The sequence below is a fragment of the Notamacropus eugenii genome, chromosome 6, assembly GCF_028372415.1.
Source record: "Notamacropus eugenii isolate mMacEug1 chromosome 6, mMacEug1.pri_v2, whole genome shotgun sequence".
Classification (NCBI taxonomy): Eukaryota; Metazoa; Chordata; class Mammalia; order Diprotodontia; family Macropodidae; genus Notamacropus; species Notamacropus eugenii.
The window spans coordinates 258086727-258230905 of record NC_092877.1 but is presented as its reverse complement, the minus strand read 5'-3'; the positions used below and the strand labels follow the sequence as shown (position 1 = coordinate 258230905).

The 144179-nt window shown below is 38.8% G+C and overlaps 2 protein-coding genes and 1 long non-coding RNA gene across 5 annotated transcripts; 1 reads left to right on the top strand and 2 right to left on the bottom strand.

Moving 5' to 3' along the window:
- Window positions 1-40410: 40410 nt before the first annotated feature.
- POU4F1 (POU class 4 homeobox 1) lies at window positions 40411-42414 on the bottom strand. The gene is made up of 2 exons (XM_072622169.1): window positions 42195-42414; window positions 40411-41538 (listed from the first exon to the last, which is right to left on the bottom strand). The coding sequence occupies exons 1-2, from the start codon at window positions 42315-42317 to the stop codon at window positions 40414-40416; spliced, it is 1248 nt and encodes a 415-aa protein (XP_072478270.1). The 5' UTR covers window positions 42318-42414; the 3' UTR covers window positions 40411-40413.
- Window positions 42415-53022: 10608 nt separating this feature from the next.
- Window positions 53023-96630, bottom strand: OBI1 (ORC ubiquitin ligase 1). 3 transcript variants are annotated; one of them, XM_072622166.1, is made up of 7 exons: window positions 96222-96384; window positions 90396-90499; window positions 86314-86449; window positions 83583-83674; window positions 80943-81185; window positions 74207-74295; window positions 53023-55861 (listed from the first exon to the last, which is right to left on the bottom strand). In XM_072622166.1, exons 4-7 carry the CDS (start codon window positions 83649-83651, stop codon window positions 54319-54321), a joined length of 1944 nt encoding a protein of 647 aa, XP_072478267.1. In that variant the 5' UTR covers window positions 83652-83674; window positions 86314-86449; window positions 90396-90499; window positions 96222-96384; the 3' UTR covers window positions 53023-54318. The 3 variants fall into 3 exon arrangements, with proteins under 3 accessions (XP_072478267.1, XP_072478269.1, XP_072478268.1); XM_072622168.1 differs by lacking the exon at window positions 90396-90499 and having other exon boundaries at window positions 96361-96630; XM_072622167.1 differs by lacking the exon at window positions 90396-90499 and having other exon boundaries at window positions 96222-96454.
- A 155-nt stretch (window positions 96631-96785) lies between these two features.
- Window positions 96786-108195, top strand: LOC140512824 (uncharacterized). Its single transcript, XR_011969946.1, has 3 exons — window positions 96786-98664; window positions 101639-101755; window positions 103846-108195. It is a non-coding gene; the product is annotated as an uncharacterized lncRNA (long non-coding RNA).
- The last annotated feature ends 35984 nt before the right edge of the window (window positions 108196-144179 follow it).

Here is a 144179-nt window from a genome sequence, read left to right as displayed (position 1 = left end):
GTGTTTTCTTCGCAAGCTACCTTTGATTAAAATGATGTGACTTGCTTCAGCGTGCTTTTCTCAGCTATCACATTTATGATCCTTGCAATTAACTTTTAAAATATTCATACTTAAATGACATGCTATAAAAATAATGAATTCAGAAAATTACCATATGTGGCAAAGAATAAAGAGGAAAAACAAAACATTTCTCTCACTTCCAAGGAGTTACCAGAGAACCATAGTTAATAAAAATTAATGTACACTAAGATAGTACACGATTTTGAGTTTTTAAGTATACTCATAGATAGTATATACCTAATGGGGCTCACTAATAGAATATCTTTTGGAGGAGAATGCTACAGATTACCAAAGAACAACAAGATTGTTATGGTTTGCTTATTATGTTATTGATTACAAAATTTACTATGGGTATGGATCTGGGCTTCCAAATTTCCTGGACTTCTGTTTATGAACGTGTTAGCATTTCGTCTTCACCTCACCAAATCTTCAACACTTCTCCTGGATCCCTTAGCTCCAGTCAGTGAGCTTTTGCCAAATCTTATCAAGAACCAGTTCTCCATGATTCTTCCTAGCTCTTTTCTTACCATGTTCCTTCATTCACATTCGCATCCTTGCCTCCTCCATCTTCCCTTCCCAGCCCCCTTTTCTGTATTGTCTTCCCCCATTAAATGTGAGCTCCTTTGGGGCAAGGACTATTTTGCCTTCTTGCATCTGTTTCCCCAACAATTAGTACAATGCCTAGCACCTAGTAAGCATGTAATCATTGCTTCAATCTATCTGTTAAAATGTGGTCCTGAAACAACTTTGAATGTGCTGACAAATATTCCCTAATAATATTAAACATTAAGCATTATATTAAACTTATTTAATTAATTAAATTAAATTAATATGAAACTAAGTATTTTTATAATCAATCAATTTTTCTATGTATTTTGATTCATTTCTCTAAAAAAATTATCTAATTCTTTGCCTGCAAACTCACATTTTCCCCAAATATGCTTGCAAATATAGAGTAAACGCTATTTGTGATAGGTTTGAAATGCTCCAAATTCTACCACAGACACATTTCACAAGTAAGCACAAATGCAAGGGAATTAAAGAGGATGTGGGCACATCCTTTCCTTAAATACAAGGTTCAGGAATTCAAGGTCCAAAATCAGCAGTCAAATTAGTAACACTTCATCACAGATACAGATTCAGATTAATACTTTAAGGCAAGGTCATCCATGACCTTTGCTAAATTCATGGATGTTTGCAGAATCTAGTAATGACTTGCAAACTCTTCAGCAAGGAATTCTGCAGGAAACCATAGATTAAGCAAAGGTATCTCCATAAATAGAGTTTGTTCAGAGTCCTCAGCAAGTATTCCTTTAAGTGAAGAGTTGTATTACTCAAAGCAAGGAGGATATTCCTAGCAGCAATTTCATCCCCCAAATTCTGAAGGTATTCAAAAGGACCTCTCAGAATCTTGCAGATCATTGTAACAATACCTAACAACAAAAGACCATGTAAATCAACTAAATCTGCACAATTCAAAGAATTAATTTGATTTTTTTCAACATTTCTTTTCTAGAATCAATGCTTCTCAGTGATAGAAGAAACTTTTTTTTTTTAACCAGATGTCAATGATTTTACTTTTCTACCTTCAGGGAAGATGCAGTTCATCACCACATTTTATATACCATCTTGTGGTTTGGACTTTAAAAATAAATCTTTAGGCTAAATAACTTTATTTCCAATTTTTTAAACATCTTTATTTAAAGCTTTGAGTTCCAAACTCTCTCCCTTCTTCCCTCTATCCTCTTCTCCCTCCCTGAGATGGTAAGCATCAGATATAGGTTATACTTGTGAAATTATGTTGAACATTACCCTATTAGTTGTTTTTACAAGAAAACTGAAAAAATGAAAGAAAGGTGAAAATAGCACTCTTCAGTCTGTATTCAATCCATACCAGTTCTTTCTCTGCAGGCAGATAGTATGCTTCCTCATTATTCTTTTGGGATTGTCTTGGATCATTGTATTGCTGCAAATACCTAAGTCATTCACAATTCTTCATTGACTAATATCGTTGTTACTGTGTACAGTGTTCCCCTAGTTATGTTTACTTCATTATGCATCAGTTCCTGTAAGCCTTTCTAGGTTTTTCTGAAACCATCCCACATGTCATTTCTTATAGCACAATAATATTACATTACAATTATATGCCACAGCTTATTTAGTCATTCCCCAATTGATGGGCATCTTTTTGATTTCCAATTCTTAGCCACCACACAAAGAGCTACTATAAATATTTTTGTGCAAATAGGTCCTTTTCCCCTTTTTTGGAAGAGGAGGTTTGGGGATATAGATCCAGCAATACCATTGCTGGATCAAAAGGTGTACACAGTCTTATAGCCCTTTGGCCATATTACTCTCCAGAATGGCTGGATGAGTTCACAACTCCACCAACACTACATTACTGTGCCAGTTTTCCCAGATCCCTTTCAACATCGATCAGTTTCCTTTTTTGTCATATTAGCCACTCTGATAGGTGTGAGGTGGTACCTGAGAGTTTTTTTAATTTGTAGGTTAAATAACTTTAACTATTTTCCTGTCTTGTAAACAGTCATATTTTCTAAACCTGTAATCACTTTCAAAGAGCCCAGAAGAGGATTCAATAGAGATGCAATATTGTACAGTGGGCTAAAATACTTGATTTGAACTCAAGGACCTGTGTTCAGATCTCAGTTCTGGCACTTACTACTTGTGTGATCTTAGGTATATCATATAGCTTCTTATCACACAACTTCTCTTAGACTCAATTTCCTCATGATAAAATGAGGGAATTGTAGATACTGTCTAAGGTCTCTTCTAGCTCTGTGTATGATCTTAAGCTTTTATCATGTACTGATATTCTAGAATCCTTCTTTAGACCTATACTATCCTCACTCTGGAACCCTCACCATATGGTAGAGAAGACAGACAAATTAATAGTACCCAACTGCAGTGTAAATACTCAGCACACTAAGCTTCAGAATCAATTTCCTGAAACTTATATTTGTATGTACTTGAATTATATGTATTATACAATGATAAATTAACACAGAGGCAGCAAAATGTGAGAGAAAGTGCAACAAACCTAGAGTCACAAAATATGGGGATCAGTGCCTGCACCAGCACTTTTTAGTTGAGTGAGTTTAGACAGATCAGTTAATCACTCTGGACCTCATTTCTTCATTTGCAAAATGGAGATAATGATACTTAAACACTACCCTTCTCAAGGGGTAATAGGGAGAATCAAGTGAAATAATTCAAATAAATAATTTCACTTACAAAATCTTTGAAATAATATCCCAAGCCCCTTCTGTCATAAACATATCCTATCCTAGCAACATTTCTATAAGTTTCTTGGTATATTTCTTCCTTAAAAGGCAGAAATTTGTACCTATAACTTGTACCTAGAAACTACTACAAAAAGGAAAACTTTCATGATCTCTGGTACTTAGTACATTTTTTGTCACCCATATCCATAGTCAGGTCATTCTCATCTGGATCTTGAATAGTTCATCATTTTTAAGTATATCATAGAAAGAATATTGAATCTGAAGCTGTCAGACCTGTGTTGATATCATAGCTCTACTATTTATTAGCCTAGTGATCTTGGGCAAATCATTTTGTTTCTCTGGGCCTCAGTGTCTGCATCTGTAAAATGAAAGGATTGACCTCGATAACCTCTAAGGTCCTTTCTTGCTCCTGAGCATACTGTGATCCTGTGGTCAGTACTTGTTGTATACCACCTCTCTCACACTCACCTCTTTGATCACATCACACACACACACACACATACGCAATTCCTGACACACTGTCTGGCAGGAATTATGCAAAAGAAGTAAAAAAGATCCAGATTCTAAACTCAAAATAATTTTTTTTTTATTTAGGCCATCCTGTGTTACATGAATAATCCAGGGACTGCCATGAGCCAAGGCAACTTGACCCAGAAGAGCATCTTGGTTAAAGATTTTGTGAAACAGGTTCTATTCAATTACAACTGATTCATATGTCAATTGAATAGGATAATGACTGTCCAGAACTGGGATCACTGAAGGATCATTCACTCTTTCATTCAGCAATCACTCAAGTGCCTGTTAGATATAATGCTAGGTATTCATTTTCTCCTACCAATGACTTTTGATGGTGGAATGGGGACATGTGCCTCTGTCCTGGGCCTTGTGTGTGGGTCTTGGTTTGAGGAGGGAAGGACTCAAGAAAGTTTCCTTCAGCTCTCAGTTAGGCAAAGTGAAATTTTGTTTAGAGGCAGACTCTAGGCCCCTCAACAAAAACCATGGAAAGAAAATAGTTGATGGGCAAAGCTCTTTTTGAGTGAACAGTATCATATCCCAGTGAACCACAGATTATCCAAAGAACAGCAAAAATAAATAACGAATTTATCTCACACAATAGATACAAGAAATAAACATATACAACACAACTGTTAAATCCACTCCTAAAATCCCCACTTTTATGTATCCACTTTCATTTTCCCCAGATGAGCCTCATTTTGTTATTTTAAAAATTATCATTCACATCTGACTGCTTAATGATTAATTAACACTTCTCCTTTTGCCTTTTGTTTACCCCTATTTATTTCAAGGTCTTCTTTACTTCCTAATGATTATGTTTCTTTCCTGATACAAGAAAAGATGCCTCTAACAGATGGATTTGCATTTAAATAGCATCTTTCTTCCAAAGAGCTCAAAGCACTCTGTTCACATGATTTCACTGATCCTTGGAAATCCCAGAAAAAGTAGGTAGAGATTGACTCATTTTACAATTGGAAAAACTGAGCCACAAAAGGGGTAAGTTGCCTCCTTTGCCTTGTCCTAAAGACAATTAGTAGGGGATGAAGTAATAGAATCCATCTTATTTAAATGACAGTCCATTTTCCTACCTGCTAGGTTCTGCTGCATTTCCCCGTGCTCAATATGCCAGCCATTTTAGCATCATTATTAATTTCATGGACCTACATACATAGCCTATTTTACCTCTGGTGCTTCTTTATCCCTTGACACATTGTATTCATGAAAGTCCTTAAGCTCTGTAACCCCCTTTGTTAGCATTAACCCATTCTGCTTTTAGCTGCCCGAATCCTTTCCCTAAAGCCTTTAACTAATGCAGCATATCCTTGTTTGCTTCTTTCCCCTCTTTTCCATTCCCAATGGGCTTTGCTTTACCGTAAATCTTTGAGCAGGCCTTCAAAAAGTCACATCAGATGTCTCTTGCTCTTTGGATTCTAGCTTTTCAGGGGAATTGTAACTGGCTCTGCTTTGATTAAGCATCTCTTAGTATACACCAACTCCTTTTCACACTCAGGGGTTTTCATTTTCATCCCCATGCTCAAAACCAGACGGTGATGATCCCGATAGTTCCCATTAGACTTCCTAGGATTCCTTCATTCTCCCAAGTTTGTTTTCTTGCTGAAAAAAGGGAGAAAGGGCAGGGCTCAGCAGACTAAGCAGCAAGTAGAACAGAAAGAATTATGATTCAGAACTATTATGCTCTAGAGGGATTTTAGGGAAATGACAATAATCTTGTATCTTTGGTTATCCATAAAAATAATGGGAATAACCCAATGTGTCTTGCTTCAAAATGCTATGCTTAATATTATCAATCAAGTTTCCTTATCTATAAAGTGAAAAGGTTGAACTATACGGCCTCCCCTCTCCCTTCCAGCTCTGAATCTGTGATATGATCCTATGGATTTTTTCAATATGCAATGCCACAGAAAAGCCTGATCAAAACCCCCATGTTGTCCTTACCTTGGATCATTTATTTTGATAATGTCATGATACAGCATAGCATGGAGGATAGAGAGCGGAATTCAAGAGTCAGGAGTGACATGATTTCAAATTCCTCCTCTGACATTTGTTGTGGTGGTTGTTGTTCAGTCATTTTTACTCATATCTGACTCTTCATAACACCATTTGGGGTTTTCTTGGCAAAGATACTGGAATGGTTTGGCATTTCCTTCTCCAGCTCATTTTATAGATGAGGTAAGTATCTAAGGCCAGATCTGAACTTAGATGAGTTTTCCTGATTCCAGGTCCAGCACTTTGTTCACTTTGCCACCTAGATGCCCCTTCTGAGATTTACTAGCTGTATAATCTTGGCCAACTCACTGAATTGTCTCCATTTCCTCATCAGTAAAATGAAATTAATAAAAGGACCTGTTCCTATTTATTTCACAAGGCTATCATGAAGATCCAGTGATTATGTTACTCAAAGTCCTTTGCAAACCTTAAAGGACTATATAAGTGTCAGGTATATTTCATCTTTTTTATTACCCTTGTCTCCTTTTTGTTCACATTTTGAATAAGTTCTATGAATATGAGTAAAGAGTTCTAGAGAGTATTCTGATTTTGAACCTAGTGATTTGGAAAAAGGGTAGAATGTCTCTCCCCACCTCAAAAAAAGACTTACATAAAAATCTACACTGTGGATGGATTTGTGAAGGAAACTGATGTGTTCCCAGAGACAAACTATTCTACCATCCCCGGATATACTAGGTGATGATATGGATTTGTAACATGCAGAGAGACTGGTCACGAAGGCATAAATTGTTATCACTAACAGTAAAGCAATCTGACACATGTAAAGAAACTCAGTGTGTTCATGGCTTCCTCTGTGGTCAGAAATGTACAATAGAAAAAGCAAAACTAGGCCTCTAGAGAGATTCCGCAAAAGGTTGTAGACAGATGTTCTGAATCTTGAAGTCCAGCAGAAATGTATTTAGGTCAGGGAATAAGGTTGAGCTGGGAAAGAGAGACAGGAAACCTAATTGGTTGTGTGACCTCTAGAAGCAGCTTCAATAAAGGGCTATGTTGATACATGTGTTCTGAAAAAGAAATAAGAGGAAGGTCTGAGCTACACAGTTACCAACACTAGATATCTGGGTCTGATTGGAGTTATGTAAAAATCTAGACCATTTGAGGGTTCTATGACAAAGACCATTTGAATTGTAATTTATTTTAGATATGTTTTGCTAAGCCATGTGATTAAAAATGGCACTTTTTTAAAAATGGATCATCCTATTGAATGAAAAATTCTTAGACCATGATAAATCAAACCCTTCTGTTGGATAGCCTTCCTCTTCTCCTGATATACATTAGGCATTATATCAATTCACAGACCCTTCCCTTACCCCCTTTCTCTATGCATAAAAAGTTTTAAGGAATAAATCAACCTACCAAATGCAAACATAAACTATATTGCAGTAACTGGAGCTTCATTTCTTTATTATCCTAATGATAATTTATATAAGAGGTTGCAAAAAGAAGTTACCGAATATGGGATAAAAATGATGAATATTCTGAATTCACACAGGAGACAGCCATGTGCCACTCTGGATGCACAGAGTAACAGAATGACAGAGTTGAAAGGATCCTTAATGAGCATGGAGTGCAGGGGTGGGGAACCCACAGCCTTGAGGCCATATGTGGCCTTCTAGTATGGCCCTTTGACTGAATCCAAACTTCACAGAACAAATCTCCTTAATAAAAAAATTTGTTCTGTAAAACTTGGACTCAGTGAAAAAGACCACATCCAAGGTCACATGTGGCCTTGAAGCCTCAGGTTCCCCACCCCTGATGCAGTTCATACCATATCAAAGCAGGAATACCCCTAAGACATATCCAAGAAGTGGTCTTCCAGACTTCCAAAGACCTGCAGTGAAAGGAAACTCACTACCTCCCTAAAAAGTTCATTCCATTTTCAGATTGTTAAAAATGAATTCAAAAGCATATATTAAATGTTTATGATATAGAAAGCATGTTGCTAAGTGTTAGGGCTGCATTCAAATACAGGTAGGTGGCAAGGTGAAATACGTGAGAAATGAAGGCAGGAAAACCTGAGTTCAGATCTTAACTCAGACACTGGCTACACACCTCTGAGCAAGTCACTTAACCTCTGTCTGACTCTGTTTCTTCATTTGTAAATTGGGGAAGTAATAACACCTACTTCCTGTGATTGCTGTGAGAATAAAATGAGAAAATATTTGTAAAGCACTTTGCAAACTTTAAAGTTCTATATAAATGAAGAAAGAAGGAAGTATAGGAGGGAGGGAGGGAGGAAAGAAAGAAGGAAGGAAGGAAGGAAGGAAGGAAGGAAGGAAGGAAGGAAGGAAGGAAGGAAGGAAGGAAGGAAGGAAGGAAGGAAGGAGGGAGGGAAGGGAGGGAGGGAGGGAGGGACGGAGGAAGGAAGGAAGGAAGGAAGGAAGGAAGGAAGGAAGGAAGGAAGGAAGGAAGGAAGGAAGGAAGGAAGGAAGGAAGGAAGGAAGGAAGGAGGGAGGGAGGGAGGGAAGGGAGGGAGGGAGGGAGGGAGGGAGGAAGGAAGGAAGGAAGGAAGAAGGGAAGGAAGGAAGGAAGGAAGGAAGGAAGGAAGGAAGGAAGGAAGGAAGGAAGGAAGGAAGGAAGGAGGGAGAGAGGGAGGAAGGAAGGAAGGAAGGAAGGAAGGAAGGAAGGAAGGAAGGAAGGAAGGGAGGGAGGAAGGGAAGGAAGAAGGGAGGGAGGGAGGGAAGAAGGGAGGGAGGAAGGAAGGGAGGGAGGAAGGGAGGGAAGAAGGGAAGGAGGGAGGGAGGAAGGAAGGGAGAAAGGATGGAAGGAAGGATGGAAGAAAGGAAGGGAAAAAGAAAGAGGCAAGGTAGTGAATAAGTCATTTTGACTATTATAAATATCCAAATTAATCATAAAGGACATATGAAGAAAAATACTATCCATATTCAGAGAAAGAAGTGATAAATAGAAATATATATAGAACAATTTTACACATATATGTTTGTGTTTAATGATAGCCATCTCTAGGGTGGGGGGGCGGAGAAGGAAAGAGAAGAAAAAAGGGAAAAAAGAAATTTACATGACAACTTCATTTTATATTTAAAAAGAATGGCAAGTTGTACTAATATATTTACAGTTATGTGTGCTATCTTCTCTTTTTGTTATACTATGTTAAGGAAATGTTTGTCTTATTCCATAAATTAAAAGTAAATAAATATATTTTTAAAATTATTTTTTAAAAAACAGGTAGACCCTTTCCTTAAGAACTGTCTGGGGAAGAGTGTTTTGGTCTAGAAAGGCCAATTGATTGACAAGTCCTTATGCAGAATGGTAGTGTTAATTTATTTCTAGAACTACAGGTGGAATTGGAGGGGAAAGCAAAGGGACATGATGTCGTTGCATGAAGATGACTGAAGAGTAGTAGGTATATAGCTCTGAGTTGAGCTGGAAGTGATAAAGTCTCACCAATCAAGCTCAGGGCAGGAGCTGGAGTGCCCAGTTGGAAGTGTACGCTAGAGTACAGGAGCATGGCATGAGATCTTCCTCATAGTAATTCTGTTGCATTATCTCAGTTCCCTCATCTCCTTACTCTTGCCTACACGGACACACACACACACACACACACACACACACACACACACAAATAAATACATACATACTTTGCCTGGCTCACATAACTTTTCTGAGCTGCACTATCAATTCACAGTCCAGCCTATTCTAATGATGTGTGTGTTCGTCCTTCGTTGCCATAGAAGACCATGCCATCAGAGAAATAATGACATGACTTGCACTTGACTTTGTTTTGAGTGAGGGAGGGCTGTGCAGGTCACCAGCCTCACTTTTTGTCCACAGTCATCTGGAGGTATTCATCAGGATGACTGGAGATGATCCAGGATGAGACAATTGGGGTTAAGTGACTTGCCCAAGGTCACACAGCTAGTGAGTGTCAAGTCTGAGGTGAGATTTGAACTCAGGTCCTCCTGACTCCTGCACTGGTGCTCTATTCACCGCACCATCTACCTGCCCCTAAAGACATGTAAAGAATCCTTAAGAAATGTCCCACCTCCTAGTGTTACCAGATCTCAGATTGTATTATAAAGCAGCAACTATCAAAATCACTTGGTACTGGTGGAATATGCTAGGTACTCAAGACACACTGTTTGACAAAAATTGCTGGGAAAACTGGATAACAGTGTGGCAGAAACTAGGCATAGACCAATGCCTGACACCATACGTAAGAATAAAGTCCAAATGGGTACACCATCTAGGTATAAAGATTGATACTATGGACAAATTGGTGTAGCAAGGAATAGTGTATTTATCAGATTTATGGAGAAGGGAAGAATTTTTGACTGAAGAAGAGACAGAGAACATTATGAAGTGCAAGATGGATAATTTTGATTACATTAAACTGAAAAATTTTTGCACAACCAAATCCAATGCAACCAAGGTTTGTAGTGATGCAGAAAACTGGGAAAGAATTTTTGCAGCTAGTGTCTGTGATAAAGGCCTCATCTCTAGAATACATAGAGAACTCAGTCAAATGTACAAAAATGCAAGTCATTCCCCAACTGATAAATGGTCAAAGGATAAGAACAGGCAGTTTTCAAAGGAAGAAATTAAAGATATCTATAGTCATATGAAAAAATGCTCTAAACCACTCTTGATTAGAGAGAAGTAAATCAAAACAACTCTGAGGTATCACATCACACCTATCATATTGGCTAACATGACAATACAGGAAGATGATAAATGTTGGAGAAGATGTGGGAGAGTTGGAATACTAATTCGTTGTTGGTGGAGCTGTGAGCTGATCCAACCATTCTGGAGAGCAATTTGGAACTATGACCAAAGAGCTACAAAAATGTGCATATTTGACCCAGCAATACTGCTTCTAGGACTGTATCCCCAAGAGATCATAAAAATGGGAAAGGGTCCCACATGTACAAAAATATTTATAGCAGCTCTCTTTGTGGTGGCCAAAAACTGGAAATCAAGGGGATGCCCATCAATTGGGGAATGACTGAATAAATTATGGTATATGAATGTAATGGAATACTATTGTGCTATAAGAAATGATGAACAGAAGACTTCAGAGAGGCCTGGCAAGACTTATATGATCTGATGCTGAGCGAAAGGAGCACTTGTGCACAGCAACTACTGCAGTGTGCGAGTCTTTTCTGGTTGACTTAGTACTTCATTGCAATGCAAGGACTTAAGAAAGTTCCCAATGGTCTTTTAAGGCAAAATATCTTCCACATCCAGAGAAAGAACTATGGAATTCAATTGCAGAATGTACCAGATCATTTTTTTGTGTGTATTACATTTTGGCTTGTTATATGATTTCTCTCATTCATTTTAATTCTTCTACACAGCATGACTACAGTGAAAATTTATTTAATAGGAATGTATGTGTAGATCCTATATAAAATTGTATGCTGTCTCGGGGAGGGGGAAGATAGGGAGAAGGGAGGGGAAAAAATCTAAGCTATATGGTAGTGATTGTAGAACAATGAAAATAAATAAAATTAATTTAAAAAAAAATGTCCCACCTGAACCTGGGATGCTCCTTTCCAGGGACAGAATTAAGTTCATTTATTTAAATTGATTTATCCTTATCCTTAGTCTCCCTCAATTGGATGAGCACAGGTGAGCAACAACTTGCCTTACACACTCCACAGGAACATTACGATGCTCTAATCAAATCATGAATTCAGCTATTCTCTTTTTCATATTGGAAGGGGTTCTTGCAGCCTCCGCATGTACAGGACTTGTAATACAACCTCAATTCTCAACTATTCGCTCCTGGAAAATGTGAATTTTCTGATACTCCTCATCTAACAAGGTTGGTGGTGCTGCATAACCTAAAAAGTACTATGAAGATGTGAATTCCAGGAATGCACTGGGAAATGCAAGTGGTGTGAAAATCCAATGTAGCAATAAAAAATGCTTTGTTAAAGAATGAACTAGGACTATTCTGATTGTGTGAATTTCTCATGATGGACTTTTGCCTCATAGAAGCAAATGTCCCCCTTCTCTAAGTAAACAACTGTATATGAATTCAAGACAAGAGAAAGACTTGATGATGCAAGAAATATCTTTGTTTCTAGCACATCTTAAAGTAGCTGTTCAGTTAGAAAACAAGTATAGTCATATTCCAACTATATTCCTTAGAGGATATAAGCACCATCACTATTCCACATTCATGCCTAAAGAAATGTTATTCACACAGGTCAAGATTGGGATCCTACAGTGCTAATATCTTAATACTTTGAAGACCTGTGGTTTCATTGTATTCAGTACTTCCTCCATCAGTGAAGAGTTCAACATCTCCAAATCATGATACATATTCTCCATGAGTTTTAGGGGTTATTTTGGGGGGAGCAGGGTAATTCATAATAATTTGGTGGCCAATCTTGTGGCAGTAACCTTCTTTGAACTTAGCAAGGTGGGTCATCATCATCATCATCATCATCATCATCATCATCATCACAGCATTTATAGGTTTGTAAAATGAGATAACAAATGTTATCTCATTTTATCCTTACATTAATCCTAGGAGACAAGTGCTATTATTATTCCCATTTTACAGATGAGGAAACTGAGGCAGACAAGTTACTTGCTGAGGAGCAAATATAGAGAACATGTCTGAGGACAGATTTAAACTCAGGTCTTCTTGATTCCAAGTCCAGCCCTCTAACCCCTGAGTCATCTAGCTGCCTCCTCATATATTTGACATATAATCCATTGCCTTTCCTGTACTCAAAGTCTTTCTGGTTTGCCACAGCTTACATTATACTTGCTCACCTCTGTGTCATAATGAGACATTCAGAGTAGAACTTTTGTGGATGCTATGTATTAAAATCTTTAAAATGCAAAGACAATTCTGGTTGGTCAAGGTGGGGGGCATCATTACATCTCCCTACTGTGTCTTGGCACCATAGACTAGATAAATTTCTTTAGCTTTCATTTTAATGTTTCAAGTGACAGTGGCAGGCCAGAATACTTCTTAAATGGTTATGCATAAGTTGCTTTTGTAATCAAGAAATAGACCTAAATATATAAAAACCTCACAAGTGAAATAAGTATTACCAGACATCAATGTTTAGTTTTCACTACTTCCATTTTGATCCTCTTATTGTCTCATTTGAACCCTACCTTTTTTCTTTGAAAACAAGAAAAGAGAACAAAAATAAAATAAAAAATCAATTAGTGCTTACAAATTTCTTAAGTTTATAATTAATCAAAGTCAAGAAACAAGTTCGACCCTGGGCTAAGGCAGGAAGTCATTGTTGATCCTCAAATGAAAAGATAGGTGTCTGACATTGATGTAGCTGTAATAAGTCTCTACAGGAAAGTTATGCTATAGCCTCTTGATTTTTGTTTAAGGTCAAGGTCTCTTTGAAAAAACTGAATCATTCAGTCTGTGAACTTGGAGTCCTGTTTTGGTCAGTCTCCTATAATGGATGAATAGAAGACCCAGCTCTGTGTACAACGAAAGTGGTAAAAAGTGACTCTCAAAATGGCATTAATGATGAATTTCTCATACTATCTGGTACTCCAGAAATGATTTTTCTACATAATAAAACAATCAATAAGAAAGCATTTATTGAATACTTACTCGGTGCTCAACACTGTGTTAAGAAGGTTCTGTAGATGACAGAGAACCATAAAACATGGTTTCTAACCCCAAGTTTAAAATCTATCTGAGAAGATAAAAAATGATATGCATGAAAGAATTAGCATGCTATATAAGGCAACCTATAATTTGTTACAACCTGTAGTCAGAGGGAGATGAATGAGCACTGTAGGAACTAAGGGAGGGGGGACAGAGAGAGCTTTCATGGAAGAGTCAGAAATTGAACTTGGTTTGAAGAATGGGCAGAGATGAGACAGAGGAGAGGTAGTTTGATATTTCAGTTAAGAGGAACTTATTCGTGCAAAGGCTCAAAGGTGGGGAATGAGCATAGTGTATTCACGGGGTAGCAATAAGATAAGTCTAACTAGAATGTACAGTGTGTGATGGGAAATGCTGGAAAATTAGTTTGTTAGAAGGAATGGGAATAAATAACGGAAGGCTTTTATAAGTGCACGTTTATAGTTAGAAGGTAGTACCCTGTGACTCACCATAAGATGGGCTTATAAAACATCAACCAGAGAAGACATTTTACTAATCTACAATATGGACAAGTGATATTCTGAATAGCTACATTCACTCAACAAGTATTTATTGGGCCATTATGCACTAGGCAAGGTATTAAGCAGTGTCGGTACAAATACAAGCAAAAAGAAAGTCTCTTCCCTTAAGGAGTTTACATTCCAGTGAAAAGAACAATGCACGAAATAAAACTGAAAAATGGAAAAGGATGCCTGGCATGATGGAGAAATCCAGAGAAGCCCAGAAGTGAGCAGCCTGGTGGGAAATGAAGGGACGGCTGTCCTGGGCACCCTCCTTAAATGGAGATTCTGAGAGCAACCTTCACTTTTCAGTGAAAGGGAAGGACCCTAGAGGCAGAGGATACACACTACATTATCTCCTCCTATTTTTTTAACAACTGAAATAAGCAGTGGGGGGGGGGGGGGGGGGGGGGGGAGATAATAAGATAAGCCCGCTGAACTGAAAGCTCTTCTGGAGGAAAGGGTGAAAGGAGATAATAGCTGGGTGTGGAAGTTTCCTATAGACACCTCCCACCCATTTGACCACGTGTCAAATTTTATCCTCTTTATTCACTACAGTTACCTATTAATCTGAACACGGACTGTGAATTGATGTGCATATGTGGGTATGTAAACATATAGACAGAACAGTATAATAGCTAGAGCAATTGACTTGGAATCAGGAAGACCTAGGTTAAAAATCATCTCTACACTTACTAGCTGTGTGATTCTAGATGAGTTATTGAACTTCTCTGAGTCTCAAATAACTCCCTAGGACTACAGTGCTAAGTCATAGATGGGTTGCTATTTGTACTACTAGAAGATTAATGCAAGATTGTTTATCCAAAGTTGTTTATGATAAAGGGTCAGATATTTTTTCAACATAAATTATTTTTTCCAAAGACTATTCTTCAAGCAGCTCCAGACTAAATGCAGTGAAATGTAACCCAACAGAAAAAAGAACAGGAGATTTGGAGGAAGATGGAGGGATGTGTTAAACAGAAATGATCTGAATTTTCAGAGAGGAAATGCTAACACATAGAAGCACCTAGCAAGAAACAGACTGAAAAGAAACAAAGCAGTGAATGTTGGATTTGCTAATGGTGAACCTAAGATACAGGGACTAGAAGGATAGCTCGGAAATTCAAGAGCATTACCAGAAACTGGATGGAGAACAGGGAGCAATTTCACAACCTCTCAGCTGCTTCCAACTTCTTAAAGTGTTCCAGAAAAGAAAAAGTGTTACTTGGTAAGAATGATTTATTGAGCAATTATCTCTTTCCGCCCTCTGCTCTATGGAACTGGACAGCAGACAACTCTGGTAAATTACCCTTGTGGTGGTGGTGGCGGGGGGGGGGGGGGGGGGGGGGGGGGGGGGGAGGGGCGAGGGTGGTGGTCTTCTGAAGGGCTTCCCTTAGATAAATGCAAAACTTTCCAGACAAGGAGTGTCTTGAGCAGTATGGTGTTCTATCTTTATTAATGAAGGACCATTTTCTAAACATACTTTTTGTCCCTCTCCTTTTCCTCCCTGCTTACCTCTATCCTTTTCAAAGTAAGACCCATTTTCTCTCCATGACTGCTTCTCTCTTCCATACATGCAAACAGAAACACTTATACACAAAACCACTCACACCCCAATTTCAGCTCTTTTCCTATCCAACTCTCTCTCTATCATATCCAATGTCTCTACTTGGTCAGATGAGATCCCCAAAAATCTTTTCCCTCCTATAATAGGTGACAAATAGTATCCTAGATCAGTGACTGCTAAATCATCCATGAATCCTGAGCCATGGCTTCTGGGTTTGAGACTTTTCGTTGTTGAGGGGAGGTCTTGGTGAAGAAACTCCTTGTGAAAAGTATATAGGTTATAGATACAGATATAGATGTAGATAATACAGAGAATCTAAAAGAAACATACCCCTACTTAGGAAATTTCAGGTAAAAATAGAGACATTTGTACTAGATAACATAGGCAGATGTATGAATATAGTTGACTGATAATTTACTTACTGGTTTAACAGCATCACTACCATCACACATATACACACACCCATACACACAAACTATACACTCTTCCTCTGTTTGCCTATTGCATTCTTGACTTTTGTAAAAAAAAAAAAATCCCACCAAGTCTGTCACTACATGGTGATATATAGACAAAATAAACTAGTTCCCTAGTCAGTGCTGAACCAGTTTACCTCTTTCACCTACTGCCAAATTATAAAGTTCAAAGACCCCAAGGTATAGATTTAACAGGTGAAACAATTGTCTTTCTTCAAATTTGAACACTGATGAAGCTGAAAATATAGATCTTAAGGCAAAAATTGGATAGCATACTCCTCCCCCTCCCCCAAATAAACCTTATCACTCCTAAAGTATAACAGCACAAAGTATGAGACAACATGTGTTAGGCTTTGCCCACTGCCTCTTCTGCTTTGCATCCCATGGAGAGAGTGAAGATAAGCATGAACCAGGAGGTTGGGTACCATGTTTTAGGACTGAGGGCTATGGTCATATATCCTTGATATGGTGCTGAATTTAAGTAAACCAAGGATGCATGGGCATACATTTAATTGTCATGTTAAAGGAGAGCAGAACATTTTCACTGAAGAACAGAATTTTGGGGTGGGAAGGGATAGATGACTCCCCTCACTCTGCAAAGATTGAGCATAATGCCTATTCATTTCTGTGCGGTGAGGTAGCCTCTGTCCCAACAGACCTTCCCATTTGGCCTCTCCATCCTCCTCTGAAGATCACCACATAAAATGTGCTGTGACTGAGTTACTTCTCTCAGTTAGTCATTACTCATCCTTGATCCCAGCATTCTGTGGTTCCCAATTATACTTTTCTCACTCTAGATTGCTGCCGTCATAGCTGATGAGATGCTTAGTGAGAGAAAGGAATGACGTGTTGTAAAATTGAGCTTCTCGTACGGTAACAGTTCTGATTTGATTTGGGTAGCCTGGGTGTGCTATACAGGCTGTTTCAAGTGAGCATCCTATGGTCCTGCACATGGTGAGTTAGGTCTCATTTTTCATCTGCTGTCATGGTTAACTGGCAACTTCTAGGTATGGGGTGACTGTCTGGCATCACAGGCATGCTTGTGCAGACAAATACCTAAAGAATCGTAACAGGTTCCAGGTTGTGAGATGATGTTTTAGCCAATTCCTCCTAGCAGTGCATGTGTATGCACAAGAATCTTCAATCACATTGGCATGTAATATTGTGAGAAGTTTTGTTCCAGAGCTACTTGTCACAGAAAAGTCTTGCATCTTATCGCTATAGCACTTTCTTCTCCTCTAAGGCCAAGCCAAAATAGCTTGTGTCCTTGGCTTTCCAACCAAGAGTGGCTTGGAGACAGTAGCCAAAACTCATTTCCCTGAAGATTATAAGTTGAACTAAAATTGGGCTCCCTGAAGAGAAACACCAGTTCCTTATCCACTAAGTTAAAGGAGACATTCCTCTTTTTGTATTAAATAACTAGGAAGGGAAAGATTGTTCAATAGCTAAAAGAACACTGCAAATATCAGGGTTACCAAAAGTCACACAGAAACCTTTAAAATAATTTGAAGTGGTGATAGAACAAGCCATACACTGGATTTCTACTGATGCACCAATCATTAACCCTTGGACCTCACTTGTACTTCTGTTAAGATGGAAGGAGGACTGTTTCCAGTTGGTCTACCAAAGCAATTTCCTCTAGTTCCTCAGTTTGAAAATGGAGTGTGTAATTTCTTCCTCAGAATAACTAGGGTACCAAGCTCTCTGGAAATCTGGCCAATTGCCAGATTGTTCTCCTTGTGGGTCCCAAGCAAAAGGGAAGAAAGTTTGACTAATTCTTTCTTTTTAAGCTCTAATAGCAAATAAGTAAAAGGTGACAATAACTTCTCACTGACAGACAGAACATATAAAAACAACGATGTCAATAGTCACATTTTTTTTATATGATGTCAGAAAACTAAAGATGTTCCAAATAATGTTTTACTTAAAAATACAATTGTATCAAGGCTAACAATACTACCTAGTGTAACCATCTGATGCAAATGAAAGATGATAATAGCAAGAGCTCTAAAGCAATAGCTGCTTTAGAAATTGCAGATGCTTTGCTACACACAGTCCTGTGGAATTGGTAGGTATTTTCATCCCCATTTTACAAATAAGTATGTCATCATAAAGTCACCAGTTTGAAGTTAGAGTTTGGAGAAGAAGAAAAACCATAGGCCTAAAAATAAGAAAAAAGGAACAAGAAAACTGCTATGAATCATTAACAGACACAACAACCACTAAAAAAGGCAGACTAAAATTAAACAGTAACAATGATTTATAGTCAGATACTCTGAGACATGACAGAAGTCTCAGTACACCGAAAGGAAAATCTTGTTTGCTCAAATTATTTGTTTCTTCTGTCTAATGAATATAATTCTAATATACAAGTGATAACACTGGCATTTCTTTGAAATGTTGATTTAGTTTAATTATGAAAATCACCAAGGTATTTTCTGGCTGCTGCATCACTCCCTGTACTAAGATTAATCACATCAACATCATTCATTTAATCTTCAAAGAGGAAGCAGTTGTCCACAAAAGCCTTCAAATAGCTTCATTAGTGCAATTTTTCAGACTCAAACACTTAGCTGGCAGCATATGATTGAGAGTAAGGAAGGTCATTATATTCATCTATTTCCTAATCCAATTTTTTTAATGTTTCTACATTTTACTGTAAGATGTAGCTTTGAGGGTTTTTTCTTTTTCTTTCTTTTTTTCTACATTCTCTTTGTTTGGTCTCTACAATGCACAGTTCAAATAATGAAGAAAATCTTGATTTAGATTAAACAAAATTTTTGGTAGCTGTGGCTCCTATTCATGTCATTTTGTGGAGGGTCTATAGATCAGTTCTTTTCCTTTTATTTTCTTCTGATTAGACTACTTAATATGAAAAAAAAAACTTTGTCTAAAGCACTTTGCATTTCCATATTAGGAAAAAAAATCCCTCAGAACAACAGAAACTACATTCTAAATACAGTAATTGCAATAAAAAGAAGCTCAACTGATAATCATCTCTCTCCACTTTTTAAGCCAGTGTGAGATTTGTTTGTTTCACGATGTGACAACAGACACAGTAAACCTTACCTTATGTTAGTGATGCACTGGGGAGAGCCATTTAAAGGACAGCTACTCAAGGCTATTTTTACTTACAGAAAACCAATAGGTGCCAGTGTGCTGTAAAATGACACTGTAGTATATGATATGCCGAATAGATGATAGGCTCAATCAAGAACAATTAGTTGGTTGCCATCAAAAAGCATTCTTGAAAAGTCCTACTGCATAGCGGCACCAAGGTAGATGGGGTAGGAGAAGGAAGGAAAGGGTTCTGTCATCTGTAGTTAGTGACATACCTGCTCTAACGAGTTATAAAATGTGTCAGGCAGAAAAATTTGCTGAGTCCCTTTGCCAAGAAGCAAAACCTTCTAACTGGAGCTTTCAAATCTGAGTCTTATAAAGAAATGATTTATTTGACTTTTGACTAGTCCACTTGCTGGAAACCTTTACATTGCAATATTCAGTGGCTGCATAGGGTAGAAAGAAGACATAAATCAAGCAGAGATTGTCTTGAATTAGAATCTGACAAATACACTAAATTTCAAGAGTAGAAATTTTCATAAAAGGGAGCAAAGGAGAAGGTGCATTTGCGGGCTTTCCTTAACAGCAGCGACAACAATTAGACTTTCTGAGTAAAGTTCATTAGGTTTTGAGTTATGAAATCAATCCATAATCGAATATAATGACAAATTATAATTGTTCAAATCATGTTCCCATAAATGAAGAAAATGCAATTATAACGTGTAATATTAACTTACTTTAAATCGTTTTAAAGTAAAAACTCAGTGGGGACCAAATTCTCATTGGTACAATATAATTATAAGATATAAATATAAAGAGGAGAATAACTCATGTTTGAAAAGGTCAATGTTGCCATTTGTTCTTCTGAATATAAAATCGTCAGAGTAGGAGAGAATATAAAATGGGAGAATAAGACTGTAGTATTTACATTGGTTCAGTAAGGACATTGGGGAAAGTATTGTTCATTCATTCATTCTTTCAACTAAAAATTATTTAGCATCTTCTATGTGCAAGACACGTTGCTAGGCACTGTAAGGAGATACAGGGATAAATAAAGTTCAGGAAAAGATAAAATGTGCAGAAGTATATAACGCAAAGCACTGCATTAGAAAAATTTAGAGAAGAGAATCATTTCTGGTTGGAAAGGCTTCAAGAAAGAGATGGAACTTTAGTAATTGAAGGATAGGATGATTCACATTTCTTTGTGGAGCATGGGGCACTCCAGGTGGAGTGAAAAAGCATTAGAAAAGGCAAAAGGTAGGAAAGACAAATTATATGCTTGGGAAACAGCAAATAACCTACCTAGTTTGGCAGAAGGTTAAGAAGACAAGTATATATTATAGGAACTAGGAGAAAACATATGTGTGTACGTATATGTGTGTATATATATATACATATATATAAAACACACACTTGTATGTGTATGTGTGTGTGTGTATGAAGCAGGAGATGAGGCAGTTGGAGAAAGATTGTGGTCAGACTAAGAAAAGCCTTGAATACCAGACTTTACAGTTTGACTTTAAATCAACAGGTCAATGAGAAACACTTGAGGATGTTTGAGTAGGAGAGTGACATGCTTGGAGTGATGCTTTAGGAGAAATAATCTGAAGGCAGTGTGTAGAATAGATTGGAAGAAGAGCCTGAGGGAGGAGACCCATTAAAAAGGTGACTGTAATACTCCCAGAAGAAAGGTAATGAACATTTAAACTAGGATAGTGTCAGTGGGAACACAGGATATGAATGTGAGAATCTTCAGGGAGGTTAAAAAAAAAAGATGGTTCTTGGCAACTGGGTGCAGCTGGGGAGAGTATAAAGGAGAAAAAGGAGTCATGGGTGACATGCAAATTTTGAATTTCTATGATTAAGAAAATGGAGTTATCATTTACAAAAATAAAGAATACAGGGAAAGTAGCTGATTTTGGTGGAAAGATAATGATTCCAATTTTTACATGTTTAGTTTGAGCTGAGAATAGAACGTTCAGGTTACTTCTAGCATGCTGCTGAGGCTCCAGAGAGAGGTCATGGCACAAGATAATAATTTTGAGAGCCTAGAAAATCAAACTTCATTAATTTTGGTGAGATTTTAAATCCTTAACTCTTTTCTGCATTCATTTATTTACATCTCCTTTACAGTGAAGAAAAGGAAATTAGGACTTGAATTACAATGTCATAAATATGATGTTTTATAGCAAGAGGAAAGTTAAATTTAAGGAAAAACAAGGCTCAATCCAATCAGAAGCTCTGACATAAGTATTTATTCTTTGATTTAACAAAAAACCCTGTACAATTTTAATGTTATTACATTCAAACCACATAATTCAAGATGTTAATAGTTATTCATTAGCAAAGGTTAGTGAAAAGGACAAGCAAACCTCAGAATCTCAACATCAGGGATGAAAAGCAATGACTTTAAATTTTTGCAGACATCAGAGCAAACACCAAACTTTTCAAATACCAAAATTATAAAAAAAAATTCACAATTGTTTAATATCTTACTTAATTTTTAGAAATACAAAGATGCTATAAACTAAGAGAGAAGAGTTCCAAGAGTTAGTGACTGTGATTTTTCCAATAAAAATGCATTACAATATTTGGAAAAGGTGACAAAATTAATGTCCCACCAAGCAATATATCAAAACTATCAAGTCAATTGTTTACCAAAGGGTAAGAAAATAGAACGAATAAATTGATACAGCTTACTGCATTAATCCAAGTCATAAGCCTGATACCTTTTAGAATACATATCAATTTATTTCTGTTGTTATTAACTTAACAGTGAATGGTGATCAGCAAGTTGCAATATAAAGTATTGAGGGAAATAATGAATAGGCTTCTCTTCCTATATTCATAATCCTAGATGTGCACATAAAGTTCAGCAAAATGTAGAGTTCAGGAAATAAAAATTAGCCTGGATAAATGAAAAACTAATTTTGGTTTTTAATACAAGAATATGCAGTGGCTCTTTCAACACTGATAGTAACTGAAAAGCCTCCTTCACAGAGCACTAAGAAGCATAGATTCACCTTTTCTGACCATCTTTCCTGTCTTCTATATATCCTCATAAAATATTTACTGTTCTTCTGAATGACCACTCTGATTATCCTTAGACTCCTTTCAGATTCCCTGATGATGTCATGGAAATGTTAAACCCATTATGCTAAGTTAGGACCTCCATCTGCAGTGACCTCTTGGCACAAGCTTCCCGAGGACAGCATGATATTTTTACATAAAAGTTAGTCTTCATTCAAATCCTTGAGGTCTGATACTGAAACATTCCAACAGCTTAATCAACCCTAATAAATACTTAACTAAGTTCATGGAAAAATAATAATAAAAAATACAAAAAATCCATTACAAATTTACAATTGAGTCATAAAAATGTCTATTAAAAGTACAATTACTTTACCACACTTTTTTATTGGAAAATAAGCATTTATCCTAATTTACAGGTTCAACCCAAAGGTGGTACATGACATTCCTTTTCATTAAGCTATTAGGGGAATGATGAGTGACTGGCACCCAGCTCTAATTATCTTTAATGTAGTGTTTCAAATTGATCATGCATAATGCAATTACAAATCATAATTAAATTAATTTATATTGATTTAAGCTTTTATAAGTTGTTAATAACTGCAGCCTATTACATCTATTTCCACAAGCTAACATTAATATTTTCAATCTGCTGAAACATTTCCTCCTTTCTCCTCTGGTATTCTTCTCATTAAAAAGTTCACACTGGCAACTACTTAAGGCTGCTTAAAGTCAGTTTCAAAAGGAAATACACTTGTCCCAGCACTTTTATATGCATGGATTGGGCTTTCTGAACAATGATATCTAATGCCATGTTGTTCTGGAATAATCGCAATCAAACAAAAACATCCTGGATACTGGAAAGGGGAAAAAATCTTATGGCACTCACCTCTTTTTCTATTTCCAATCTTTGCTATCTTCAACAAAGGCTATTGTGCCAAACCAAGTGTCTCATACATAACAGATACTCCATAGATATTTGTTGATTGGAACTTCGACACAGGATGCAAAAGGAAACCTCTTAAGTTAGGTCAAGTTAAGAGAATAATTGAAAAGGCAAGGGGGGGGAGTACATTATATAAAGTTTTAAAAATTGCTTTAATCAAATTGATTCTCAGATATACACAACTGCCATAAATACAGTTTTCTGAGTTAGCTTATATGCCTCAAGTTTAAGTACAGTATTAGAAGAGAAAATCCAGGACCATCCAGCACCATCTCTTCACAAGACCCGGGTAGAACAGGGACAAACTACACTAATAACCGGTAACTTACCATGTCAGTGTGACAGATTATAAGGCTTACTGAATAGCTTCCTTCTTTCACTTTTTTGTACCTACACTCAATTTCCAACAAAGTACTCCTTATGAATGTCACATAAGAATAATTTAAAAGATGGAGTAAGAAGATTGGGGTTTAAAGGTGTCTTTTTGCTAAACCACCTGTATGACCTTGTACACATCACGTCAGTAGGCCTCATTTTTCTTATTCACAAGTCATTTCATCATAGTACTAGAGCTGGAAAGGACCTCAGAAGTCATCTAATCTGACTGCTTCATTTTACAGAGGAGAAAACTGAAATCCAAATCAATGAAGTGCCTCACTCAGGTCATAAACATCTGATATGGGATTTTAACTTAGGTCCTCTGACTTCCAGATTCAGTCTGTTTTCCATCATAAGATGCTACCTCCTTGCCTATATGTGCTTTGACAGATCCCTTGTGTCCTTTTTGCTGAATAGGGAGAAAGGCTATAAAAGTGTGTTCCACAAACCTATGATATTCTGTCTAAGTGCAAAGAGGAAGGGTAGGGCTTTAAAACTTTGCATGAATGTCCCTGTAATTCTTTATTAAATACATTGTAAATGTTCCACCCCATATCCCAGGAGTGAAGTATTATTCTCAGCAGAACACCTTAGAGGATTAAAGATTGGAAAAAGGAAGATAAGCATATATAAATGAAGAGAGTTGGAAGAAAACTCATGAGTTAGTTAGGAGTATGAGAAGGAATAAAGACACAAACTTTCTCTAGATCCCAGCCATTATTCTTAGCAATATGGAACCTTGATGGTTAAATTCTAAAGAGGTTTACATCTAAATGGAGTTTAGATGTAAGGAAATGAAGGAATAAAGTTATTCAGGAAGTCATATAACATTCTGAGCAAAATATTAGAAATTAAACTCCTTAAACCCATGTAAGGAGTAGCTCTTTAAAAGTTCAGGGGATCATTAGTTACTCACTGGGGGGAACAGGGGCAGATCAGTCATAGTCTTTCAGAGATCCTTGAACACAGTTCCACTAAGGAGTGCAACTCTATGGGGACACCTCAGCCCAGGTACTTGCTGGATAGCAAGGACTAAGGGGCTTCTAAGTAAAACTTTCTTCACTCCTCTCTCTCCCAAATCCCCGCTCCTCCACTCTTCAGAAGACCTGAAGAAGAGTATTTCCATGTTCCACACCAGGTATTTTTGTATCTCTACCCTCTCAGCCTTGGGGAGATGGTACTGTAGTGGAGTTCCTACAACTACATTACTTGGTCTCCTCTCTGCTAATGCTCACCTCCCTGAGCTTCGGACAATTCCTTTTCCATCATCCAGAAGCTTAAGGTTCTGATAATGAGAGAAAACTCTAGGACAGGACTAGGGGTAAGGACGGAAAAATCACTTGTAAGGAGAAGAGTAAATTACTAAGGGTGAGAGATGATTTGAGAAGAATAAACTGAGGAGAACTATGTTGAAGTGAGATTGCTTTAAACTAGGCTAGAGTAAATGACATCTAAGCTTGATCCACTTTCCTTAAGTTTTGAATGTCAAGCCACCAATTCATGTCAGAGGTGGATAAAGTTAAAAAGAAACTAAAGAAAATGTACATACATTTTGTACCCTTGCCAGCTACTAACTATAGTGTAACACACACACACACAACAACAACAACAACAACAACAACAGCAACAACTTGGAATATAATTAGATTAGTTGGGTTCCAATCTCAGCTCTCCTACTTACTACCTATATGACCTGGGACAATGCATTTAACGTTTCTTGGTATGAGGTTCTTTGTCTTAAAAATAAAGGAGTCTGAACTAGTACTATGATCATAGGAGAGCTGCTTACTGACCAGTCACCAACAACAACTTATATCACCATATATGTTAACTTCCACAGATAACCCTCAACCCCGGCAATTTTACTAATCTTTTCTCTGAAATCACATTCTACCTGTCTCTGACCCCCAGTTCCACCCCATTTCCTCCAAAGGATGATAGGTCCAAGATTTTCCCAAAAGGATTGAATCACCAGGCAGTGGAAGTTGCATTAGTTACTTCAGGATCTCAGTTTTTCCTTGATTTAAGAGGCCCAGATATGCCTAGCCATCATTCCAAATTGGCAAAAATGATTTTTTTCCCATTAGTTTGGTGCTAATCTTTCACTTTTCTTTTCTGAAGGAAAAGGCACTTCAGTGCAGCTTTAATGTGGTATTATAAACTTAAAAGTGATTGTGCACTGGGAATACAAAAAATAGAGAACTATCATGTTTTATTTCTTCCAACATGGCATAGAATGGGTATATAATTAATGATGTGTCATTTTCAACATGTCCAGAAAGATTCTGAATTTTTAAAAGGGTCTTTTTGGCTTATGGTGGGGGATAGATGGGGAGGATAGAATGTTTTCAAATAGTGTCCTAATCCTCTTGTCTGGAGAGTAAATTGAGAAGTAAAAGTAATCCAATCAAATAGGTAGCCTAATGAGGTTTTAGATTATCAACTTTCTGATTTGGGCATCATTTTCCTTAACTAATTCTGTAGACACACATTGGCAATATGTCTGCCATTGTAGCAGTGAGATTCAAAATATCAACAGTGAATTCTCCAGTGGATACTGTACTCACAAAGCTTGTAACTTTTAGGTGCTTCTTTATCTAACATCAGTGAATAAAAGAACTATTTCTAGGAAAGACTAACTTTTGCAGTAGAGCTGTGGCTTTAATAAAGTCTTACAATAGGATAATCTAGGTTTTTGTTTGTTGTTTGTTTTAATTTGGCATTGATATGTGTGAGAAGCAATCCAGGCTTTTAAGTTTCAAAGCAGGAATCAGTTTTAAATGCATGAATTCTATTATATGTACAATTTAATCACAAGGTATTTAAAATAGACATTTCCATCTAAAATCCAATCAGAAATCAACACAATTCCTCCAAGCATTAGATGATCATCTCGATTTTGCATTTGTAAACTGGTAGAAATAAATGTGACTTGTGGATACCAAGAGGTCAAGTACGGCTGCTCAAATATTTTTCTTACAAAATGACGGATTTATTAGACAAATAAGTAGCCCGGCTGATGCAAAACCCCCAGTGATTGAATTTTGACGTTGAGTCAACAACAACTCGAACTACATCAGTGCTTCAAGATTTAGTTATGATGGTAGAGATTACTGAACAAATAAGAGACAGAAATGAATACAGATTTCCGAGGATCTGCCCCTGGCACCCTCTTCTTGACATTCTCCTCCATATGCTACCTCTAATTCATTCAGTATTCTAATTAAAAGTCTGGGCTATGTCTTCTGATTTTAAAATAACTTTAAAATAATTAGGCTATTTTTTATATTTAAAAAGCAGACTCTGAGAGAACAACTGAGTTCCATTATAAATACATATCCCTTAGTATTATAAAAGTTACCCACAGGGAGGCAGGCCAAGGGTGGATGATGGCATTTTTTAAGCCATATAATTGCCAAAGACTATGTCTCAGATACATTTATTTATCATTTTGTCTTCCACAATTTTCATTTAAAGCATCTTTTTGTCATAGTCCAAAAGCTTTGAAGGGTTGAGACATTCCCAGCCCAAAGTCGAAGACATGAACTCATGGTGAAATAATAAGTGTCTGCCTCTGTGACTGAAATTTCACTGATACATTGATCAACTTCACCTTCCTCCCACGAGCTTTTCCATCCTCACCTTTATATGGATCTAACTGAATTGAATACCCTGGTTTGAGGATGTAGAGCCACAGGGAGCTGGCCTGGGTTCTGAAAACCTACTTGGCCTTACCTACATTTTTTTCTCCCCTCTCCGCACTTTGTAATGTTACTTTCACTTGCTAATCACGAAGAGGAGCTTAAATAATTGAAAGTACATTTAAACAAAAAGCAGTTCGTTTCTCATCTTTTCAGGGAGAAAGAGACTAATCTTCCCCTGCTGAGAAAACTCTCCTTGTATTTATTCTTTATATTACATCCATCTTGTTGTGGAAGTGGTGAATCAAATTTGACATGAGTCTTGTTGAAATCAGCCTTGTCTCCTTTTCTCTTTACTCCACCCCTAGCCCACCCCCAGCCAGAGACTCAATACCATATCTGAACCCCTTCATTTATTAGACCCATTTCTTCTTGTCACTAGAAAGGCTCATTTGATTTTTGAAGATATTTGTCTGAAAGAAAACTTCAAAAGCCTTTCCTTTTGCAGATAAAAACTTGATTTCTGGACAGCTAAATCCAAAATGCTAGAGGCAAACAATTGCTATCATATCTACAACCCAGTTCATATTTGTCTTCAGGAATAACTAGTAAAGACAAAACAAATATCAAAGTAATTTAACCGTACCCTCCTCACCCCACTTCATCCCACAGGGTTTTCTCTCCCACCCTCTGTATAGTCACACACAGAGAGACACATATATAAAACAGGAAGGAACTTTTGTTTTCATTTTGCCATTTAAAAAAAATCATTGTAATTCATAGATGAATTACATATGTACATCTATGTACATGTATATAGATGCTTCAGTAAGTGAATATGGAGCCTATAAATGAATAACCTAAACAGTAAACAATACTGTAGAATTAGTAATATGTTAATCATTTCATTGCTACCTAATATTGGGGAAAGTTGTATAATTAATGCCCTTCTAGTTAGCATTCTTAATTTCAGGAGTTTTGATTGTTTTACAATGAATAGTAAGTACTTTCTTTGGAACAATACATATGTTTACAATTTGGCTCAACTTCCTTCTAGGATTTACATTTCCACAGACTCTTTAGGATGCAAAATTTCTGTCAAATTAAAGTGAGTCCTCCTGTCTTGCCCGCTTCCAGCAAATCACTTGCAGCACCTAATAAATCCAGATGGGGTTCCTTCTATAGCCTGATGCTGCAGAAATCATTATTGTCCTGCCTTGCTTCATGTCAGAGGCCTCTTCGCCTCATCTGTCATGAAACCAATTTCACTTTATTTACATCCATTTGCTAGTTTAATTACTGTGCTGATGAATAGCCTGAAGGAATTAAGTTACGAGTCTTTGGAAACCTAAAGCGACAGATATATGAGCTATCTTTAACTAAAAGGAAAGAAATGATGGTTCATAGAGTGTACCAAAATTTAAAGGCAATCAGTGCTTTTTTATGCCTAGGAATTCAAGATTATCATGCTGTAACACACACATTTATCTCCTCCTTGATGTAATATATTGCTTTAGGACCCCTGGTATTTACCCCTTGAATGGATTTAATAAAATTATACTTACAGACATATATACATAGACATATATGTTCTATAAGGTGTCAGTCTTTTCCAGCCAAACTCAGGACCTTAAACTTTCTTTTTAATTAAAAACAGATAGTTACTCCTCTTCACTTTTTGCTCTGAACTAACAAGTCACCTCATCACATAAGACAAATATAGATAGCTATATAAAATAGATAATTTGTTAGAAAACAACTTACAGTTGTTCAGTTCAAAGATTACATGAAGCATAGCTCTCTAATGTAAGAGCTTCTCTCATATTCTATGTACCAATCTGTTGTGTTTTATTCTTAGATCTTTTCACATAATCTTTTCTTCTGTTTTCCTTTTCTCATATATTTCTAAGGTACTTAAGTAAGAGATTTTACTCATTTCTTTCCTTGACCATTATGTACATATATGTATGTCCATAGTAAGAAGAAGCATGTGTCTGGGTTGTGAGAAGAAAAGGGTGAAATAGATAAACATAGTATGAATACAGCTTCACAAACTATAGGCACTTTTGGCTATTAAATAACAAGAACCTTTAAACTTTTACTTATTCTACATCATGTAAATTAGCTATTGCTGTGTATCTTTCTTATAACTTGATCTTTTAAGACTCTTTCAAGGCTAAGCTCCAAATTCTCCTTTATAAATCATCTACAAAATTTAAATTTGAAACATTAAAAGCCAAAAAGGAAATCATTATTTTTTCCTTTCACCCTCAATTAACTTGTAATGTTAAATTTTCTCTATTCCTATACATTAGATTTATTTTTCTAGTTTGTGACTTTATATACATATGTGGTTTGATTTTTATATATTTTCTGAGGTTCTCTATATACATGAATACATTTAGGGCCTCTGAATTTGTATACCTATAGTATTAAGCATATTTACCATTTCAAGAAAGTATTTTGCCCCTGCTTCCATGTTGAATGTATAATTAACTCCAAATAATTTGAGGTTGTTCAAGCTTTCTAACTATTCATGCTCCTGAAACTCAATAGATAGAGCTGTCCCTTTGAAAACTATGTTAATCATTCAGGGGCAAGAGATGTTTTCTCCCTTTCAGAATAAAGTATTTCCTTTACAAAGCAAGTGGTATATATGCTATCCCAAGTGAATTCAATACATTTTGCTATTCTTTGGATTCTATGTTTCCTTCATCACAGAGTCAATTTAAAGGAGAAAGATATAAAATTACTATCTGAGGATCTAGAAGTGAGGAAAACCATAGTGTTTCTCACACACACACACACACACACACACATACGCACACACACACACACATTAAAGGAAAAGTCTGAGGCTAAGGTATTTCTTGCAAGACCTTGAGAATTCTCTTTCCTTTACACACCACAATTTTTGAAATTCTCCTTTCCCCATTTTTCCCCTTGAAAACTGGTTTTCCCAAATTCTTACCCATCCACCCCAAATCCACATACATACGAACACATATGCACACCATACACACTTGATTTTGGTACAAAGATAATCTTTCAAATAAAAGTTCATCAAGGAAGAAACACTAAAAGAGACCCTTGGAGGTAAAATCCCTCTCTTTTCTTCAAAAGAACTAGAGACAAAACTGTATTTTCCTTAAGTGCAAATGTATAAAAGAGTATTTAACTTGACAGAATGGTTTGTATGGGGTTTTTAAAAATCTATGATTTTTATATCTTCACATTTTTAATGAAAGAAAAAAATGCAAAAGATGAGTTATTAAAAGCTCTCTGTCTCTGTCTCTCTCTCCTCCTTCTTTCTCCCTCTCTCTCTTTCTCTGTCCCTCCCTCCCTCTCTCCCCCTTTTTGATTAATAGATCCATGTGGCTAACGGCCTGACATATGGTGTGCGAAGCAGCTTGAGATGGTACCTTAGGCATCCCCTACGGCCATTAACATATTAGAGGCTTATGTGCAGTCAGACAGTCAGACTTCATCTAGAGCCCAACATAGAAAAGGCTGCACCCCAGAGCTGTTTGATATAGTCTTTCAATAATGCATCACTCTTCAATTTTAAGGGAGTTGCTCCTAGTGCTGAGAAACACAGGAACAGAACCCAAATAAAGTTTTTTAAAGGGGCTCAGTTACACTCATCAAAAATGTGCTTACATATGTTTGTATACCTATATGCATGTACACACAGAAATACAAGCTCCCATACCAACGGTCAGTAAATACCAGGAGTGAATTGTGAACCTGAGTTTCATCGTTTTATATTGCCTGACGTTCTCTAGAACCAAGAAACGCATCAGAGGAAGTCTGACCTCTGTAAAGCACAGACACATTGCAAAACATTTTTTTTAAAACCTGACTCTGATTCTGAAGAGTCGGATTTGTTGTTTTGTTTGTTTGTTTTTTACCTTAAAACGTGCATTATTTTTTTTTACAATTGAAACTCCTAAGATAAAGAAATAATATTTTCCCCTCTCCCTCAAAAACACCCACTGTATTTAGACACCAAATACATCACTAGTTTTTGCAGAAGAGGTAACACTACTGTAAATAGTTTTGAAGCCTAAAGTTTTGAAAAAGTCCTGGAGAAAAAAAAAATCGAAACTTGTAGACAGTAATTCTGAAAGCCGGAGAAAACATCCCGTTTGTATGTCATTCTCTGTTCTTTGGAGATTAGAGTGATGATTTAAAAATCAAAGCTTGCACCCCACTTAAGACTTATTTAAACCATTTCACCGTTTTGATTGAAGCTTAAAATCGAGGTTCCACCTCCTCGCTTTAGTCTGCTGCGCATAAACTGCTCTGCATCTTTTGAACTTTATTCTGACTGTTTGCTTAGCAAATAAATGATGTTCCGCCTGATTAACCTTAAAGGTAGATTCCTCTGATTTCAAGAAAATAGTATTAATAAGGAGCTTTGATGTTGCCTTACTTTCGAACTGTATAGCCCTGAGGCAATAAAACGCATCAAGGTAACGGAAAAATAAATGGCCAGAAGCAAATATCACCCTCCCTTTCAATATACTATGGAGTCGCACTATGTGGTTCTAGCCTAGCCAAACCTAACCTAGCCCAGCCTATCCACTAAGCTACACCGCAGTAGAAAACTACTCTATTCTAAATCGGTCCTTAAAAAAAAAAATTTTTTTTCAGAAATACTAGTAATCCTGGTATAGTTTGAGTCATTGCTACTTTTATAACAAGACGGAAAAGGAGTAAGGCATTTTAGGCGATTCATTTATATATGCAGTGCCTACAAATCTTTAGGCAGGAAAATAACGATAATTTTAAGCAAGCAAACACAAAACCTTGAGAGAGGAATTGTCTGCTGGAAGAAATTGCAGATGAAGAAGAGAAAACGTATATAAGTACCCAGTTAGAAAACTTTTGAATATAACGTTATGAAAGTTTGGGAGAATGCTCCTGTTTTTCAAGGGGAAAAAAACAGTTCAGATGAAACCTCTGGCTCATTACACTTTATGGGGAAGAAAATACAAGCACACACACACACACACACACACACACACACACACACACACACACACACGGCAGCTCCCTGCAAATATTGCTTGGTTGGATACAAGCAACTGAAGTAATGAAAATCTGATTTCTCTTAAATACAGATGAAAGTTACTCATCTTTTAAGGTTTCACAGTCCGTTGTATTTAAATCCATTTTCAGGAGACTCCAAGGTTGTAGGGGAAGGGGGACAAAACGACCCTCCGCTTTCCTATTTCAAGTTATTCCTACCTCCTTTTAAGGGGAAAAAATGCCTGCGTTTTCCCTTATAACTCATAACACCATTTAAGATTTGTCAAAGTGTAGGACAATTGGATTTACACCTCAACCTTGGAGCTTCCTGTGTCGCTCCGTCTCTTGTTTTATCACACTGCTTTAATAAAGTCACATAAGTGATCAGAATTAACATAAATCATTATTAGTTATTAGGATTTGCTCTAAATTACTCTGTGAATATAACACCAAACCCCATCTGCCACTCCTGCTCTAGCAGCAATAGATTGCAGATAAAATAAATGTCCTTACCCCATTAGAATGTTCCTGTCTTTGTAGCCAAAAGCCAAACAAAAGCAATAAATACAGAGCTTTTTTCTCTCCACTATTCAGCTGTGACTCTTTTCATCAGCTCTTCCTCTAGAAAAGCTCGATAGCTGCCTGAAAATATTGCATTTTATATCACCAAAGGGCGATTAATATTGCATTAACTGTATTTAACATTTTTAAGAGCGAGTAATCTGAAATGAGTAAGTTTCTCTTACTAAGTACAGGAGATGTCAGAACTAGTGCAGACCACTTAAGATATCTCTGTATAAACAGATTATTTGTTTCATACTTTGTATTTTTTATAATGTTATGGTATAGTGTGCTGTGTTTGAAGTACAAGAAGCCATGCTAATGGTCTGTTTAAAGTATTCTGACACTGTCTGGAGACATTCAAGTCTCTGCCTTCATTAAATGTTTATTGTCAACACTTCAGTGAAAAAAAAAGTCTGGTGTAAGTGAATTTCCACGGCTGGATATTGTCAACACTTTGTTTTATTCTGATCCATGTGTACAAAAGTTTGTATACATTATGCTGAATTGAAGCCAGGCGGAGATTTAGTGTGATCATTAGAGTTACCAAACAAACTTTTGTTTGTAAACTGGTTTACAAAATGACCTTAACGAATCTCTCTCTCTCTCTCTCTCTCTCTCTCTCTCTCTCTCTCTCTCTCTCTCTCTCTCTCTCTCTCTCTCTCTCTCTCTCTCTCTCTCTCTCTCCCTCTCTCTCCTCCCTTTACTTCCTCCCCCCCCTCCTCCCGAGGATTAAACGTTGGGTCAAAGTACCGCGATCTAAAGGAAACAAAACCTAAACCTAAAAATAAAGGACATGGAAAAAAGGACTTTCCTCTGAATCCAAGACCCATACTCCACCCTATCCCACCACGGACATTCAGATCACTCCAGGTTGGTTCCAAAAGTCTCTCTGCCTTATCAGGAGCCAATGAATGGGTTTCCTGATCTCAGATTTGCTTCCTTCTCTGAGGTCACTTTTCAAGATACAAGGTTTTCATCTCATTTCTTTGACAAGAGCAGGCCCTTGCACAAGGACTGCGTTAGTAGCACGTCTGTTTTACACTTCTTTGCCCAACCCTGCGCTCCCAATCTAAGTACTTTATTCACGGACAGATAAAACTTTCCAAACCTTAAACACACGCACTCATGCACGCGTCCGGGCGCACGAGTGCGCGCACACAAACACACATGTCAACAATAACAGTCACCACAACAAAAACAACCCACAAGATTTTGGTTTCTAGCACCTGGGTCTTTCTTGTCTTTAAATGAACTGCGACTGTGGAAGTTTGGAGGCGCTGTCAGGAGCTGGGGAGCGGGGGATGGGGGGGGGTCTTCTGTTAACTTGCTAAACCGGGAGGGGGGATGATCATATTTATCCTTAATAAGAAAATGTCCGATTCATTTTTCTCAAGGGATGGACTGTGATGTTAATGAAAGGACATGGAGAGGGACAGAGTAAACGAGAGGAGCCTCTTTTCAAACACCCTCCACCTAAAAAAAAGCTAGAAGTGTCCCGGAGGTATTCGGGGGGACTACCTTGAAAAGGAGACGGAAGGTGCACGCCGCGCATGTGCCGTAGATGGCAGCAGCCTGGCATGCTACGCGGACTGACTTTACCTTTGCACTATCTCCCCTGAACAGGATCGATCATGCCCCCTCTAAGTCCAGCGCACTGGTGTTTCTTTCCCTCAAATCAGTCACCCTATGCACGAACCCGGGAAATAGGGTCATTGGTAGCGATTAACCATTCTGGTTCTCCACAGGTTCTCTGCCACGTAGCAAACGCTCCCGAACGGCTACTGAGACAGAGAGGGGTCCGGCACCCGGCGGGCTTAGCCAGGGCATCTCGCCTAGCGCCCAGCGCCTTACGCTTTACGCCCGCTTCTCCAAAGCCAAGCTGGAGCCACAGCCTGGTTGAGCCAATTCAAGTCCCGCCGCTGCGGTCACGGAGCCGAACGCCTTTAGGCTTGGTCTTAGTTCCGTAAGCTCCCAGAAAAAAAAAAAATCACCAAGAAGAGACTGCATGCAGTAAGACGTTGCCCTCGCCCCCTCCCCTACCGGACCTGATCACAAAGAACTGAGAGGAAGACAGCGAAGCTCAGACTTCTCGGGCGCTGCGTTAGAGAAGTGGAAGAGAACGACGAGTCCAAGCCTATGACCAAGAATGGACAGCAGGCAGAGAAGTCCTTTCTCTGGGGCAAATGACCCTTAAGGGAGACTTCTGGAGAAGCCGGAAAGGTACTTCGTTTTGGAGTGTGTGCTCCTGGGTGGAAATTAGATGACCCTGTCAGCTACGAGTTTTACAAGGGCAGAAGGGAGACAACCTCTCCCCCCCCCCAAAAAAAGCCCAACTGCTCCCCCAACCCCAGTCTGATAATCAGAGAGCTTTTTTTTTTATTAAGCAATTTAGAACTTGAGAACTTGACTGCCACATTAGTTGTGGGAGGTAGGGCGGGAGCAGGTGGAAGGATTATCCTTCCACGGTGGTTCACATAGAGACTACCTCAAAAATAACTAGGAATTAGAGATGCTTTCTCTGCACATTTTCAAAGTATACATTTTAGAGGTTTTCAAAGGAAATAGACTCTCTCCAGCCCCAACTTCGTGCTTCCCAGAACCTTGTTTTCCCTTCCCCATCAGAATTTTTTGGCGAGGGGAAGGAGGTAGGTTTGCTGTCCACTTCCCATCAAGCTGACTTGACAACAATTAGAAAAGTTTTTAATTAGTCTCTTGTTATAGTTCATTTTATTAATTTTCAAGATCTCAGGCCATGAATTATTAAAGGCCACATTGTAATTGTATTTGCAGCGATCCTTTTGTAGGGCACGTGGTTGGATACGGGCTCTCCAGGAGTGGAGCTCTCTTTTGGAGCGAGTCCCATTTATAAATACTGAGCGCGTGAAACAGGCCTAGACAGCAGCAAGGGCGAATATTTTATCAAATATTAAATAACATAATTATTGAGAATAGACTTATCTCGCAGGTGGGAAGAGATTCCCAAGAGAATCGGAATTCGGTTGCTATTTTAAAAAATCAATTAAGCTTGTCGTCTCCTTCGAAACAGCAAGCAAATACAGCAGGCTTTCCTCGTAATGATAATACTATGACGATAACAATATGAATAGTATAATAGTATTAAATAAAGAACTCTTTCCTCAGCCAACTATACTGGAGGTGCTGAAATGAGATAGGGAGAGAAAACCCACATAAGCACAGGACAAACGAGACGAATTAGCTTGGAGATCAACCCCACGGAAGAAAAAAATTACTTTTAAACAAATCTGTTTTGCAAGGGGAATAAAGAAAAAGAAGGGATGGGATTTGAGAGGAATAGGAGAATAGCCCACCATGGCCTCAATCTCTGCTTTATAAACACTCCTTTCTCCTGCTTCCAAGAAGTTAACTTATTGAAAAAGAGACCGAATTAGTCTTAATATCACATGGGGGGGAGGGGGAAATCAATGCTATCATAGCAGAGGTATTTACCATTATTTTATGACATTATAATCTAAGTTGAAAACATTTGAAGAACAGATTGTTAAACAGACATTCCACAAGTCAGTTTGAGCCAAAAGGGACTTCAGTTTAGACCCTAGCAGGGGAAAACGACAGAAGCCCTAAAGTCAAAATATAGGAAGAAGGGCAAGAAGAGGGAGAAGTGAAAATAAAGTCGATATAAAAGTTGGTGCCTGCCCTTTTCCTTTTCCCTTTCTTCACCAAATCCTGGATTTCCTGAGAGGATTAGGTGTCCATTTTAATCCACTTGTCTATTTCTGTCCTGTCATTATGGCCTCCTCAGGATCACACTTACAGAGACTTTGAGGCATCTATTTACAATTTAGCCCAGTGACTGAACCATGATTTCAAGTTGAATAAACTTCCTCTCTTCAACCTCTTTTAGAACTGCAAACATGGAAAAAACAAAGCTACTGCCGTGTGATAAATTACTGTACACTTTCCTGTAACATATTTTTATGTATATATGAACACACATATCCCCAAAGGATTGCCTATTAGAGATATTAATAAAGAACTTAAGTCTTCCATTAAATACTCATCCATTTAATAGAAAGCAAAGCATTCATGTTTTGCATAGTTTCCTACTACATAAAATAGGAAACTCTGCAAATCATATATTTTCATTTTGTTTTATTAACATAGTATTTTCTTCGTAATTGGTAAGGATTTACTTAATACAAAACAAATTCTTAAGTTTTCAATACATACATTGTTCATTAATGTATAATACAAATATGTTTGTCTGCAACATTTCAGTTTTGGGCAGATTAAAAAAACCAGCCTTTGTAATTCTTTTTTATTGGTTCATTCCTGGCTCTCCAAAAATGAAATCCCATCATACTTTTTTCTATAAAATAATATTTTTACAAATGCATTTATTAAAAACTCTGATGACATTTCAAGTCAATAACAAGAGAAACAAGTCAATTTCTGATGGAAGAGATCTATTTTAAAAATACCTTTAGTGCTTTTTTTAAACATTAACAGTTGTTTAAAATCACAGCTTTTTATGTATTATTCTTTTCTGAACATCAAGTAAGTGTCTTGGTTCACAGATATACCGGTGAAATTAAAAAGATTTGGCTAAAATAGGATGTCTCCAGAAGAAATAATCCCAACTATTAAGAAACTTTTGTACATTTGGCATCTAATCGAGTCACAGGTCATCAGAAAATAGACAGAGGGTCTTGAATCACTTGAAGCAGTAGGTGGCATCCTGAACGTTCCAAATGAACAATTGGGTCTTACAACGTATCAGGACAGAGCAGTTAATGATTTTTATATTTGTTAGCCCCCAAATAAAAATAAAGCATTTAGTTACATCATTATTAGAAGTGCAGTTAGGCCAAAATAACAGATATAAAACCTCAAACCACCAAAACGTAACACTTACTTCACAGTTGCATATTGCCTTCCAGAACAGTAAAGAGAGTGATGCGGTTTGATTGGTAGATTGAATTAAGATTTTCTGCAGGTAAAATAAACTTCAAGAAACACAGGGAGCTAATATAGAGTTCATTTTATTCAGAGCACCGCTTTTCACATAAGAGCTATCTCAAAGTAATGAATTCTGATTCGGCAGAAAAATACATCTTTCACCACCACCACCACCCCCCTTCTTTTTCTTCCCCCCTTTCATTTTTTTTCTTCCTCTTTTTGGTTGAATTAAGTCTCATTTGTTAAACGGCTCTACCTGGACTTTATCAGCCCTGCATCAGAAACAAAAATGCAGCCAATAATAATAAAACTGTTCTGTTTTCAATTGTGTTTTATTTGTAAGTGTGCTGGGACACATCTCCCTGTTGTATTTTGGCTTACAGAAATATTTCTGATAGAAATAAAAAGAAATATAGGAAAGACACAACCAAGGAGAAAGCTCAGCAAACATACATGGACAGGTAGATAAATCAGTGAGACATTTCAGGAGCTACACGTGGTTGCAATTTGTATTCTCTTTTTTGTGCATTAAAGAAAATATTTACAATAATCTTCCTTTTTCTTTTCTAAGTACAAGAATGTGACAAGAATGTTGTGTTGTCGGTGAAAACAGGCAGTAAAACTGTGAAATCACACCACCCACGGAAAGGTCTACCAGAAGCTAGTCTATTTAGTGCTCAGTTTCAAATGCATAGAATGTTTGCGCTGCAAACAACGATACACAAAATAAATAAATAAATAATGAGTAATCAGAGTGAGACCTAATCACGGCTCTTTCTGTGTCTTTCAGGTCATGCACGACTTCAGTCTTGTTAAATGGCAAGTTCTCTTTCACCCCCTCCCCTTTATTTGTTTTGTTTTTAGAAATTCCTTATCCTTGGTAAAGGATGGCTAGACACCAACATATCAGGAGATTAAAAGAACATCTTGTGCCTTTGCAAAGCTGGCATTTAACTAACCACCTTTAACTCTCTCTGTCATAATTTTTTCCATCCGAGTTTCACCATGTACCTTCATTATTACTGTGAAATGCTAAACATATTTTTTCTTTCCATTCGGGAGACTGATAGTGCAAATAAAAAAAGTTTCCACTACCCAACGTTTATTACCGACAATAAACGATTTCTTCCAAAGGATATCCAATTATTGTTTCCCTCCCCTCCCCAACAACATGCAGATCCCTCAGAAACAAACCAGTCACATCAAATATTGCCTTTTTCAAAATTGTTGATTTCGTTGGTTTCATAATAACTAGGTCCTGTCCTATAGCTGGAAATCAGGAACTTTTAACATTGCAATATCCTCTTCAACCTCTCGAGCAAATTAGAAAGGGGACCTACAGGATCGGAGTGCATCTGGTCCCTCGGCCTCAAAGTGGGCAGAGCATCTCTGTCATCCTCTACCGCTAACAGTTGCAATCTGTATATTTGAACAGCTAGAAAAAAATATATAAATATATAGGTATATTTTAAAACAAACCACACCCACAAAAGAAAAAGGGGGGGGGCAATAATGAGGTAACTTTCGCTTGGAGAAAACTATTAAAAAACGGTTTGCTTCCTAGATCTGAATCAAATGTAAGGGCAGAAGGACTTTTTCTTTACTTTTTTTATCCCCCAGAGTAAAATCTGTGTTTGAGACTCAGTGCTCTGCCTCTTAGCCTCCACGAGATGTTGCCAGGAGTCCAGTCTCACCATAACAGATTTAGCCAACCCCTGCCAAGGCTGACCCTTGCCAAGTCAGAACCTGACAAGGTTAGGCTAGGCCACCTGAAAACTGTCACACCCTATAACCATGCAATAGCCTCCAAACCGCCCTCGACCAACCCAAATCCCCACGATACGGAGAACCACCATCACGAAGCCTCATGAAAAGGAAGGATTTCATAAATCAAAACCAAAATGGGTGGGGTGGAGGTGAAACTTAGAAAAATAAAATCAAAGCCCCAATAATTAGTCTTAGCACAGACACCAAGTTTCACCTTTCGATTGTTTTTCTTTAAATTCGTGATTTAGTTTATTTGTGTGCGTGTGTGTGTATTTATGATTTGGGCGGTGGTAGTAGTTGTGGTGGTGGTGTTATTATTAACTCTCTTCCTTAGGGGGTGGGAGGGGGGGGGAAATCAAGCCGCAGAGGACGGATCCCCAGAGTTAGATTTCTAAAGCGTTTGCTTTTGCTTATAGTATTTCTTTATTTCTATAGATTTTTTTTGTTTTTTGTTTTTTGGTGGATGGTTGGTTTTTGTACATTGTTCCTTGGTCCCCAGGGTATTTTTATAAGTGTCTCTGGTCAAGAACAAGTCAGTCTTCCCTCCTTTCCCACACAATCCTCCCAACCAAGCCTCCCCCCAAAATCCCCCAGCCCAGTTCCTCACAACTCCTCTTTCCTCTGTTCTCGTTCCACTCCAGCTTCCCACCCAATAAAGCCTCTCCTCCTCCCTCCCTCCCCCACCACTACTTCCCCACCTCCACTCCACACCCAGCATTCTCTTTCCTCCGGGCGGAGGGCGAGGGAAGGGGGCGGGGGGGGGGGGGGGGAGGAAAGAAGGAGGTGGGAAGGAAGGAGGGGACCAGGAAATTGGGTGGAGAGGAGCGCAGAGGAGTAGAGAGTGGGGAAAGAGGAGGAGGATGGGGAGGGAAAAGTAAAAATGTTTTAAAAAGAGGGGATAACCAAAATCAAATATGGGGAAAGAAGGAAGGGGGGGAAGCCCCCCAACACAAAACACGCCCGAGCCTCAGCCCCCCTCCCAACGCCCCCCCTCCCCAGGTGCCCCCCTTCCCCCCCAGCCCCAAATTCAGTAGGTGGCGGAGAATTTCATCCTTTTCTGCTTCTGTCTCTGGTTGCAAAACCAAACCCGCACCACGTTCTTTTTGAGGTCCAGTTTCTCGGCGATGGCGGCGATCTTCTCGGAGGAGGGCCGGGGCTGCACGGCGAAGTAGGCCTCGAGGGAGCGCTTCTCCGGGGCGGCGATGGAAGTCCGCTTGCGCTTCTTCTCGCCTCCGTTGAAGAGCTCGGGCTTGTTCATTTTCTCGCGCTGCGCGCCCTCGGCCTCCTCCAGCCACGCCTGCAGGATGGGCTTCAGCGCGATCATGTTGTTGTGCGACAGCGTGAGCGACTCGAAGCGGCAGATGGTGCTCTGGCTCAGCGAGCCCACCCCGGGGATCTTGAGGTTGGCCAGGGCCGAGCCCACGTCGGCCTGCGTCACCCCGAGCTTGATCCGCCGCTGCTTGAAGCGCTCGGCGAAGGCCTCCAGCTCCCGGGGGTCCGTGTCCGAGTCGCAGATGGAGGCCAGCCCCGCCGCTCCCACCACCGCGGCCGCCGCCGACGCCGCGGCCACCTGACCCGCCGCCGCCGCCGCCGCCGCCGCGGCCGCCCCGTGGTGCGCCGCCGCGGCCACCAGCCCCGGGTGCGGCAGCCCCGAGGGCATGTTCATGGCGGCCGCCGCCGGGTGCGACAGGTGGCCCAGGCCGTGCATGTGCGAGTGCGGGTGGGCCGAGCCGCCCAAGAGGCCGCCGCCGCCGCCCGGCCCGCCGCCCCCGGCCCCGCCGCCGCCCGGCCCGCCGCCGCCGCCGCCGCCCCCGCCGCCGCCGCCGCCCGCTCCGGCCCCTTCGTGCCCGCCGCCGCCGCCGCCCCCGCCGCCGGCCCCGCCGCCTGCCATGAGGGCCAGGGACGGGGAGGAGATGTGGTCCAGCAGGTCGCCGGGTTCGAGCGCCTGGTGGTGGTGGTGGTGGTGGTGGTGATGGTGCGCCAGCGGCACGGTGGAGGTGGAGGTGCACGGCACGCTGTTCATGGTGTGGTAGGTGGCATCGGGCTTGAAGGGGTGGCTCTTGCCCTGGGACACGGCGATGTCCACGGCCGCCAGAGCCTCGGCCCGGGCCAGCAGGGTCTCGTCCAGGCTGGCGAAGATATTGCTCTGCAGCTGCAATCAACATAAACGAAACCAAACAAAAAAAAAGGCAAAACAAAAAGCAACCAAATAATAATAGAGGGCAGAGGGTAGGTAGGCCAAGGGGAAAGAACGAAAGCAAGAAAAGGGGGTTAAAATAAGAGCGACGGGAAGAACGGGGGCAAATTAAACGAGAGAGGGAAGCAAAGGGAGAGAGGATGGAGGGAGAAGAGGCAAAGACAGAGCGGAACAAGTCAAAGAAGGGGCAAAATGAAAACATTGAGAAGAAAGGGGGGAAAGGTTGGGGAGCGGAAAAGCGGGGAAAAAGAAGAAGAAATGGATATGTAACTCTCAGCTGGGGAATTGTGTCAAACACAAGAGCACATAAAGAAAATTCCTTTCAGAGGCCGAGTCATAAAAATTAATACAGAAAGTGGATGAAGTCGGAGACTCGTGTGAACACCACTTTCAAAAAAGATCACAGGCGCTCAGATGATTGCAGAGGAAGACATGAAAAAAACATTAAGCGCCGCTTGTCAAAATGTGCCTCGCAGCGGTTTTTTTATTAATGCACACACATACATGCAGTATACAGGAAAGAGAGAGGGAGTGGAAGAAGAAGGAGAGAAAGAGAGAAAGCGAGGGAAGGCGTTGCAGCGGTTGGCGGTGGGGGCTGGGGGTTCCCTTACCGGTGGAGTTGGTAGACAGGCTCTTCGTATTGCTTCGGAGCTGGAATGTAGAGAGGGGTATTTGTGTTCAGGTAGGGTGGGATGCATGGCAAAATGTGGCTGTTTGCTGTTCATGGACATCATCTTGAAGGCTTTGCATGTAAATCCAAAAACACTCCCAAAGTAAGGGGGAAAGTGCTCTTGATGCTCTCCTCTCGTTCGGGATGGTGAAGAAAAGGCAGTCCCAGCTCCTGTAGTGGTGGAGGCGGAGGCTGCTAGTGCTGCTGCTGCCGCTGCTGCTGCTACTGGTGCGGCTGCTGCTGCTGTTGCTGAAGCTGCTGCTGCTGCTGCTGCTGCTGTTGCTACTGCTGAGGCTTGGAGCTCCCTAGGACCGCACAGCGTGCCTTCCTCCAGCCTCTCGGTCTCACTTATCTGTCTGCTCTATCCTAGTGCTGGGATGAGATGCGCTCCTCTTACACCTGAGCCCCCACATCTCGTTGCTAGAGCCCGGCAATCTCTCGCGAGAGCTGGTTGCTCCACCGCTTTGATAGACATCGGCTGTCTCTCGCCCTCTCACTCACTCCCTCTCCCTCCCTCTCCCTGTGCCTTGTTGCATCTTCTTGCGCACTTGCACGTCTAGCGGGTGCCGGAGCGTGGGAGCTGCTCTTATAATGACCACCAGGAAGGATAGTGCAGGTGTTACACCTGTGGCTGCAAGGCATGCGCACTAAACATATCACCTTTTTTTCCACAGCTATCCTATAAAGATGAAACTTGTAGATTCAGAAAGGAAATATTATCTTCTCTGTATGTACCATTTATATTCTTTAAAAAAAAATAGAATTGGGGAAGATGCATGTGTACGTCTCTGGATATGTTCAAATTTTTATATATCTTGAATATATTTTTACATATCTAAACACACATATACCCATTAGTTAGGTACGTATCAATGACTATCTAACGAGATGTTATACAATGCATACAGCTGGGCATTTGTATGCTAAATTATGCCCGCACATTCCTTTGTATGCAGTATAAATAACAACACATAAATGCAGGAGGTGATGTCTTTTCGGTGAGAACCTGTTACTTCTAAGAATTATAAATGGGCTTCTTGAGAATAATCATAGTGACAGACATTTGTTTGAAGCAGTCAGACGCTATTGATTCCCATATAATTTAATTTCCTCCACATACTTTTGTTGCGATTATTATTGTATCAGGCAGTGCAAGTGACAGCCACTTAGGAGCCACAGGGAAAGGAGCGTGTTCTTTCTACTTGGGAAAGGATGTTGAAGTGAAATTGGGCGTTTTCTTTATTGTTTGTCTCCTTTAACCGTGTACAAACCCACATTTCAAACCAGCTGTAGGTGATCTGAAGCACAGAGTAATCAAAAGGAAAAATACTTAACAGTATGTAGTTGGGATTCGTCCCTACCCCCCTCAAAACACACTCATACACACACCGCCTTCTCCTAGTGGGAACTCCAAGAAAACGGTGCAGAGCAAAAGAATAAGCAGTTGGACATGTAACTTTTAAATCGATTTAGTTGCTTCTGTACCGTTTCCTGCCTTCTTGCTTACTTTTTTCTTCAACAGAAAACTGGAACAAACCTACTTTCAAAAAAAATAACACTAATCAGAATATTAATTTAAAACAAATTAGAAAAACAGCTGGCCCTGACCCAGTGTTTAATTATTAGTATTGATGACAGTGATAACAATAAATTAAGACCAAAAATGATCAAAAACACCTTTTAATTATCCAACCTATTCTTTGGCCCAATTCAGATGAATCCCTGGGGAAACAACAGTTAGGCAAATAGAATCCCAAGGGATGTTAATGCTTACCCTGGGTGATAATAACAATCTAGATATTATCACATGTGTGACAGAAGTGTTAAAGGGAAAGGGCAAAGGACTGGTTTTGAGAAGCAGTGATCAGATAATGAATCTGTTGTCATTTCAAAAAGACTAGCTGGATCTCTCAAGTTCTAAATGTAGATGAATCCACACATATGCATATGTGCATTTCTACAAATTCAAATATCTGTTCATAGGTTTTTGTCCTTTTTGCCTTGTACCCCATACACACTTGTATCATTAATATGTGTTCATTCATATGCTAAATTTTTTTAACATCCACTTGTGTTATCATGCTTTTTTCTCCATTCCCCTTCCAGCCTAAGAGGGAATTGAGAAGCATGTTCAATTACTTGGGCAAGAGGGAGCTGTGTTTTCATCCATTATGGTGCCCCCTGGGATCACTGAATGCAACTTTATCTCGATGGGGAATGAAATAGAAAGAGAACATTTCTGGCTGAGGAGAGCAAGTTCCATGGTATTCACCATTATGAGTGTACATGATCAACCAAATCTTAATTGAAATCCACTCTCATTTCACCTGAACCATACCAATTGAAGAAAAGAATGGTTATCCCAAAGGGAGGAATCTGGAATTTGGGAGTCCGGAATTTGGGGGCACTGACTCCTCTTCAACCTGGTATGGACTATGCAAACACTTCAGGTGTCATTTCAAGCTTGAGAAACTGAAGAGAGGCTGGATGACTGAGATCAAAACAATATAACCTTCTGTGGAGAAAGCAAAGACTTGGGGTTCCATCAAACATCTCCGGTTAACCACAACACAGGCAGGATGGTTATGTCTAGAAATCACCATATACTCATGGGGAACATTTTCAAGAGAAAAGTGGCAACAGTTAGTATGAGAAGACTGTGGCTTTGTTTCTCACTTGATCCATTCCCTTTCATTTTCTCCCATTTTACTTCTGTTTGGCTAAGCAGAAAATCTCAAAAACTCCTGAAGGGGAGGGTGAACAAGGTATCGGGGGATGTAGGAATTCTCTTCAAATAAGGAGGCAAACCCTTGAATGGCAATGTTAATTATTAATTAATATTAATATTTGTTACGACTAATAAGCTCTATGTGTGTTTGTCACTTGCCTGAACTAGACTGTAAGCCCTTCAAGTACAAGATCCCAAGCTTATATTACTTTTTATTCATCTATAGCACTTAGTACAGTGTTGAGTACATAGCAGGCACTCAATAAATGCTTGCTGGTTGGTTGATAGGAAGAGAAGGAGCAGAGGGGAAGATAGTGGAAGGAAGATAGGATTTTTCCTTCTTTCCCTAAGTATATGGATTGCTGTTCTCTGATTTGGAAATTGGGCTCAGGGTGAGTGATATATCTTTAATGGGAACTAGATTCACCCAACTGCTAAGTTATGGTTCAAAGATCTGCCTTTGTGTGCCAATCTTTTCATTCCCCCTACCTCACCCTTCTCAGGATTTACCAGTTGTGTGGAGAAATGGGATATGTACATGTGGGGGTGGGAAGGTGATGGAAAGGGAAGGACAGTAGGCCTAGGCATGACTTAGTAATATTTTACTGCTTTGTTTCCACTGGTTTTGGCACTCACTGGCAAGCTACATTGATGCACTGCTTCAGATAGCCCCTGCTTGTGCTAATTATGCTAGCATGGGGTCTCAGACTGGGCACAGATTCCAGCCCCCTCCCCTTTTAATGAACATCCCCTTTTAATGAACACCACCAAAATAACCCACAGTCTCATAGCCTTGTATCTTATCAATAGGGGGATAACAAGAACACCAGCTATTGATTTCTAAGGAATTTCTGCCTCTAGGGGCAGGGAGTCTATCAGCTGGATCGTAGACACATTTCTTTCCCTCATTAATTAATTTTCTCCTCCTCCTGTGGCAGGCCAAATGCCACATTTCCTCTGGCAGCCTCTTTTTCATTCCCAGAGGGGAAAAAACCTTGTCAGATTGGGTGGGGGTCTAAATTGTCACCTTGTCTATAGTTTGCTCCCTTCTCTCCCTCTACCCCCATCTTCTCAGTCATCAATTGGAGTGACAGCTGCTGTGCACTCTCCAGTGCTGATTTTTTCTCTATTATAGGGACGTGGATTACATTCAATTCTTGGCCCGTTCAGATTAAAAAAAAAAAAGTTCTCCCTTATAGGGTTTCATGAGAATTTGGAAATTTGTTACCTAACAAATATAAGTATATAAATATGGGGTTTGATTTTTGAAAGAAGGATCTAAAATATATGACCACAGGAGTTATTAACTGACTTTCTCTCATTTTCTAGTATCCATACAGTATTATGTGTGGTAGGGGCAAGAAATATCTGACAAGAATGTCCTCTCAGCCCTGGAGCTTCAGACAGTTTCCCCATCATTTCTAGACAATTTTCCCATCATTCAAAAAGTTCACAGAACTCAATTAGATAACTTAGTTTCTTCTATGGTGACAGAAACCACAGTAAAGTCTTTGTGACTAGAACTCTTGCTGCTTATATGGAATCCTGCAAATGCTTCAGAGCTGATTTAGTTTGGTTATCTCAGACCATTTCCTTTTAGTAGTTTCTCAGGTTTGTCTGAAGGTATTGGTCTTGTTAACACATTTTATTTCAATGCAATCACTTTCTGATACAAAACTTGAGCCCTCAGAAGATTGAAAAAATTCAAGGGCCATCTTACATTTGTTTGAAACTCAAATTTCTCCTTGTGATCCCAGGCTTAAGCTGTTCTCCTTCCGTCCCTCCCTCCTTATCTCCCTCCCTCCCTCCCTCTCTCTCTCCCCCCCTCCCTCTTCTCTTTCCCTCCCTCCCTCCTTCCGGCTCGTCTTTCTGTCTCTCTATTTCTGTTTCTTTCTTTAGGAAAACCTTTTACTTCTCTGCTCTACTATTCTATTCTGTCAGCTTTCCCTTCCAGATTGATCCAGCCTTTTTACTTGCCTTTGCCCTTCCCCCCCCTTAATTCCTTTTATTCCTACTGCCTTTTCAACTCCTCTCCTACGTAGTTCCTTCCTTTTCCAAAGCTGACTCCCAAGTTTGCAGCATTCTGGCCCGCTCACAATTCTAGTAGTGCATTTTTAATGCCTCCTCAAAACTCGCTGTTCATCGTATTCCTGCCGGGAACATTCGCATTCATGGAGAGAAGCGCCAGCCCACTCCTCGCAGTAAATCGGAAGCTTTGAGGGTCTTGTTCATTAGGAAAGTGCATGGGCAGTAACTCTATTTTAATGTCCCAGCAGTTTCAGTGAAAAGAGGGTGAGGCAGGCATTGAGAAAGCATCTACTTTTCCTCTAGTTTTGCTCTGCTCCAAATTTCAAAGAGGCGAATTTCCCTATTGTACCCTACCTGCCTGTCACCAGAAACCATTCCACTCACCCTGTATTCCCAAAGCATAAGGATTTATATGTTATTGTAACACATAGTATTTGATTTCCTCTTCCAAGGTTCCCCAAAGACGAATATACTACAGATTAGAATATTAAATACTAACACCTCATACAAGACTCAGGAAAAAGGAGTGATTTGGGGATTCGTGAGTAATCTATAGGAATAAGCCGCTGTTTTCTCTTTCCAGTTCCCATTTTATTCAAATGCAACTTCCATTAGGTACTTCCCACTTCCCAACACCACCCAGTGCTGTTAAGCATATCCTAAGCTTTCCCAAAGTATTACTAGCCGTAGGACCATTTTTAAAAAAAACAACACTACAATATACGTATAGGGATTTTTTAAAAAGTAAAGTTCACTAACAATCACTGTGTCCTATTTAGCTATTAAAAGTATACACATAGAAAAATCTCTTCCCCTGCGTATAACAAAACCAACCTACCTTCAAAAAGCCCTATGGGTGAACGCATAAAAAACTATTTCCATGTCCTAATGAGGACCTTCCTTACATCAGCAAAGGCCTGCTAATTACCGGTGTACAGGCTGCCATAATTGGTTTTGCAGCCAAAGTGTAGAATGGTGTCCTATTAAGAATGGAAAAGCTTGATTGGTGATTTAGGTCCCCGGGTAGGAAAGAAGTTCCCCCTAGAAATCCCTCCCCCTCTCAAGGCTGGAAGAGCCAGTAGCCTGGAGGACCTACTTAGAGATCCCGATAGAAAACCCACGATACGGTGATTCTGCAGATCTTTGTGAAAGTTTCACCTTTTTCTCCTAGGCCCCCAAATAAACTACCTGTCTGACACAAATACGGACTAATTAAAAGAACCACAGGAAAGAGCCTCCAAGCGCCAGCGCCCAGAATCCCGAAGCGGAGCCTCTTAGCTGCTTAGGTAAATACGCAGCTGATGTAGTTAAACACCAACGGAGCACACCTAACCAGGGAGTTGCACTTGGTGGAGTCCTCTACCTAGTGCTCCCCTCCTGGCACCTCCTCCCTTCCAGTCTTCCCCCTCCCGCACCCACACTGCTTAGCACCCTGATGAAGACGACGCTTTCTCCTTCCGTAAGACTCCTGAAAAGGTCTGGAAACCGAAGAAGGAATAATGACGCCGCAAGTTACGAGGAAGAGAGATCTGAGCTGAGTTCCGTCGCTAGAAGAGCCAGCAACTGCGCGCTCCCCTAGCAACCCCCTCCTTCCTCCCCGCACGAATCAAAGCCCGTTCCGAGGGGCTGGGAAATAGTTGCCTTGTCATGTAACACATTGCCCTGATTTATTATAAAATTTTAACGAAATCATGCATATTTTAACAGCCTTTAATCACTGCATAAAAATTTAATTCATGGACTGTAGCGCGTTTAAATAAATGAAGTGTTAATTCATTAGGATTAATTAATTTGTTAAAGGATTGTGTGCAAGGTTAAGGTGGAAGGAAAACTCTTTGTTAGTTCCTCGTCTTAATCACCAGGTTAGGTTAGCAGTAAAAATAATACTAATAAATCGCAGAGTGGACTTTTCGGGTCTATGGGCTGGGACAAGGAGTGGGGGGCAAGGGAGCAGGACACTTGGACGGTGCACGAGCAAGTTCAAGATCGGTCCATTGCAGGACCCAGTGGCCAAGGGGGTTGTCTGCAGAACACAGGCAGAGAGGATGCCGGACAGAGAGCGAGCCGGTGGGAGGACGAGCTTGACTGCAATACTTGGAATAAAGTTTGAAGGTGCCCTAAGGGAGAAGCGAAGATCTCAGCGGATCTCGTGGTGGACGAAACTACTTCCAGAAAGGAAATAAGAACCCAAAGTCCCAACCATTGAGCCCAGAGATGGCCCAGATTGGTTCAGGCGAAGACATTGAACCTCAGAAGATAATAAACGTCTTCGAGGCGGGGCGCCCCTTCCATTCCCTAGGAGAGCAGGTTTTTGCTTAATGGAGAAAGTGATTTGCAAGCGTGGCCACCGCCTGACCCTTTCTAGAGCCCAGGGAACAGCTGTCTAGCCACCAGGCCGCCTGCCGCAGGCAGTGAACACGGGACCATTAGCAGGGAGCGCAAAGAGAAACAAAAAACACACTCAATTGCCAAAGAGAAATAGAGCGAGTTTCTTCCTTGTCATGGCCTCTGAGAAGACTTGATACCACAATGACATTACCATCGCCAAAACACTCCTTACCAGTCTCTTTCTACCCGTGCCCCCACAAGGAGTAAATCCCTTAGGTAACTACTTGACAGGGGAGATAAAAGCCTGGGTAGTGCCAAGCCAAGGATAGTTCGAAAAGGGGTCTCTCCCTATATTATTTTTCATGTTGGGGTGGCAATTAGCAACTTATATACATGGTTATAAAAAGATTGGAGGTAGTAAGAGGTTGGAGGGAAAGAGAGAGAAGGGGGAGGGGCCAAACTCAGAGGCTTTCTCCCTCAGCAGTGGGTGTTGTAATCCAAAAAACCAAGGACTAGAATAGAAAGTAAAGCAAATACAGTACAAAGCGTTCTATAACGATTCAGTCATATTATTAGAGGCCCAGAGCAGCTTCAGAGCACCTCTGCTCCAAGATAGATGGGTTCTTTAAAAAATCTGGATGATGATAGATGCTTCCTAGCTCAGAGTGAGGTTCCGAGAATTAGGCAATAAATGTTCACAATGCACTTTGAGATCACTGCTTAAAAGGCATTCCATCTGCCAAGTATTATTAGGGGGATAGAGTTTCAACATGATGGACAAAGGTTGAGTTGTAGAACTTCCACAAATAGGAATAGAAGACGTTCATAGGAGGCTTTGGGAAACCCTTCTAACCAAAGGGCTAAGTTAAGCCCCACAACTCATAGACCATAGTTTGAGAATGATTTCCGGCATCATCCTAAAGTACCAACCGAGGTGAAGAATTTTTTGAAAGGTCTGATTCGTGTTTCAGGGTCCTGACTCATCTGGGGGTTGGAGATAATGAAGGCATAGTCTGCATAACCTTACCTTGGCCAATGTCATTGCACAATAGTTGTTAATACATAAAGCCCCCCCACCCCCACCCCAAACCCCAGGAATCATAGTTCAATCAATTACCCATTCATAACATTGGTTTCATTGGTGCTACCTGCCCCTTTTGTTATTCCTCCACCCTCTTCTCCTTCTCACTTTTCACTAATAACCTCTTTCTACAGAATCTAATATCCTGTTATTGCAATTAGTAACATTAGCAAAACAAAAAAAAAGCAATTGTCGTTCAAATGTTTTATTATGGTCATGAACCAATTTTCTCTCTTTAGAATTTGTAACACTTAAATAGTACCACACACATAACAGAATAGGCACTCAATAATTGTTAGTTATGGAACTATGCGGATAGAGGCAGCTAGATGTCTCAGTGGATGGAGTGCTGAGCCTGGAGTCAGGAAAGGATGAGTTCAAATATAACCTCAGACACTTGCTAGCTGTGTGACCCTGGGCAAGTCACTTAACCCTGTTTGCCTTAATCCACTGGAGAAGGAAGTGGTAAACCAGTCCAGTGTCTTTGCCAAGAAGACTCCATGGACAGTATTGGTATGCTATGGTCCATGAGGTCACAAAAGTCAGACACAACTGAATAACAAAATAGATGGTAAGCAATAAGCCTAATTGTATTTGGAGGAGAAACTGAGAGAGGAAACGTGGTATAATAGATGAAGGTACATGAATTACAGAAGACCTATGTTCAAGTCCTGCTGTGTGGCTCATGCTTTCTGCATGTTTGTGGGCAAGTTACTTTTTTCATTTTGGGAGGGCCTCCTCTAAGACTATATAAGTAGGAGTTGAATTGCTCAACTGAATCAGGTGAATGGCCTTTTTATATTGCCATGAAACTACAGACCAGTTTCTACTAAAGAAGCTAATTTTAGTTAACCAAGGCAGCATTCAAATATACTTAAGAAGCTAGAACTCAGTGTCTGAGAAAATGAAGCAGCTCTGTACTTTTGAGTGGTATAAACCTTGAAAGACACTTTTCAACTTGGTTCTCAAGTTGATTTCTAGAAATGGAAAGAAAACACTGGATATATTTAAACTGAACGAAGGTTGATGTCCTCCACCAAGGCCAAAAATATCAAACGAATCAAGTAATATTATTTCCTCACTTCCTATCTTAGCTATTGAGGATTTGTAATGGTATTTAAAAAATTCAGTTAGTAGTATGTTTTTATATAGTACCTGGTATAAAAGTTCTTTATTTGATTACTAGTTATTTGTCCTTGAAAAATTAATAGCAAAGAATGAATGTAATACTCCTGACAACCTCAATATAAAGTTCTTTTTAAAAGAATATTTGTGTAAACTTATTGTACCACATAAAGCCAAAGAAGAAGCTGGGTGTAAAGGAGCAAGGAAACAGCATGAATTAAGTGCTACTTGAAAAATAGCATTAGTTAAAAAGCATTATTTCACCAATAGTAGGACTTTCAAAAACTCCACTCTTTTTAATTCTAGTGGCTTGACTATATAGGAACCTTTGTGTGCAAGAACTGGTGTCATCTACTAAAGAAGTCATAAAGTAAAAATCAACAAATTTTGTAATGTAATCAAATCAATTTAGTTTTGACATGCAAGGGCCAGTCTATTGATGCAGAAACTTGGATCATAGACCAAGTACTAGTACCTGTATGTACTAGCATGTTTTCTTCTAGAAATATATTCGGCATTTCAAATGCACTCTAATCTGAACCATTTGGGAAGAAAGCTCAAATAAATCAATGTTGCTTTAGAAAGAATTTTTGAGAAATATCACATCTTCCCATTATGTAATTATTCAACCATTTTGTCTCTTTTTGCAAGCATGGGTATGTGTTTTAAAAAATCAAATCAGAGTTTGATGATCTGACTAATTTTAAAAAGCCAATAGTCAAAATAAGAATAGCATATTAAATTATGTCCTGCAGTTCCCTGGGACTATGAATGTATTCATTTTTATTAATGCTTCTGAAGTACTTTTGGGAGCAGGTAGGAAGGGGAAGAGTATGGTAATTCAGATGACAGAACTTTACCACATACAAAGGAAGTGAAAGGACATATTTTAATTCACTATAACATTTGAGACAATTTTAGTGCCCCCATTAAAAACAGGCCTGTCCTTAAGAAATAAAATGTTTCTTTTAACCGTGGACAGAATTGGAGAAATGTTTTTGCCCTTTGAGTCCCAGCTTCAGAAATGTTGTTCCACATTTGTCACTACAATTTCAAACGCTTTACCTAGAGCTCAGACTCATCAACATGGTGGTGGTTGTTGACTCGTTTCAGAGCTGTCCTAGTCTTTTGGGGTTTTGTGCTTGTTTTTTTGGCAGAGACGTCCTTCTCCAGCAACTTTCTTCTCCAGCTCATTTTACAGATGAGTTAATGAGGTAAACAGGGTTAAGGGACTTATCCAGGGTCACACAATTAGTATCTGAACCCCGATCTGAACTCAGGAAGGTAAGTCTTCCTGATTCCAAGCCCAGTGTACTATCCACTGTATCACCTAGCTGCTGTATCAACATGGTATTGAGGCAAAAAGATCAAGAACACTTATAGGAAAGATGTCTGTTAACATGAAAATTATGTTTTATCTTACCCAGGTCCACAATGACCAATCAAAAAGCACTTATTACACATTAAGAAAACTGAGAATTTTCCAATTTGGGGGAAAAGATTTATGACAGTTTATTTCAGACTTCCAGATCAATGAAAAGTACTAAGGGCAGTTTTCCTGCTCTTAGTGTGTCATTTTGATATCTGAGACAACATCAAGGATTGCAGTGCTTATGACATTCTTTATTCGATTCACATAGAAAAGCATGCAGTATTAATGTAAAACAATGTTCAGTGCACATTAGGTAAACAAGTCATTAGCATACAAACCCATTTTTAAAGGCCTGTATAGGGGGACTGAATGTTTGGAATAACAAATGCTTTTCCAAACCTAAATGAAAAGTTGTGCTTCACTCTTCCCCTCCCCCACTCCCCACAAAAGAAAAAAGCACTCGTATCTTACCTAAGAGAGACATTCTATTACTAACCAAAATGTAACTTTCTTCAGCACTGAAAACAGAGCAAGCAAGAAAGCTAGCATGCACAAGGACTGTGGTTTTGATAAAGCACAGTGCCATGCAATAGCCAAGTCCAGCACTTCAATAAGTGGCTCTGGAGATCATCCAAGCTAGAATTTGGGACTGAGAATTTAAGAGTGCTTTACATCCAAGCCATGAAGTTACCATATTTCCTCTCTCAGAGTAGGCTGAATTTCTGGTTTTCCACAAAAGGTAGGTAAACAGACTCAGTCATAAGGGGAAAAAAAAACCCAAACCAAACACTTTGAAGTTAAAAACCATGGTTCCCTCTCAGATTTTGAGGTCAGACCTACACTGGCTAGTCAAAGGACAATTTTTTAAAAAGCCCCAAACTCAAAAATCATACAGGATATCTCCACTGAACTCAAGCCCACAGTGCTAATTCACAATATGTGGCCTTGTCTAAAGTCAGGCCATTACTGTAATAAAATAAAGTGGCAGGTAAAAGAAACTTACGTACTGAGAGAAGCATCTATGAAAACAAAATGTTTTGTGGACAATGCAGACAGCTCTAAGAATTTTATTTAATAAGATCTACAATCTGCTTCTTATCAGCAGGCTACTGCACTTGACAAATAAAATACAAGAATACAAAATATACCCAACCTGATACATCACAAAAATAACGATGAGGATGATTTAAAAAAAACCCAAATGACAGCCAAATTCCTGGCATTATTCAAGAGGGGGTTCTCAGGAGTATGGAAGCAAAGACTAACCCATTCATTTTTGACTTATTTTTTGGTTAAAAGGGTCAATACAAACTAGCTGGGGGTGGGGTGGGGGAAAGAAGAACTACCAGTTCAGAAACTTCCATTTTCCTCTCAGGACAAAGTATCTTTTCAATAGAACCGAATCAACTTTTAGTTGCTTTAGATGGGCTGGCACTAGAAAGGCTACTCTGGATTTTTCTTTTTGCTGACTGATTCACACTTTTATTCCTCTTTTCAGGCACAAATGAGGCAGACCATGGGGACTGAAGGTGATTGTGAGCATTGTGCATCTCTGAGGACATCTTGAAAAAAGACGGTCCAAACCTCTGATCATCAAACAGCTTATGTGAGTTACTAAACAAAAAACTCTGGGAAAACTCCCTTTGAAACAAACAGTTCTGGGATTTGATTTCACTACTTCCTGAACTGGGAGAGAGGAGCGCAAAGTGTTCATTTATCTCTTGGTCAGATGGCGAAAGGATGAAAAAAGAAGTGGGTTTCCACTCATTTCTATTTCCTGCCTGATCAAGCAGCTGAGAACATTTTGTAAGATTTGGCTTAGTTCTTTCTTCTAGTTTATCAGAATCATCCAAAAATTCACTACTTTGTGCTAACTTTGTTGGGGTTTCCATGTCAGCAGATTTAAAATTGCTATAGGGACTCTTACTGTTGTCTGATTCGGACATCATAGAGTCTAGCTCAGAGATCTTATCAAGGTAAGCTGCATCCATTGATGCTTCACTGGATGTTCTAGTACGATTCATCTCAAAGGATCGGATAGAATTTAATCTTTTGGATAAACAGGAGCCTGCTTTCTCACTGGATTTCAATGACAGATCTCCAGAAGAACTTTCGACTGTGCTTTGCTCTGAACTTTCAAAGTCTAAGTTCTGGACAAAATTGGTAGGGCAACAATCCCAAAACACTGACTTTGGGGAAGTGAAACATTCCGATTTCTTCCCATTTTCACAACTATTTGTACTGTCCTGGAGGGAATCTTTGCCACGACTATTTGAGATGCCACAAAAATCATCAAACACCAGTTTTCTTAGGTGGTGTGAGTGCTTTCTGATACCCTCTGTTTTGACCAGAGAACTTTCTTTGTTATCTGGGGTATTGAGCTGAAGACAACTAAGAGACAAAGAGGGTGTACAGGGAGCTGAGAGATCATAAAGCTCCTCATCTTTGTAAGGGTCACAATTCCCAGCTTTATTATTCCACTGTCTTTCTAAACAGGCATCCATCCTTGTATCAGAAACATCTAACAGGATTTTCAACTGTTCCGGGAAGAGTTCTTTGTTCTTACAACACTCTCTCTCTCTCTCACTTGAGCTTTCTTGACTAGCAGAGGTAACATCTGAGAGTCTACTACTTGAAGACGGCATAAGGTGTGCAGAAGCTGGGATGGCTGGGACGGGATGCTTTCCAACACACTCTGCCTGACTCGTTAAAGCTGTGGTACTTTCCTCAGGGTGACTGTTTCCTTGGCTTTCTGTAGAAAGCACTCTCTGACTAAGGGAGCTTGTGGTTTCAGTTTCTTCACTTGAGCTTTTTAGCAGTGAGATCTGGGATTCTAATTCTTCTATATATTTGTCGCTCCGTTCCAGGGCTTTCTTGAGGCGGTTTGTTTCTCGCTCGTACTGTTCTACCTTGGACTGAAGAGCAGCAACTGTAAACCTGCCAAACCTGCAAGAAACGGAAGGACAATCAATCTTGCAGCTGAAGGGAGGTTTTTATGCTTTTTTTCCTTCTGAAAACTTTAAGATCACAAATAATTGCATCTTCTAGTTCCATATACATAACATGAAATTCCAGGCCCCTCAGTGAGTGGGGACATGAACAGATTCCATCGTTAAAATTTTTTTCTTACTTAATAATGACTTTTTCTACATACTAACACACAAACAATAACAATAGTGAATAGCCAACAGTATTCTTTACTAATCCAATCAGACCATTAGCAGCAATGAGGCAGAAAGTGTCTGAAGATTACCCTTCCAAAGGCTAGACCTATCAATTCACTTCAAATATGCATGAAGAGTTATCCCCTAAAACAATGGCAAAGATTTATGATAACATTTGAACAGTCGTCCACATCTTGAAATATTTACATTCAATCATTTTCCTATCGTACAGCCGTGTTTTACAATACATTTCTTACACAATGTCACCTTGTCAAACATAAAATGCCAATTTGAAATTCAGAAATCTTAACAGTCCTAAGAGAGGTGGTTTTAAATACTTATTTGGCTCCTTTCAATTATAGCCATCCTAGATCTACAGCTTTTTACTTAGCCTTCCCGAGTCCTGTGCTTTAACTCATTCCAGAGCTACTTACTTTTGGCATATTACTATTGTATGGGACATCAATCTCATTTCTTCCAACTTTGAAATACAAAATCTGTGCTTGTGGCTCAGATATATTCCACATAAAAACATTTTCATAATGTTCCTGAGAACAAGAATTTAAAATTGAAGTTGAAAAGAACACATCAGAGAATCATCCCTTCATCACTTTGCTTTCACTAACCTTTCCCCCAAGGGCAGGTACTAGTCAGCTGAATGCACTAGTACACTGACAAAGGTACCAGGAAAATCACATACCCTGTAGGAATCAAATGCTTTCTGATGAAATAAAGAATATAAACTTAAAAGCCACCCCCAACTTTCTTTCTTGTAACCTCCCTACTTTCAATTAAAAGATACTTTCTTTCCCAAATAAGCACAATCATTTAAAAAATTTTCCAAACCTTCAATGTTCATTTATTTGTCTGGGATATTTCACTGGCACCCTTGCCTGGTGGCAGGGAGATGAACTTCTTAGGGGACTTTCTCAGAATGTTTTTTAACTCTCTGAACCTATAATTTTCTTTAACTATAACTTGCTTCTCTGACAACTCTACATTTCAACTGACTCTACCTTCCTATTTTACTCCGATATGAATCTAACCCTACATCAGAACTAGTAACAAGTATCAACTGAGTAGCTACTATACACTATTTATGATGGCAAATTGTAAGAGACATGAGACCAACAACTAGATGTTCCCATAACTTGATATGACATCTCCAACCTTGACATATTTTTGAAGGCCATTTTCCATAGCTGAAATACAACTTTTCCTCATTCCCCACTCCCTTTTTGCCTCTCCTACTCCCCTCAAACAGAACCAAAACTGATCATTCTTCTCACACCACTTAAGTGCTTTTTCTGGTCCTGTCCTTTGCATTCATCACTCCCTGCTACTTATCTGTGCACAAATTAGAACCCCCTTAATACAAAGGTCCATAAACTGGAGTTTTTGAGTTTTAGGGGAACTAGAATGAAAAAAAATGACCTTTTCACTAACTCTGAAATTTATCATGTCCCAGGCAACAAACCATTATTCTAAGAAGTAATTTATCCATATGCTTCATCAGACTGCCAAATGTATCCATGACATAAAAAAGGTTGAGAAGCTCTTCCTAAACAAAATGCTAGTTCCTGGTGGGCAGGTGAAATGATTTGACTATCATTTCACACACAGACACACACACATCACACCACACACCACTCATCACACCACACATACACACACCATATACATACCACACACATACCACACACCACACACACATACACCACACCACATACCACACACCACACACACGTACACCACACCACATACCACACACCACACACATACCACATACCACACACACACACACACACACACACACACACACACACATCTTGTGCTTCCAGCACCTTATATATAAGAGGCAGCTAATATATGCTTGCTGAATTGAATTTGCTGTTGCAACTATCCATATCTGTGTTACTCTCTACTCCATTTTTATTTCAAACAAACAAGTTGCATTCTAATTCAGAGGCAACCACTGGCCATCCAGGTCACAAGGGGCCTATGTCTTGCTGCCCCTATTCACTCTGATTCCGGAAGAGTTAAAGAAGCTGCGATCTGTGTTGTCCTAAAAGGAGAGGTCTGAGATACATATGATCTCCTGATACTGATCTGCTCTCTGAAATTAACTCTATTTCCAAGGGAAAGCACACTCCCTTTAGCAGTCTAAAAAAGGAATAACAACAACCTGTCCTTTTTTGACAAAGAGAGTATAGTGGGGGGTGGGAAGGTCACAGAAGGTAAAGTTGGCTAGTTGGAATATTTAAATATAATATCAATACATGTTGCAGTTCCCTTAACAGATACTTCAAAACACCAAACTCTCAAATTTAAAAGTCAATTCTTGATCAATGTGAACAAAGTTTTGGGGGGCAGCTTAGCAATAAATTTTCTAGACTACTTCAAGAGTGGATTTTTTTTTTTATAAAAGCTTTCACATTTACATACATATCTGGCAAATTTTTTTTAAATGGAAGAACTATGTAATATGTTTATTTAATGCAAAGTGGCAATATCTAATTTGCTTACCATGAGAAAATTTTGCATTCTCAAGTGTAATTTCTATAATGAGTGCCCTCGATGAAAAATCAGATTGCTCAAAACCAAGCAATACTGATTGGTAATATGTGAACTGCTGCAGGAGGATGTCTGGGAAGGAAGCAAAGACCTTTCCCCCCATTCTCAGAAGATTTTACCTCATGAGAGGCTATATGGTACAGCTGGAGGCAAAAGATATGAGTTCAGATTCTGACTCCGGAATTCCACCTCTTAGAATGTGCTTTCTCATCTGTAAAATGGGAACAACAATGCTTTCACTATGCCTTGATGGGTACTTGCCAGGATCAAATGAGAACAAGAATGTCAAAGTGCTCTGTGATAGAAAAGCAAACAACAAATAGGAACTTCTGTGATATAATTAGATTTTAAGTTCAGATATAATTTTACGATTCTTCATTTATTTGTTCTAATGCTTCAGGTTATTTATTTTTTTTAATGTTCAACAGATTCACTGAAGGGAAGCCAAAATGCCAACATTTTAACTGAAACCTACAGGAATTCTTTCCATCCTGAGGGAGAAAGCTGATATGTTGTGAGAAAGCCAAAGAATGAAAATAAAACAAGAAACATCCTTTGGATATCTCAGCCAAGAAAGGTATCATAGTATAGTGGACCTGAATTCCAATCAAGGCTAGTTTAGGGAAGTCCTACGTTCAAATTCCAACTCTGCTAATAAATGTGTGCTTTTGGGCAAGTTACTTAATATCTCTGTACTTCAGTTTCCTTATCTGTAAATTGAAGAGGTTCGACTAAATGTACAGGAAGCCGTCTTCCATCTCTAAGTAGGTCTCTGATTCTATTTCACTTCTCCCTCTAGGGATCACCTATAAAATAAGGAAGACACATCAGGTGATGCCTAATGCCCTTTCTATCTCAGAAATACTAGGGTTCTAGTCTAATGTTCAAAAGATCATCAAGCCTTTGGATCAATAATACTTGGATTATTAAAAGGTCAGTAGCATCAAGCAATGAACAATTAACTATCAAATACTCACTATGTGTTGAATTGTCCTCAAGGAACTTAATTCTCAAAGGAGACTCAACATATATTCAAGTAAGCATACACAAGGAAATTAGGGTGCAGTAGAACTAGCAATTCTTGGGCTGGGCCAAGTCAAGGCATGTAGTAAACAGAATTTGAGCTGAGCCTTGAAGGAAACCTAGGTTCCTAAGAGGCAGAGATAAAGAAAGGGTACATTCAAGGAATGGGGAACAGCCTGTACGTACAAAGGCATGGAAATGGGGAAAGGTTATACTGTGTATCAGGAATGGCAAAAAGGCCCACATTCTACCTGGAATAAATAGTAAATAAAGGTGAGTTATGTATATTAAGATTGGAATATAAGTTGGAGCCAGGTTGTGAGTGGCTTTGCATTGAGACAGCTAGGTGGTACAGTGAGTAGAGCAATGGAGCTGGAAACAGGAAGATCAGAATTCAAATCTGAATTCAGACACTAACTAGCTATGTGACTGAACCTGGGCAAATCACTTAACATCGACCTCAATTTCTTCTTCTGTAAAATTTGGATAAGAATAGCACCTATCTCCTGGGGTTGTTGTAAGAATATCTGTAAGGCACTTTGCAAACTTAAGGAGCTACGTAAATGTGCACTGCTGCGGCAACTACCACTACTGTTATTATTATTGCCATAGAGTTAATAGGGAGACAGTGGAATTTACTGAATAGGAAAATAACATCGTAACACCTGTGCTTTAAGGAAAGCACTTTTGCAGCTATCTGGAGGATGAATTGGAGATAGGAGAAACATGAGCCTGGAAGACCAATCAGTAAGCTACTGTAATAATCTGGGCATTATCTCCACTGTCTACCATATTAGAGTGGTAACCACTAATCACTAACTAGTGGCCATCAACTAATGGTGATACAAATTTGGTGTTTTTTTCTTTTTTTAATTAGTAAAAATATATTCTCTTCTTCCCATTCTATTCCCACTTATTAAAGAAAAAATCTTGCAGTAAATATTTATAATATGCACATTTGAACAAAAGAAATTCTCAGAATGATGATATGAGACATGAATTTTTTTTTAAAAAAAGGAAATCCTGAATAACTTTACTCTATTCAAATCAGTACATCCCTACATTAATGTATCAGATTTAAAAGAAGAAAAATATTCTTTTCTTCTTGATATCTTCCCTAGATATCAAGAATTCTGGTATCACTAAATACCTTTTCCTTCAAAAATATGTATCATTTTCAACTTCATAAAAAATCAAAGCCTATTCTGACATGGGTCAAAATCATGGGATTTAGGATTTATGGGAAAGATATAACTGTTATTTGACAGACAAGGAAACTGAGGCCCATCAATTAAAGTGATTTGACTAAGGTCATCAGATAATAAGTATGGCAGAGCCAGGATTTAAGTGCAGATTCTTTCATGTCAAATCTTGAGTTCTTTCAAACTGATCCATACCAACTAAAGGGATTCAGGGTTCATCTTCAATACTTTTATTCAAGTAATCTTTACAACAGTACAACTGCTACTCACCACATTTATATGCTCTTTACCAATACAAAGAATAGTCACCTACATTATCTTCTTCCAATAACCATGTAAGCTTGGTAGTACAAGCAAGACCATCTCCATTCTATAGACGTGGAAATAAACTGGCTGGTAAGTGACAGAGCTGGGTATGATTAATAGAAAATACATTGCTCACTAAGTCAGAGGACCTGTGTCCAAGTCTTCATTGATACTTAATTAGCTGTGTGATGCTGGATAACTAACCCCTCTGAACTGAAGTTCACTAAGCAGTAAAACAAGGGATAATATTCTTTATACTCCTTAACCTTAAATAGTTCTTGTGAAAACAGTAATCTTTAAATCTCAAAGTGCTATTTAAATGTTAGCAAAGTGCAATATTGTACGATGGGAAAACCAATGGATTTGATATCAAACAAGTTCAAATCTTAATTCTTGTTACATATTATCTGTTGAATCAGGATCCATGAGTGGGAATGTCAGGGAAAAACTTCCTAACAACTTGGTTGACCACAAGGGGAAGGGGCTGTCATGAGAGGTAATGGGTGTCCCTTCCTTGGACATCTTAAAGCTGAAGCTAGAGGAATAACATCGTCCTACATTCTCTTCCTTTCTTCCAGTCTCTGATGATGAAGTCACCCTTTTTCCTGCTACACCTGCCCCTGATCTTGTTCCCTCAGTGGAGACTCTTTTGAGCATTTGTGTAGGAAGAATGCGAATCTAGGATGTGCTGCTTCCTCAAACCAAGCAGGAAAGATATACACTGGTCTTCTCAATCACATGTGTCAGACTTGGATGGTAATCAGCTTTAACAGTCTCATCTCTAATTGTAAGAAAAAAAGATACTGTGCTTGTGACATTGCCAATTTTTTTAAGGCAGAATATTTTCAGCACTCATTGATCAGAGAGTGCCAGCTTGGCATAGCTGATGGAACATAGATATCAGAGTGAAGAAAGACTTGAGTTTAAGTACTGTCCTTGATTCTGAATACCTGGGAAAGTAGCTATACAACGTGCTCCTACCCTCCACCTCAGCAACTGATCTCTACTGGTAGAGGAAGTTTCCTGAGCATTCTCTACACCATGAAATTCTAAGTCTACATCAAAAAAGAAAAATAATGAAACAACCAAACAAAACCATCACAAAGTTCCTGGACTCAGGATCTAACTTTGAGATGTACAAAAAACAAGCTATAGTATTAGAACCAATCTCAGTTTGCATTTTATCATGTCTTTCATTATACTTACTAGAACAAAATTTTTTTCTATTTCATCAACAAAGTTTTAAAGACAGACTTTGACAGAACATACAGGAACACTGCTGTGGTGCTTACTCTTCCAACATTCTTGCACAAAGAAGATACATATAATTTAAATGGGAGGTAATTTCAGTGGAAAGGTATCAGTAAGTAGGGTGACTGGAAAAAGCTGCTTCAGAAGGTGAGATTTAAACTGAGTCCTGAAGAGACAGGGAAGTTAGGAACCAGAAATGAGGAGAGACAGCACTTCAGGTGTGAGGACCACCCAAAAGAGCAGCAAGAAAGCCAGTTATTACTGGTCTTGGATTGCAGAGTACATAGAGGGGAGTCAGGTGTAAGAAGACTGGAAACACAGGAAAAGATCAGGTTGTAAAGGGCTTTAAAACATAAAGGGGTTTCTATTTCATCCTGGAGATAATAGCAAACCACTGTAATTCACTGAGTAGGGCAGTTACATGGTCAGATCTCTATTTTAAGAAGCTCAAACTGACAACTGAGCGGAGAATAGAGAGAGAAAGAAGAGAATTGGGGCAGGGAGGCCAACCATCTGGCTATTGTAATAATGCAGGCATGAGGCACGAAAGTTCTGGACTTGGGAAGTCTACAAGGGATGCTATGAAGGTAGAAAATCTTAGACTTGGCAACAGACGGATGTGTGGGGTGAATGCCAAGTGAGGAGCTGAGAATAATACTAAGGTTTCAAGAGGGGAGAGCCCGGAGTTGTTCTGGACATGCTAAGTTTGAGATGTCTGTGGCATGCCCAGTTTGAGATGTCCGATAAGCATCTCAAAATGTGAGACTGGAGGTTATGAGAGAAGTTGGGTCTGTACTGACATGAAAACCATCAGCACAGAGATGATAATGGAATCCAGAGAAGCTTATGAGCTTTGTGGGACATCCACAGTCATTAAGTATGATCTGGATGAAAATCTAGCAAAGGAGAACCAGGGCAAAAGAGTGTTACAAAAACCCAGAGAGGAGAGTGTCAAGGATAACAGGGGGACTAACAGTGTTAAAGGCTGCAGAAAATTCAAGGACGAAGACTGAGAAAAGGCATTAAGATGATACAATTAAGAGATTGTTAAATTTAGAAAGAGAAATTTTGGTTGAATGATGAGGTTGGAGGCCATATTGGAAAGAGTTGAGAGAGAGAGAAAACAAACGTGAGGGAACCTGCTGTAGACAGCCTTCTCCAAGATTTTAGCCACAAATTGGAGAAGACATGAGATAATACCTAGCAGGGGTAGAAGGACCAAGTGGGGATGGGAGAGACAGAGGCATGTTTATAGGCAATAGGAAGCATTCAGTAGACGATGGAGAGACTGTAAATGGAGTAGTAAAGAAAGCATTCTGCTGGAGAAGAAGGGATGGAATGGGGTCATGTATACATGTGAGTGAGTCTTGGCAGGAAGGGCTACCTCTTCATGTGAGAAGCACAGTAGTACTATGTAGTAGCAGAAAGCATTTGGGAAATTCAAGATGAAGAGGGGAAAAGAGAAAGCTCTTGACAAGTGGTCTAAATTTTTCTATAAAATGAGATACAGTTCTCAGCTGAGGGAGTGGGAGGACAGGGACCTATAGGAGATTTGAGAAGGGATGAAAAAGTCTGGAAGCACTGCTGTGGTAAGTAGGATAGTGAGTCAATTAGGGAGGCATAACAGGATTGCCTTGCTTCAGGGGTAACCATGGAGCTTAGATTCAATATTGTTCTCTTCCTCTTCAAATATTCTCTGGAACTGATGAAGGAGGAGGACTCAGGAAGCTTCCAATTTTCAATCTCCTCTTATTCTTGGACTGGTTCCTAAAGTGATGTTCTCCAAGCAGAGCAGTCTGACCTCATGTAACCAGCTTTTCTCTGCACTGCAGGTAAGGAAGGAGTATTTTGTTTACTTTTTATTGGCAATATTTTTGCTTTTAAATTATATTTATTTTATTTCAACTCCAACCAGAAACACACAAGCTGATGATACTCAGAAGTACAGTAACTTATCTGGTGATCCTTATGTGCCTAGTGGGTAAAGTGATGTTTCAGTCACAATCCTGAAATCCTAAGCCCCAATTCTTAGACCCAAATTGCCCAGAAAATTTCCAATAATATTCTTGCCATTTTCAAGGATCAGTGCACTAATGTCCTCTGGGGATCCTAACCTTTAATTGTAGGCCAAATTTATTCTCAGCAAACTAGTACTGACTGCAATGAAATGCTCAGAAGTCAATTCCTCTTCTTTGTCCTTTGCCAACATCAAATAAAGGACCCTCTTGTACAATTATCCCATAAAACCCCAGCAATAACATAACATTTGTAATATATGTTGGGGAAAAGGAGGACACACTTAAAATTTAAGTTTGGAGAGACTAATAACTAACTAGATGTTTCTACACTGTACACTGCAATAGACCACATGGAAGACTAGTGTATTTGCTAAAAACTTAAAAATCAAAATCCACTCTAATTGATTGGATATCTTTAACTTTTTTTTGAGCATCCACTCTATGCTGGGGAAGGGGGGGCAGTGGGCAAATGAGAGATTTTCTTTTTAAACCCAAGTCTCTTTGACAATCTAATATATTTGGTCATTAGCATGTTACAGACTACTACTATTATCATATCTATAGACTATACTAGTATTATATCTACAGACTATACTATTATTATATCAGGGGGAAAGATTGTGGTCATTCTGCCCATTCCCAATTAGTTGTGGCTTCAGAGATGGGCCCCTTAGGCAGCTGAGGGGCCTGTACAAACAACTTGTTTTAGCTCCTTGCTGTCACAGTCTAGCCCCAGGGCACCATCAGGTTCCCCTGACAGTCTACAAGATCCCCTTCCAGGGATACCATAAGGCATAACAAAAATCAGTCATCTTATCAGGCCAGGGTCAAATGCCAGGAATTATGGAGTTGGAACAGACTCAGGAGGCAAGATATCAGGAAGAACTTCCTGAGAGCAGTCCAAATCATGGGCCCAGAAAACACTATTCACTATAAGATCTTAGTCAAGTCCCATAACTTCTCCATATCTCCGTTCTTCATCTGCAAAATGAGAGGATCAGATTGTACTGTCTCTGAGGGTCCTTCCAGCTCCATAGCTATAATCCTATAAACAAGCATGGGTCAGGAACACTGGCATCAAGTACAACAGAAAGACAAACGGTGGATTTAAAAAAAAAGCAGAGATTCTGAGCAGTTCAGAAAAATCAGGGTCAAGCACCAGGCAGATCTTAGCATTTGTAGCTTTACAGGTTAAAGTATAAGCTGCTTCTTCCAACTTCTCTATGCTACTGAAGGGCACCACAAATCTCTACTGACTTGCTTTTATAGTCCCTAACTATACTTGGAGATCATCTCAGCTCTCACCCTGTCAGAGTTCTAATGCAGAAAGGAAACACTTCAAAGAACATTACAGACATATTACTTGTGATAACAAAAGGAAAAAATATATAATATCTGCTTATTGATTAGGATATAGCTGAACACATTGTGAGGTAGAAATGTAATCAAATATTACTATGTTGTAAAGATTGACAGAATCAGAGAAGTAAGAGATACAATAAGCGAACTGAATGAATTGATACAGAGTAAAGAAAGCAGAACTGAAATCATACACAATCCTCGCAAGTGGTGATGCAACGCATGAAGCGTTGGGCTTGAAGCAGGGAAGGCCAAAGTCTGAATCCTGCCGCGGACACTCCAGGCAAATTATCAAACCCCTTCCAGACTCAGTTTTCTTATTTATAAAATGAGAATAATAACAGCACCTCCCGTTGTGAAGATCAAGTAAGATGCACAGCAAAATTCTCTGTAAACCTTAAAGCACCACATAAATGTTATTATTACTATTACTATTAGTATAGCATGGCCCATAAAGCTCTGGTCAGATACAATGGTTAGCACCACAATATCAAAGGTAAAGACCACATTCTTTCTTCTTATTTACTGTCAAAGTTTATGGGGAATATGCTTTGTGAAAGGGTTTGCTGGGAAGCTTTTGTTGTATTAAAGCCAAAATGAATATATTTTTAAAAGCTATTGTAGAACTGGAAAAGAGCTTAGATATCCACCACTAATCCACCATTAAGGAGCAGGGAGAATGTCCTGTGGTCTCCATGGAGGAGATGGAAGACTTGCTATCTTTTTCAAAAGCTCTTCGGAGAGGCCTATTTAATCCACTAACCAGAGAAAAAGCCTAAGCAGTGGGAATTTCTGGAGCCTCTGTTCCCATCAACCACCCCACAATGAGGCATGGGTATTAAGCCAGTATTGGTTTGGGAGTGTTCTTTGACCTCTTCAAGTCTTGGGAGTACTGAGCAGTTAAATGATCTGTGTATGTATTCAAGGTCTCTTGGTCCTTATCAGGGCATATCCAGGGATGTTGACATGAACAGATGCACATATTAGTGTTTCAAAGACAAGACATTTTTTGAATATGTAAGATTCCGGCCATACACATAACAAAGTAAAGCCTATAATAATTAAGCTGGGGATGATGTGGTGGAGTAGATCTATATATACATTCCCAAACTCCTCAGGTGAGAGCCAGTCAGGCAAAGTGTGAGGGGCTTGGTCAAGGTGAGGGTTAAATGAAGGAGTAGTGTCATTCTATTAGGCAGTTTTGTGTAACCGTTTTCAGGTAAAGCAGCTTCTGTAGAGCTTAAGTATTTATCAGGAAGTATCTGTCATGTCAAAATAAAATATTTCAAACAGCGCATTTTAAAAAGGAAGTGGTGATGGAACCAAGATGGCAAATCAGAGGCAGTAACCTAGCCAAAAAACTTCAAAATAACACCTCAAATTTTGGAATGGCAGAGTCAACAAGAGGGCAGAGTGAGACATTTTTCCAGCCTAAGACAACTTAGGAGGCTAGCCTGAAAGGATTGTGATACTGGGGGGCTGGCTGGAGTTTGATGGCAGCACTGGAGGTACCCATGACAGCAGCAGAAGCAACAGTTTCTTGAGATCTCAGCCCAGAGACAGTAAAGGGGTTGGACAACTAGTCAGAAAGAAATTATAGGGGAGTCTTTGTAGATATTGGGTATAGATGGAGCTGAATCGCAACTCTAATGCCTCTAAGTCCTGGGTTACACTTCCAGAACAGACAGGAGTGCCTCTGGATATTTACAAGGGAGTACTGGGGGTTGCAGGAGAACAGGGCACAAGGTTACGGTTCCAGGGTCAAGAAAAGTAACAGTATTGTAGCTGCAGAGACTGATTCTGGGTGAAGATGAGGAGAGCTGTGACTACAACTCTCCCTGAACCAAAACATTTTGGAAGCACCCAAAATTTGTAGACTTCCCAGAAACAACTCTGAAAACAGCAGCATGAAAAAGCCTGAAGTTTGAGGCAATGCTTCCCCACCCCGGGTAAGCCAAGCTCAACTTTAACAAAAAGTTCAAAGCCGAGAAATAGGTTGGGAAAATGAGCAAACAACAACAAAAGAATTTTACCATAAAAAGCTACTACAGTGACAAGGAAGATAAACTCAGGAAAAGACAATAATGTAAAAACAACTACAAGCAGAGCCTAAAGAAAATGCTAACTGGATTCAAACCCAACAAGCATTTCTGGAAGAGTTAAAAAAAGAGATAAGAACAGTAGATAAAAAATGAGAAAGAAATGTGAGTGATGCAAGAAAATCATGAATAGAGAATTAACAACCTGGTAAAAAAGGCACAAAAAAATCACTGAAGAAAATGTAAAAAGGAGACTAGATCAAATGGAAAAGGAAATACAAAAGCTCACTGAAGAAAATAATTGCTTAAAAATTAGAACTGTGCAGGTGAAAGCTAATGACAATATGAGATATCAAGAAAACAAAGTCAAAAGAATGAAAAAATAGGGGAAAAATGTGAACTATATTGTCAGAAAACCAACTGACCTAGAAAATAAATTGAGGGGAGATAACTTAAGAATTATTAGGCTGCAGGAAATCCATGATCAAAAAACAAGAGCCTAAAAATCTTATTTCAAAAAATTACAAAGGAAAACTGTCCTGATATCTTAGATCTAGAGGGTAAAATGGAAATGTAAAGAATTCACCTGTCACCCCCTGAAAAAGATCTCAAAATGAAGACTTCTACGAATATCATAAACAAATTGCAGAGTTTCCAGGTAAAGGAGAAAAATATTACAAGCAGCCAGAAAGAAACCATCCAAATCCCATGGAACTACAGTCAAGAATACCTAAGATTTAGCAGGTACCACAATAAAGGAATAGCAAAAAGGCTTGGAACATGATATTCTGGAAGGCCAAGGAACTAGGATTACAACCCAGAATATCCTACCCAACAAGTAAGTATCATCCTTCAGGGTAAAAAAACAAACAAACAAAAAAAAAGAGTAATTAATGAAACAAAGGACTTCTAAGTATTCTTGATGAAAAGACCAGAACTGAATTGAAAATCTGACATTCAAACACAAGACGGAAGGGAAATATAAAATGGGAAACATGAAAGAGTAATCATAAGGGACTCAATAAAATTAAACTGTTTACCTTCCTATGTGCAAGATGACCCATGTAAATCCTAAGAACGCTGTTTTTATTATGATAGTTAAAAGAGACATATGCACGAATCAGTTAAAAGGGGGGGGGCATAGAAAAAAAAAGGGAAAGGAAGTATAAGAAAAATCTTCTCTTTTTTAGTGAGGAGGCAATGCTTGAACATTCCCATCACCAGTTGGGTATCGAAATATAGAACCCAAGAGGGAAAGGGGATAAGAGAAATTGAGGGAAGTGGGGAGGCAGATTAAGGAAGGCAGTGATCACAAGCCAAACAGAATAAAAAGAGAGAATGATAAACAGAAGAAAATAGGATGGAGGGAAAAAGTTAGTTATCATAACTGTGAATGTGAATGGGATGAGCTCACCCAAAAAATGGAAGTAGATAACAGAATGGAGTAGAAAGCAGAACATGTTGCTAACAATGATCCCATTTGAAACAGAAAGACACACACAGAATTAAAGTAAGCAGGGCTGGGGCTTATTTTATTATGTTTCAGCTTAAGGAAAAAAAGACCAGCGTAGCAATCATGATCTCAGACAAAGCAAAAAGCAAAAACAGATTTAATTAAATGAGATAATCAGGGAAACTACATTTTGCTAAAAATGTACCACAGACAAGTGATGAAGTAATACAAAAAATTTTACAGCAAGTTTTCTGATAAAGACCTCATTTCTTAAATATATAGGGAACTGATTCAAGTTTATAAAAATAAGAGCCATCCCCTAATTGATAAGTGGTCAAATGATATGAATAAGCAATTTTCAGAAGAAATCAAAGCTATCTATAGTTATATGAAAAAAATATCTAAATCACTACTGATTAGAGGAATGCAAATTAAAACAACTCTGAGGCACTACCTCACACCTATCAGAAATGACAAATGCTAGAAGCAATGAGGGAAAATAGGTACACCAAAGAATTCCTAGTGGATTAGTGAACTGGCTCAACCATTCTGGAGAACAATCTAGAACTATACCCAAAGAGCTATAAAACTGTACATGCTCTGACTCAGCAATACCACTAAGCCTGTATCCCAAAGAGATCAAAGAAAAAGGAAAAGCACCTATATATACAAAACTATTTATTAGCAGCTCTTTTTTTGGTGGCAAAGGAAATTGAGAAGATAACAAGTTGTGATATATGACTGTGATGATATACTACTATGCTATAAGAAATGATGAGGGGGCAGTTTCAGAAACACACGGCAAGACCTACATGAACTGATGCAAAGTGAACTGAGAAGAACCAGGAAATCACTGGACACAGTAACATCAATGTTATAATGATGAAATGATGATCAACTGTGAAACACTTGGTTACTCTGATAAATATAATGATCTAAGACAATTCCAAAGGACTTATGATGAAAAAAATGCTATTCGGAGAGAGAAAGAGAGCTGATTAATTTTGAGGGCAAACTGAAGTATAATTCTCTCACTTTTTCTTTTTTTAAAAATATGGCTAATATGGAAATAGTACTGCATGATTTCACATGTATAATTGATATCGTATTGCTTGCCTTCTCAGTGGGTGAAAGAGCAGTGGGAGAGAGGGAGGGAATTTGGAATTCAAAATTTAAAAAGAATGTTAAACACAAATAATAATTTTTAAAATTATTTTTTAAAGGAAGTAGTACTATTGAATTCCATCATGGAATGGACACAGAACAAACAAATAAAGAAGATATGTAACGAATAAGTTACATAGGTTTCAACAACTGCTTGCTGTCAGGGCTGGAGTATCATGTTAGAATAGAAAGAACTCTGGTTCTGTAATCAGAAGGCCTGAGGTCGAATACACTTCCGATGTTTAATAAATACGTAACTTTCGGGCAAGATTCATTATCTGTAAAATATTATTTTACAGATAGAAAGGGTGAGGCTAAATGTTTTTTTCTGAAGTCCCTTCCATCCCCTTATTTTACAGATAAAAACTGAGCCTCAGGGACATTGATTCTGTCTTTTTCTACTTATCCAAATCTTACGCAACTTTTGAGGTTTAGGTCAATTCCTACTTCTTCCATGAAACCTTTCCAGACTCTTTCATGTTATTGTATGTACTCAAACAATCAACAGGCATTTATTTGTACTTCCCATGTGCTTGACACCTAAGTGTTTGGGATACAAAGACAAAAATGAATCAATCTCTGACCTCAAGAAGCTTGTACTCTATTGGAGAGAAACAATATATACTCCTCTCACCATCTGAATCTAAGTCCCTTGAGGTCATGAATCAGGTCATACTTTGTTTTACCCATTCCCCACATAGTGTAGCACCGTTTTTTGAGACATGATAGGCACCAAAAATATGGTGACTTATTAGAAGGGCAGTGTTTTCTTCCCGGACCTCTGTCTCGAAAGGTAAAAGCATGTTCCTAATCATTAAAAGCCTCTCTTTTATTAAAACTGCAGAGAAGAACTTGAATCTGAACCATGAACAGACACGTGTAGCAACCTCCTGATCACAAGTCAATCTATCATATAGATATGAAAATTAGAAAACAATGATTTGGAAATAATCACCTGCTGCCTTTAAAGACCTATACCTCTGCCCTGCTTTATTCAACAAACAAAGGATGAAATTCATTCACTCTCTTTCCTCTTAGACATCCTTCCTCTAAAGGAAATGTTAAGATTACTCTACTCACTTCAGATGTGTCTAAGAAAACTACTTTATTGAATAAAGTAAATTTATTTGCATTAAAGCTTTAATTTCTCTTCCTATAATAGTTTCTGAAGTGAAGGAGAAGTTAGTCTCTTTTTTGTGATACAGTACTGGTTTTAATTTCTTTAAAATAAAGATTACTTTTTCGTGTCTTAATCTTTTTTTGGCAGTCTCATGAAGCCTACTGACCCCTCCTCAGACAAATGTTTTGAAAAATATAAAATGCATACAATTACAAAGGAAATCAAATGTAAGTGGAAATAAAGATGCACAGTTCTCTTCTTATCCAAGTTTACAGACCCCGTTGGGGTATATGGATCCCAGGTTAAAAACCTCTGCTTTAAAGGAATGTTTTCACTTAAATCTTTCAAGGTCATATCTTTTTAAATTAATCATCCCTAATTTTACTTTTCTTAACATTCTTCTTCTGGAAATGGAAGAACATGTAAGGTTCAACAGGTAAGATGTTGCAAAATTAGCAATCAAAAACAGAACCAGACCAATAACCAAGAGAAAAGAGGCCCAGAACATGGCCTAGGAGACAGACATATAAAAGGAACAATGTGAGCATTTTTTTGTTTAGTTTATAAAAACACCCTCTTATCCATCCCAAGGAAGGAATGGCATTTTTATCTTGTTGTTCTTGATCATACAAAAAGAGAACTCTCTCCTCAGATGAACCAGACCTGGGTATTTTCAGCTGTGGTCAGCTGCTTCTCTGAATCCCAGTAGGTTTGGAGATGCAGAGTAAACAAGGCTATAAATCAAATGCGATGCATTTAATACCTCAATGCATTGCAAATTGATCTGCAATACTGTTCAGTTCAAGTCACGTTTCTAGTGAGACATGTCACATTAAGAGGAAGGGAGGGAGAAAGGAAATTCAAAGTCCTTCTGTTGTGTTTGGTTCCAATGACTACTTGGCTATATGAGAGGCATGGCCAGATTTCCTTCAGGTGAGATTCTTTTGATTCTTAGTCATTTATCAAGTCGAAGCCACTGGTATTTAAAAGACAGTTCTCATGGTTGGCATTAGAGCTGAAATATTTGGTGGGCAACTTTTCAAGGAATAAAAGCTGCAAAATAGCTTGAGTTCCATTCAGTGTGCTGTGGGAAGTAGCTAATGGACAGCCATTACTTTGACTGAAGGGGAGCATTGCCAATCAATGATCATCACTGAGATCCAAGCCACCACACAACAACAACAACATTTCCTAAGCCTATTTCACTCATTCGTCAAAGTGGGACATTATCCCAACTGAGGGGAAGAAAAATGCAGATGGAGAGTGGAAGGGAAGGAACTATTTAAAAGTAAAAGCTCTGCTCCTGTCTCTGCTGATAATTGAGCTTGGCCATGGATAATTACGGCTCCCTTCTGCCATTTCCTGATACCACACTTGGCTTTCCTGGAGGCAACACTTTCTCTTCCCCAGCTGACAAGCTGGGCTATTTCTGGCGGGATAAATTTGCTTTGTCTCCCATCTACTGCCCTGTCTTTTTTCCTAATGGGGAGAAGTGAATGCTGGTGGTCAGCAGAGCGTCAGGAGTCCTGGCCTGCTAACCTCAGAGGTGGCACCTGATTTCTGGGAGCTCAGAAGCCTCTCCCTTGAAACTTCCTTACTAAAAGCACTAAGAGACCCTCATGAAAACAAGCAGCAGAAAGTGCCCTCCTCTTATTCTTTCTCCTCTCCTTAAACTTGTCAGTCCTGATATTCCTATCACTATTTAAAATAGAAAGTGAAGGGTCAGTTAAGGGATTCTTCTGTTATTTACAATATTTTATGTCATCTAGCTGGATGATACATAGGACAGTATGTTCTGAAGGAAGGAGCAGCTACATTTAGAGTGTGAAATCAGTCCCAAATCTGATGAACTGTTCAGGTACTTGCCTGTGGTCTGGTATTATATACTTAAAATGTAAAACAGAAAAAAGTTTACCCCTTTGCACACCATGTGAAACCATCCTCCATCAAAGAAGAGGAAGACATATTTCTCTAGGACAGAATTCTTTGAAAGATGATGACAGTATATTCCGACATGACCTATTGGTGGGGGGAGGGGGGTTATTTTAGTTAATTATACTTTTTAAAAAATATAAGTAGTGGCAGTGGGCCAGTCAAAAGCCTTTGGCTGAGACTAGAGTTTTACTAATTAGAGTGCATTCATTTGGGTATTAGACAGAACAGCAATATTATGATAAACATGCATGTTCAAAGTAAAACTCAACAGTCAAACATGCTTGCAAACATGCCAGAATGGCCTGAGATGAGTGGAAAAGAGTACTAGATTTGCAAGGAGAAGACCTGAGTGAGACTTCTTTTAACTCAGACACCTGGGGGGCAAACCATTTAATGTCCCTGAGATTCGGTATCCAAAATGGTGACTTGTACCTTCATCATCACAGTTAGCCAATCAGATGATGAATTTTCTCACAGCAATTCAATCTAAGACAAAACAGAGTATGAGACAGACTGAGCTGAATCAAACACAATAGGTCCTTTCATGTCATGCTTATGCTTCCTGCTGCTGCGGGGATCAAGTGAGAAACGTGCAAACCACCTTATACATACTAAAACTCCCAGTGGAAATATTATTACTGCCTTCTGCAAAGGCTGAAACATGGTGTAAATAAAATACATACTTTTGGGGTGATCTGTTATCAACTTCAGCCTTCAACCGCAAATTCTCCCTTACCAGGCCACCATTTTCCAATTTTAGTTTCTTATTTGCCTAAAGAAAGAAAGTGAAACATAATAAAGCACAAATGATGACCAAGTGCTCTTGGAATATCTAAAACTACCTGTGAGAATTGTGTCCTCACAAGCAAAGCCATCAGTGTAAAATCACCACTGAGAATCACTTTTGGAGATTCAACAGGACATATTTTATTCATATTCCCAAAATACAGAGCACATCTCCTACTGAGGAAGAAGAAAACTTTGACATTTATTTAATGTTCATTAGCACAGAGTTATCAAGGGAATGTCATAATGGCAACTCATGTTTGTTTGGTTTCTTGTTTTTCAATGTGACAATACTTTAAAGCATCACAATATTACCATGTGCATATATCAGCAAAATTGGTACTGAATGATTCTTTTTCCTTTAAGCAACAAGATTACTTTTTTTTCATTTGTTTACAGAAAAAGTTTTCCAGAGAATATCTATCTAATAGGCACTATTTTTTGCTGCCTGACTCACTGCATGACATTGGGTAAATCACTCCTTCTCATCTGTGAAAGGGGATTGGTCTAGATCATGGACAGAGAACCTGTAGCCTCCAGGCCACATGTAGCCTTCTAGGTCCTCAAGTACGGCCCTTTGACTGAATCCAAACTTCACACAACAAATCCCCTTAAAAGTAGGATATGTTCTATGAAACTTGGACTCAGTCAAAGGGCCGCACTTGAGGACCTAGAAGACCACATGTGGCCTGGAAGCTACAGGTTCCTTGTTCTTGGTCTAGATGACCTCTAGGTACCCTTTTAACTCTTGATTTAAGACCCTATGACTGCCCTAATGAACTATAATCAATGGCTTCAGGGGGCAAGGCAGAACATAAAGAAAGACCACTAGATTTTGAGTCAGAAGATCTGCTACCTGTGAAACCCTGAACAGGGATATGACTCTGCCTGAGTGACTCTTCACAAGTCTCTGTGTGTCTCAGTTGCCTTGTCTGTAAAATGAAGGTGTCGGACTCAGAAAGAACATCTGATTTAGAGTGACTGGACCTATATTCAAATCTTGAATCTAACAATTACTCTGTCACTTTGGACAAACTGAAGCCTCCTTGGGCCTCAATTTTCTCAAAATTGAAATGAGGAGGTTGGATTCAGGGTTTCTTAAATTTTTTCCACTCCACTTTTCGAGTTTCAGCAGCATTCCTTGGTGTTGTGTGGCCTGAGCGCATGCGCAAAGTTCCAACGCTTTGTTTAGAAACAAGGCTGCAATGAAGCCTCACATGTCACACAGGCAAGCACTGCCAGAAACACCTTGGATTCATCACACGTTTGATTCTGAATTAATTTTTGGTCACTGCACACTCAGAAACCCTTTACTGCGGCCAAATTTTTTTTGCCATGACCCACAGTTTAAGAAGAGCTGGATTAGATCACCACTGAGATTCTTTCCAGCTCTAAATCTAAGATCCCATGACATAAAACATTCAATTAATGTGCTTTCCTCTTTCCATCTTAAGATGTTCTTCAAATACCAAACAAAACACTCTTAGCAAGAGGAGAAATTAGATTTAGAGTGCCTATTTCCAGTAGTTTTAAATTTTAAAAAAGATAACTTTCCAAATTTTTCTTTTTCTTTCTTTTTCTCTCCCCACAAGTGTGAGTCAGTATAGCCTAAAAGAAAGAGAATTGTCCTCCTGAGGCAGAAGACCAAAGTTCAAGTTCTTCCTCTGACAGGCCCTTGTGTGTTCATGAGCTAGTTAGTTCAGTCAATCTCTTGCTGACCCCGTGAAATTCTCTAAACCTACAAATTACAAATAAGGTCCTGATTCGTAGTGGCAGATGAAGGTTTTCATTAGCTGTTCCTTGCATCAATGAGATTATGATGGCGGGGGGGAAAGGGAGGGAGAAAAGGATAGGGATATTTTCCTTTAAACAAATGAGACATTTGCATCATCCATAAACTGACTTTCTGGAGTCTAATCCTATGTTAAGCTGAAAACTAAGTTCTGGACCCTGGAAGAGTTAACATATTCACTGAATCTCAGAGTTGGAAGGACCCTCAAAGGTTATCTAAATGAGGTGTTGGACCTTAACCTTTTTGTGTTATGGACTTTCCTTTGGCAATCTGGCAAAACTTAAGACCTCTGTCTCAGAATAATGTTTTTTAAATGCATAAAATAAAATACATAGAACCCCAAAAGAAACCTATTATTTTAATATAGTTATTAAAGTATTAAAAACAACAAGTTCTCAGATCCAAGGTTAAGAATCTTTGCTCTACATAGACCCGTACCTCAACAAAGCTATCTCTACAATAGCTCCATCCAGCATTTGCTAGAAAACTGCTAGTGAGGAGCTCACTAAGGCAGGAGGCAAGACCCTGCACTTTCTGTAGTTCTATTAGCAATTTTTTTTTTTATTACCTAAAGCTTAAATCAGCCTATACAGACTATCTAGTCACCTGGACTTCAGAGGTCCCTGCTAGCTCTAAACTTAGGATTCTAGGAACCTCTGGACTCCCTCCCACTGCTCCCTGCTCTGTCCTATGAAGCCCAACAGAAAACATCTAATCCTTACACATGAAATCTTCTCAAATACTTACAGACACTTCTCATGTCTACCCTTCCTTACTCTTTTTGATTGTATATGTCAAACGTTTGTGAAAATAGCTCTGCCACCAGCAAAATGTATTAAATAGGCCTTGAAGAAAGTATTTCAAAGTTGCTAGTGTAGAACTTCTAGTAGGATCACACAAGTTACACTATCTTCTTCTGCACCTAACATTCCTAATTCTCCTAATCTGTCCCTATTCTCTTCCTTGCCTCATTCCTCCTTCCCTCCCCCATTCACACAACACAAATCCCCTAAATGATCAAGGAAATGAGCAACGGTAAAAAGGGCAGACCGAGTAATGGACAGCTCTTTTAGGCTTAAAGATGAATTTTTCTTAGACCTAGCCTTGTTTCTTTGGAGCACTGGACACCTGTTTATCTGTCTGGCTGTAAACCAATCAGAACCACTGAGGGTTAATTCATTAAGTGACTGATAAACACCATTACTGCCCCTCCAAAGACTCAGAGAAGGCCCTTTACTTCCTCATATGCACAGGCAATGAATTAAATTCTCAAGCATAGCACCATGGAGAGAAGCACTTAGCAAATGCTTTTTGATGATGCTGACAAGCTTAAATTAGAAACCAACTCGTTTAATTTCTTTCTCTCACCCCCTCACTACATAGCTCTATGCTGTGACTGGGACATCACTGGCTTGGTGTCAGTTAAATCTCAGAATGGGCCATTCTTCTCCCTCTTGGACCCAAACCTGCCTCTACCATGAGACCATCTTGGATTAAGGTCACCCACCCCTCCAACAATCTGTTCCCTTACTGTGAATCCTCATATCTTTATGCATATTATTTTGCAATTCGTATCCACTTCGTCCCTCTGTACTTATTTGATTGTAAACACCTTGAGAAAAAGGCAGAAATTGCATTTTCTAGTTTTCTATTTCCTCCTGTCTACTTCTCCTTCTCCCCCCAAGGGCTTAGTACCTTGCATGCGGCATAGACTCTGGGTCTTCATTAGGACAGGGATAGGGAACGGGCCTATGATTTCATTGATGCAGAGAATCCTGAGCAACTCAGCACCTTCTCAGTAACTTATGGTCTTGCCTAGAGCAGTGCTGTCAAACTCAAACAGAAATGGGGATCACTGAACCTTATGTGATGATCCCTGTGGGCTGCAAATTGACTGAGAAAGCCACAGATGCTTTTATATTTCTTTTTTCAAGAATACATCAACATATTAAAATCACACAGTTGCTCAATTTTAATCTGTTCAGGCCATACTTGGGAGTATTGTGGCTGAGCATTCAATACCTCTGTCCTGGAGCTCTGAAAGGTAAGTGACTTTAACAAAGTCACCCAGCTAGTGTGTGTCAGAAAAGAAACTTGAAGTCAGGCCTGAGGCCAGCCTCTACTGACAATGTTGCACTGCCAGCCTCTCAGGTCCTCATTAACTACCTAAAACAGCTGTGAGGTCTTTCCCATGTTTAAGATGGCTTTAAGTCCATAACAGTTCAATGCCTGAACATTAAACAAACAGGAGAGGGCCAAGTATGCTATGTATGGCTTTTTTTTTAAATTAAAAAGTACAAATAAAGGATCTGTTTCCTGAATATATCCTAGGTACAAAAATATTTAGTGCAGGAAATATAATGAAGAATAAGAAAAGTAAGAGCCTAAATGTAGTTCTGTAGTTCTGATATCACCAACAGGGAATGATCAGTGAGCAAGTCAGTGGATTTTAAAACTAAAGCTGCCATTTCTTTAGCATTTGTGTTCTCTTTTTACAAAAAACAAAACCAAACCCCCAGATCTAAGATGTCGACTGTGCACATGCTTCCTCCACTTAAAGTGGATGCACATTCAGCATAATTATGTCTACAGGCCCTTTTCTCTAGAAACAGTAAATTCCCTTCCTTTCATCTTGGGCACCAACACCCCAATAAGGCATATATTCTGCATGTGGATATATGGTGATAACTTAGTTACAACAGCCCAAGGCCAAGCAGACTAATGGATCTAGGCTCTTTTCTGCTCTCTAAGCCAAATTCCAAGGTCTCATCTTTAAAATCTCATCTGGAGTTCTTTGGTGCAAGGAAGCTGATTCAGAAAGTCACTGTAGGGAACAACGGCTGAGCAGGCCTCTGTGGAAGAGGCAGACTTTGGAATGGCCAGAATGGCCAGCTCCCCTGGGGCAGGCCTCCATCTCCAATGGACCCTGTGTGGTGGCATAGGGGCAGTGCAGAGTCAGGAGAGTGCTGGGACAGCAGACTTGCCCCACTCACCTCACGCACCCACTTTTCATCTCTCTTTTCAAGTTCCCTCAAGGCAGGGATTTTCTTTCTTTTTGCTTGTATTTGTGTTCCGGGGGCTAGAATTGTGATTAGCAACAGACATTTAATAAATACATCTATTGACTTGACTTACAAACATCCTGCGGTAAAAAAGGGAGGATGTGACCTGAGAAGGAACAGGAATATAACCAGGACAAAGAGTCATCCCATGGGAAAGGGATTAAACTTGTTCTGCTTGGTGTCAGGAAACAGACAAAAGAAACAAGAAGAAAAGTTGGAGGGAAATTAAGCTTGATTTTGGAATAACTTCCTAATAATTTAAGACTAGACTTGTGATTTCATTAATACAAGGAACTGCTGGTGGGAAAAGCTACTCTACTAATACAGAACTATACCTGTAACGCAACCAGAATATGGGGAGAGTTCTGGGGATGGTGAGAGGCTAAGTGACTTGTCCAGACTTCTACAACATGTAGCAGAGGCAGTACTTGAACCTAGGGTCTCCTGACTCCAAAGCAAACTTACTACCTTATGCTTTCCTGTGGCCAAAACAGAACAAAGTAAAAACCTAACAAATGAAAACTAATCAAAAGTAGAAGGCTGTGTGTGCCCCTTGTCAGGGTGGGGGAAGGTCTACAATGAGAAACCTGGAGAGTTTCTGATAGATTGCAGAGGAAGTATCTTGATTCTGTAAAGCTTGGGCTAGATGGCCTCTTATGTTCTGTCCAGTTCTAAGAGTCTATAATGCTACACTTTAGGCAACTACTTACATGGAATGACACTGGGATTATACTGAGACTCAAGTTCAAATTCTGAGTTAGAGAGTTCCTGGCCTACAAAATTTACTAGTTCTGTGACCTCAGGTAAGCTGCTTGGATTCTACAATCAGTTTCCTCATCTGTTAAGTGAGGATGCCACCACTTATACTACCCACCTCACAGGGGTTATTGTGAGGGTCAGATGGAAAAACTTATATGTGGTACTTTACTGTTTCATAAAGTTATATAGAATTTTAAACATGTAAAATTATATATAAGTTTAAAATTATACATACACACAAATACACACATACACTGCTTAGTAGAATGAAAGGAGTCAGAGTAGTTTGAGGATGTAGGTTCAAATCCTACCTCTTACATTTAATACCTGTGTGATCTTGGTAGTCACTGAGCTTACCTGGGCCTTCATCTCTTCATGCGTAAAATTAAGTGAATGAACTAGATGGCTCCTGAGAAATGTGATTTTCATAGGCTCAGATTTAGAGTTAGAAGGGAACCAAGAGTTCTTGTTTAACCCCCTCATTTTATATATGAAAAAACTGAGGACATTTGACCTTAACACCAGGTAAAGATGACACAGGTAATAAATATCAGGGGCCAAGTTTGAGCACACACCCTGACTCTAGGAGTCCGTTGTTCTGTCCGCTATACTGGTAAAGGAAGTATGGAATAACAGAAAGGTTAGCCTTGGAGAGAAAAAGATCTGGATTCAAGTTCCCCCCCTTGACCCTTACTAGCTGTGTGACCTTGGACAAATCACTTCTGAACATCTCAGGCAATAAAGACTAGCTGGAAGAGCGGATGATCTGCATTTGTATAAAAACTTTCTTCACTAGGTTACCACATCAATAAAATAACAGGAATGGGTCACAGAGAAGGAAGAAGAACAAAAGGAGCAGCAGCTTTTCTTCTGGGGTTGTTGTAAGCGCTTTCCCAGAAACTCTTCTCCCTCAGAAATGGTTTAACAGCTCCACAGAAGGTGGCTTCAGATTCGCCACGACCATCTCTGCAGGGAAATCTATGGAACTGTGGCATACACTGAGCTCTGCTCCTGCCTTACCTCCTTGAGCTTGTCCACATCATCTCTGACTTTTTCATAGATGTCATGAGCTGCCCGAAACTTCTTTTTCCATTCTGACACAGTTTCAGGGTGAGGCTTATTTCTCTCTTCTGAAGCTGGCCGCCTTTCTTCACTCTGGTTGCCCAGGGTCAAAGGATCCAGAACAGACTTCAGTTGTGCCTCTAGGTTGAGGTTCTTTCCTCGAAGCTCTTCCACTTCCTTCTGCAGGCATTCTATTTCATCCTAATTAAAGGCAAAAGGGGTTTTTTCATTCATTTTCTTTTGAGTCTTCCTGTACAAAATGACTAATATGGAAATGTTTTACATGACTACATATGTATAACATCTGATAGCTTACCATCTCAAGCCAAAACATTTCATAAACTCGGATATATACGGCAATCTTGAAATGCCACAATTACATGGCAAGATCCAGACAAAGGACTCCAAGAAAGGCAGAGAAAGGACTCTGACACTTCAGAATCTTCTCCCTGGCTAGGAGCTATAAATTCGGTTGAACTCAAATTTTGAATTAGGAAATTATCTGAGCTTATTTTGAATTTGTTATTTCTAGTAAAGATTTCAATTCTTTGATCTTATGTGTTATATTAATAACTGATTTGTTACTCCAGCTCAAGTTTACATCCAACCTCCAACTATTGTTCCATACGGTCACATTACCCTCCATGTTGTTCCTTGAACAGGACACTCCTTTCCAAGACTCTGGGCAGTCACTGTCAGGCACATTCTCCCTCACCACTCACAGCCAAGAAGTCTTTGAGGGATCCCCTTTAATGTTATCACCTTTCGTCTGTTGATGATCTCCAGTTTGCTCTGTACACAACTTGCACAGACATAGCTGTTTGCATGTTGTCTCTCCTGTTACATTGAAAACCCTTTGAGGGCAGAACTGTCTTGCCTTTCTTTGTATGCCCAGGGTTTACACATCTCCTAGCACACGGGAGGCATATAACAAATGCTGGCTGACCAACTCTGCATTCAGCACCTGGAGCACAACTTTAATCACAACTCTCTTCTCAATAAGCTTCATTAACTCCCTGCTGCCTCCCTTTGGCATTTAGTATCTTTCACAATCTGGCACCAATCTAGTCTTACTTTGCATTACTTTCACATACATATATTCCAGTCACACTATCCTCCTTGTCATCTACTGGGTGCAAGACAAAAGACCATGCCTGAAATGGTACTCCTGCTTCTGAAGACATCCCTCATGCCTCATCTAGGCCTCTCAGACATCTCAACCACCATTCAAGGCTCAGCTCTGAGACCTTCTCACCTAAGGCCTTTCCTGATGATTCACCTCCATACAACCAAAATTATTTGTGCTCAACTTGTATTTACTTGTTTTTGCACATAGTACATAAGGAAATAAGCTCTTTCATGGGAGAGATTGCTTTCACTTTTTTTGTCTCTGTATCTTGCTTAGCGCTTAGCACTTAGCCCAATACTGTCCCATAGTAGATATATAATTGAATTGAATCATGTTAAAAAAAATATAAAGTCAGATCTCTAGCATGGAAACAACTTCTAATACAAAAGAACAGTCTCAGAAAAGATGGCTCTGTAGACTTCCTGGGAGGTATGTGGTTGGTAGAGGAGGGTGGAAATTCACTAGTAAGGATTATACACTTAACAGTTACTAGCTAAATCTAGTGTTTTTGAAATTTTTGCCTCTAAAACCTCTATGTCTCCCACCTAGAAGCAGGAGGAAAAATCTTCTACCACTGCTTCTGAATTTTCACTTCTGAAATACCAAACACAGGATAACTATCTTTTCCAGCACAGCTTTTTCTGAATGCCATTTTTAAATGAACAGCTCAGACATTCCTGGCACTTAATGACTGCCCTCTGAATTCCCAAAAGACTAATGATGAAGCACACTATCCACAGAAAGAACTGATATTGTTTGACTACAGATTAAAGCATGCTATTTTTCACTTTCTTTCATCCATTTTCTTTTGAGTCTTCTTGTACAAAATGATGAATATGGAAATGTTTTACATGACTGCATATGTATAACATCTTATAGCTTACCATCTCAAGTAAGGGGAGGGGAAGGATAGAATTTGGAACTGAAAACTCTTTAAAAAAGTTAAAAATTGTTTCAACATGTAATTGGGAAAATATTAAATGGTTTTTATTAAATTTTTTAAAAAAGAAAAGCAGCCTTCTAAAAACTTACTCTGCCAAGTGTTTTGTTCTATGTAAAAATAAGTACTATTATCACTCATACTACTACTAAAAATAATAATAAACAAATAAAACTGGTTTCTTCTGTTGCTACATTCAGGGTGTTTCAACCTCTATTGTGGACTTTCACAAAGGGTGGCAAAAATGAGGGGAAAAAACTATTTAATGTGGATGACTTAAATTCTTTTCTAAAAAGGAAAAAGTACTGCAATAAGTCAGGAAGTTACTGATCCTATTAGAAAAACATACAATTTCCTTATGTGTAGTATTCTGTACCATTTCAGGCAGGATCTTCTGCCTCAACCAGAATGTTGCCACCATTTTCCATAGCATGCCGAGTCCTGTCTTTGTGTTCTCAAAGCCTAGGGTGGCACCTGGCACAGATCAAGATATTTAAAGGAAGCCTTGGGATGGATTGGACTGAATTACCTCGTATTCTCGATGGAGTAACTCAAGTCGAGTTTTCCGGAGGTGCTTTCTGACAGCGTGGCTAAGCATAGGTTCACTTTCACTTGTTCCTCCTAGCAAAAAACATTTAAAAAATTTGGAATCTAAGATATATGACAATGAAAAGCAGAATTCCAGTAATAGCCGTCCCTCCCCTTTCTCAAAAACCCTTAATAATAATGGTAGTGATTAGATTGTATAAAACATTTTAAAGTTTACAAAGCACTTTACGTACATTATCTCACTTGTGCTTCACAATGTCTCTGGGGAGCAATGGAATGAGAACTGGGTTTGGTATCAGAGGATCTGATTTTAAATCCCAGATCTGCTGTGTACCACATTCCTGACCTCTGGCCCTTCATTTAATGTCTCTGAGTTTTAGTTCCTCATCTGTAAAATGAGAGAACTGGCTTAGATGGTTTCTAAAAATCCTTCCAGCTCTCAACTCAGGATTCCATAACTAGCTCTACAGATTTTTTTTGGTATTATTATCCCCAATTTGCGGAGGAAGAAATTAAGGTTCCAACATGTTGCTAGTAGCAACTAGTGTCAGCTCTGAGAACTGAACCTAGCCAGGTCTTCCTGATTCCAAGTCCAGCACTATTTCCATTACTACATACTGGCTCTCTATTTAGTCTATGCTATTGGTCCCAGTATAAATCTGTCCTTCCCCCAAAGCCAACAAAAGCATCTTCATCCCAATCTGCGAAGAGCAAAATTTAGAGCAAATGGTGAATGGTTCCATCACTCCAAAAAGGCATCATACTAAAAGAAGCATCATATGAACAAGGGTAATAGTCTCAAGGACAGGGACTGGGCTTTTATTACACATCATATACAGCATACTCTAGAGCACTTATCAGATGTTAAATAAGAGCAAAACCAATTAGCTCCTCAAACTTGCTTGGTTATTGGTAATACAACGGAAAAGATTAATGTCTGCTTTCATGCAGAATGCTAACAAACCAATTAGAATGGATTAAGAGTCACCACATTAATTGTAAACCTAGAGTGACTTGTAACTCAAAATAAATACTCTCTAAAAGATGTTAACTTCCCCTTGCTCTTCTTCTATTCTGTCTTGTTACTTTCTATGTCATGGTAGAGAAAAATGAAAACTTCTTTTATTTATGGAAGTTTTATTTCATAATACCTGATGCCTCTGGTTCCATTATAACCAAAGACCTATTAATACTAATTAAACATTCCCTTGAGATAACATACTCATAAAAAGTGAAATAATATACTCTGAATTTGTACAAAATTCTAGAAAGACTACACTGGAGTTGTTTTACCTTACAAAGGTCACTTTATTCAAGAGAGGTAGAATTACAGTTTGTTCATCATTGGCAACGAACTAAAGTAAGAAAAACCAATAAAAAACCATGGGGCCCAATAATGATGTCTCTGTTTCTCTTTATTTAAATGCAATGGGTTTCATTTAATGACAGATAAATCTCCTATGTTATCACTTTCACTATTATTTCTCTGCTCAAAAACTTTCAATGGTTCTTCAATACTTAATTAAAATAAAATAAAGTCAAAGTTCCTTAGTCCACCACACAGACAATACGTTCAGAGTTTTAACTGATACTTCCTATAAAAGGGGTTGTTTACTATTCCCTGAACACAACCTTAACTTTTTGGTGTTTGTTCATACTATTTTTTTCTTCCTGGAAAAACCTATGCTATACTTCCACCCATTAAAAGAGCAGGGCAGCAGAGTAGATGGAGTACTGGACCTGGAGTCAGGAAGACCAGTTCAAATTCTGACTCAGACACTCATTAGCTGTGTGATGCTATGCCAAGCACTTAACTGCCTGCCTTGGTTTGTCCATCTTTTAAAATGGGGATGACAGCACCTACCTTGCAGAGTGGTGGTGAGAATCCAATGAGACAATACTCGTAAAGCACTTCGCAAACTTTAAAGCACCACATAAATACTAATTATTATTAAGATCTTAACTAACCTCTGAAGGTTCCAAATACTGCTTCCTCTATGAATACTTTCTGTACCTATCTATTAAATGGCTACAGCTCTTTCTTATATTTTCCTTATCACACACAACTAATTTTGTCACTTTTCCCTAAAACAAAGTATAAACTTCTTGGGGGAAGAGGCTTTGCCTTGTAAATATTTTGGATTGAATGAGATAACAAACCTTTACAAAGATAACATATCTTTTATACTTTGCAAACCTTAAATTATTATCACACTCGAGATAATGTTGCACAGGGAATAAGAAGCTGGCCTCAGAGCCAGAAGAACTGCATTGAAGTTCCCTCTTTTGACACACACTGGCTGTGTGACCCTGGGCAAGTCGCTTAACTTCTCAGTTCTCTAGGCAACTCTCTACCACTGTAAGTTGCAGAGAACATGCTGACCTGTACTTTCAGAGGGAGTTTCTTCACCTGGCAGCACCCTTTACTACTGAAATCGCATATCCAGTCCTTATTATCACCCACAGTGCCTAGCACATGTGAGGAGTATTCAGTAAATGTTTGTTAATCATTTGATATTCAACAATGATGAATAAATGATCCATATCTGGGTATGACAGCATGCAGAAAACACTGCTGCAATTTACTAACTTTAGTCTCCAGCCAAAATACATACATATAACCAAAATTTATTCATACATGTGCACCTACACAGATATGCATATACATAAACATTTATATGTGTATATATTCAAGTATTTAGTGCCCTTACCAATAATCTCCTTGCAGGGATTTTCAGGCGTGATGGGGACACGGCAAGCTGGGCACTGGCTATTGTTCTTCAACCATACATCGATACAAATAGAACAGAACACATGATTGTTGATGCATATGACAGGATGTCGCACCTTTAAAAAAAGTTACATTGCTTTAGTTTCTAAGTTCAGAAGTGTAAGCATAACCCAAACTCCATTCATTCAAATCCCCATTTGGTTTTGAACTATTCAAATGACTTCTTTAGTCCAAGCATAGGGACCACTGCTGCTCAGGAATTAGATGCTCTTTCTACCGACCATCCTGTTACTCACATACTCACATACATGAAATTGAAACCACCAGACACAAAACCTGCAATCTCTGGAGTGCAAAGGTATGAAGAGCTTTGTCTGTGGCTAAATTTGTGGCCAATAAGGCCTGTGGCTCTTTGTTCACTGACATGTAGCAATTTATCTAAAGCTATTTCTTCTTTAGTAAAATTTGTTTCCAATTCTGATTTCCAACCACATGCCACAGAATTAGTAAGTGTGAAACAGTATAAATTAGAAACACAATTTTCCAAATGCTAATATGATCCATTAAACGCCTTTCTGAACCTAATATGCCACAGATCAAATTAAAAGGATACAATTTACTCCTCTAGTGAAATATACTGGAAAGAGTTTAGCACTGTCAGTGGGAGTTCAAATCATACCTCTTCTCTGTCTACATTAGTGTACTTGGTGATCTTATCAGCTCCCATGGTTCTCTATGCTAATGTGTCTCAGATCTGCTTGTCTAGTCCTAACCTCTCTCCCAACCTTCCAGACTAACATCTTCAAATTAACCATTAAGACATTCTAAACTAGGTATTCTGTAGACATCATCAACTCAAACTGTCCAAAACTGTACTCATTACCTTTCCTCCCCAAGGCCTCATTTTCCAAACTTCCACCACAATATTCCCATTCACCCAAGCTCACAAGCTCAACTCTTCAACAACTCTATCATCCCCAACTCTTTACTCTCACCCTCCATATCCAATCTGCAGCGAAGTCCTGCTGATTTTGCCTTTGGAACATCTTTCAGCTATATCACCCATTTTTCTCCTCTGACACACTGCCTCTAAGTTCTCCCATTACCTCTAGGATCAAATATAGAATCTTCTATCTGACATTCAGCTTTCCTAACCTGCCTTCCCCATTCTAGTCTTGTGACACCTCAGATCTCAACATATTCTCCTCATGTCCAGACTGCAGGCATTTTCATTGGATGACCCCATGCCTGGAATGCTTTCTCTCCTCATCTCTACCTTCTAACTTCTCTGGTTTCCTTCAAATTCCAGTTAAAATCCCCCCTTCCAGGAGATGCTTTCCCCGTTCCCCATTAAACATTAGTGCTTTCCCTCTCCTGACTACTTTCAATAAATCCTTTATATAGCTTGACTCCATATAGCTGTTTGCACACAATCTCCTCCATTAGCCTGTGAGCTCGTGGGGAACAAGGACTGTCTTCTGCCTTTCTTTGTATCCTCAGCGCACAAGTGCTTAATAAATCCTTACTGATGGACTGACTGATACCTCTGCTTTTTACTGTCTGCGTGACTTTGGGCAAATAAAGTATTTGCCCAATTTCTTCATCTGTAAAATGAAAGGGAAGGGAGATGGTAAACTCAATCTCTAAGGTCTCATCCAAACCTTGTGATCTTTATATTCTTACAATTCACAGGAATAATAAGAACATAGGCTCATAGGATTTGTAGCTAGAGCAGGAAGGCACCTTAGAAATTGTCTAGCCCAATTTTCTAATTTCATAGCTGAGGAAATTCAAGTCCACATCAAGGAAGTGACTCGTCCAAAGTCAAAGAAGTAATGATAATTACACAAAAAATAATAACACACAAATAATCAACTCAGGAGGTCCTTTCTAGTAAATGACTGCCATCACCTGAACTCATTTACTCAGAAAGATGCAATGGAAAAGGAAAAAGGAAGAGAGTGCTGTGATTTGCAAGCTATGGGGAATTTTACTCGAGTCTGAATCCCATTGGATCAGCTAGAGGAACTAGGGACATTGAGCTTGAAGAGGTGACTTAGTTCGTTGGTCATTTCTGTCTTCAAGTATCTGAAAGGCTGTCTTGTGGAGAAGGGTTTATACTTGCTCTGTGGGGCCTGCAGCCCAAAGCTCCTTGGAGGGGAGGGTCTTTTGGGTCTTTGTCTCCCCAAGGCCTAGCACAATGCCCTACACAGAGAAAGTATTTAATTATTGCTTAACAAACAACTTCCCCAGCACTTTTATGATCTACAGACATGTTCAGAGAGATAGATCTCCAATATATAAATCAAGCTAATGAAAACAAGAAAACAACTACCTTAATAAATGGGAAATTCGCTGAGGAAAGATAGTAGAAAGGAGAGAAAAAGGAAGCTATATGACCAGGACCAATGTTTTCAAGTATAAGGCCTCTTTCCTTTTTTCCACAGCACCTGACACTTGGACCCATTTCCTTTTCAGGAGGAAAACCAGAAGCTTCAGTTCATCTGCCCTGCCCCTGGCTACACACCCATATTTTAGAATGAAATCACAAAGCTATCCCCTGCTCTTTTGCAGGTGAACCCATTCATAAAGGTATAAGTTTTCTCCCAACAGAAGCAGTGACTTTGGAGAGAAACATTCCAAAAACCGGAATGTGGAACTTTTCAGGGTCCTTCACCCAGCCACTTTAAAAAAGAAAGAGGTTCTGACCTTCAAGTAATCATGTTTTCGTCAAGTCCATTAAACACAAAAGATGGAGAAAGCAAAAAGGATTGCTTGACAAGTGGTAGATCTGGAGTTTCCTCCTGAAAATCATAATCCTAACAAAAGTAGTTCCTCTAATTGTCCCAGCTTGGGGAAAATGAGATAGGAAAGGGTCTTTCTACTGCTATGGAAAGATAATTTCCTTTTAAAGAGACACATAAAGCACAGGTTTTGGTTTGGAGGGGTCCCTTTATTTTGACTCCAAACTCAAATGCTCTGAAAGGAGCTTTTAAGAGGCTACCTGATGGTCCACCCAATCTCCTACCCTCATTTTACAGATATGGAAATTGAGTCCTAGAGAAGGGAAATGACTAAGGTCACATCGTAGCAGTGCTGGGATATGCATCCAGGTTCTTTGATTTCACATTCTCTTTTCTACAGAATCTCACTGCCTCTGTTGAGCATGGGCCTGAGGTAACTTCCTGAAAATAATCCTCAGTCTGAAAGAGGACATATGCACTGCTAAATCAGTAATGCAGAGTAAATCACTCCACTTTGCCTGTCAAACCAACGTAACATACATAGAAGCAGAAAAACTGCTATGATTGTGAAGGGTTATTTACATATTTAATAATGGAAGGAATGATGCATACCTACTGCTACCGCTACCACTACTACTCATTAATTTAATGTTCTGTAGCATGCATTTATTCTGCTACAATATACTCTAGTCAACAGTTTAAATACAGTTTAGAAGAGTACAAGCTCAGGAATGAGAAGTATCTAAAGTTCCTGAAACAAGTTAACTACCATTTTTAATTTAAAAGTAACTTTCATAAAATTTCAGATTTCAGTAAACTTAAAAAAAATCCATAATCTCTTAAACAGATAGATCAGTTCCATTCTGAAGGGAGAAGCAATACTTTTCACCGTTTGCAAGCCATTCACTCTTAAGGGTTCAAAATTTCATCAACTGAACCCCAAATTTATTTCTTCAGTCATGACGTTGGAATGGAAATTTCCAGCGGCCTATTCAATATCTCTTCTTGGCTATTCCATCAGTACCTTAGGCCCAATATATCCAAAGTCAAAATTACTTTTACTCTCAAACCAGTTACTTTCTGACTTTCCTGTCTCTCTAAATGGTGCCACCAATTTTCCAATCACCCAGGTATTGACTGACTTCTCACCCACAGAATCTATTATTCCTCTGCTATCTCTCAAACAGGTCACCTCCTTTAGAATCCCACCAAACTGAGGTCCAAGATCTCAATACCTCTCCCAGAGACTCCTATAGCAGCCTCCTGCCTGGTCTTTCCACCCCTTTCCAGTGTTCCTATCTAATCTCCAGAGCAATACCTGACTAATCTTCCTGATACACAGCTCTGATTATCTTTAGGGTGATCAGAGATAATGAAATTGGGACTTGGGCTCATATCTTGACTCTTCCTCAGGTTCTTCATCTGTAAAATGAAGAGGATTGATTAAAATGCAAAGAGATATACATTTTCAGAAACGGCTTATGGGAATCTGTTTTGCTAAAGAATTATTAGGAAAAATAATATTTCAGTTCTTCTGCTTAAGAACTCAGATGTGGTGTTAGGAACATCCAGCTTCTTTTTTCTTAGAAGCTATGTCTTTCTTAACATCACCCAAGACCACCTAATCTTTTTGGCTGTGATACCAGTGACTTATACTGAACCCATTATAATCCCAGCATTTTAAAATATAGTACTTTAATGTTTTCAAAGCACTTTACAGATGTCATCTCATTTGATCTTCACAGCTGGGAGATAGGTGCTATTATTCCCATCCCTATGTTTTAGGTGAGGAAACTGAGGCTAAGAGAGATTAAGTGATTTGGCCCCAGGGTCACACAACTAGTATATGGAATGGAATCAGAACTCTGTGCTTTCTGACTCCTTTCTGACTCGGAGTTTAGCACTCTTATTCACTCCACCCAGCTGCTTCTCTTTAGGCAAACTGCTGTCCATCTCTTCCCATCTTATATTTATGAAATCAATATTCTAAACTCAACTATAAGACTTTACATTTATCCCTATTGAATTTCATGTTATTAGATTCAGCCCAACGTTCTATCTAGCCTGGCAAGATCTTTTTGGATCCTGGCTCAATCATCCAGTGTATTAGCCAGGCCTTCTTGGCACTGTATCCTCTGATTAGATGTCCTACATAGCTTTATACAGGGCACTAAAAACAAATGTTAAACACAAGGCCCAGCTCAGTCCCTGGGTCACTCTTCCAAAATTCACCTTCCCGGCTAACAGAGAACCATTAACAGCTATCCTTTGGGTCAGAATGCTGAAGCAGTTCTGAAACTCACCGTATAGTCATCTAAGCCCCATTTCTCCATCTTGTTAGGGATTGTCTGTTCCCATCAAACTAGACTATACTCAGTTTCACCTTTGTCATCTCATCTCTGTCCACTCTGGACATGTCATTCTTTATGCCTGGAATACCCATGCTACTCTTCTTTCAGCATTTGGCTAAAAAAGGTTACTTCCTTCCTGTAGGTTGTCTATCTTACCGTTCCATCCACTGGAAACGATCCTTTCCCAAAACTCTCATAGCACATTGACTGTACCTCTCTTGTAGTTTATCATGTGCTGCTGTTATGTGTACTTGTGCTGACCTCTGATATTGGAAAAATATTCATTTTATTAAGATCAAATATTACATTTTCAGTTTTCCCAGAAGATAAATGAAGAACTTTTCTGGAAGGAAAAAGAATGCAACACTTCCAAAATGATTGTTATCTGGTTCCTAACACTTTATCCTCATGAATTTGCCTAATTTTTCAGATAAATTTCCAGTACAGTTTGGATAAGAGATGTTTTTTGTTCTGAAAAAAAAAAAAACTATTCAGTGGTAGGAACCTTTTTATAGAGATTTGGGGGCACTTAATCCACAACTGAGTGATACCAAATAAATTACTTAAGCCTTCTTTGTTTCAGTTTCCCAATTTTACTAATTGTTTTACTAACATTACTAATGTGACCTTCCTTTTATCATCAAGAATATCATAATGATAAAAACTCTTCAAACCTTTTGGAATTAAGAGTAAAAATTATTTTCAACCATAACAATGTTCAAAAGGCTAATGCATTCATGAACTGCATTAATGAAAATAAAATGTCAAAGGAGAAAGCCCACTGTACTCTTCACTGGGAAGACCATATCTGGAGAAGTGTTCAGTTTATGGCACCCTAATCTACAAGATCATAGGAGTCTAATCCTGACACTTTAAGTAATCAGTGAAAGGGCAACAGCTTAAAATCTACCCTAATTCTTATCTTAAGAAGCCCAAAGTTTATACAAAGAGATAACATCAACGGACTCTATTAGGAAGCTGAAAGTTCCTGGTAATTAGCAACTGTTTGGTAGAATAACACTCATAACAACAAGGGAAAAGAAGATAATGGAGTGAAACTTGGATAGGGGCCATGAGGCTATTAATCATTTTTACCAATAGATAATGACCTTGGTAGCCTAGGTTAAGATTGATTAGAATTCTTTAAACTAACATCTGGCAGAGAAGTTATTCTCCCCTAATGTATGCAAAAAACAGTAACAAACACATTCAAGTGTTTAAAAATATGAAAAACGGTTACTAAAGGTTCAGTAATGCTAACTACAGCAATGCCATTAACAAACTGCATTTGTAGGCCTTCCAAACAAAACTCTCGATTTGAACCAAAAGACATGCTGGATCAATACAAACTTCTTCTGGCTTCTCTTTCTCCTTCACTGAAATTTACCTATGTGATATCTCTTTAGGAGCAAGTTTTCAACATCAGCACTGTCCAAGTGGCAAGTGGTTCTATGGTAACAAAAGAAGCCTAGAACCAATGCTAGAGCTCTATCCTTTAAGATAATAATGTTTGCCTTCTAAAAAAAAATAAGAGACCTAGAGACAGTATCTAAGCTTTTAAAGTATAGTCCAAGGATATGCTAGCAGTGGATGTTTCAAGAGTTGGGGTGTCACTGGTGGAGATAGTTTGCTGACATGGAGATACATAGATACCTCTCCAGATGGCCCTCAATCTACCTGATTACTTCAACATAGATCAAAAGGGGGTGGGAGGAATACAGTTCTTTGAGGCCGAGATAACTTGGAGCAAGAGCTCCCTGATGGCAGGGGCTGTCTTTTGCTTATTTTTATATCTCCAGAGCTTAACACAGTGCCTATCACTTAATCAATGTTTACTAATTAGTAGAGGCCAGAGTTGCTCCATGGCTGCACATCCGTGATAGATACTCCAATACCCACTGGATTAGGAGAATCTTGGAGGGAAGGGGCAGGAATCACAGGATTAAGAAAGGGTGGAGTGGGTTCTATCCCAGTTACTTAAAGCATAATATACTGATTTCAAAGAGTGCTGGGTCTGAAATCAAGATTCAGATTCAGGTCCCACCTCTCCTACTTATGACCTGTGTCACCTCAGGCAAGTAACTTATCCTCTCTTGGTCTCAGTTTCCTCACATACAAAATGGAAATAGAAGCACCTACCTCATCAGGCCTTTTAAAGAATCAAATAAAATAATGTAAAATATTCAATAAAGCTTAAAGTGCTTATGTAAATGTGCAATATTATTATGAGACTGGATTACCTTTGTGGTACCTTCTATCTCCAAGATTCTATGCTAGGAGGACCCTGGATAGATGAACTGACTGTTCTAATGCACCCAGCAAATTCATCCTGAAGCAACTCAGAAATGCTAGCCCTCAGTTAAAGTATCTCCAGCCCCACATATTAACTAGGGTCTAGATGAGCAATGAATGAAGGAGGACTGCTTTTAGGTTTCAAAATATGCTGCCTTGAAAACCCAACTACCTTATCATCTGACTAGCCAACTTTTCTCTGGCTTCTTTCCAATTAAAATCCTGTCTTCTACAAAAAAGCCTTTTTCAGACCCTCTTTTTCTAGTGCTTTCCTTCTGTTAACTATTTCCAATTTATCTTGCATGTAGCATGTTTCTACATATAGTGTTTTGTTTCCCCCACTAGACTGTGAACTCCTTGAGGGCAGGGACTGTTTTTTGCCCCCTTTTTTGTATCCCCAGCACTTAACAGTATCTGGCATATAGTAGGCCCTCAATAAATGCTTATTGACTGACTGGCTATCTTCAGGAAAAACAAACAGGAAAATGCTTATAAACGAGGGTCGGCTTTATTGTTGTTGTGAAAGTGGAATCTAATGTAAAATCATTACTGCATACAGGTTCTCAGCAGAGTAACTGGGATTCTGAGTTCACTAAGATGCAAAAGCCAATGTCTGGGCTCCAGCAGTCAGTCATCATTAGCACACTGGCTCCCACACAGGTGCTCCCTCCTTAACTGGTCCATAACAAGGTTTTTCTGCATATCTGCAAAATAGCCTGATGAGTAAAAATGATATAACATGATGCAAAATTAAGGAAACAGTATTTCCCATGCTGTTTCAGCTAACCCTGAATTTCAGTTATAAGGAAATTGCATCATGAATACTTTTACTACCTTACCAAGCAAAAGTGGCTTTCCTCATTAGCGTCAAAGACCTTAGGTGTGCTTCTCAAATACCCATTCCAAGGTACCCATACCAAGTCAGTGGTAGTTTTATCTCTATCACTCACTAGCTGAGTGACTTTGAGAAAGGTATATAACTTCTTTGGGTCAAAGTTTCCTCATTCCCCACCCTACTTCAAAGGATGCTGTGAGAACCAAATGGAATGACAGACGCGCTTTTGTGAAAGCACAAAGTTCTCTATGAACATGCCTGTATTACAGCTCCCTGGATGAAAGAGTTAAAGACTTGAATTAGCCTAATTAATAATGAATGATAATCGTCAACACCAGAAGTGGGAACTTCCCAAGCCTTTCAGGAGAAGGTGACTTCCTAAACCCTGATAAAAAAAGGATTTTCTCCAAAACACTGATCTAGAGGAGGAGGGCAGCATCCAAAGCTGAGTTGACAGTGAGCTTGCATGGCCTAACTTTGAGGTGTCCACTGAAGCTTCACTAAGTCTGTATTTGGGGTGAAGGAGGTAGTGGGTGAAATGATATATAAAAGACCTACAAATCACTGCCTTGAACTGGCACCTTACATACAATAAGCACTCTTGGCATTTAAAAATTTGACACTGAGCTGGCATGGCCTGTGGTTTAAACTGTAGTTTCAAAACCTCTGGATATGGGAGTGGGAGGAGAAAAGACAGATGTGCAAATCACTGACATAAAGCAGTACTTTACACATATGACTTACATGGCCATTAAGAATTTGACAGTGAGCTTGCATGGTCTAACACACAAAATCTGCATCTGGGGGGCGAGGAGTGGGGTGAAAGACTGGTGCTTGGCATACAGGAAGTACTCGATTAAATATGACTTAAATGGCATTTTAAAAATTTGACACTGAGCTGGCGCGGCTTGTGGTTTTAAACTGTAGTTTCATAAAGTCTGCACTTGGTTTTGGGGAGTGGGGGGAAAGAGACCCGCCAATCACTGGCATGGACTGCTGCCTGCACACAGCAAGCTCTCAATATACATTAGGCTTAAAGGGTCTTTAAACTTTTTAAGAGGGAACATGGAGAGCAAAAGAAATATGAAAAAATAAAGAAAAAAATGAAAACTTATTGATTAAAGAAAAACACGAAAACTTACTGATTAATGAAAAAAAAGGCAACTTCCTGATCCCAAGCGCTTTCCCAAGCGCACTTACTGCGCCCTTCCCCTCCAAGTCCAGGGTACAGAGAGCCGCCTCACATCTTTCAGAGGGCTCGTCGTTATGGACACCACTTGGGGGTTCATCTTAATTGGGGCACACCGACGGTTGGAACCCAAAGCCACCCTTAGCTTAGGAAAATAAAAAGCCCAAGTTAAGAAGCGGCGCCCCCAGCTCCGGAGTCGGAGAGGCCGGGTGGGGGTGGGGCGGGGGAGGCGCGGACCACGCTCATTAGCATTTTCAGCGCCTGAGCTCCAATCCCACGCGGGGGCCGGCACCTCCGGCAGCGCCCCCCCCCCGGCGCTCTTGGGGGCTCCCCCCACGCTGGCGCCCGCGCGAGCCGGGCCGCGCCGCCGGCTCTGTCCCTCCATCAGCGTCCGTCAGCCCGGAGCCCCCCAATTCTCTCTCCCCCCACACACACATATACACACACCCCCGTTCGTCTCCCCGAACACCCCCTTACGGAAAATCCTCCGCTGCCAGGCACGGGCTCGGCCGCCCACTTCCCCCCAACTCCGGCGCCCTACGCGAGAAGCTCGGCCGGCGCCGGCAGGGATCCCCCCCGCGGCACCTCCGCGGCCGCACAGCCTCCGTTCCTTTACCTTCCCCAAGCAAATGTGGCAAGTGATGGGCAGCGTGAGAGACAATGTAACGTTCTGAACGTTCTGAGCCATGGCCGCGTTCAGAATCCCGCCAACACGGAAGTCCCACTGCCCGCGGGGGAGGGGGCCGCGAGCTGCGGCCGCCGCGGCTCCGAGCGCCGGAAGGTGCGGGCTACGGCGGCTCTCCGGGGCCAAAGCCTTCTCCCGGCCAGGAACCGAAACGCGCTTGGAAACGAGGAGTCGGCGGCGGGGGGGTGGGGGGGAGGCGGAGAGGGAGAGGGAGCTTCCCGCCCTACCCCTCCCCCCACCCCCTCCCCGGCACCCTGCGGAGGCCAGAAAGATGCGGGGGGCGGGGCCTCGAGTGGCGGGGAACGTGGGGGGGGGGGCTGCGGCGGGCCTACGGGAGGGGGGGAAGGTGAGGGAGGGGCTCGTAGCCCGCTTAGCAGCAGGCGGAGGCCTTAGCGTCCTCCTTCCCGCGGGGACCGAACCCTGGGGGTGTTTGAGTCCGAGTCTACCCTTTCCTAGGTCTTCATGAGTGCCTGGGATACAGTAGGCGCTTAATACGTGCTGGCCGAATCGGTTTGAAGTGGTGCAAGAGGGGAGGGGGCTGCAAATTGCTTTTTCCGCGGAGCTTACACAGTAAGCGTCTTCCCTTCAGCTTCCCCCAAGGGTGCCTTCTTAGAAGACCAGGTTCCCCGCAGATCCCCTTTACCCCGTGGAGTGGCCAGCGTCCAGAGGCTCTCGGCCGCTTAATGCATGGTGATCTAGAGGAATCCAGAGAGGGCTTCTTGGAGATGATGGGCTTGGGGGTTTGCTTGGCATCTGTCCTCATGGCTCCAGTTCACTGCCTGGAGTGTCCCCAGATGCCTCCTGCCATCTGCATGGACCTACAAGTGGGAAAGGACGATTAGTTAGCAGGGGATGAGGATTCACAGACCCTCCAATAATTACACGACCAGCAGGAAGGATTGTTCTAAGAAATGTGCAAAAAACAAAACCTCTCATGCTTTAAACTGTTCCCAAGATCATCTGTGAAGCTCCATGTTCGGATGCCATGCCCATCTGAAAGAAGTCCTACAGACTGTTGAACTGATCTAACAAAGGTGGATCATAACTTCAGTGACTTTGCAGTTAAGATCATCTGTGAAGCTCCATGTTCGGATGCCAGTGCCCATCTGAAAGAAGTCCTACAGACTGTTGAACTGATCCAACACAGGTGGATCATAACTTCAATGACTTTACAGTTTCTTAGCATTTGCCTATCCAAAGTCAGCCCATGCTAATATAAAAGACCTGATTTCAAGTGCACTCTCCAGTATTTACTTGCTGCATGACCCTGGTCAAGTCATTTAATCTCTGTTTGTCTCAGTTTCCTCATCTGTAAAATGAGGGTAATAACAGCACCAAGGTTGTTTAGAGGATCTATTGAGATACTATTGGTAAAGTGCTTTGCAAACCTTAAAGTAATATGAGAATGATTATAATTAAGTGACAGAGTGGACCTTGAATGTCAGATCTGGAGTCAGAAAGACTTGAGTTTGAGAGAAGTTCTTTCTGGGGTGGTGGGTAGATTGGCGTTCGATTGAAACCTGTGATTTTACTGGTGGAGAAAAACACCTACTACCAGAAAAACATCTACTACCTAAATTGCTTTGCAATTGAGGAAGTTGTTTTAGAGACTTGCCTGGAGCAATGAGAAATAGAGTGATTTTCCTAGGGTCAGAGGTCCCTTGGTCTGCATGGTTTAGAGACCTGCTCTCCAGGCACTGTGGCCTTTCAGGAGAGAATAGCTTTGATATGTGTTAGTTCCCTGTAGATCTGGATGTCAGCTTTTTATCAAAGCAGTTTAATGCAAAGATTTTTTATATGGTTTCTCCCTGGTCTATATGTATCACTTTTATTTGTGTGAAAATTTTTTATTATTATTTACATAGGGTTTTCTATTTTATCTTTTCTTATTTCATTGATAACACTGGTTAATTGAAATTCTTTTCTCCCTCCATCCATGCTCAGGAAAACTGTAACCTTACCTTTTCATCTAACTGATTGGAATATTTAATTTTTTTTTAGATATTGAGGATAGCTAAATAAATTGTGTTGTCTGAACTCATGGAATAACCATAAGGTGTGACAAATATGAAGAATACAAAGAAATATTGGGAGATAAAAAGCAGTTCTGAGTGAAAAAAAGCAGAACTAAGTAACAATATACACACAGATTTCAGCTCTATTAAAGAAAACAACATTCTACACGGGCAGAAAAAACAATAAATACGATATCAGCATTGGTGCTGGCTTGTGAAGGTCAGTGGACATGGTTTTCCCTTTTATCAGTTGGCATATAACAGTTATGGTTCCATGAGTCATCGTTTGCAATTTTTTATGTTATTTTTTATGTTTTTATGTTTATGTTAAGTTTTTAAGTTATATTATGTTTTCCTTAATTTTATATAAGATTTTTGTTTTAGTCTATGAATGGGTTTGGGGAAAAGAATTTTTCATTTACCGGAGGAAATGATGAAGCTAGGTTGAGTTGGTCCACTACAGATTTAGACTAAACTGATTTCAGCTAGGCTCTCATGGCAGTTAGACAATCCCACAAACCCCACCTTAATTGCTTATCTATCCCTCTCACCACGGTCCCACATCCCTTTTCTTTTCAAGCCTCCCACCCTCTCAGTTGAGGACTGAGACTCATATTTCATTGACAAAACCTCAGAGAAGAGCTCCGTCTTCACTCCTCTTTATCTCATATCCTTTTGACACTCCTCCCTTCACCCCCTCCCTCACCCACTTCCTCACACTTCCCCACCCAGCCATTATTACTGCCTTCACTCTGGTATCTGAAGGCGTAGTCCTGCTTAACACATTGATCTCTTCTATTCAAATGGTCAAGACGTGGGCTTTCTAGCTGATCCTCACACAGGGCCCCCCTAGAATACTCTCCCTCTTAACTTCCACCCTCTTCAATCTTCCATCTACCTTCCATCTACTCTGTATTTATTTCACACATACAGATTTCAGGATGTGTTCTCTCCCTCCTTTAGAACGTAAGCTCTCTGTGGATTGTGGCAGTACTTTTTCCTTTGTATACAGAGGAGAGCCATGTTGTTGTTCAGTCCTGTCGGACTCTTCTGTATGGGGTGTGCAAAGAGGACTAGCACTTCTTGTGTGAGGACTTGTTGAACCCTTTTCAGGGCTTCTTTTCCACCTTTGGTTCCTGCTTAGCACTCAACTCTCACCTGTGCATTCATGAACTGAAGCATGGGGTATACTGTCTAGGCAGGTGGGTTAACCAACGGGCCTCAAACCTGTGGGTGAGATAGGGGGATATCTCCCACAAGCATGCAAAGACTTACCCTAAGGAATGGGTGGAAGTGAATAATTTCTTCCAAGGGCCTTGAAGAGTGCTGCAGGTCCTGAATACACCAAGATCAGATACTATATCCCTGGCCATTGCCAGTCATCTTGACTTGTGTCTTGCCACTGGATTTCAGTGACTGGAAGACAGTAAAGCTGACAGCTTTGTCCAATTTGGCCTCACTTAAATCCAGTTCACATATGAACCAAAACATCACCCGGTGCTCACTGGTCCTCTTCAAAAAACCAAACAACTTTTTTTTTTTTCTTGGTGCTTAACAAAGAGCCTGATAAAACTAGTTGACTAGTAAACACACAAAAAGACCTGCACAGAATAGGGCCCTAGCTGAGGGAAAGGGAAAAGAGAAAGAAGTTTAGCTAAATCAGCTTTAAAAACCAAACTAGTGGACTGAATACCAGAATAGTGGCTTATGTTGAATAAACACGAGAAGGTTTTTGTTACAGAGTTAACAATCAATTTATTTGTTAATAGGATGCATACTTGGTAAACAAGGAAATCACAGATTAACAAAAACAGCGTTCAAGCCATTTACTAGGGGTGTGGTTATCAGATTGTAAATACCCTAAGGCCAACTGCAATGTATTATTCATTTTTGTTTTAACTGGAATTTAGCACCTTATAAAAACTGCATCAGTAACTACCACCTTCCTGTACTTTAAAGTATTATATCGTTCAGTGTTTTTTCAGTCAGGTCCTACTCTGTGTGACCCCATTTGGGGTTTTCTTGGCAGAGATACTGGAGTTTCCTATTTCCTTCTTCATCTTATTTTATAGATCAAGAAACTGAGGCAAACAGTTAAATGACTTGCCCAGGATCACACAGCTAATAAGTGTCAGAGGCCAGATTTGAACTCATGAAGATGGTATCTTTCTGGTCCCAAGCCCAGTGCTCTATCTACTTCACCACCTAGTTGGGTCATTTGAAACGCTACAGAAATGAGTTGTAATTAATGTTATCAATATCATCATCAGTATTATTGAATAAATGAGTGAGTCTGATAAAAAGTTGTGGAACCAGGATATATTTCTTTTTCATCCGTTAAACCTCATATATAGTACTAACTTTCTTAAATTATTATTTTTCTTTTTATTATTTTCGTCTTTGTAACACAATATTCATAGTTTCCTATCAATAACTCCCTCTTCCACCTCTCTGGTTTTTTTCCTCTGGGGCCGACCTTCCTGTCTGTAATTTTTGCAGTACTTAGTTTCACTGATTTTGTAGTTCTTCCACTTATAGTGTTGTTATTGTATATGTTATTTTCCCAGTTCAACTTATTTGATTTTGCATCAGTTCATGTCTTTCCATTCTTCTCTGTATTTATTATTTCTTAACAGTGTTATAATATTCCAATATATTTACATCATAGGATTTATTTAGCCTTTCTCCAGTGGACAAGTATACATTTTGTTTCTCGTTCTTCTTTGTTATTACCCAAAAAAAGTGTTGCTATAAATACTTTGGCTTATGTAGAGCTTTTCTTTTTGTCAGCAACCTCTTTGGGTGATAGGCCTAGCAATAGAATCTCTTGAGTCATAAATCACGGACAATTTAGACACTGCCAAAGTGGAATTTAGCTTTGAAAAAGTGGTCATTTTAGAACAGGAAGAAAAGAGAAAGTTAGACTGTAAGAGGTCTTTAAGGATGTTTCCTTTTAACCTTCTACTCAGAAATGGCTATAGAACTTCTTGCTTTATCCAAATAAATTAATTTTTTGTATCAGATTGAAGAGGCAAAGGGAAAGAAAACTGAGAACTTATAATTAAAAAAACCTCCCCCCTCAAATTATATTGTATTCATTTACCTGTTTAAATGTTATATTTTCCTCAATAGAATATAAGCTTCCTCAGGGCAAACACTATTTTAAATTCTGTCTTTGTATATCTTACGTCTAGTGTAACGACCTTGATCATCTCTTAGTGAAGACTGGTTGAATTGAACTGAGAAGTTACTATCATACAAGCCTAGGATCAACTAATTTTATAATAGAAGAAGACCGTCACAAGAGTAAGGTGAGAAAACTTGTGGGAAATAGTGAAAATGTTTATGTCTGGTGTGGAAGTTGGGTTTGAGAGTGGGGCTGGGAGTCCAGTACCAAAAGGGGCAATTCTAAGGAGGCTGAACTATTCATTCATTCCTGTAATTAGGATGAACTTAAGCAGTTTAGTCAAATGTGTTAGGTAGGATAGGAAAAATGTTATCACCAAGGTCTGTGGAAACTAATTGTTTCAGAAGCTGGTGTTAACAATTTGTTCCGAAATAAGTGGAGATAAAGTAAGTAGGAAATAGGCAGTCTGCTAAAATATCCTGGAAAAGACATTTTTTTTTTTAAAGCAGGGGATTCAAATCCCTTGTTTTTTGTTTGTTTGTTTTGTTTTTTTCCCTCCACTTTGTGATTTGTAGTAACTCACTTACACATATTTCCTTGGTTAATTGTTGTATCCTTTATCTACAAAGTTTAAAAATCCCAGGCTACCTGGTATCAGGGCTTAATGGCCATTGGTTGGTTTCCTCCAATTCACCAGATAATCCAAAATCAAGGTGACAGCAGGGGGAGACAAATGCACCAACGTGTCAATCAAAGTCCTAAGGAAATGCTGAGCCTATATGTTGGGGGTATTCTGATCATCAGAGATGGGAAATGACACTCTCAGATTGGGCCAACAAAAGCAGTTCAGTCGACCAGGATATAATGAAGTTATGTAGTAGCTTTGACTACTACATAATGGATTGTTCACTTGAGGGCTTGAGGTTTTTCCCCTATGTTGAGCTATTGGATCATGCTGCCACGGGAGCCCACATGGGTGGGAAGGGCCCACCTGTTACTAAACAATAAGTTTAACATAATGAAATGAGATTTTTGAGTTTTATTTACCAGTCCAGGTTTATGCAGCAGCCTTTCAAATGCAAGTTGAAAAAAAAAAGAAAACATGTTTTGTACGAAGTTTATGCCTGGGCTATATGAATACAATTTTGGGTCATTTGGGTAACATTTCTAGTATTTTACCTATAATTCCAACTGTGTTTAGACTCGATCTTGTATTTCAAGTATTATTTTATCATTTGCTTGCTTTAATTGGAGAATTACACAGTGTGGTTATATGGACACAGTGATTCTAGGATAACCAGGCATGTTTAAGTCTTTTCTGTCAAAAAATTCACTGTAGTTAATAAGGGGGAAACTCTCGAGCTCCAAATGAAAAAAACAAAAAAACTTGGCTAAAGTCACACTTGCCAAGCAATTATATTTGCCAGACTATACCATCGTAGTGGTCAATGGGAGAGAACTGGGGCTCTTACCCAAAGCAGGAACAAGGTAATCCCCTCAAGCAGTGAAGCTGGGACTTTTATCAGCTGCCCTCAGGATCATGCCAGTAGCCAGCCTGGCACCATAGTATTCAGCGTTATAGCCTCTCTCAGGATGCTGGCCATCTGAACAGTTTCATCTCTCAGTTTTGACCCCTCATTTCTAAGAGGTCTTATAGTAACACTGGAGCTTTGTGTGATAGCACAACTGGAAATGCTTACACCAACAAATTCCCTTTTGGTTTCTGAGATTCTCTCCCTCAACTTCTCTTTTCTACAGGTTTTGTGTGTCTCCTAAATGAGAGAATCTTTCTGGTTCTGGTGTAGCAGAAAGAGCCAGCCCTAGGTTATAGTCCCAATCCTTCAATTAACTAGGTGCAGGATTTGAATCAAAGAACTTTGACTCCAGAGTTAGGGCTCTTCCCAGCATGCCATGTTGCTCTCTGCTTGATAGGGCCTGCTGGAGGAGGTAGGGTCTTCAAGAGCCCAGAGTTATCTGAAGGGAGATAATTCGACGCATGGGAGCAGATTGGCTCACCGAGGAAGAGAGTGCAAAAGGCTAGGAAAAAGGGGCCTGCAGAAGAGTCTTGGGGGAAACCTACCCTAATGGAATGGAAAAAAATGATGAGCCAACCAAAGAGCCAGAGAAGGAACAATCAGGCAAAAATAGCAATGATTAATAATGGCTGGTATTTATAAATTGTTTTAAGGTTTGTAAAGCATTTTACATGGATCATCTCATTTGATCCTCATAAAACTCTGCAATGTAGGTGCTATTATCATCCTCATTTTGCAGAGGCAGAAACTGGGACTGAGAGACAGGGGCACAAAGCCAGGAAGCATCTGAGGCAATAGTTCAACTCTCTTCTGGTCTCCAAGTCAGGAAAGAGGAGCATCATTGAAGCCAAAGGAGAAGCAAGGCAGAAGGGAACCTTCACAGAAAATGGGGACTGAGAAAAGTCCATTGAATTTGGCCGTGAGGAGATCTCTGGTGACGTCTGAGAGCAGCTGCAGTAGAGTGATGTGGTTAGATACCAAATCGCAAGGTATTTCCAAGGGAATGGGTACTAAGGAAGTGGAAACAGGCCATTTCTGGAAGTTAGTCAGTGAAAGAATGTTAGGACCTTGGAGAGACTGAGGAGCATTCATGGACATTCTATAACTGATTCTGGTCAGTTGGTCACATAGAAGAAGAGGCCCTTTGACTGGAGGCAGAGGCATTCAAAAAGGCCTAGTAACCTCAATCCCCTCTTCGCTACTTCATTTGGTGACTACTCTGACTTCCATTGAGAGACAGTGCTATAAGAGGAGAAGTCATGGGATCATCTCTCTTTTGAAGGGAGACCATTTGACCCTATGAATAGGCCTCCGAAGTTATCTTCTACATTCATTCTCTTCCCTTTTAGTTGAAGGAGACTGGATACTCTAACCTTGTGAGTTCAAAAGGTCAGAAAGGCCCTCTGGGATCCAGGTTTTCTACAATCTATATTTTAGAGTCAGTGAGAAATCCATGCTCCAAGAAACACAGAGTAATCTTTGGGACCTCTTTTTTTAAATGTTTCTTAAAAGTTTGAAAAGTTTGGTATGGTCCAGAATACTGAAATGGAAAAATTAAGAGACCCTTTCATATTTTTACCAAATAGATGAAAGTCTAGTTGAACTTCAACTCTGTATGAATTACAGTAGACAAAAAAAGTGCTTTTCTGTAACGTCTGAGAACATTGATAGATGTGAAAAGTTGCTATATTCTTTTTACTTCGTTTGCTAGTAAGACATCAGTGCCCCAAGGAGCAAGGGATGATCTTTGGGAGTGATTTTCAGTGACCTTGAGACGAGGACCAGTCTGGCAGAGATGCCACTTTGGACCATGAACTTTGTAGAACTAATGCTATGTAGAAACTGAGCTAAGTTTTGAGCCTCTGCTTTAAAGAGATTAAGGGGAGATATTGAAGGAAGTATTTGTACATTTGTTCTTGCTATATCTTTGAAGAAAATATCCTTTTATACAAGCTAATTGATGATAAATGGTTAAATGGTACTGAGGCACTAATCACTGGTCCCTGAATGGGAGCAGGGAAGGAAGCAGAGCCAGTGAGGCCCCAAATAAAGGTAGCAGTGAAGAGAGAGGTTCCCAAACATTTGAGATTATCCTGGATCCTTGAGAGGCAGATGAAGACACTCTGGATCTGGGAGACTGAGGCAGAGTATACTTGAGACACAGGTGTTCTGTCCCAGGGCTTCAGACTCTTCTTTGGATCAGTCTGGCTGATCCAAGGTACCCCTTCTTTGGAAATAGATGCTGCTTGAAGGATTCTAGGAACTAGCAGTAGAAGAACCAGCATGTCTATACTGTTAACCTACTTCCTGTTGTCTCAACACCTCTGTTCTTTCTCAGAGCTGACTTCCATCCCTTTACAGTGAGGTGAAAAAGTGGATGTCAGGAAGTCAGAGTACTGACAAATATCTTCAAATCACTCCAAATCCCACCTGCCTAGAGCAAGCTGATTTTTCTCCCTCTGCAATCAGTTCCCAGCCTCATTCTCTGTCCTGCATTGTACTATACTGTATGGACAAATGGATCATCTGGATTCCATATTGTTAAAATCATGAGTATCAGTCCTCTCTTGTCCCTATTCTCATTGTTACTACCCTACTATAGGTCCTCTTTACTCCCTGCCTAGATCAGAGGTGTCAAACGGGAAGGGGACACATGTACTCCTGAGTGTTGCCTGAACTAGATTAAAATGTAATTGGGAAATATTTAACAAAATAAATGAAAACACAATAAAACATAAGATAGCATTGCTTTTTAAAACTAAGTCAATATATGACCTAGAGGGAGTCTTATGTATGGATAAGTGACCCCCATATCTATTTGTTTGACACTGCTGCCTTAGATGATTACAGTGACATTCAGCCTCTTCTTTTCCCCTCACTATGATTGATGATTGCTTCCAGATTCATTTTTATTATGCACAGATCTGATCCTGTCACTCTGCAGACCCTGTTGGTAAGTAAACAAATGAAGAATTCCTTATAGTGGTATTCAAAGCCCTTCACTATTTTTTCAGTCCTATTTCAAACTGATCCCCTCTAGCTGCATTAATTATACTCTACACAGCCAAATCATATCTTTCCCCAACTTTTGTACATGCCCATTGCTTTGCTGCTACCTCACCTTTATTTATACTATTTAGTTTGTGTGACCCCCTTCCTACCTAGTGTCTGCCAGTTGAAATCCTACCCCAAAGCAGTTTTCCCAATGGAATCTTCGCTAATCTCCCTTTTTCCTTTCTCTCAACTCATGATTTTTTTCTGCCTCAAATCTCACATAGCACCAACTCTGTTCTATTTTGTTCTATCCCATCCCATTCTGTTCATTTCATTTTATCCTATCCCATCCTATTCTATTCTGCATTAGTTATTGCATAGTTCATATACGTGGCAGGATTGTAAACTTCATCCCTGTTGGATCTTGTAGTCTCTGTATCTCTATCAGTACCTAACCTTATTTTATTTATGGCAGGTGCTTAACCAATGGTTGTTACATGAATAAATGAACTGATTTGGAACCAGAGGAGATGAGTTTAATCCGGGCTTTTCTACTTAAAACTAATCATATAGTGATTTGACATTTATAAAATTTTCCTAAAAGCAACCTTATGAGATAAGTATCACAAGTATTACTATCACCATTTACAGATTACAAATTCAGAGAAATTTGGAGCTGGAAGGGGCCTCAGCAGTCCTATCTGAAAAGTCCAACCTGTACCTAAACAAACAAAAAACCAAACCTCTCACTATAAATCCCTAACGTGGTTATCTAGCTTCTGCTTGAAGACCTCCAAGAGAAATTATCTACCACTTCCCTTCCCAAGGCAACCCATTTCAGCTGTATCTATCTGTCTAGTCTGTCTCCGTCTGTCTGTCTGTCTCTACATTTGTTTGGCAGCTAGGTAGCACAGTGAACAGAATTGTGGTCTTGCGGTCTAGAGTTCAAATCCACCTTCAACCACTTACTAGCTGGGTGAGTCACCTAACCCTGTTTGCCTAAGTTTTCTCATCTGAAAAATGAACCAGAGAGGGAAATGACAAAGCACTCCAGTATCTTTTCCATGATAACCCCAAATGGGGTCACAGAGAATCCAACACGACTGACTTGATCAAACAACAGCCATTTGTTAGGTAGTTTTACTCCTGACATCAAGCCTAAATTTGTATCTTTTTAACTTCCCTCTGGGGCCAGATATAAAAAAGCCTAATCCCTCTTCCACATGACAGAGGAAATGGAATGTTTTAGAGATTATGTGATTTTCTAATAGTCACACAGCTAGTAAGGGTTAGAGCTGGGACCTGCACCCAGGTTGTCCACTCCTTATCCAGCATTCTTCCCATTACTCCACGCTGCCTCCACACACTAATTTCTCTGGGCTCTCATAGTCTCCTCTGTAAAATGAGAAAGTTGTTGTAGGAGATTGTTTAAGGTCTAATCCCTTCCTGAATCACACGACTGTTTGAGAATGAGTGAATAAACGTAGTATGCAATAATGAACACATTAAAAGCAAATAATGTTTAGGAAAAATGAAAATTCAGCTCAATTAATCCTCCTTTATGAAATACAAGCTTGGGAGGGAGGAACCATTTCTTCTTTCTTTTCTGCAAAATCAAAGTATAGAATTTCACACTCAAGAGTGCTCAATTTTGATTCATAATTAAAAAATGGTATTCACCTTAGAAAACATGACAATTATACAGCTCATTTTCTAATATGACTGTGACTTCCTGTTCATTCCCTCGTCAGAGAACCTATGATCAGATGATCTCTCCCATAGAATGAGGAAAACAGGTCTTCCTGATTCACTTAGAATCTGGGATTTTTTTAGGGACGTTAGAAATCACCTAGTCTACCCTCCTCGCTTCTCACATTCACCTAGAGGAATGAAATGAATAAAGAATAAATTGATGACAGAGCCTGGGTGAGAACTTGGGTCTTGACAAGTACTTTGATATGGTTGGCTCAAAGCCTTCTGTAAGTGCAAAATATATTATTATTAATAAAATAGTTTTATAATAAAAAGTCTTAATTGAATTACTTTGCTAAGAAACCTATCAAGTAACCATGGAACACCTCTTACCCCTTGTTTAAATCAGATTCATTTTTATGATAAATTATTTAAAAGCAAGTTAAAAAATATAAAATCTTAAGTGCTATTAAAAATTGATTAGGAATGCATTATTCTTTCATTGACCGAGTTCAGATTGTTTTTTAATTTTTTGGTTAAAGCTAATAAATTTGAGTAGATGTTTCAGACAGACGTTTTGTAATCATTTGGTCATCAGTCAATTAATCACAACTTCATAAATATTGATCTCAAATTGCATTTATTTTTCATTCCTAAAAGAAAGACTGGCTCGCTCTCTCTCTCTCTCTCTCTCTCTCTCTCTCTCTCTCTCTCTCTCTCTCTCTCCTCCCTCCCTCCCTCCCTCTTTCCCTCCTCATCCCCCCCGCCCCCCCCCCGCATTGTGGTTAACACTGAAAAAACTCATAAAAGTCCTATTAAAAACTAATTGGAAAACCTGGCCCACTGGTATGGTCATCATGCATGGTACCACTCTGTCAGGGACAAGTTAGAAGAAATGATTGGACTAAAGTAATTGGTATTTATGGAAATATTTTATTTAATGTTGGCATCAGAACTTGAATTTTTTTTTAAGTATTGTTTATTCTAAGCTTAGAGGACAGAGGTTATCAGTCATCAATTGTGAAACTAATAGAATCCATGAATTAATTACAATCACTAGCACTTTTTGTTTTCCGGTACACCAAAGGAGGGTAGTCAGTTTGTTGCATGTCTTTTAGATTAGAATAATATTGTGCTTTGGTGGATATCAAGCAAACCTTGGAATTAGGAAGAACTGGGTCTAAGTCCCATGTCCAATAAATACTGACTTTGTGACCCCTAAACAAGTCATTTAATCTCTTAGGGCTCCAGGCTAATTCTCTAAGGGACTCTTAAGTTTCTGAGTTGGTATGGATTAGCATTGGTAGATGAAGTTTTCTTATTGGGATTTCCCTCTTCAGTTATTCCTTCCACATTGAGACATTCCCCATCATGGTTTCAATATACCGCAGGGTTAGCATAAGAAATTAAATGGGAATTTGAGGGGAGTTTTTCAGAAGTTACAGATGACAGATATATAAAGGCCAGTAGATAACACAGAAAAAGTTTAGAAACTCAGAAATGTGTTCACCTCACTGGTGTCATGGTCCTTATCGAGAATGAAGGAGGAGTAGATGTCCCTAAATAGACAGAGGGTAGGCCTTTTCATCAGAAAGACCTATGTTCAGATCTTACCTCTGCTACCTACCTACATTTCTCTACAGTCATTTAATCTTTCAGGGCCTCCTACAATTAACTCTCCTCTTTACAAATAAGATGCTGATGAATTTCTGAAGGGTGGACTTTCTACACCAGGAATCCTGATGAAATCTGGATGAAATCGCAGGTGTATACCATCTCTACATTCACTACAAAGAAATTTTATATATAATATAATAATAATATTATATTATATTATAATAATATTATATAATATCAACATATTTGTTTAATATCATAATGATTCAGACTTCTTGTCTTGTACAAAGGGAGGGCCAAAAAATTATACACAGATTTTCCATATTGCAGGGGCGCCATACTGTTAACCCCCAAGATGCGGAAGGGATAATTGTACAAATGAAACCTTGGCTTGTCCAAAAACAATACAGATGCTTGTTGTTATTACTATTTTTTACACTCCTTGTTATCATTTAGTGATTTACTATGGGAGATATTATGTTATAACTTGATAATATAAAAAAAATTGGGCTTTGTTAGTGAGAGTGCGGAGTTAATAGAAAGACAACCTAAAGCCTGAACTGGTAACCCCCTAACAGATTTAGAAGAGCATCTCCAGCATTTTGGCTGCACTCTTTGTGGAGAATTCATGGAAAAATGTGGACTGCCCAAAATGAGATGGTTTGGATGGGAAAGGATATGCCCTTATGGGCATAGGAGACTGTAAATTCATTGAAATATGCTAGTGCCAATAAAGGCAATGATATTCAATATAATTATTATGCACTTAATAAATGTATTATATATGTATATAAAGTATAGTATAATTTGTCTAATGGAATGTAAGTTTCTCAAACAATTTCACTTTTGACTGTAATCTCAGTACTTAATTTTAACACAGTGTAGATTGTTAAAATGCTCGATTGATTAAATATGTAAAATAAGATCCCTGAGAAAATTTCTTTGTAGTGAATGTAGAGATGGTATACACCTGTGATTTCATCCAGATTTCATCAGGATTCCTGGTGTAGAAAGTCTACCCTTCAGAAATTCATCAGCATCTTATTTGTAAAGAGGAGAGTTAATTGTAGGAGGCCCTGAAAGATTAAATGACTATAGAGAAATGTAGGTAGGTAGCAGAGGTAAGATCTGAACATAGGTCTTTCTAATGAAAAGGTCTACCCTCTGTCTATTTAGGAACATCTACTCCTCCTTCATTCTTGATAAGGACCATGACACCAGTGAGGTGATACATGACGTGCAAGTGAATTGGATATAATTGAGGAAGGGCTGTGCAAAGTCACCAGCCTCACTTTGTCCTCTGGGGCTATCTGGGTTCAGTGGCCAGATATGGATCAGGACAACTGGAGGTAGCCCAGGATGGAGCCCTGGGCTTGGAGTAGAGAGGACCTGAGTTCAAATCTGGTCTCAAACGCTAGCTATGTGATCCTAGGGAAGTCACTTTATTCTCTGCTTTAGTTTTCTGAACTGTAAATTAAGGATAATAATAGCACCTACCTCTCAGGGCTATTATGACGATGAAATAGAATAACATTTGTAAACAGCTTAGCAAGTACTTGAGACATAGTAGGTGCTACATAAATGTTGGCTATTATCTACCTCTCCAGAGACAATTTAAAAAGACATTTTAGTTACTAAAAATTTAAGCTAAGTACCAGAGTTGGGAATTGAGTTCAGAAATCCTGGCTTACATTTTTCTTTAATTTATCAAAACAAACACATTCATTTGTCTTCTAGTTTTTTGTCGGGTTAGAGCAAGAATACCACAGTGATATGACATAGGAATCCAAATGAGGGTTATTTAAATAAAGCACATGTTTTAATCATCCTTGGTAGTGAAGCAAGACAAATAATTACATCCTACGTGTGGCCACCTTAGCCCACAACAGCATCCTGTGTCTGAACCACATGGAGCCCTTGAACAGCTGGCTGAAGACTTGTCAATTTCATGTTTATATGATTGTTTAGTTTTATACAGTGATGGGCCTAGCACTTCATTTCCTTTGGCAGTCATTATTTTAGCACTCAGATCATTTACTGAGTACAGTTTTATTAAATACTACACTGTTGTGTAACACTTCTTCCTGGGTATCCTGTCAACCTGAATAGAAACTCCCAGAGGGCAGCTGACATTCTCAGATTCAAGGAGTACCCTAAGGGCACCCACTCCTAAAACCAAAACTCAGAAGCCCCCATCCATTTCCTTCCCATTAGCATTCAGCCAATAGATACAATTAGCTCTCAGCAAAGTCATTTACTAATAGAGGATAATAAGAATTGTAGATAATAAGAATTGTAGAGTTCCTTACTTCCTTAGTAGCAGACAGTAGAAAGAGTCCACATGAAAATAAAGAAAAACAGTGGGAAGGGTGGGCATAGACTTAGAATACAATGCTAATGAGGCACATATGTAGGAAACATATGTGGCTAAGGCAACTTAAAACTTCAGGACCCTCGGGTTTCAAAGACCTTCCTCTTCTCTATAGCACTATTCTCAGTTGCCAAGACTAACTCTCTCTTGATTCCTTAGGCAGATTTCTTCTTCTGAAGCCAGAGGTTCAGTTTCTCAAAGTTGCTTCTTGGTCTTTAGCAACTGCCTGTATATCTACATCTATCTAGAAAATGTGTCTCTGCTCCCACAATTATGCTCTGTCAGATTCAAATACTGAACTCTTTCAGACAGTCTCTTCAGTCACTGGATGGTAGGATATTTTATAGCCATAGCAAGAGGAGACAAAATGACTCTTTCGCTTCCCCACTCCCCCACTCCCAGATACTTTCACATATTGATGTAAGAGTCACAACTGCTCAGAGACTGGACTTCCTGAGTTATCACTGTGCTGATTAATTTCAGGATTAGCATTTTAAAGGACTCCATGACAGCCAGCCCAGTCTAAGATTTGCCACTCACAACAAAGAGAGAGGTTTGGGAGGGGAAATGGGACCACAGGGTAGTAACCCAGTAACACCTAGTCAGCTGTGATTATATCCTGTGACTGTCAGCTGAGTTGAGAGGGGAACCAAATCCTCTCTCCCTTATTTTAAAATATAACATTTGTATTTATAACATAATTATGACTCTGTGACTATATTTCTACCTCAGTGCCTTTGCTTAGATTATCCCTTCTTCTTGTTCAGATCCCACTTCTTCCTCAGTATTTAAGCTCATATACCTTCTTCATGAAATCTTTTCTCATCTGCAGATCATCCTTTCCTCTGAACACCTTCCTCACAACTCATCCTACCACAGTTTGTTGTTTTTTTTTTTGACTGGTTCTGAGATTTTAATGGTCTAGCAAAATGCTGGTAAGGAGGCACTCTTTCTCACTACAGATTAGCACCTACTCTGCATTTGTATATATCTGCCTTGTACGTATTTATTCCATGCACTCACATGTACATATTTGTATCTCTATGCATATATACATATAGGTAGATGTCTCTTCTAATAGAGGGTAATCTCCTTGAGAATGGGAATTCCTTTTTTCATATGTGCATGTATGTATGTATATGCACATAGATAGATAGAGGCTTGATTGATAGAAGATAGATATCTCCCCTTGCAAAACAAAAAAATTAAAAAAGAAAGTAAACTCTTTGAGAGCAAGAATTCCTTTTTTTTTGTTTTTTTTTTTTTTGTTTTTGAATTTTCTAAATGTAACATAGTACCTGGTACATAGTCAGCACTGGTGCTTATTGATTGTTTGTAACTTATGGCCTTAGAGTTCCTTACTTCCTTAGTAGCAGACAGTAGAAAGAGTCCACTGTCCACAATGTTTGGCATCAAAGATTCTCACTCAGTAGTATACACCACTTACCCATATGCTTCCCAATAATAATCAGCCAGAGTTCATTAGAATTTTTAGCAAAGGGCATCTATTGAGGTACCCCAGTAAGAAGATTTGGTACAAGACTAGGAGGTCACTCTTCTCCCATGCACATCATGTTCCTTGGAAGACTGAGCTCAAACTTAATACACATGAGGCTCATGTGATGGGAACACATATAGTAAAAAGGGAACCTTGCGAGTCCTGGCACGGGCAATTTTTTTTTTTTTTCCATTTTGTAGAGTCCTCGTCAAGTCTCAATCAGGTATAGCTCTCTTCTGTGCTCTGAGTATCAGTGCCTTCTAGAATTCATAGCAAGTTTCACCAACCTTGGGTGATTCTCTTTCTATATCCAATTGCAAATACTTCTGTTATCTATCTCTCAAGTATCCATTGCTACTGCCTCCAGTTGTGGGTGGACCCTCTGATGGGACCTCTGGATCTCTGAACCACCAGGTTGCCTGATAACTGCCATCTCAGAATGCTCATTCACTTAAGAACAAGAAAGAATAAATACGAAAAGAAATAGAGGTACTGAGTCCCTTACAGGAAGAGGATCTTGGGGTGAGGGAGTATCAGGGCAGTTGTCCTTCACCTTTGGCTCTCTTAGGGAATCACCCTTGAGGCTTATCACTTTCCACTCATTTGAAAGGTAAAAACAGAGGTACAGCCTCTCCTTTTTCTCTGGAGACTTTCTATTTGCTTTCTGTACATCTCTTTCTACTCCTGCCTCAATGTATTCAACAATATGGCCATTGTGATTTGGGGGCAAAGCAAGAGAGACAGTAGAGAGAGAAACTATTTCTTCCTTAACCCTCTTCCCCCCAGGGGCTTTGTTTCAGTTTTCTGGTTCAGTCTTTGCCTGACTTGATGCTAAACTGACTTTTTGTTTTTTATACATAATCCAAGAGATATGACTTGATCTTCTCAACATAAGATGTTTCTTGTATGACCTTCATCCAATGGTCCAAAGTTTTATGGTCCTTTCAAATTGATTAAGAACTTGTCTAATAATTGGGCTGAGATTATAGATTCCTTAATTCCTAGTTTACTGTTGAATGATTAATTATGGTGAAGATGTATTTTATATCTATTATTAATTATATGATTTTATAGGCATGTATGTGAATATATTTATATACATATGCATATACATATGTATGTTTGTAAGTATGTATAACTGCTGACCACTCTGACTTGTTCTCCCTCAAAGCCAGTTATGTTAAATTCCACAATTTCTTCCCCAGAAGAAAAAAGATTTTAGGGCTCTAGGCTCTCTGTTATTTGCTCCAGCCCCAGCTGATGTTGTTCACTCAGTTGTAGGGAGTGATCTGCACCCCATTTAGGCACTAACAATCAGATTTACTTTTACAAAAAATATTTACTTGAAAGGTATAATCACAAGCATACAAACATATTTCTCAAACATTTGAGAGGCATAACCTCCTCCCTCTCTGCACTATTGCATTCTCTGGGGAGGGGAAGAGGACTGGATTTATAGTTTAGCTTAGTTCCTGTAGAGCCCTGTGCTATTTCCAAGTCTTGAACCCCACTCATCCTCATATCTCAGGCACCCTGTCTTCTCAGGGCTTCCATGTTTGCCTGGATGGCTGCAGCTCCCCACCTATAATCCCAGTTCCAAGGTTGTCATGGCTTAAAGTTCTGGGTAATGTGAGGATCACCTCCAGCCCCTGAAACTGAGGACAAATGACCCAGAACAAATGGGCCTATTTCTAGAGCCTCTGGGGTAAAAAAGGGGTGGCAATGAAAAGCAAGTCCTTCCCCTATCCCTAGTTCAATTCCTGGAATCCAGGGCAGTTAGGTGGTGCAGTAGATAGAGCACCAGTGAAGGAGTCAGGAGGATCTGAGTTCAAATCTCACCTTAAACACTTGACACTCACTAGCTGTGTGACCTTGGGCAAGTCACTTAATCCCAATTGCCTCATCCTGGGTCATCTCCAGTCATCCTGATGAATATCTGGTCACTGGATTCAGATGGCTGTGGAGGAGAGGTGAGGCTGGTCACCTGCACAGCCCTCCCTCAAAACAAAAGTCAAGTGCAAGTCATGTCATCATTTCTTTCATGGCATGGTCTTCTTTGGCAACGAAGGACAAACCCACATATTTGGAATCCACACTGGGCACTGCAGATAGCAGTCACTGAAAAGATGGCAGAGAAAGGATGACAGAGAAGAGGGTGGCGGAAAGAGACCAGTGCATGGCTCAGTCTGACCAGTTTTAAAGACACAAACAGCCAATCAAAGGAGGCTATTCCTCCCCCACCCTGATAGGAGACACAGTGGACTCCATATTAGTCAAACTAGGCATCCTCAAAAAGGCCCTTCAAGGGCGTCTCCATGTTAGAACTGGGCATGGCCAGAGAAGAAAAATAAAATAGTAGATGATTATAGACACATATATGTGATTATAGGTATATATCTATATGTTATGTTACATGTGTGTATATTGAAACATGAATATGTATATATATTTATGTGTATATACATACATGCAATATACATATAAATATAAAATCATGGGGTTTTTTTGCCCAGTTCTCATGGTTTAATATGTATTGACTCCTCAACTGGAACAGAAGTTCCTCAACAGTGGGGACTATGTCTTCACCTTCTATAACTACTACAGAATTTTCCCTAATCAGGATCTGATGCTGAGCACATGATAAGGATCAATAAATCCTTGCTGACTGATTGATTGCCTAGGTAATTGTGACTCAGTAATGAGTTTGCTATGTGCACATTTATTTTTATGCACAAAGATGGCTAACTAGATATCTAAATAGAAGGACTATCAGATATATATTACAGAGCTCCCACATGCTATTTTAGCTAATTGGCTTCCTTTGTTTAGCATTTTTTTGAGCTGAAGTTTAGACAGAAGTAAACTAGTTGAGGAAACTCTTTGTGACCTAAGGCGAAGTCTGAATAACCACCTGTCCCCTCAAGCAAATGTGTTTCAGGGAACTGTGTGATGGGGAGCCCTCTTTCTACTATGCTAAATTGCCTACCTATTTTGAGTATATAATTTTTTTAAAGCTTTTGAGTAAATAGACTAAATCCAGTTAGAATAAGAAGAATATGGAGTTGGGGAGGAAACTTTGATGAAACATTTCTAATAAAATTTGACATAAGACTATATGAGTAGATTCAGATGTGTAAGATTTAAGTAAAAGCTGTTCCCCGGTAGTCCTACCCCAGTCTAAAGTTATAACCAGTTCTCAAAAGAAGAAACAAACTATGAATAGCTTTCTTAATGAGCTCCCCAAATTGCTAATAATTAGAGAAAGGCAAATTAAAATAACTTTGAGCTGTCACTTTACACCTATTAAGTTGGTAAAAATGGTAGAGGATGGAAAAAGTCAGTGTTGGCTAGCATTCAAGAAAATAGGCGCAATGTTGCACTGCTGGTGAAACTGAATTATTCAAACCATTTAAAATAACCACTTAGAATAATGAAAAGTAATTACAGAAGTGTTCACATATCATTGAAACCCAGCTATTCCTCTGTTGGGTTTAGACCCTAACATATTTGTTAACAATAAAAAAAGACTTACTATACCAAAAAATTTCATAGTAGCACCATAATAGTTAAAAAAACAAACAAACAAACAACTAACAACCAATAAAGATGGCTTGCATTTTGCAAAGCATGTGCTGACCAGCACTGGTAGAGAAGATTTCCTTATTGTACTCAATGACTGTTTTCCCACCTTTGTGCCCTTGTTGACTATACCTGAACCGTGCTCACTAGCCCATGATTAGGATCCTGCTAGCTTACCTTTTTCTATACGCATGGAGAAATGGGAGAAAAAATTGTGGTGAAGGAATATTAAAGATATTAGTATATCATGAGGAAAGAGGAATATGAAGAATTCTAAAAAAAAATGGAAAGGCTTACATGAAGTGATGCATAATGAACAAAGCATAAAGAACAATATATTCAATTATTATAATTATGCAAATGAAGACAACTTTAAATGGTAACAAAACAAAGACAAAAAACATTGGCATAGCACTGGTACTAATATAGCATATTTCTTCTAGCAACAACAAACACTAATAAGGCATACAACTGTACATACTATCCCCTTCAGTCATTTTATTTAATTATTTTCAGGAATTATACCATGTGTAGAATTCAACTGAGAGTACCATGGGGGTCTATATGATGTGCAGAAACAAAATTTGTTAATAAAAATAAAATAAAACACAATCCAAAATACAGATAACCAAATCAAAATTGCAGAATTATGGTTGAAATTCATAATGATAAGGCACTAAACCATTCAAAGAATAATTATATTAAATGTAATTTTGTGTTAAGTGTATTTTAAAATTATTTTTCTAGTCATTTGAAAATTGGCCATGCACAAATGGATGTATTATATATATGTGTATATGGAATTTATGTACTATATGTATTATGCATGTTGATATATCAGATGTGTATAGAGGTACATTGTTACTTAAAGATAAATGGAAGAATTTAGTGATGAAAGGGACAGAAAAAAAGTGTTTAATGTATAAAGGAAGAGATTTATGTGATTGTCAATGATCTGAGAATTGGCACTATTGCAAATGAACACTTTGATACTCATTAGTAAAAGTAGAAAAAGCTTTATTTTAATATACCCTTTTAATACACATGAATGAAGAAACATAACTTTCAAATAAGATGTTGGGTTGATTTGTCAGTAATACAAGTGATCTTTTTTTTTTTGTAGGAATAGTTTAATGTTACAGAGGCAAAGGAATATATTTAATTATTTATTTTAAATTAGAGAAATATTAGAATAAAGAAACAGCTTCAGAGCACCAGAGATGTTGAAGTTTTCCAAGCTATAAATCATGATAGCATGTCAGATAATGTGCATATATGTTTTATGAATAAAGAGGGTTAAAATTAAGAAAATGAGAACTCATATAAACATTTGGAGACTTATAGGGGAAATTTGATGAATTGTGACTTTTTAAGTGAAACTAAGCAAAACATCAACTAAGAATCCAGAGGCCTTCAGGTAATCTATTGGAAGTCTGGGGATGGGAAACAGAACAAGGAGCCAGAGAAGATTTGTAGATACAACATCTGGGAGTGGGGAGAGCAGAAAAGTTGCTCTGGTGACAGAAGCAATCAGCTGATAGAAGGTTTCAGTTGAGTGGTTCCTGATTGGTCAGTGACAAAGAATTGACTTCATTGGCTAAGAGCTCTAGTGACAGCTATTTCCCTCTGTATCATCTAGAATTGGAGAAAGGTGAAGTTTTACTTAGCAAGTTGGTGGGAGTATATATTTAATGAAAGTGTCGCTTTAGTAGAAAAGAATTATATATCTGAAAACCTCACTGAAAGTATATTTTCTATGTGTTTTGGCACACGGTGTTAGTCCCCTCTTCACCTCATTGGTCTATGTATTTCTGTGCCATACTTTTTGTAGTACAAAATCTAGAAGTTTAATTTAAGAATTAAAACTGCATAAACCATGACATTCTTTGTAAACTATCTTTTTTCCATTTGAAGTTGATCTTGTGTCCTGATTTTGCTCAACAATGATTCTTTTTTTTTTTTTAAATTGGAAGTTCATTTTTCTACAAATGATATTCCACGAATGGACCATAGAGAACGTGGCACAGTAGACAGAGAGATGACCTAGAATCTAATTTAAATGTAAGTTTTGTGAAGGTGTATAGAATATTTAATGTTTGTATTTATATCCAAAGGCACTTAATAAATCTTTGATGACTAAATTGAGTTAGTATGACCTGGGTTTGGATCCTACCTCAGGCACTAACTACCGGTATGAACCTGAAAAAGTCACTGAATTTCTCTTAGTTTCCTCATTTATACAATGGGGACAATAAAAACACTAAGCTCACAGGGTTGTTGTGGAACTTAAAGTGCTACATATGTTAGCCATCTTCTTCATCTTCATCATCATCACCATCGTTATTTATCCTACACATGAAAGCCACAATAGTGGCTACATCCTACATCAGTACGATGTTCGACGAGAGAGCCTCTCATTGTGAATCATTCTCTCCTTCTTCATCTGTCAGAACCATAACCCATTGAGTTTCTGGATAGATGTTGGAAGAGCAAACTTCAAAAGTTTCAATGAAAGGGTAAGTAGAATTCTGTGACCTTAGATTATTCTGGAAAAGTCAGTCCAAGAGGGATAGAAAGTCTCAATGATGAAATTCTGGAGTTGTAAATAGAAAAATAACAATCACAAAACATCCGGTGAAGAAGGAAAGTGGGACTTTCCAAAGAGTCCAAGGTGTGCCATCCACCAACTTAGATTGGTACAAGGTATTCCAAGAAAAGACAATGAAATACGCATGCAGAAGAATGGCATGGTCTTGTGAATATGGTATGAAGCCCACTGAAGTTCAGAGTGAGCTGATATGGCCTCTGAATGGTAGAGACAAGAAAAGGAGGAGGTTCAAATTTACTTCAGGGGTAAGAGGAATAACAGGAAAAGCAAAAGAATGACTGCTTTTTAGGGGAATCAGCGCAATAATATTGCCTATGACAAAGAAATGGAAAATTGCCAAGCTTTTATTTGGCTTCTGTTTCTCTTTGCCAAACACAGTAAACTATAGGATGGAATGCATTAAACAAAAATTGTTAACACAGAGTTCAAACCCAAGATAATGAGGCACCAGAAATCACCTATTTAGGGGGTTCGGGTCACCAGGTCTTGATGAGCTATATCCCAGAATACTAAACATATTGAGAAAGAACTGGAAATATCACACAGGACTCAAGGACAAATGTCCCTGTTTGGGATGCGGGAGAGCCCATTCTACTGCTGAAGGGTACAGATTTTGCTATAGTAGGTATGGTGATCAATTCCTCCCACCTTCAAAGTTTATATAGCTGTACTGCATTCTTTTTAGTTTTAAAATAAACAACAATGCATGTACATTTTGTTTTTGGTTTATTTTAATTCAGTGTAATCCACAGACTTTTAATTCAAAGATCCATGCCTGTTTGGGGCCCATTAAGTCCCTCAATAGCATTTACTCTGGGAAAATCTCTAAATATGGCTCATGTTTAGGTTTCCTCAAATGGGATGAACATGGCCTCCACTTCTGATCCATCAACAAAGTTTATAATGCATATATCAAGTAAAGAACGGCCTTTATTTCACCCTAGAGAAAATTCGGAAGACTCAAAGGATTCACAGCAATCCACATACAATGCAGAAAGCATATTGAAGATAAAATCACTTCCAAATAATCAATACAGTTCTCCTCTAGTGGATCTCACTTTCCCCTTCACAAATGCTGCAGTCTAGCCAGTTGGTTTTTCTGTTTCTCACAACTCTTATGTCATTTACTATGCTTGGAATGTGCACTTTCTCTTATCTCCTCATCTTAGAATTCCTCATTTCCTTCAAAATCTAGCTAGACTTCTGCTTCTTCTTCCTCCCACCAGAACTTGGATTCCCACACCTGGGATTCTGGGCTGTAACTGGTGAACTCTCTCACCTTAACTAGCTTAGTCCCAATGCCACCCACTCCACTTTTCAGCCATTTCCATGCCATGTTGCTCCCTCCACACTGTACCTTTGCGCTTTCCTTTAGGTGCACCCCCCACCAAGTTTTACCTTTCCCTTTTAGACTCAAAGTTCTGTCTTGTTTGCTTATTTTTTTTTAAATTCCCAGTGCTTAGTACAATGCCCAATATATAGTAAATGCTTAATACATGTTTTTCCCCTTGCCCTTTCTTCTTCGCTCCTTCCCTTACACCCACCAAGATAAGAAATATGGGAAAATTCAATGTTGGTGGGGCAGTAGGAAGACTGACACTCTAATTTACTTCTAATGGAGCTGAAAAAAGCTTAGAATCATTCAAAATGTTACTAAATTGTTCATTATCCTTTGATCTAAAGAAATCTTGGCATTATATTGCAAGAAGGTTATTAGTAGTAAGAAATTACGCACACATATATATGAAATATAGCAGCATTATTTGTGGTAACAAAAATTGTATATACATGTGTGGTGTGTATGTGTGTGTATGTGTATATATATATATATATATATATGTACATATATATATATATATATATATATATATATATATATATGGATTGGGAAGATTATAAGCTGATGCATAATAAATGATGCTACGTAAAAGAACAATATATGCAACGACTACAACAATGTAACAAAAACGCTAACAACAAAAATGTAGAATACAAGGGACAATATCGGAACTATACTGTCAAAATTGAAGTTCAGATTCTTTTTTTTTAAATCAATGACTGGTGAACAAGCAAAGTGGAAAATAATGTACTATTAGTTACAGTAATGCTCTCAGTTAATTTTGTTTATTCCTCTCTTTCTTTCCCTCCCAATAGAAGGGAAATAGGAAAAATACTAGGAAAATACTTTATAGGAGAATTTGGGTTTTTGTTGGGAAATAAATATTGTGTTGAAACATGATGTAGCAATAATTTTTAAAGGGTCTTAAAGTTGTCCATGTATCTACCCTTTACCCCTCTTAAATTGTTTGCATCTTGAAATCAAAGACTGTATTGTATTTGTATTCCTAATACCTATCACAGGGCCTGGCATTTAGTTGTCTCTTTGTGAATCTTGGTTGGATTTGTTGAATTAAAATGAGCAGATTAGTAGGGAATAAATGTTGTAGTAAAAAGATTCCGTTTTGCCAAAGATTTACTACATAGCTTCCATAAAATAATTAATTCTTTTGTGCCATACTTTCCCTATCCTTCTAAAAAATGAAAATGATATTACTTTTGTGGAATAATATTTCTTATTTCCATTGACTGCTTGGTTTAAATTATGAAATGATCTATTTTCTACTCAGTGCAATTTAGCAAGTAGATATTAAGTACTTACCAGTAATGGTGTAGTAAAATAGTACTGCAGTTGGAACTTAGAGTAGTTAGTATGGTTGAGGGTAGAGAGGAGATGGAGGCAGAACACTGGGCATTGTGCCCAATCCAAACAGGAAAGAGGAAGTACAAATGACTGTCCTGAAAGCAACCAAGTGAGGAATGTGGAAGACTCACTGAGTGAATCTAGAAGTGCCCAGAGGCTCTCTAGAAGTTGCCCGGGGTCTGAGTATGAGCCAAAGGTACCTCCCAGTCAGCAGGTGACAGAGGACATGTCTAGATGGTAAGGCATTCACTTGACCTTCTGGATCCCCAGGAGCACCCCAGTGGGTCACCAAAATGTCACACAACTATATGGAGAATATTAAACCCTGAATATTCCCCACATTTTTTTAAAAAACCTCTATTTTTAAAAACATGGTGAATGGAAGAAGTCAGTCCATGTGGACAGACCAAAACACTTCCAGGATATACTTATGCTCAGCCTGAAGCTATGCAGCATGGCTGTAAACAGCTGGAAAACAGCTGCATCTGACAGACCCTGCTGGCATGCTGCTGTCAGGGACAGGCTGGCTCAGTACAAGTGAAAGTGACATTCTATCCGCAAGGCTAAACAACAGAGTCCTGAGCAGCATCTGGCCTCTCAGACAAGTGGATGCACAGCGACATAAGGCTGCTTCCCTCACGAAAGCAAAGTGGGAAATAGATTAGTTTTGCTACAAACATTCTCCTAGGGACTAATACCAACAAGGAGCATCACCTTTGGTCATGAAGGACTATGGCTAGGTAAAGATTTAGGGATTTTAGCTGAAACATTCTATCTACATAGAAATTCCCTGCTTTTTTTGTCCCTCATTTATCATCTACTGCTCTTCCCATATCCCTTGGGGTGGAGGGAGGATAGCTTTCAATCACAGCCTCAGTTTTCCAAGGCTCAAGTAGATAAGCCTTGGTGAACCCTGAGTTATACCTGCATTTGTTTTTTTTGTTTCCGCTTATTTTTGACCCTTTCTATCTATGATTGACAAGCTCTGAGGTGGGCTCCTACATGGTACCTTGGCTCTCTGGAAGCTGCCCAGGGTCTGAGAGGGTGAGCCAGGAGTACCTCCCAATGAGCAGGTGACAATTTGAGGGCACATCCAAGTGGCAGAGCATTCACTTGGTCTGAATCTAAATAGCCAAGTCCCACCATTCATTAGGTTAGCTCAACAACAGTAATTATCCACACCAAGTAGAGAAAAGCTGAGTCCTGATCTATCTCTACAACCCAAACTTTGTAGAGAATTCAGGCTACTCTTAGAGCTTTAATTTTCACAAGAGAAATCTTGTGTTCTTTGCCATGGAAGGGGTAGCAGAGAGGGTAACTACAATTGTAGCATAGCATAATAGAAAGAATGTCAGATGTAGAATCAGGAGAGCTCACTTCAAATCCCAGTTCTGCTACTTGCTAGCTGCATGGTTTTAGGGAAATAACTTTTACTAGTTGGATTAGATGACCTCTAAGGTCCCTCCTAGCTCCAAATCCACAATCCCTCCATCAATCCATTTGTGGCTTTCAAGGTCCTGTGAAGGTTTTCTCAGATGTTCAGTCACGGGGCACAAACGTAATTTTCTTAGGTTTTCCTTTTTTTTGTTGTTGCTAATTTTGAGAAAGGGTGGAAAACAAATAATGATATTTGGCATTTACATAGTGCTTTAAAGTTGCAAAGTACTTTATTCAGATTATTCATTTGAGCTTGTAAGGTAGATAGTACAGGCACCTAATCCTCCACATGAGGAAATGGAGGCTCTGAGAGGTTGTCACTGGCTCATGGTCACATAACAGGAAGGAAGGAAGGAAGGAAGGAAGGAAGGAAGGAAGGAAGGAAGGAAGGAAGGAAGGAAGGAAGGAAGGAAGGAGGGTGCTGAAATAGATAGATGGTTACTTCCATCTTCAGATTTATAGTGCGATGGACGTTGATACATAATCAACCATGGCCAAAAGAGAGTTCCAGGACTGATTCTGGTAGAGATTTGGCTTCAAAATTGTTAATTATCTAGGGTAGATTGGGCACATAGGAACTTAGCTTTAAAACTGGAAGGGACCTTGGAGCACATTGAGTCTAATATCTTCATGTTAAAGTTGATGAATTTGAGGCACAGAGAGGTTAAGTGACCTGCCAAGGGTCACATAACTTGTGAGTGTTTGTCAGGATTCGAACTCTGGTCTTCTTGACTCCCAGTACAGCACTCATTTACTATGCCATTGAGCTGCCTCAAAGAACTTCCCTGATAAAAAACTGAACCCCAAACGTGGTGGCTGAATCACCAGACCGCAATGCAGCACACGCTTTGGGCAAGAAAGCACCTACATGTATCGACTGTAGAAACAGACAGAGGAGAAGGAGCAGGATTGGAGTAGTATATGCATACACACACACACATCTACAGTTGGATAGCATCATTTGCTGCCTTTTCTCTGCTCACTGTGGCAATAAGAATTACTTGATTGAAGTTAAGTAGAAGTGATGTATCTTTTGATATAACTGACTCAAACAAGTCCTCCCTAGAATCTTTAGAAGGAAACAAGAAGCTTAGTTGCTACTTCATCTTCATTTTCACTTTAATAAATCCATTTGGGTTTGATTACTAGTCTCCAAAAAGTTGAGTAAAGAAGATGAGGGTGGCACTGATTGTAATGTGGCTCTGTCACTTACCAAGCCTCAAAACTGCATATATTTGTGTGCATGTTGCCCCATTAGATTATAAGCCTATTGAGGGCAGGGACTGTATTTTGCCTTTTTTTTGCATCCCCAGAATTTAGCAGAGTGCCTGGCACATAGTAGGAGCTCCATAAGTGTGTCAGTCAAGTGATTGACTGTCGTTAATTCCATCAGACCTTTAACATGTCCTTAAAAGCCAAAACTTTGATTGTGCTGAGAAATCAAGTCCACAGCAGTTAGCGAAATAGCTTCTTTTGGTCACTTAAAAATTTGAGTGTTGCTTATGAAACTACAGGAACAACCACATTTAACACCAGAGACCCTCACTGGTAATGAATGCCAGCAAAATTTGGCCTTTAACTGACTTCAGTTCACCTCTTTAGACCAGAGGCAGTCGGTTCATTTAACAAAGCACCCAAGGGTTCTCTGAACTGAGAGCCATAAAAAATTGTTCATCTGCTCAGTCCCAGGCCATTTAATTTTGGAGGCATCTCTGCCAGTTGGTTGCAGTAATTAGCCTTCCTGTATCAAAGCAGCTTCCCTGAAGCTATGCTAAGTAAGGTTGCACTTTTGTATGGCAACCTAAGCAGGATTGTGCAAATGAGCCTGGCCACCCATCTTCGAGACAGAAACCCTAACTACAGCTTCCTGGCTCAGGGTGCCTTTCATGCCCACCTGCAGATCTTATTTACTGATTATTAATGACACAAACTGTAGGCAGCTGTGAAAGGCATGCACAGCATGGCAGCCTCACACTGCAACTCCAAACTATACTCCCTGGGACTGTAATTTCCTTGAAAGACACCTGACTCCAGTTTTAGCTTTTCCTTGTGCCTCTCCCTCATGCTCATCCCTCCTTCCCCCCCCCCCCATTTTGCTTATCCACACCCCTTCTCTAAGGCATTTGTGCTAGGAGTAATCAAAGGCAAACTGAATCCTGAGTATGGGACATAGGCACACATGGAGCATTTGTCTTTGCATCTGTCACCTTCTTGATATAAGTGGGGATTTGGAAAGGAAAATATGTTGGTATTACTATCAAAATTGGCCTGAAGTACCATGAACCTGGGGTTAAGAAGACCTACCAAAATGCTGTGTACCAGGGCACCAAAGAATGATGTTACATGTGAGCTTACTAATTGCTAGTGGCAACATGGAGCTCATCCTTTATATTTATGTGGGTTTGAAAAATAAAATTGAATTGGAAAAATTGCAGATCTGAAAATGGCATAGACTTTGTGTTGTTTCTACTGCTTAGGGGTATGACATGTAGAAGGAAGGTCTATGAAGGAAGTAGGCTTATTATTGGCCTATACCATGTGAATCTTCAGAATTTACAGATCTGCATGGTAGTGAGCACATTTGCAGATCTTTGGTTTCCTGGGAAACCACCATGCACTACAATTGCAGGAAAAGGTCTCTATATTTTACTTTATATCCAGTGTGATCTTTATTTCCTCCTAAGTGCACAAGAAAGTAATATTTCAGAGGTTGGATAAATTTTTGCATGTTTAATTCTGAGATTAATTGAACGGACACCTTGGATGTAATTAAAAATAGGTTATGGTGTTTTCTTCCTTTTGATGGATGCTATTGCAAATATGGGGCTTTATCTCTTATTAGTGCCCTGATTGTCTTTTATTAGAGAGCAGAACTATTCAAATGAATAAAACAAAACATCTGAAGTTGAAATTTGGGAGAGAAGGCACTTATAAATTCTGTGACAGATTAGCTATTTTTTGTTCCATTTAATCACTGGATGCGCAAAGCACTGTAGACTCTGTTAATTAAAAAATGATCTACCTAGTCTGGTTACAATTAATCTTTATTTGCTTGAGTTTTGAGGTAGAATAAAGTAAACATTCCAAATGGGGAAATATACCCCTTTCAGTATGTAGGGATTTTATGAGGATGGAGATTAGTAAACCATGGTGCTAAATTAATAAGATATAGAGAAGGTATCATAGATATAGAAGTTGGAAGGGGCCTTAATTATCTTCATCTCCACCCCCTCCTTCTCTCATTTTATAGATGAGGAAATTGACGCTTAGAGAGATTAAGTGATTTTCCTAGGTCCTAGAGATTATAAGTAGCAGGATTCAAGCCCAGGTTCTTTGACATTTTCTACTTGTGTGATCTTGGGAAATATATCCCCCTTTCTTCTGTTTATCAGTGCTTTCTTGACTTTTTATATTTCACATTCTTTTTTAAAATATATTTTTATTTCATTAAATATTTCCCTATCACATGTGAACATTTTTAACAGTAATTTTTTAAAATTTTGAGTTCCAAATTTTCTTCCTCCTCACACTCCTCCTCCTTTCTTGAGAAGGCAAGCAATTTCATATGGATTACATATGTGAAGTCATATAAAATGTGTTTCCGTATTAACCATGTTGCTAAGGAAAAAAGAGGTAAAATAAAACAAGAAAAATGAGGTTTATAAAAAGATGTTTCAAAATGAAGTTTATAAAAAGATGTTTCAATCTACATTCAGAATTTATCAGTTTTCTCTCTGCAGGTAGATAGCATGTTATCATGGATCCTTTGCAATTGTCTTGATCAGAATAGCTAAGACTTTCACAGTTAATCATCCTTACAATATTGCTATTACTGTATTTTTTTCTCCTGGTTCTGCTTCACTTCGCATGACTTTGTATAAGTCTTCCCAGGTTTTTGTGAGAGCATTCTGCCCATCATTTCTTGTAGCAGAATAATATTCCATTACAATCACATACCACAACTTATTTAGCCATTCCGCAATTGATGGACATTTCCTTGATTTCCAGTTCTTTGCCACCACAAAAAGAACTGCTATAAATATTTTTGTACACATTGGTGCTTTCCCTTTTCTTTGATCTCTTTGGGATATATACCTACAAGGACTATTGTAGGTCAAAGGGTATGCATAGTTTTATAGTCCTTTGGGTGTGGTTCCAAATTATTCTCTAGAATGGTCGGACCAGTTTACAACTTTATCAGCAATGAATTAGTGTCCCAATTTTTCCACATCCCCTCCAGCAACTAATCTGATAGGTGTGAGGTGGTACCTCAGGGTTCTTTTAATTTGCATTTCTCTAATCAGTAGTATTTACAGCATTGTTTTATGTGACTATTGATAGCTTTGACTTCTTCTGCTGAAAACTGCCTTTCATATCTTTGGATCACTTATCAAAGGGGGAACAGGTTTTATTTTTATACATTTGGCTCATTTTCCTATATATTTGAGAAATGAGGCTTTTGTCAGAGAAACTTGCTATAAGTTTTTCCTTTTGATTCCTGTTTTCCTTCTAATTTTGGCTGCATTGGTTTTGTTTGTGCAAAACTTTTTAAATTTCATGTAATCAAAATTATCCATTTTACTTCCTGTGATCTTCTCTATCTCTTATTTGGTCATGAACACTTCCCTTAACCATAGATCTGACAAGCACATTTTTTTTCACTCTCCTCTAGTTTACTTAAGATATCACCCTTTGTGTCAAAATCATTTATCCTTGATCTTTTCTTGGTATATGGTGTGTGAAGTTAGTCTATTCCTAGTTTTTCCCAATTAAATTTTCCAGTATTTCCAGTAATTTTTTTTCAAATATTGAGTTCTTACCCCAAAGGCTTACATTTTGGGGTTTATCAAACACTAGATTACTATGATTATTTACTATTGTATATTATGTACCTAATCTATTCCAATGATCCACTATTCTATTTTTTATCCAGTGTCACATTCTTTTGATTACTACTTTGTAAAATAGTTTGAAATCTTTTCTGCCAGGCTATCTTCCTTCTAGTTTTTCCCCTAGGCAGGATTGTCATGTTTATTATATTGGCTCAGCCTATCCATGAACAATTAATATTTCTCCAATTGTTTGGCCCCTTATTCACATGAAAAGTCTTTTGCAATTGTGTTGATATAATCCCTGGCTTTGTCTTGGCAGGTAGACTCCCAAGTATTTTATATTTGCTGTAGTTATTTTAAATATCTCTTCCTGCTGTGTTTTGTTGTTAATAATATAAAATGCTGATGGTTTATATGAGTTTATTTTATATCCTGCATCTTTGTTGATGTGGTTAATTGTTTCAACTAGTTTTTTTAATTGATTCTCTAGGATTCTTTAAGTATACTGTCATATCATATACAGTGATAATTTTTTCTTTATTGCTTATTTTTATTCCTTCAGTTTACTTTTTGATCTTATTGTTACAGCTAACATTTCTAGTACAGTATTGAGTAATATTGGTGATAATGGACATTCTTGTTTCACCCTTGATCTTATTGGGAAGGTTTCAAGTTGATTTCCATTGCAGATAATGTTTGCTCTTCATTTTAGACACTACTTATTGTTTTAAGAAAGACTTCATTTATTCCTATGTTTTCTAGTGTTGTTTTTTTGAAAAAGAATGAATGTTGACATTTCTGGTTCCAGAAGCCAAGATGGCAGAGTGATTGGTAATTCTATCTCCCTCCTTTTCTTGACCTTCCTGGGAGAAACCCTGGAACAGTGGAAGTAAACAGACTTTTAGCCTGTGAGGCCAGAAAGATTTCTAAGGAAGGTTCCTCTTGCTGTGGCTGAAGGTGATCAGTGAAGGATCAGAGCTGTCCCAGACAGCCCCACCTCAACAAACTGGGAGAAGATCCTGAGCCCCAGGGTGGTGAAGCCAGCAGCTGCCAACACCAGGAGCCCAGGTGTGCCTCAGCACCCCAGGGGAACTAGGAAGACACTAGCACAGACAGCTGAGCTTGCCTATGCTCTAGCTCAGCAGAGCAGACCTCTAGCATCCAGACCATCCCTCCCCCACACTTAATGAGCTAGCTCTACGGTAACTGCAGGGAAACCCAAAAAGATCTCACCTGGCCTCTGATTTCCAACACCAGCCAGCTCAGCACCAGGTAAGCTGTAGCATTTTAGCTTCTAGCTGAAAGAACCAGAGGCCACAACACACAAAGCCTCAAGTTTTAGGCACAAGAACTGTGGGACAGAGCTCCCTGTGCCACAGACACAGAGATCTACTTTAAAAGACAGGAAAAGTGTTATTGTTATGAGTAAGAAGCAAAGCAGATAAGAAAAGACCATAGACTCTTTCCATGGGAACAAGGAACAAAATGCAAATACCAAAGAGGTCAGCATTGAGACTGTGCTCTCATCTGAAATGTCAGAAGAGAATATGAACTGGTCTGAAGCACAAAGAGCCTTCTCAGAGGAGCTCAGGAAGGATTTTAAAACCCAAATTAGAGAAACAGAAGAAAAGCTGACCAATGACTTTAAAAATATGAAAAAAGAAATCACAGAAGAATGTAAAAGGACAGTTGGACAAATGGAAAAGGAAGTACAAAACCTTACTGGTGAAAATAACTCATTTAAAGGAACAGTTGGACAGATGGAAAAGGAGATGCAAAAGTTAACTGAAGAAAACAATTTGATAAAACATAGAATCAGGCAAGTAGAAGTTAATGAATCTATGAGACATCAAGAATCAGTGAAACAGAATCTAAAGAATGAAGAGATAGAAGAAAATATAAAATATCTAATTGGAAAAACAACTGACCTGGAAAATAGATCTGGGAGAGAAAATCTTAAGGATTATTGGTCTACCAGAAAGCCATGATGAAAAAAGAGCCTGGACAATATCATCCAAGAAATCATCACAGAACATTTCCCAGAAGTCCTAGACTCAGAGGGCAAAATAGTCATCCAAAGAATCCACCATTCACCTCCTGAAAGGGACCTCAAACTAAAAACACCAATGAATATCATTGCCAAATTCCAGAACTATCAAGTGAAGGAGAAAATACTGCAGGCAGCTAGGAAGAAACAATTCAGATATCAAGGAGCTACGGTCAGGATCACACAGGACCTTGCAGCTTCTCCATTAAAAGACTGAAGGAATTGGAACATGATATTTTGTAAGGCAAAGGAGCTGGGACTACAACCAAGGATTAATTACCCAGCAAAATTGAGCATAATATTTCAGGCAAAGAGATGGACATTCAATGAAGTAAAGGACTTCCAGACCTTCCTGATGAAAAGGCCAGAACTCAACAGGAAATTTGATATTCAAATGCAGGTCTCAAGAGAGGCATAAAAAGATAAATGGGAAGAAAAACAAAAAACAAAAAACTTGTTACACAATATGGGCAAACTGTTTATATCTCCATAAGGGAAGATGATACTTGTTAATCTTGAGAACTGTATATTTATTATGAAATGTAAAAGGGATATACATAGATAGAGGAAGTGGATATAAATTAAATGATGTGATGATAACAATTGTGATTTAAGCATGTGAAGGGATCATAATGGGAAATGTGAAAAGGAAGAAGTAGAAAAAAAATAAATGCCTTCACAGGAAGAGGCAAATATATATATATATATATTACAGTACAGGGAAAGAGGGGAGGGAGATGAACATTGTTTGAGAGGTACTCTCATCTGATTGGATTCAAGGAGGGTACAACAAACTCAGTTAAGCATAGAAATACAATTAGCTCTATGGCACTAGAAGGAGAAGGGGGAAAGAAAAGGGAGGGGAGGCTAAAAGGGAGGAAAGAAGTAGTAAGGAAAAAGGAGATTTAAAGGGAAAGGGTTTGAAAGAAGGGACGGAAGACTGAGGGAGGTGGTGATCAAAAATTAAAACTCTATTGTGGAGGGGAAGGGAGAAGGGAGAACTAAAAGCATAAGCAAGGGGAAAGGGGATGGAGGGAAAGACACAGATAGTAATCATTACTGTGAATGTGAATGGGATGAACTCTCCCATAAAACAGAGACGGATAGAAGAATGGATTAAAAACCATAATCCAGCAGTATGTTCTTTATAAGAAACATGTTTGAAATGGGGGCATACACACAGGGTAAAGGTAAAAGGTTGGAGTAGAATATTTTGTGCTTCAGCTGATATAAAAAAAGCAGGGGTAGCAATCTTAATCTCAGACAAAGCAAAAGCCAAAATAGATCCAATCAAAAGATATAAGGAAGGAAACTATAACCTGCTAAAAGGCACCATAGACAATGAAGCAATTTCATTACTAAACATATATACTCCAAGTGGTATAGCATCCAAATTCTTAGAGGAGAAGTTAAGGGAGTTACAGGAAGGAAAACTGTACTAGTGGGGGGCCTCAACTTCCTCCTCTCTGAACTTGATAAATATAACCTTAAAATAAACAAGAAAGAAGTTAAGGAGGTGAATAGAACTCTGGATAAGGTGGATATGATAGATCTCTGGAGAAAACTGAATGGGGATAGAAAGGAATATACCTTTTCCTCAGTGGTACCTGGCACATATACAAAAATTGACCATGTAGTAGGTCATAAAAACCTCACAATCCAGAGCAGAAAGGGAGAGATGGTCAATACATTCTTCTCAGATCATAATGCAATAAATCTTATATGTAATCAAAGGTCATGGAAATATAAACCAAAAATGAATTGGAAACTAAACAATCTAATCCTAAAGAATGAGTGGGTTAAACAACAAATTATAGAAAAAACAACAACTTCATTCAAGAGAATGACAATAATGAGACTACCTACCTAATTTTATAGGATACTGCAAAAGCAGTCCTTAGGGGAAGTTTTATATATTTGAATGCTTACATGAATAAAACAGAGAAAGAGGAGATCAATGAATTGGGCATGCAGCTGAAAAAGCTAGAAAAAGAACACATTGAAAATCCCCAAGTAAATACCAAATTAGAAATACTGAAAGCCAAATGAGAGATTAATAAAAATGAAATCAAGAAAACTATTGAACTAATAAATAAAAGCAAAGAGTTGGTTTCATGAAAAAAACAATAAAATTGATAAACCTTTGGTCAATTTGATTTAAAAAAAGAGAGAAGAAAACGAAATTACCAATATCAAAAATGAAAGGATGAACTCACCTCCAAAGAGGAGGAAATTAAAACAATAATAAGAAATTACTTTGCCCAACTGTATGCCCACAAATTTGACAATCTAAATGGTATGGATGATTATTTTAAAAGATGTAAATTGCCCAGATTAACAGAAGAGGAAGTTGAATACTTAAATAACCCCATCTCAGGAAAAGAAATTGAACAAACCATCAATGAACTCCCTAGGAAAAATCTCAAGGGTCAGATGGATTCACAAGTGAATTTTATCAAAAATTTAAAGAACAGTTAATTCCAATACTACATAGACTATTTGCGAAAATTGGAGGAGTTCTCCCAAATTCATTTTATGATACAAATATGGTTTTGATACCTAAACCCAGAAGAGCCAAAACAGAGAAAGAAAATTATAGACCAATTTCTATAATGACTATAGATGCAAAAATTTTAAATAAGATTTTAGCAGAAAGAATACAGCAATTTATCATGAGAATAATACATTATGATCAGGTAGAATTTATACCAGGAATGCAGGGCTGGTTCAATATGAGGAAAACTATTAGCATTATTGATCATATCAACAACAAAACTAACAGAAACCACATGATTATCTCAATAGATGAAGAAAAAGCTTTTGACAGAATACAATACCCATTGCCACTGAAAACACTAGAGAATATAGGAATAAATGAAACTTTCCATAAAATAATAAGCAGTATCTGCCAAAAACCTTCAGCAAGCATTATGTGCAATGGGGATAAACTAGATGCATTTCCAATAAGATCAGGGGTGAAACAAGGATGTCCATTATCACCACTATTATTTAACATGGTACTAGAAATGTTAGGTGTAGCAATAAGAGAAGAAAAAGAAATTGAAAGGAATTAGAACAGGCAAAGAAGAAACTGTTATCACTCTTTGCAGAAAATATGATGATATACTTAGAGAATCCCAGAGAATCAAGTAAAAAACTACTTGAAATAATAAACAACTTTGGCAAAGATGTAGGTTACAAAATAAACCCACACAAATCTTCTGCATTTCTATATATTAATTTAAAAAGTCCAACACCAAGAGATAGAAAGAGAAATATCATTTAAAGCTATGGTAGACACTATAAAATATTTAGGAGTCTACCTGCCAAAACGTACCCAGGGACTACATGAACACCATTATAAAATACTTTCCGCGCAAATAAAGTCAGATCTAAATAAGTGGAAAAACATCAGTTGCAAAAATGACAATTCTACCTAAATTAATCTACTTATTCAGTGCCATACCAATCAAACTATCATATAATTATTTTGTAGAGCTAAAAGAAATAATATCAAAATTCATCTGGAAGAACCAAAGGCCCAGAATATCAAGGGAATTAATGAAAAGAAATGCTAGGGAAGGTGGCCTAGCTCTACCAGATCTCAAATTGTATTATAAAGCAGCAGTCATCAAAACCACGTGGTACTGGCTAAGAAACAGAAGGGTAGACCAATGGAATATGTTAGGTACTCAAGACACAGTAGTCAATGAATATAGAAATCTCCTATTTAATAAACCCAAGGATGCCAGCTTCTAAGATAAGAACTCATTGTTCGACAAAAATTTCTGGGAAAACTGGTTAACAATGTGGCAGAAACTAGTCATAGACCAATGCCTGACACCATACACAAGAAGAACGTCCAAATAGGTACATGATCTAGGTATAAAGACTGATATTATAAACAAAGCAGTGAAGCAAGAAAGAGTGCATTCATCAGATTTATGGAGAAGGGAAGAATTTTTGACTAAACAAGAGGTAAAAAATATTATGAAGTGCAAAATGGATAATTTTGATTACATTAAATTGAAAAGTTTTTGCACAAACAAATCCAATGCAACCAAGATTAGGAGGGAAGCAGAAAACTGGGAAAGAATTTTTGGAGCTACTGTCTGTGATAAAGGCCTCATTTCTAAAATATATAGAGAACTGAGTCAAATGTACAAGAATACAAATCATTCCCCAACTGGTAAATGGTCAAAGGATATGAACAGGCAGTTTTCAGAGGAAGAAATTAAAGCTATCTATAGTCATATGAAAAAATGTTCCAAATCACTATTGATTAGAGAGATACAAATCAAAACACCTCTGAGATACCACATCACACCTATCAGATTGGCTAATTTGACAAAACAGGATGATGATAAATGTTGGAGAAGATGTGGGAGAGTTGGAACACTAATTCATTGTTGGTGGAGCTATGAACTGATCCAATCATTCTGGAGAGCAATTTGGAACTATGCCCAAAGGGCTACAACAATTTGCATCTTTGACCCAAAAATACCGCTTCTAGGATTATATCCCCAAAAGATGATAAAAATGGGAAAGGGTCTCACATGTGCAAAATTATTTATAGCAGCTCTCTTTGTGGTGGTCAAAAACTGGAAATCAAGGGGATGCCCATCAATTGAGGAATGGCTGAATAAATTGTGGTATATGAATGCAGTGGAATATTATTGTGCTATAAGAAATGATGAACAGAGAGACTTCAGAGAGGCCTGGAAAGACTTATGTGAACTGATGCTGAGTGAAAGGAGCAGAACCAGGAGAATGCTGTACACAGCAACCACAGTGTGTGAGGATTTTCTCTAGTAGACTTAGAATTTCATTGCAATGCAAGGACTTAAAAAATTCCCAATGGTCTCTTAAGGCAAAATGCCTTTCACATCCAGAGAAAGAACTATGGAATTCAGTCACAGAATGTAGCAGATCATTTTCTTTTGTATTACATTTTGGTTTATTTTATGATTTCTCTCATTCATTTTAATTCTTCTATGCAACATGACTAAGGTGAAAATATATTTAATAGGAATGTATGTGTAGAACCTATATAAAATTTTATGCCATCTTGGTGGGGAGAGTGTGGAATTAAGGGGAAAAAAATCTAAGTTATATGCAAGTGATTATAGAACACTGAAAACAAATAAAATAATAAAAAGTAAAAAAAGAAAAAATAAATTATCAATGAGTTTTTAATTCCTGAAAAAACAAAGAATGAGTGTTGCACTTTGTCAAAGGCTTTGCTGCATCTGTGCACATAATCATATGATTTTTGTTGTTTTTGTTATGGATGTGATATATTATGCTGATAGTTTTACTATTGAGCCATACCTGCATTCCTTGTAGAAATTCCATTTGTTCATAGTATATGATCTTTGTTACATATTGCTGTAATCTCTCCTTGCTAATACTTTATTTAAATCTTTTGCATCAATATTTATTAAGGAAATTAGTCTATAGTTTTCTTTGATTTTGCTTTCCCTGGTTTGGGTATGAAAATCATATTTGTGTCATAAAATAAATTTGGTAGGACTCTTTACATATTTTTTCAAATGGTTTCTTTAATATTTGTGTTAATTGTTCCTTAAATGTTTGGTTAGAATTCATTTGCAAATCTATCCTGTTTGGGAATTTCTTCAATTTCAGGGAGCTCATTTATGGCTTGTTCATTTTCTTTTCCTAAGATAGGGCTAAGTATTCTTTTCTTCTGTTATTATGAACAGTGTACATATACATACATACATATTTGTAAATATTCATCTATTTCATTTAGATTGTCAGTTTAGCTGGCATATAATTGGGCATCTATTTCACATTCTTTATCAGGAATATACTCAATGTATCAAAATTATAGAAGTGTATATTAGTAACCCAATTTTTTCTCTTATGGGAGGAGATTGGAGTTGTAGCATAGTGGGGAGAGATGGGTCACAGCCCAATAAGTTCTCATTCCACAAGTTTGTTTATTTATTTTTAAAGTACTTGGCAGAATAGTTACAGCAGGAGAGGCAGAGAATGAAAGGGCTGCAGGTCTCTATTTCAGAAATCCCTTTAGAGAATATCACAAGAGGGACAGTGGGAGGAAAAGTGGAACAAGGTCTCATTGTCTCTGATGTACTCCTGTAAGAGCTGGAATCTTTGTGAGCCATATCAGGATAAAGTAAGGAAAGTTTACTTCCAATTGCATCATGCTCCTATTATTATTATTGTAAAGGATACAAAAGTATCATTGGCTTTTGGTAAGAGAGGAGGAAAGAATGTTAATACTTGTATAAGTGTATTGTGGTGAATGGTCCATTCAAGGCTTTATTGACAGGTCCAGCCTCAATTATAAATGAGGGGAAGGCAAAGAATTTGTAAAAGGCAGTCTTTTTTATTGGGGTCTCCCAGCAGGAAATGCTGGTTGCTGTCCAGAATGAATCAAGGAAATAGGGGACTCAGAGCTGCCCAAGTGTTTTATTTCATCTTGCCACCACCCTGACAGATACTGTAACCATTTGAAATAATGATCCTCTACAAGGTGTGTTTTATGGAATGAAAAGAAACTTTTTCTTTGGTTGAGAAGACTTCTGAGACACAAGGTGGGGATAGTCAGAACCTGGCTTCACAACTTGCAAGCATTTTAGTTCTCATAAAGAGTCTACTAGGTTGGAATAAATATATATGTTTTGCTCTGGTTCAGCTCTGCTCTGGTAACTTAGCTTACAAAGCCCAAAGGTATTTGAACAGAATGCATTAGAAATAATGACGATTTATACTTAGATAGTACTCTAAGGTTTGCAAAATACTTTTCCAACTATTAAAAATTTCAAAACATTTGCTAATCTGCATGGATAGAGGGAGTTTCCCTACTGACAAAATGAAGAGGCAGCCTGGTGTAGGGGTCAAGTATCAGGTTTGGAGTCAGGCACTTTTGTTCAGTTACTTTTCAGTCATATCTGACTTTTCATTACCCTATTTTGCATTTTCCTGGCAAAGAAACTGGAGTGGTTTGCCATTTCCTTCTCTAGCTCATGTTACAGATGAGGAAACTGAGATAAACAAGTAAAGTTACTTGCCCAGGCTCACATAACTAGTAATCATTTGAAGCCAGATTTGAACTCAGGAAGAAGAGTCTTCTTGACTCTAGGTCTGACATTCTATCCATTGTGCCACCCTGAGGCATACCTGAGTCTGAATCCTGCCTTTGATAGCTAATGAGTTATTGGACCTTGGACCTGTCATTTAACTTTTATGTGCCTCATGCAACTTCTTCATACTTACCTGAAGCTTGTTGAAAAAGGAAGAGCATTGGACTTGAAGTCACAGGGTTTTGAGGTTCAAATCCTGGCTATTCTACTTACTAGTTGTGTGATTTTGAACAAGTCACTTAATATATCTAGTGCTCAGTTAATTTGTCTAAAAATGAAGAGTTTGAATGAGAATCTTGGATCTGTGACTGTAAGTGCTTAGCACAGTGCCTGGCATATAGTCAGTGTTTAATAAATGCTTTTTGACTATTGTAAGTAGTTAGACTAAGGTCCCTTTAGCTCTAAATCTCTGATCTTACCAAATCATGGATAAATTGCATTGTGCTAGTGGAGGGAGTTCTGAGACATGGAGTTGCCCATGGTGATGAAATCACAACTCTGTGAATATGAGTATTAACATAGGAAGGACAGATTTGAGAATGCTGAGGGAATAACACTAGATTTGGAGTTTATAGGAGTGTGATATGGAAAGATACTTTGTGATCATCTAATCTAATCCCATCATGAGGAACAAAATCTCAGAGAATAGAAGTAATTTGCTCTCTTGGCAGAGAATAGCTCGGGAAGAGGCATGGAGGCATGAGTAGATGGAACATAGCTTCATAGTGTTTTACCCTTTAGCTTTGGAGAAAGAATTTGTAGATGTAAATATATATCTTTTGTTATCTGACTTCTATAGCCCTTCTCCCATTAAGAAAGAGATAGCAGTCAGTAGTTACTCCGCAAATTTAAATAGTGTTGTAGAGTCCAGCAATGTTGTCTGTAATCTCTTTAGTGCTGAGATGACAAAAAATTACCTTACAACTCTTATAAATATCCAGCCCCCTTTTAGGATTCCAGCTTCTAACAGAATTCTTTCTATATAATGCTTATATAATAAGCACTGTAGCCTACTGAATGTTGTCTTTGGCCCCCAAATGCTCTGTCACTGATCTTAGTCAGTTATGTTAGTGTTGTTCTCAATTGGCAGTAAAACTCATAGTTTAATGGTTTTTGAAGAAAACTGACAGTGGGAAGTCAAACAAAACAAGCAATTGAAAACCTAAAAATAGGTCATAATATTTTTTCTATAGGGGATGAATAAGCTGAATTCAGTGCAGAACATTTAAATATTTATTCCCTATAGACTTTAGAAACTGTGAGGCAGTGCTATGTAGAGAAGTCAAGTATCACATCTTTGGAAAGTCTCCCATGGGTTTAGTCTAGCTTCTTGGATCACAAGAGGCATAAATAAAATTGGCCACACTGAAGGTGTGACCCTGTATTCAAGCAAATGAAAGATATTTTTAGCAGATTTATTGATGGGCAAACTTTCTTAATATAAAAACATTGATAATCTGTATTATAACTTGATGAATCAGATCTAGAGAATCAACCAATCAATTGATGAACATTTACCAAGCACCTACTATGTGCCAGGCTCTGTGCTAAAGTGTAAGGGATACCAAAAGAGGCAAAAGATAGCCCCTGTCCTCAAGGAGCTTACAATCTAATGAGGAAGACACTATTCAAACAAATATATGCAAAGCAAGCTATAGACAGGATAAATAGGAATAATTAACAGAGGGAAGTCACTAGAATTAAAAGGGTTTGGGGAAGGCTTCCTGTAGAATGTAGACTTTGAGTTGGAAATTAAAGGAGGTCAGTAGTCAGAGGCATGGGGGACAGCTAGAGAGAATGCCCTGAGCTGAGAGATAGGAGTAAGGTGTTAGAAGACTAAAAAAGCATAATGTGGGGAGGGTAGATTATAAAAGGCTTTGAATGTCAAACAGAGCATTTTGTATTTGCTCCTAGAAGTAATAGGAAGCCACTGGAATTTATCGAGTAACGTGGTGGCATGTGCTCTAGCAAAAAGCACTTTGGTGATTGAATGGAGGATAGATTGGAGTGCTTAGAGATGCTAGGCAGACAGACCAACCAGCAGGCTATTACAATAATCTAGGCAGCATGAGGTACTAAGGGTGGTGGCATTATCAGAGGAGGGAAGAGGGCATATTTGAGAGATTTTGCAAAGGTGAAATCAATAGGTCTTGGCAATAGCTTGGATGTAAGAGATGAGAGACACTAAGGAGTCCAGGATGGACAGTGTAGCGTTGAATTGGTTCACCAAGGAGTCAAGATGGGGAAAAGAGGAGAGAGAGGCTAGTATAGGGTAGATGGAATGGAAGAAAATTTGGGAGGGGTCAAAGGATTGCAAGTCATGGTGCAGAGGAAGAGTAGGGTTATGTAAGGGAAGGCAGAGGGAGAGGTAAAGCCAATAAATACGTTATGATCTGTTAAGGAAATTTCAGAATTCTTGAACATGAAGGTTGTACATTTGTGAGGGATGGCAAGATCAAGGATATGACCATCTTTATGTGTGGCTGAGGTGGGGTGGATGAGTATGTTGAGGAACTGAGTTGTTAGGATGTTTGAGGGAGAACCAATATTGATACTGAAGTCTCCTAGTATGAGAGTGGGATTTGGGGAGAAGAACAAAAATTGTAAGCCAGCTGTCAAACTCATCAAGGAAGGAAGGGGGATGCCTTGGGGTTCTGTTGACAACAGCTATCAAGATTTTGATTGGATGATAGATATAAATAGCATGAACCTTGAAGGAAGAGAGGCTACTGAGTAATGGAGGAAGGGAGAAAGCCTGGAGGTGGCAATGGGGAAACAGGAGTATTCTAACTCCTCTGCTTTCCTTGACTGGTGAACCTAAAAGAATGAGTGAAAGTACAGTCAGTACTGGAAAGAGTGGCCAGGGAAGCAGTGTCATGAGAGAAGCCAGGTTTAAGTTGGTTGGTTGGTTGATTGTTGTCCTTTGTTCTTGAAGAGGACCAAAATGACATCACCATGATAAAGTGAAGTTTCAGTGCGTCCAACTGTGGCTGATCAGACCAATATGAGCTTGGAATACTCTACCACAGGTTGGGCACAGATAGTCGGTGTGAATATCTGGGGTGGTTACTTCAAATTTGTGCATCCTACATTTCCTTTGTGCTGTCTCAATTCTGCTTTGCTCATAGAGCACAGTAACTTTTCTGATGTGGGCATGCCATGCTGAGTGGTCCTGTATCACTGTCTCCCATGTCACAAGTCAAATCCAGAGTTCTTGAGAGAGACCTTGAGAGTGTCCTTGTATCGCTTCTTCTGACCACCATGTGATCTCCTGCCCCATGTAAGTTCTCCATAATATAGTCTTTTTGGCAAGAGTACATTTTGCATTCGAATAGCATGGCCAGCCCATCAGAGTTGTGGTCTCTGAAGCATAGTCTGAATGTTTGGCAGTTCAGCTTGAGCAAGGATTTCAGTGTCTGGTACCTAATCCTGCCAGGTGATCCTCAGAATCACAGAAAGATTGGGAGAAGAATAGATTTAAGACAAAGGGAAGTTTGCTGCAGGCATTTCTGAAAGTTGGGTGGAGTTTGATTGCAACTTTGGGGTAGGGTGGTTGAGAGGAATGGGAATGAGAAATTGGTTGGTAGGGGGTGGTGTGGATTGGAGTTTGGATGATGATGTACAGGAGTTCAGTGCCACTGGAATGTGAAAGTATGAAAGTATTCATCATTGAGTGGAAAGCACCATTCTTCTCCCCGCAGAAGATAGGCACAGCAGGAGATGGGAGACTTTCTGCTGAGTCTCATTTTCCCAAAGGACCCATATAATTCTTCTGATATTTAATGCATCTTAGAGTTAAGCCATTCCTTCCTTCTTGACCCTTCCCATGTGGTGTAGAACTTGGGGTTGTTAGTAAGTCCAGGAACCTTCCCCTTTGAGAAGAAACCTACAGAGGTCAAGGGATTCACAATACAAGTGGAGATCAAGTTCCAGATTCTTCCATATTGTGGTTTCCTACAATGTCTGTGCTTCTTTGCCTTCAGTTCTCCATTGATAGCTCCTGTTCTCCTTCCCTGTCCAATTGGTTGGAGAAAAATTGATTGGAAAAAAGTCATTCTGTCTTTCTCTCTTTCTTCTGCTTTGTGAGGATCTCTATTTTCTTTATTCCTTCTCTTTTCCTCTCATCACATCTTTTCTTCCATGTATCTGGTTTCCTGTAAGTGCCTAATGTGTACAGTCTTCTCTCAAGGAAATATATTTAAAAGACTTATATTGTAATCCTACCTCTGTAGTTGTCTGGGTCTTAGTTTTCTCATCTGTAGAAGTACAGGATTGAGCAAAGTTTCCTTCTAGCCCTATATCCTATAATACAATAAAGTAGAGATAGAAAGATATGTTTGACTTTGAAAGAGTCCAGGTGGGTGATAATAAGGTCAGCTATTAAGGAAGAGATAGATACAAAATACCTTGTGAAGGTGGCATGAGTGGGACTAAGTAACTGATTAGATGGCAGAAGGGAAAGAAAAGGAAGAGTTAAAGTTGTCCTAAAGGTTTCAAACATAAAAAACAGTGTGAAAGGAGGTACTAAAATGTTGTGTCATCCATTGCTACTACCACCAGCATGATGCACTGGATAGACAATTGGATTTGGGATCATGAGGACCTGGGTTTGAATCTTGTTTCATATACTTATTAGCTTAGGGACCCAGGAAAATCATTTAATTACTCTGGGTCTCAGCTCATCTTTAAAATGAGGGAGTTGGCCTCTAAGTTTTTTTGTTCCAGTTTTAAATCTATGCACCTTTGAAATACTAATGATAAATGATATTCAGTAAGTGTACTGAAGATGAGTTTATAGCCATATATGAAGTCAATTGAAAAAAGCAGTCATTTTTATCCACACAGTCCATAGAAGATTAAATACAAAAAAGTCAAATATCCACTTCTATGATCATTTCTATCTAAATTCCATAGGAAAAAAAGATGAGAATGAGATAGCAATATTTAATAGTAACAGCAATAATGCTCTAGTAGACAGAACCTTAAATGCAAAGGAATAATGGCAGGAAAGCAACTGCTCCCAGAGATTTTTCTATCTGAACTCCATTGTAAAAGAGAAATGTTGATGATAATAGTGCTAATGATAATAATTATTACCACAAAACTCAAGGAAAAAAACATTCAGATTGCACAACAACTTTGTTACATCATTCTTAAATGGATTTTTAGAATATTAAATGATGATAATGGTTCTAGAAAATCCAAACAAGAACCTCCCCTATTAACTAAGGCAAAAGCACACAACTGATTAGAGAAATACAAATTAAAACAACCCTGAGGTACCGCCTCACACCCATCAGATTGGCTGTCATGACAGAAAAGGAAAATGATAAATGCTGGAGGATATGTGGGATAACTGGGGTACTAATGCATTGTTGGTGGAGTTGTGAATTGTTTTAACAGTTCTGGAGAACAATTTGGAACTTTGTCTAAAGGGATATAAAACTGTGCATACCCTTTGATCCAACAATACCACTGCTAGATCTACATCTCAAAGAGATCAAAGAAAAAGGAAAAAGACCCATAAGTACAAAAATATTTATAGCAATTCTTTTTTGTGGTGGCAAAGAATTGGAAATGAAGGGAATGCCTATCAATTGGGCTGAACATGTTGTGGCATATAATTGTGGTGAAATACTATTGTGTCATAAGAAATGATGAAAGGAGTGATTTTATAAAAACTTCGGAAAACTTATAGGAACTGATACACAATGAAGTGAGCAGAACTAGAACACTGTACTTAGTAATAGCAATAGAGTAACAATAACCAACTATAAAAGCCTTTGCTTCTCTGATCAATATAATGATCCAAGACAATTCCAAAGGACCCATGATGGAAAATGCCATCCACCTTCAGAGAGAGAATTGATTAACTCTGAGTTCATATTGAAGCACTTATTCCTTTCCTTTATTTTTCTTGCTTTTTTCTTTTATAACATGGTTAAAGTGGAAATGTTTTGCTAGACTGTACATGCTTAATGGGTATTGTATTTCTTGCCTTCTCAATGGTTGGGGAAGGAGCAGGAGAGGGAGAGAATTTAGAACTGAAAATAAAAGTTTTAAAAAAAGACAAAAATATTAGAAAGAGGCATTATAGGTGTTTACAGATTTCATGATAAGGATAAACAGATACCTCTTCACAAAGCAAATAGGAAAGGCTAAAAATAATTACATACAACTGAATTCTTGAGTACAATCTGTTTTGGTTTATATGCAGATGGAGTCTATGAAATAGTTAAGATCCAAGAGTAGAGTTAAAAGACAAAGTGATGGTAAGTATCCCCATGAACTTAACCAACAATACATCAACAAAACAAGCATGAAACAAGTGACTGAGTCATGAGGATTTATTTACAATGATAGTGATGTAAGACTAGATCACTGACTTCAGAAATTACCAAAATATCATACTTATGATCCTGGAATTATTTATATGTGCATATTTTTGCAAGAGAATAGTGGAAACTGTGCAGCTTATCACTACAGACTGCAAAAAATTTAATAGTTACTGAATATTTAGAAAGACATCATCGAGTGGCCAGAATTTTAGATCAGAAATTTGCTATC

Bases quoted from the DNA above. Each gene is read 5' to 3' on its own strand.
- POU4F1 (XM_072622169.1), bottom strand. From the start codon at position 42,317: ATGATGTCCATGAACAGCAAACAGCCACATTTTGCCATGCATCCCACC. The intron at 41,539-42,194 runs GTAAGGGAACCC...TGTTGATTGCAG, and splicing joins CCTGTCTACCAACTCCACCG to CTGCAGAGCAATATCTTCGC.
- OBI1 (XM_072622168.1), bottom strand. From the start codon at position 96,432: ATGGCTCAGAACGTTCAGAACGTTACATTGTCTCTCACGCTGCCCATC. The intron at 74,296-80,942 runs GTAAGGCAGGAG...TTCTTTCTTTAG, and splicing joins ATGTGGACAAGCTCAAGGAG to GCAAATAAGAAACTAAAATT. The intron at 55,862-74,206 runs GTATGTATTTTA...CGTTTCTTGCAG, and splicing joins GATAACAGATCACCCCAAAA to GTTTGGCAGGTTTACAGTTG.